We start from the raw sequence: 111,777 nt of genomic DNA, 5'->3' as shown, positions 1-111,777 counted from the left end.
CCCAGTAAGTGGCCCCCAAATCACCACCACCTTACAGTTCTCATTGAGGAGTTACAACATTTTTCAAATACGTGAAATAAGGTTGCTATAGTTAAAAGGATGGGAAATGCTGCACTAGAAGCATCAGATAGATCTGTTGGTCACACATAAAGCATTTGGACTTAGGTTATCCAACATATTTACTCTAAGGATTTCCATCTTTGGGCCAATATCAAGTTCATATTTCTAATGCAATCAAGATTCAAGATTGATTCAAGCAGGCAGCTCATCACCAATTTCTCAAGGGCAACTAGGGACAGACAATAAACTCTGGCCCAACCAGTGTTACATGAGTGAATCTGTTTATTCAGTTTCTTAAATGAGATGACCATTTCAACATGTCATAGAAGAAAAAATGCCAACGTTGTTGCTATCCCTCACCTGGAGGATCCAGAAAAACTGGTTGATAATCTGATTAAAAACAAGGTTTACTTCTTGGTTGTGGGGGGTAAGAATTACTGACAATGGAAATAGCAGACACTTCGGCTCCAAGAATAGCTACCAGTCACAATGGCTGTTTTAGTGTGAAATGTGGACTAAACACAATTAACATATGAAACATTAATAGCATTGATGTCAGCGAGAGTTTGGGAACTATCTACCCAATTGGTTCAAAAAAGAATTAACTGGGATTTACTTTTGTGTAATTTTGTATCTATTTAAACAGGTGTTATTTGAAAGGGAGATATGTGTGTATATAATATACACACACATATATTTATATATAATATATGCATATATGATAGATATTGTTCTTCTTATTTCTTATTCCTCCATATAAATGTGCAATTACTTTGTAAACTGTACAAGAGGTCTCCAAACCAGGTTTTGTCAAATTCTATCTACAATCTGTTTTATATATAATTTAGGAGCAAACTGCTGATGTTATGCTCTGAACAAATATTTCGTGCAGAAACCACAAAGTGAACACAGAACCACAGATCCACTGATAGTAGTTGTGATGCCTTGTTTTGTGGGGACACACCCAGCTGAGACCTGGTCAAAATTTGAAGGCTCTTTGGAAATCCCCTGATTTGTGAGGAAATATTTATCACCTGTTACTTCAAGATAATGCACTATGGCAGGACATTCCCATAAAAGATAAAGGTAATTCCTTTCGTCACCTTCTGGGATACAGGGTGTTGGATAGCAAGTATGTTTTTAAAAACATGCTGAAATCTTTAAGAGTCCATAAGCCTGAACCCCTGACACACTTCACCTCCCAACTGGCAACCTGGTATTCTTGGTCACATTGGACATGACATTGTGCCATTTTACTGTGAAACGATTGTTGGCCGTAACGTTTATAAGAAAGAAATGCATCATTCTTGCTATAAATGAAGAAAAAGCAAGGATTTTTAATAATGAAAATGACAACATTCCCTCTCACCACTCTATAAAACTGATATCCACTTCTGGTAATAGCAATGGGACCGTGAATAGCAGAAATGGACAGAAAAACTGGCAATGATTCAACAGTATTCCATAGTAAATACTGTTGAGATCCTTGCAACGTTCTTTATTAAGGGGAAGTAGACAGAGAAAAACCACCAATAGTGCAGCCTGCTTGATTTCCTTCCATTGTAAGACTTGGAAGATATAACAATTGAACAGACACGTGATATTACCCAATTCTGACTTTTGCACGCTGGTCAGTCTCATGAGCATGAGTCAGAATCTTTAAATACTGTGGACATTTATAAGTTATAATTCCAAAACATAGGTTTTAACAGGTTGAAGCAGCTGAAAGTGGCTTTGGATGGACAAAGTGGAATTTTGGGGACAAAAATTATGGAATGTCACAACTAAACATGCAAAGGGAATTTTAAACAATAACCCTTCAAAGATGAAAGACGCAAGTTATAGAGTCATAGAGACGTACAGCAGAGAAACCGACCCTACGGCCCAATTCATCCATGCTGACCTGATATCTTAACCTAATCTAGTCCCACCTGCCAGCAACTGGCTCATATCCCTCTAAACCCTTCCTTTTCAAATACCCATCCAGATGCCTTTTCAATGTTGCAATTGTGCCAGCGCCCACCACTTCCTCTGGCTACTCATTCCATACACGCACCCCCTCTGTGTGAAAAAGTTGTTCCCTTAGGTCCCTTTTATATCTTTCCTATCTCACCCTAAACCTGAGCCCTCTAGTTCTGGACTCCCCCAACCTCAGGATAAAGGCTTTGTCTGTGTCCTATCTATATCCTCCATGATTTTCTAAACCTCTATATGGTCTCCCCTCAGCCTCCGACATTCCAGGGAAAACAGCCCCAGCCTATTCAACCTCTCCCTATAGCTCAAATCCTCCAACCCTGGCAAAATCCTTGTCAATCTTTTCTGAACCCTTTCCAGTTCCACAACATCCAGACCAGAATTGCAAGTGATATTCCAAGTGGCCTAACCAATGTCCTGTACAGCTGCAACATGACCTCCCAACTCCTATACTCAATAATCTGACCAACAAAGGAAAGCATACAAAACGCATTCTTCACTATCCTATCTAACTGCAACTCTACTTTCAAGGAACTATGAACCTGCACTCCAACACTCCCTTGGACCTTACCATTAAGTGTATAAGTCTTGCTAAGATTTGCTTTTCCAAAATGCAACACCTCATACTTATCTAAATTAAACTCCAACTGCCACTCCTCAGCCCATTGGCCCATCTGATCAAGGTCCCATTGTAATCTGAGGTAACCGTCTTCACTGTTCACTACACCTCCAATTCTGGTGTCATCTGGAAACTTACAAACTATATCTCTTATGCTCACAAACAAATTATTTATGGTAATGATGAAAAGTAGTGGACCCAGCACCGATCCTTGTGGCACACCACTGGTCACAGTCCTCCAGTCTGAAAAACAACCCTCCACCACCACCCTCTGTCTTCTACCTCTGAGCCAGTTCTGTATCCAAATGGCTAGTTCTCCCTGTTTTCCATGAGATCTAACCTTGCTAACCAGTCTCCCACGGGGAACCTTGTCGAATGTCTTACTAAAGTCCATATATTTCACGTCCACAGCTCTGCTCTCACAATCCTCTTTGTTACTGCTTCAAAAGACTCAATCAAGTTTGTGAGACATGATTTCCCACACACAACGCCATGCTGACTATCCCTAATCAGTCCTTGCCTTTCCAAATACATGTAAATCCTGTCCCTCATGATTCCCTCCAACAATTTGCCAACCACTGACATCAGGCTCACCGGTCTATAGTTCGCTGACTTTTCCTTACCACCTTTCTTAAATAGTGGCACCACGTTAGCCAACTTCCAGTCCTTCGGCACCTCACCTGTTACTATCGCTGACACAAACATCTCAGCAAGGGACCCAGCAATCACTTCTCTAGCTTCCCACAGAGTTCGAGGGTACACCTGATCAGGTCCTGGGGATTTATCCACTTTTATGTGTTTAAAGACATCCAGCATTTCCTCTTCTGTAATATGGACATTTTTCAAGATGTCACCGTTTATTTCCCCACATTCTATAACTTCCATGTACTTCTCCACAATAAACACTGATGCAAAATACTTACGTAGTACCTTGGTCAAGATTAGAGTAGTGCTGGAAAAGCACAGCAGATCAGGCAGCATCTGAGGAGCAGGAAAATCGATGTTTCGGGTGGGAGCCCTCCATCAGGATCGAGGCTAGGAGCCTCTGGGGTGGAGAGATAAGTGGGAGGGGGTTGGAGCTGTGTAGTATCTTCCCCATCTCCTGTGGTTCCACACATAGACTGCCTTGCTGATTGTTGAAGGACCCTATTCTCTCCCTAGTTACCCTTCTATCTTTAATGTATTTACAGAATATCTTTGTAATCTCCTTAACCCTATTTGCCAAAGCTATCTCATGTCCCCTTTTTGCTCTCCTGATTTCCATCTTAAGTGTACTCCTACTGCCTATATACTCTGCCAAGGATTTTCTCGATCTCTCCTGTGTATACTTGACATATGCTTCCTTCTTGTCAAAGCAGATTAGACTGTCGGCTTCTGTAAGAACCAAGATCGTGAGGAGCTGATTACTCCCTACTCAACAGCAATCCATTCACTGTAGGATGTGTCCTCAACTGCAGACACATTTTGGGTTTTGTCCCTTTTGAAAGAATAAGGGTCGGGATTTTTAAAAAAGGTCAGTTTAAGCTTGGAGTATGCTAGTGGTACTGAACATATTTCTCCCAATATATTACTTCCAACCCCATGTCAGCTTACCTTGTATATTAAGTTTATGTGTGCACCTTATCAAATGTCTTCTGGAAGTCCAAATATACTACATCTACCAGTGTCCCATTATCCACATTGTTTATCACAGCTTCAATAAAATCTAGCAAATTATTCAAAACAATTTACGTTTCATAAAAGCATTCTGAACGTGATAGACTATGCTTTTACTTTGCAAATGTCCCATCAATACATTCTTAATAATGCATTCCAACAATTTCCCAAAGACAAACTTTAAACTAACTAATCTAATAGATTCCTATTTTCTGCCTCCCTCCCTTTTTGAACAAGGGTGTTCCATTCGCATTGTGTTGGCTCTCAAATTAAAACATTGATAGGAATGTTCTAGTTGTTTTGTTAGAGTCATAACTATGCAAATCTATGAAGAAATCAAGAGAGATGGGCACAGGGTTGGGCAGTTATGGGTACAGTGGGCACATGTATTCTTTCCTATCTGGGAGCAGCAGGAGACAGAGCGGAGGTGACGTGGAGACCTGGAGGGTGCCAGGAAGGTAAGGGCTTAGTATAACTTTGGGCAGCAGCTAAACCTGAGTTAGTACATGTGTAGTATCTCCCTCCCATCCATCCCCTTCCTCTAACCAGAAGAAAAAGACTCTGTAAGGTCAAGGGTTTTCTTTTTTCTCTTTCTTTTCTTTCATATATTTACGTGCATTGTTTGGTTTTAGTTAGTTGATATAAAGCTAAGGCTTACAATGGCAGGGGACCTCAGAGCCGTGGTATGTGCCTCTTGCTTGATGTTGGAGCTCAGGGATGTGGCTGATGTTCCTGACTCTTACACTTGCAAGAGGTGTGTCCAGCTGCAGCTCTTGTTTGACACATGACAGCTCTGCACCTGCGGATGGACTCACTGTGGAGCATCCACGATGCGGAGGAGGTTGTAGATAGCACGTTTAGTGATACGATCATGCCGCAAGTTAGAATTGGTGAGGGGGACAGTGAATGGGTGACCAAAAGGCAGAAAAAGAGTAGGAAGGCAGTGCAGGTTTCCCCTGTGGTCATCTTCCTCCAAAACAGCTAAAGCGTTTTTGATACTGTTGAGGGAGATGGCTCACCGGGGAGGGCAGCAGTTGCCAAGATCATGGCACCGTAGCAGGCACTGCTGTGCAGAAGGGTGGGAAAAAGACTTGTAGGGCCATAGTCATAGGGGATTCTATTGTAAGGGGAGTAGAAAGGCAGTTCTGTGGCTGAAAACAAGACTCCCAGATGGTACGTTGCCTCCCAGGTACTCCAGGCAGGGATGTCACCAATCAGCTGCAGAGCATTCTAAAAGGGGAGGGTGAACAGCCAGTTGTCTTGGTGCATATAGGCACCAACGATATAAGTAAAAAAAGATTAGATGAAGTCCTGACAGCAGAATTCAGGGAGCTAAGAGAGAAATTAAAAAGGAGGATCTCATAGGTAGTCATCTCAGGATTACGACCAGTGCCAGCGTAGAAATGAAAGAATAGGCAGGATGAATACATGGCTTGAGGGATGGTGTAGGAGGAAGGGATTCAGATTTGTTGGACATAGGGACCAGTTCTCAGGAAGGTGGTACTATTAAAAATTGGACAGTCTACATCTGAACCAATTGGAAACTAATGTCCTTGGGGGAGGTTTTGCTACTGCTGTTGGGGAGAGTTTAAACTAATGTGGCAGGGGGCTGGGAACCAGAAGAGAAGACAAGTAGACAGCGAGGTGAAATCTGGAGACTGTAAGAATAATAAAGTTAGCACTAATAAGGGGAAAAGTAGGCAGATAGCAGATGAACACAAAAGAACTGGCGGCCTGAAGTGCATATACTTTAATGCAAGGAGTATAGTGGGTAAGGCAGATGAACTCAGGGATTGGATTCGTGCCAGGGAGTATGACGTTATTGCAATCACAGAGACTTGGTTGAAGGAAGGGCATGATTGGCAACTAAATGTTCCAGGATATAGATGCTTCAGACAGGACAGGGAGGGAAGTAAAGGGTTGAGGAGGGGGAAGGAGTTGCATTGCTGGTCAGGGATGATATCCCGGCTGTACTAAAGCAGGACACCATGGAGGGCTTGAGCTGTGAGGCGTTATGGGTGGAGCTGAGAAATAAGAAGGGTGCAGTTACATTGTTGGGGCTATATTACAGGCCTCCCAACAGTGAGCATGAGGTAGAACAAATAGGTAAACAGATTATGGAAAGGTGTAGAGGCAACAGGGTGGTGGTGATGGGAGATTTTAATTTTCCCAACACTGACTGGGTTACACTTAGTGTCAGAGGTCTAGATCGGGCAGAATTTGTAAGAAGCATCCAGGAAAGTTTTCTAGAGCAGTATGTCAATAGTCCAACAAGGGAAGGGGCCATATTGTACCTGGTGTTGGGAATGAGCTAGGCCAGGTGGTAGAAGTTGCGGTGGGGATTTCTTTGGGAACAGTGACCACAATTCTGTCTTAGAATACTCGTAGACAAAGATGAGGGTGGTCCTAAGGGAAGAGTACTAAACTGGGCCAAGGCCAATTACATCAAAATTAGGTAGGAGCTGGGAAATGTGGGTTGGACACAGCTATTTGAAGGGAAGTTCAAATGTGGGAGGCTTTCAAAATAGGTTGAAGATAGTGCAGGATAGGCATATCCCGTTGAAAGTAAGGGATAGGAAAGGCAAGATTCATGAACCGTGGATCTCAGAAGAAATCGTATGACGAGCCAAGAGGAAAAGGAATGCGTACATAAGGTCCAGGCAACTAAGAACAGAACGGGCCCTGGAGGAATATCGGGAGAGTAGGATCAGTCTTAAACGAGGAATCAAGCAGGCTAAAAAGGGTCATGAAATAGCTTTAGAGAGCAATTTTAAGGAGAATCCAAAGCATTTTATTCTTATATAAGAAGCAAGTGGGTAACTAGAGAAAGGATTGGTCCACTAAAGGATAAGGAAGGAAGGCTGTGTGTCAAATCTGAGAGAATGGGTGAGATTCTGAATGTATACTTTGCATCAGTGTTCACTGAGGACAGGGACATGATGAATATTGAGATTAGAGATAGAAGTTTGATTACTCTGGATTATGTTGACATAAGTAGGGAAGATGTGTTGGGTAGACTAGAAGTTTTTAAGGTGGGCAAATCCCTAGGACTGGATGGGATCTATCCCACGTTGCTGAGGGGGGCGAGAGAGGAGATAGCTGGGGCCCTGACAGATATCTTTGTACCATCCTTAAACACAGGTGAGGCGCTGGAGAACTGGAGGGTTGCACATGTTGTCCCCCTATACATGAAGGGTAGTAGAGATATTTCGGGTAACTTCAGACCAGTGAGCCTGACGTCAGTGGTGGGAAAGTTGCGGGAGAAGTCACTGAGGGATAAAATCTATTTCTATTTGGAAAAGAATGGGCTTATATGCAACATGGTTTTGTGTGGGGGAGATCGTGCCTTACCAACTTAATAGATTTCTTTGAGGACGTGACCAAGTTGATAGATGAAGGAAGAGCTGTAGATGTCATATACATGGACTATAGTAAGGCATTTGATAAGGTTCCCCCTGGAAACCTAATGGAGAAAGTGAAGTCTCATTGTGTGCAGGGTATCCTAGCTAGGCAGATAAAGAACTGGTTGAGCAACAGGTGACAGACAATAGTAGTCGAAGGGAATTTCTCAAAACACCAGTAGTTTTCCACAGGGAACAGTGCTGGGGACTCTGTTATTTATGATATAGATAAATGATCTGGAAGAGGGCACTGTTGGTATGATCAGCAAGTTTGCAGATGACACAAAGATTGGTGGAGTAGCAGAAAGCATAGGGGACTGAATACAAGAGAATAAAGATAGACTGGAGAGTTGGGCGGAGAGGTGGCAGATGGAGTTCAATCCAGGCAAATGTGAGGTGATGCATGTTGGGAAGTCTAATTCTAGAGTGAATTATACAGTAAATGAAAGAGCCTTGGGAAAATTTGATGAGCAGAGAGATCTGTGAGTTCAGGTCCATTGTACCCTGAAGGTGGCTGCACAGGTGGATAGAGTGGTCAAGAAGGCATATGGTATGCTTGCCTTCATTGGACGGGGTATTGAGTATAAGAGCTGGTAGGTCATGTTAAAATTGTACAAGACATTGGTTCGGCCGCATTTAGAATACAGTGTACAGTTCTGGTCACCACATTACCAAAAGGATGTGAATGCTTTGGAGAGGGTGCAGAGAAGATATACGAGGATGTTGTTGGTATGGAAGGTGCTAGCTATGAAGAGAGGTTGAGTAGGTTAGGATTGTTTTCATTAGAAAAAAGGAGATTGAGGGAGGACCTGATTGAGGTCTACAAAATCGTGAAGAGTATAGACAGGATAGATAGAGATAAGCTTTTTCCCAGGGTGAAGGATTCAATAACGAGAAGTCACACTTTCAAGGTGAGAGGTGAAAAGTTTAAGGGGGATACACACGGCAAGTACTTTACACAAAGGCTGGTAGGTGTCTAGAATGCATTGCCAGCAGAGGTGGTAGAGGCAGGCACAGTAGAATCATTTGTGTGAGAAACAAAGCTCACTCATTTCAATAATTTCAGTCCGAGACAAGATCTGAATCAGTAGTGTCATTTCTTTTACTCTTGCAAGAGGGTGTGATGTCCACTGTCCACAAGGCAGGGACACACACACACACTGAATTCAACTAGTACACAACATTTATGTAATTTGGTTCCTATTCTCTCCTCCCATTGCTCCTCCTTTGTTTACATCTCCCACCTTTCTAAGACCGGCGCCCATTACTCTTGTTCATCTCTTGCCTTAAATCGGCCTTGTCTGTGACAAATGCTTATTTCTGGCCTCACAAGGCCGTTTGACCACATCCTGCTGTGGGCCATTGTTAGGTATATCCTCCCTCACTTGTTATGACCTTATGACCTCATGACTTCTTGATTATGGTTTGTTCTTGTTTTTGCAGAAGCGGGAAACGGATGCGTATTAACGACTGTTTGTACAGGTGTATCTAGCTTAACCCCCTCCCCTCACAGCACCTTATCTATTTGCCTGTAACATCTATCATTCTTTGCAGGCACATTTCAGCTAAAACAAAAACAATTATGTATTTCCTTCACATAGTTTCCATTCTTGTTGACTCAGCTCTTGGCTGAAACAATTATACACTGGTGTGAGTTCATTTACCTTGCATAAGTAAATATGATTGCAGAAGTAACACTACTTTACCTATATCCCACAATTTAAGATGCGTCTGGACAGATGCATGAGTAGATGGGGAGCAGAGGGATACAGATGCTTAGGAATTGGGCGACAGGTTTAGACAGTGGATTTAGATGGCTCAGTCTTGGAGGGTCATTGGGCCTGTTCCTGGGTTGTAAATTTTCTTTGTTCTTTGTTCTTCACTTTCTCCAGAGAACTGGACTCATTGAGAAAGCCACCGGGACCCCTGTTCAGAAACAGCAGAATTTTAAGTGACAAAAAAAGATGTACTATGAGCGATATTTAAGACAGAACGACACCATTGTTTAGGAATTATACAGTAAAGCATTAAGGCAATTTTTGCTACAGCCAACAGTTCCGGGAAATCACTGAGACCAGAAGAAATTGAAATATCACAGAACAACAGATGCGCCTGACTGATCATTCATTGGCTCTTTAAATAAGAACAAACCAATGAAATACCTGACAAAACAGAGTTTGAAGCATTGTTACTTTCGGTTCGTCAGGTGCGTTTAATTTTATTGAATTTGTTCATTTACTTTTGAACATTTCTTTACAGAGATCCGTCCTGTTGACCTGAACTGTCCGTTTCGGCCACATCATTTGAGACTGAAGCCGTGAAGTCCGATTATGGAGAAGCGTTATGATCCCAAAGACAGCAGTTTGATATTTGTGAACAGAAAGGACGAGATCACAGGTAAAATACTCATGGACAATTAGTAGCGTTACAACTTGAAAAAATAAAGACAGAAGATTTTATTTGGAGCAATTACAGCATCAGGAGTCATGCAGCCTCTTCAACAAAATTGGAACATTTAACCTAAAACAAAATCAGTAAGCCAGCCACGTACTCAGAAATTGGGTTAGACGGTGAAAGCTTTGTCAAAAAAATTTATGGTGTGCCTTAAATTGGGGGAAAAGAAACTTTATAGAGAGGCGCAAGTGTAGGGGAGTATATAGGTTCTAGCCTGGTCATTTGGAGCAATAAAAACCTAGACTATTCAGGAGACCGCAATATTTCAAAGTAACACTGGAGGAGACTAAGTAAAAACCGAAATAACTGCGGACGCTGTAAATCAGAAACCAAAACTGAAATGGCTGGAAAGATTCAGCAGTTCTGGCAGCATCCGTGAAGAGAAATCAGAATTAACAGTTCGGGTCTGGTCATCCTTCCTCAGACCCGCTGAGCTTTTCCAGCCATTTCAGTTTTTGTTTGTATTTAATACTGGAGGGAGTTAGCGAAGCCACATAGGCGCTTTGTAAATAAGGATTAAGAATTTTAAAATCAAATTTAAAGCCAAATTGAAGCGCTGTGTTTCCCCAGTCAAGGTTTGGATTTCAAATGTGAATAGTTTTTCAAATTAAAGCAAAATATTGTGGAGGTTGGAAGTCTGAAATAGAACCCGGAAGTCCTGGGGAAATTCTGCTGAAGAAGTCAGAGTTGAAACGTTACCCTCTTGTTTCTCAACGGTTGTTGTGAAGCTGCTAAATTTCTCCAGCTTCTGTGTTTTCTCCTGTAATCGTTATCCATCTGCTAAATTCATGCAATAGTTTCCTTCTCAATAGCAAAATGACACATTTGCAAGTGACAAAAACATTGAGTTAGAATGATATTTTAGGTGATGATATTTTCAAGAAAAAGGAATTGTGAGATTTCCTGTAGTTGAAAATAATACTCCTTTAATTACCATAATTTATGATGCTAAGGGGCAGTATGGTGGCTCGGTGGTTAGCACTGCTGCCTCACAGTGCCAGGGACCCAACGGAGTTTAATTCAACGGAGTTTACACATACTCCCCATGTCTTTGTGGGGTCTCCTCCCATGGTCCAAAGGTGTGCGGGTTAGGTGGATTGGCCCTGGGATAGGATGGGGTTGGGTCTGCATGGGATGTGCTTTGGTGTGGGCTGGATGGACTGCTTCCGTGTCACAGGGGTTCCATGACTATTTTCTGCTCCATTCAGATCAAGTTTGCAGCATTCCAGGATCTAGTTTGTTACAATTATGTTTTAAGTCGACATTTAAACAAATTCTGAATACTATTAACTTTGGCCCTCATTTTGTAGTGTGAAATGGCAGGAAATCTAAAATAAAAACAGGAAGTGCTGGAAAAACTCTGCTGAAGAAGAATCATATCAGAGTTGAAACATTAATGCTTCTTTCTTGCTGTTGTCATCATTCTTCCAGGAAAACCAACATTAATTTATAGAATCTGTAGAAGCATAGAATTCATGAAGCAATCCAGAAGCTGCTGTCCATGATTGTGTGCTTCTCTGAAGTTGTGATTGAAGCACCTACACTCTACTAATACTAGACTATCAATATTCAAAATCATTTGAATTGGCAAGAACTTTTAAATTGTTAGTCTTACTATGTAACAAGCCTTGAAAAAGATCACTCCTTGTTAAAAGGGAGGTAATGAGTTTTTAACTACAGTCAGTTCCACTATAATGTGTTAGTTCCTTTTCATTCAATTCTGTGTTGTGAGAAAATTGCAGCTCAGTTTAAATGAATGGGTCCAGTATCACATTATAACCAATACACCCTTTAAAACTTTGTGTCAATTTGTCAATCATGTTATAATGAAACACATGTTATAGGAGAACGACCTTGTATGCAGTAAACTAATCATTACTTCTAAACCCTTTTATTAACTTTGAGACAAAATTTGTATTTATAAAATGTCAAATTTCCCATGATGATAAGGAAATCCACATTTACATTTTTTTTCCAGGAAGTCTGCTTACTTTAATTCTTAGCTTCTATTGTAATCCAAATATGATCATTTCTCAGATTATCCGAAGATATGAATTAAAAGTGCTCAATAATATGTACTTTTCATTTTCTGCTCTGAATGAATATTTTAACATGACAGCCTGCTTACCTGCTGGCTTACATCACTGCTGCTGCATTCCTAGGAATTACCTCGACCTGGCTCCTGATTAAAACTGCTCTCTGCAAAGGGGGAATTCAAGTGACTGAGATTGCGAGGTCTTTGTGGGAAGCTGAGTCAGAACATTTGGTGCTGGAAAAGGACTACAGGTCAGGCAGCATCTGAGGAGCAGGAATTGAATTGAATGTATTGTGACATGGATGAGGCACAGTGAATAGCTTTGTCTTGTGAGCAATACAGAAGAGTTGATGTTCGCCTGTGTTTGACAACTTTCAACTTTAGACTTTATTGGGCAGAATTCTAATCCAAGTTTTCCATTTTAGGAGATGACACTCCAGATGTTCTGCGAGTAGAAATGTCCTGTGGACATGCTGTAGACCCTAATTCACTTACTGCCTGGTGCCGGAGCCTTATAGACCAGGTCAGCACCTCAGGCATTTTATTTGGACATATTTCTGTTTTGTTTCACTTCTTTCTTGATTTATTGAACATTTTCAATCCCTCCTGCAGGGTCATTTCATATTTCACTGTCCTGCTGCAAAGGAAGGCACTGAAGAGAAATGTAACAAGCAATGGCATTATGTGGAGGTTCGCAGGCATGCACTGCTGACTGAAGAAGAACAGCAGTATTTTGAAAGTAAAATTGCCACAATCGCTGCTGCACAGTATTGTGAATACAAATGGGTAATTAACATTCATACTTAATATGGGAATTGAGAATATTCTGAAGGAGGTTTTTTTTTCTTGAAGGCTTTTCTCTAATTTCTTCACCATGTCATTTTTGGTGAATCCTTTTTTATTTTCACTAACTCCTTTATTAGGAGATGCATTCGTGTGCCAACATTGCCTTCTGTATTTATGTTGGTCTATGGGCAAACTGGACTTACACAGAAGCAGATTTAGAAGAATTAACCATCATCACTTCTCCATTAACTCTTAAGTCACAACACACAAGCATAAATTTCCTAGACACTCACAGGATGTAAATTGCCACAAGACAACAGATGTAAGTGAACAAACTTTTTTTCAAAGTAACCCATCCACACTCTTACACACAAAAAAAGCCACCCCTAAACACACCTTCTATGGACTTAATGATGTCCCAGCTAATGGGATTGCATCATTGCGGCACAAAGCAGAAAAGCTTACACTAGATAGTTACAATCATTTTTACTCAATCACCATCGCAGATTTAAATTAAACAATTTTTATCTTACATTGATTTTGATCAGCATCAATTACTTTTTGCAAAACAGCATTTTAATCTTCTGCCACCCTATGTGGAGAAGTTTTTCTTAATTGCTCATACAAAAGATTAAAACCTAATTTTTAGAATATCCTCTGTTGTCCTAAACTCCCTTCAACTAATTGGTCATTTACTTCATTACATTTCCTTTAATGTCACTGCAATATGACTGTACTTCCAAAGTACTCCCTTGGTTGTGAAGCACTTTGGGAGCTCTTGAGGTTATTGATTGTACTAGAAAAGTGCAAACTGTTCATTGCTGTTTAAGATCTTAATAAATACAAAATAGTTACGTTTGTCTCAAACACAGTCACTACACCAATGATTCAAAGTGTATGAAATGCATTAGGAACAAATTCAAATTTTTCTTGGGAAATAAAACTGTTCAGTATTAAGTTATCCAATTAGAACAGTATTCATTGTAATAGGAGCCCAAGATATTGTCCTCCATTTACTAGCCTCTGAATTTATGCAGCCTTAAGCTAGAGACTCCAAATTCATAGAACATTATAGCGCAGTACAGGCCCTTCAGCCCACTATGTAGCGCCGACCTGTGAAACCAATCCTGAAGGAGGGCTTATGCCCGAAACGTCAATTCTCCTGCTCTTTGGATGCTGTCTGACCTGCTGCGCTTTTCCAGCAACACATTTTTCAGCTCTGATCTCCAGCATCTGCAATCCTCACTTTCTCCAAACCAATCTGAAGCCCATCTAACCTACACTATTGCATTATGATCCAAATGTTTACCTAATGACCATTTAAATGCCCATGAAGGTGGCAAGTAAGCTACTTTTGCAGGCAGGGACTTCCACAGCCTAGTTGTGACATCTGTCCTATATCTATCACCCCTCAATTTAAAGTTACGTCCCCTAGTGCTAGCCATCACCATCCGAGGAGAAAGACTCTCAGTATCCACCCTATCTCATCATCTTGTATGTGTCTATTAAGTCACCTCTTAACAGCCTCAAGTCCCTCAGTCTTTTTTCATAAGACCTTCCCTCCATACCAGGCAACATCCTGGTAAATCTCTTCTGTACCCTGCTAAATCTCCTCTGTACCCTTTCCAATGCTTCCACATCCTTCCTATAATGCAGTGACCAGAACTGTACGCAATACTCAAAAGTGTGGCCGCACCAGAGTTTTGTACAGCTGCAGCATGACCAATAAAAGCTAACATATCAAATGCCTTCTTAACATCCCTGTCAACCTGGTGGCAATTCATTACTTAAATGACAAAGTTTTCCTGGCTCCCAGTTACCCGTGATAGATATAGAACAGATGTCAGAGGTAGGTTCTTTACTCAGAGTGGGAAGGGTGTGAAATGCCCCACCTGCAACTGTAGTGGACTCGCCAACATTAAGAGCATTTAAATGGTTATTGGATAAAGATGTGGACAAAAAGGGAATAGTGTAGGTTAGTTGGGTTTCAGGTTGGTTCCTCAGGTCGGCACAACATTGAGGGTTGAAGCACCTGTATGTGCTACTTGTATATTCCTCTGGTGACAGGTTTAAAAAACTATTCAGTCCCTTTTGTAATCTCCTTCTCTCATTTTTACCTTCTCACTTACCATCCAGTGTTACACACACTGATTAACCCCTCTCAGGATAAACATGGACTTACTTCCTCTCCTGACCTGGCAGAGATTGGATTCACCCTGGACTTTAAAGCCTCCCTCATTGCCATCACTAACCTCCCCACAGCTTACTGTTCCATGTGGGAGAGAAACAGGGTGTGATTACTTGAGCAGCTTCTCCCATGTTCTGTCAGTCCCCATTCAAGGGGTGAGGGGGATTTAGGTGACAACCCTTTTCTGATTGGTAGCTCTCTTGGTTTCATTTTCCAGATAGTTTGAGTTGTTTGAAAACAAAATTGCCTGCTGCCTCTGCCTCTGAGTATTTTGAATATAGTTCAGAAATCAGAATGGACTCCTAAAATAGAAGTGTAAGGCAGTCAGATCTAAAATAAAACAAAGAACTGTGAATGATGAAGAATGTAAACATAAACAAATTGCTGGAGAAACTCAGCAGTGTGGCAGTTTGCCTTGTGGAGAAAAAGTCAGGGTTAATGTTGAGTTCAGAACTGTTCTGTAGAAGGGTAACTGAATTCAAAATGCTTCCTCTCCACAGATGCTGCCACACTTGCCGAGTTTCTCCAGCAATTTCTGTTTTTGTTTGCGGCAATCAGGATAGCAGCATTGTCTGAATAAGAATGGTTAATTTTTTTAAAGGCAAAGGACTTTTAAAGGACTCACCTCTATGCCCTTAAACCTCCACATCAATGACATTTATGCTTAGTTCTTTGAACATTGCATTGATCTTTATGCTAGCCTCACCTCATAATCTGTTAAAATATGAGTGACAGAGAACACCCAAATTCCATTATTTAAAGAAAATAAAATCAATTAATTTTTTATCTCTAAAAATGAACATTAAACAATAATGATTCACAATTTCTAAGCTCCCCCCCGACCTTTTCTCTTAAATGCTTACTATCTGCCTCCAACTCTACAAACAATATGCTGTTCCAATAAGATGCTTATTAAAAGTACATCATCTTAATTTCAAAACCACACAGTTGCTGTCTTCTTCTGTCTCTTCACTCTTCCAGCTGATGATCTTCCTGTGTCATCTTTCTTATTACTGTGAGAATGTTTCACATGAAAAGGTAGTTCCAATAGGGAGTGTTTTCTAATTTGTTTGAGAGCAGATAGCAATTAGTTCTCTGGCTGTACAGCTGTTGCTGTCCAACCAATTTTGAAAATGTTTGCATTTTATACCCGCCCAACATCGGATTGTCTCATTGGTTCGATGCTGGCAAAGCAATAAATTTAAACTTGATTGGGGCATAACTTATACTGATTGGTTACTTTTGAATTGTTGTCAAAACAGTAACCAAAACTCAGGTATCTATTTCACAGCCAAATATTACATATATCCAATTTTCCAGTACACTCTGGGACTGCCATCTTGTCGTATACACAGGTGCTTGTAATCTCTCAGTTCAGAACAGTATTCACTCTCTCTTAAAGGTACAATACACACCTTCAACTTCATAACACCAAGGTCATGCTGAGCTGCCTTCTTAAACCAGTGCAGTCAACATAGTGTATGTAGACCTACATTAGCATATTGAAAGGAATTCCAGGATTTGATGCAGTGACAGTGAAGGAACAGTGATATATTTCCAAACCAGTGTGGTGAGTGGCTTGGAGGGGTACTTGCAGATGGTGGTGTTTTCATGTATCTGCTGCTCTTTTCATTTTAGATAGAATTGGTTGTGGGTTTGAAAGATGCTGCATAAGGATCTTTGGTAAACGTCTGCAGTGCATCTTGTAGATGGTACACACTGCTACAACTGAGCGTTGGTGTTGGAGGCGGTGGACACTTGTGGATATGATGCCAATCAAGTGGGCTGCTTTGTCCTAGATGGTATCAAGCTTGTTGAGTATTGTTGGAATTATTTCCATCCAAGCTAGTGGGAAGTATTCCATCACATTCTTGATTTGTGCTTTGCAGATGGTGCACAGGCTTTGGAGAGTCAGGAGGTGAGTTACTCACTGCTGTATTCCAAGCCTCTAACCTGCTCTTGTTAGCTACTGTGCTCCTGTGGTGAGTTCAATTGAGTGTCAGTTAATGGTAACTCCAAGAATGTTGATCATGGAGATTCAGTGATGGTTACCCCATGGAATGCCAAAAGATAATAGATAAACTGTCTTTTATTGAAGATGGTCATTGCCTGGCATTTTTGTGGCATGAATGTTACTTGTCACTTGCAGCCCAAGCCTGGATACTGTTCAGATCTTGTTGCATTTGAACATGGACTGCTTGAATATCTGAAGAACAGTGAAGAATATGAACAGTGGTGAACATTGTGCAATCATTGGTGAACGGTCACACTTCTAACTTTTTGATGTAGGGAAGGCTGTTGATATTTGGTGTATCTGAATGTCAGACTAACAGGTTTCTAAACATTCTCTATTTTTTATATAAAAGACTGTACAAAAGAAATGCAATATTGGCTTTGCAAGTATGAAAATATAACTGATTATACACACGCACACGCATGCACACACACACACCCATACAAATACAATAGTTTAATCTTTATTAACTAAATCTGTTAATATATCTTTTCTCTTTCAGCTGTAATCTTATACTTTCTCCATGTAGTCTAAAAAGAAAAGAAAAATTAACTAGATTTTAGTTAATAAAGACAAAACTATTGATTTTTTTAAATGTAAAAGACTGTTCAATAGAAATTCAATATTGGTTTTAAAAGTATGAAAATATAACTGATTACACACATATGGGTAAATGTATTTCACTATGCAGAGATTTTGGGAAAGAAACATGTTGTCTAATAGTTTCAATTCTACATGGAAAAAGAAAGAGAAGCTAGAGAATGATTCTGCTGTGTCCCATGGAGTGGTGAAACTGAGAAAGACAGAGAAAGAAAAACTCCTGCCATCTCAACCATAACAATATGAATGCGAGGATGTTTATGATATCAAAGAATAATTACACCAGCACACGTGCTTAAGTGTTCCTTTCATTATCAGCCTTCTTCTAGTATCCTGAAAGTAAAAGTTATATATTTTCAATGCTTTCTGTTGCAAAATTAATTTAATTTGGCACAGTGGCTCAGTAGGGGTGGCATGGTGGCTCAATGGTTAGCACTGTTGCCTCAAGTGGCAGGGACCTGGGTTCGATTCCAGCCTCAGATGTGGAGTTTGCACATTCTCCCCGTGTCTGCGTGGGTTTCCTCCGGGTGCTCTGGTTTCCTCCCACAGTCCAAAGATGTGCAGGTTAGGTGAATTGGCAATGCAAAATGGCCCATAGTGTTCAGGGATGTGTAGGTTAGATGCATTAGTCAGGGGTAAATGTAGAGGAATGGGTTTGGGTGGGTTGTTCTTCAGAGGGACGATGTGGACTTATTGGGCCGAAGGGCCTGTTTCCACACTACAGGAATTCTAATTCTAATTTTTTTTGTATTTTGTTTTTAAAGTGCCCTGGATGTGGAAGTTGTGTTGAACGAAAAGACCTAACAAACCTGTGTGTTTTTTGTATCATCTGTATGAAAGAGAAGGGAAAATCTTATCAATTCTGCTGGCAATGTATGAAAGAGTGGAAGGGAAGTGCACCACGCTCTGATCGATGTGACAATGTAGGGTGCACCAACATCCAACTAGAAGCCCTGCAAAACTGTAGTACCAAGACTTTACCCTTCAGCAAAATTCAGCAATGTCCCATAATTCGTGCCTGTCCTACATGTGGGGTTCTCATAGAGCATAAAGCAATGTGCAAATTTGTCATATGTACTAGATGTCATGTGGAATTTTGTTTTGCTTGCCTGCAGACTAAAAATATTTGCAGCAAATCATCTAGTTATAATCAGGTTTGTGCTGTGGCTCCAAGACAAAGAAGGGTTCCTGTGTGGAGTCGTGTTTCAGATTCAAAACCATCAAACTCATTAAATTCTACAAATACTGATGAATCTTCCTGGTGTACAATTAGTTAAGTAAATATGTAGACTCTTAAGATTGCATGAAATATGAAAATAATAATAAGTAAATCAATGTCACAGTACCTGGATTTTACTTCTGCTGATCAATGTAATTATATTGTACAAATTATTGTGTTAGGGTAGGATTAGGGTATCTAAGAGTAAAACAAAGATCAAACCCAGGCTTTTTTTTTCCTGTTCTTCATTTACAAATATTGTAAATAGATGTGGTTATAGCTTTATGATTGTTTTGACACCATTACATATGCAATTGAGATGTGTTTTTCAAAGATTGCACTGTTCTTATATGAATGCTTAATGTGTTTGTGTTGCATTAGTCCAAGTGATTTCTTAATGTTTACTTAAAACAAACAATTCATTTTCCATGCAATAAGATGTAGAAAACAACTGAAAATCAATTGCTGTAGAACTATGCCTGAAGATGTTGTTAATGTACTTACCTATAAAAGGTTTCTCAATGTATATCAGAGGCTATCAATGTATTAAAAGATGTTTAAAAATTGCTGTTTTTTGGGCTACTTTTCATTATATTGCTCTGACTTTTGTTCAATATCTTTGTGAAATTTAGTTTCTTGAAATAAAATGTATAAGAGGAAGACATTTGGTCCAAATCTATTAAGTGTTTTCTATCAGCAATTCTTAAACTGCAATGGAGAGCTTCCTTTCTCCTGGGCAGAAATTGTGCATGTCGCAAGGAGACAGCCTGGTCTAGTTGGCAACAGAGTCTTGGGATCAATGTAGACAGACAGTAATGGACAGAGATCCCAAAATGCTGTTTGACCACACCTCAGAATACACTTTTGGTAGCAAGTGCTGAGTGAGCCCAGAATTGTTATATGCCAAATTTGTGCAGGCATAACCTGACAAGAGTAACCCTGATTGAGAGTAAAACTGGGCCATACCAGGAAGGGGAGTGGAAGTTTCAAAATTTACACTGGGCAGGATTTTCCAAAAATGTGGCTAGGTATGAATTTTGGAAAGTTTCATTAACATGTATAAGCTTTCTGACTCAACTTTATGCTGCATACGTCTCTATTGTTGTGCCTCATTGGGGTACCATTCTGGAAATCGCGCCCCACTTTGACCAGAGTCATCACAAAAGTGAAAGATTTTATAAAAGTAAGCAAAATTCCTCAATTTGCTCTTTCAGAACCAGGCTGACAAAACATACATCAGGTTTCTGTAATTAACAAGCACGATAATTTGGTCGAAACAAATAGATCCTAGATCCAGGCCGACCATTGGCAGATAGTTCTGTTAGTTAACTTTCTAACCACTTCATAAAATTCTCCTTACATATACAGAGAGGCACAGACAAATAAAACAAAAATTGCTGTTATGGACAGAGGGAAATTCTGGAAAGTAGCTCAATGGCCCCTGTGCACAGTACTCACTGAGATGATCCATTTTGCTTGCTGTTCTGCACTCTCTCACTTTTTCAGGTTCTTAATCTGCGGGAAGCACAGAGCAACTGGTTCACAAGTTATAAAGTCTCTGATTTGTTCATTAAAAACAAAAATTTACAGTAACAGGTGAGTGAAAATAAACTTACTTTATTAAAACTTACTAAAGACTTTAGGTCTTTTTTTATATAGCAGAAATAAAACCAGCACCTTTTCCAGAGATGCAAAGGCTTCTGCATCTCATTCTTACTCCGTAAGCTGTTCAGCGACCTCAGAGCCAATTGTACAATCGTTGGCAGGCAGCGGTCATCAACAGCTGGTCATCATCCCATGAAGCAGGGAGGATGAGCAAACATGGTAGAGGGTGTCATCCAAGAGGAGAAAAGACAGATATGCATGTAATCGGGGATAGTATAGCTGGGGGAAAGACCCTTTTCTCTGTGGTCAGGGTCAACAGTCTTGAAGGCTGTGATGCCTGACCTGGGTTGTAGAGGATCTTGGAGTGGGAAAGATCCAGTTGTCATGGTCCAGCCAGGTACCAACGCTAGAATGGTAGAATGAAGAAAGAGGTTCTGCTGAGGGAATATAAGCAGCTAGGGGTTAAATTAGAATGACAAGGGCAATAACCCCTGGAGCAGCAAACTAATTGGCATAGGGTCAACAAGATTAAAGAGATAATATATGGCTCAAAGGTTGGTGAAGGAGAAATGGGTTAAAATTCAAAAGGCATTGGCACCTGTATGGAGCAGGATGGAGCTGTTCTGATGTGACAGGCTCCACCGGAATTAGAAAGGGACCAGATTCCTGGCAAACTAGATGTACATGTATTTGGAAAGGCAAGGACTGATTCGGGATAGTCAACATGGCTTTCTGCATGGGAAATCATGTCCTACAAACTTGATTGAGTTTTTTGAAGAAGTAACAAAGAAGATTGATGAGGGCAGAGCAGTAGATGTGATATATATATGGACTTCAGTAAGGCGTTCGACAAAATTCCCCATGGGAGACTGATTAGCAAGGTTAGATCTCATGGAATACAGGGAGAGCTAGCCATTTGGATACAGAACTGGCTCAAAGGTAGAAGACAGAGGGTGGTGATGGAGGGTTGTTTTTTCAGACTGGAGGCCTGTGACCAGTGGAGTGCCATAAGGATCGGTGCTGGGTCCACTACTTTTTGTCATTGAGATAAATGATTTGGATGCGAGCATAAGAGGTACAGTTAGTAAGTTTGCAGATGACACCAAAATTGGAGGTGTAGTGGACAGCGAAGAGGGTTACCTCAGATTACAACAGGATCTGGACCAGATAGGCCAATGGGCTGAGAAGTGGCAGATGGAGTTTAATTCAGATAAATGCAAGGTGCTGCACTTTGGGAAAGCAAATCTTAGCAGGACTTATACACTTAACGGTAAGGTCCTAGCGAGTGTTGCTGAACAAAAAGACCTTGGAGTGCAGGTTCATAGCTCCTTGAAAGTGGAGTCACAGGTAGATAGGATAGTGAAGAAGGCGTTTGGTATGCTTTCCTTTATTGGTCAGAGTATTGGTCAGAGTACAGGAGTTGGGAGGTCATGTTGCAGCTGTACAGGACATTGGTTAGACCACTGTTGGAATATTGCGTGTAATTCTGGTCTCCTTCCTATCGGAAAGGTGTTGTGAAACTTGAAAAGGTTCAGAAAAGATTTACAAGAATGTTGCCAGGGTTGGAGGATTTGAGCTACAGGGAGAGGCTGACCAGGCTGAGGCTGTTTTCCCTGGAATGTCGGAGGCTGAGGGGTGACCTTATAGAGGTTTACAAAATTATGAGGGGCATAGATATGATAAATAGACAAAATCATTTCCCTGGGGTCAGGGAGTCCAGAACTAGAGGGCATAGTGGTCAGGGTGAGAGGGGAAAGATATAAAAGAAACCTGAGGGGCAACTTTTTCATGTAGAGGGTGGTATGTGTATGGAATGAGCTGCCAGAGGATGTGGTGGAGGCTGGTACAATTGCAACATTTAAGAGGCATTTGGATGGGTATATGAATGGGAAGGGTTTGGAGGGATATGGGCTGGATGCTGGCAGGTGGGACTAGTTTGGATTGGGATATCTGGTCGGCATGGACGGGTTGGACCGAAGGGTCTGTTTCCATGCTGTATATCTCTAGGACTCTATGACTCTATAACTGACATCCCCCAACCTGAGTACATTTTGAGCCATTGCCACCCACAGTGTTTCCTCCTCGTATTCAACATGGAGGATTACTGGTCCATCAGTAGGGAGGACAGTATGAGGTAATCCTTACCCATGTTTAACCTGAAGCCAAGAGACTTCGTGGGGTCCAGAGTTAACATTGAGGATTCCCAGGGCAACTCTCTCCCGACTGTATGCCATTATATGCCGTGGGCAGCACGGTGGCACAGTGGTTAGCACTGCTGCCTCACAGCGCCTGAGACCCGGGTTCAATTCCTGCCTCAGGCGACTGACTGTGTGGAGTTTGCACGTTCTCCCCATGTCTGCGTGGGTTTCCTCTGGGTGCTCCGGTTTCCTCCCACAGTCCAAAGATGTGCAGGTCAAGTGAATTGGCCATGCTAAATTGCCTGTAGTGTTAGGTAAGGGGTAAATGTAGGGGCATGGGTGGGTTGCGCTTCAGCGGGTCGGTGTGGATTTGTTGGGTCGAAGGGCCTGTTTCCACACTGTAATGTAATTTAATCTAATCTAATATTGCCACCTCAGGTGAGACAGGACATATCCAAGAGTGGTGTTAGTGCTGTCTGGGCTGTTATCTGCATGGTATGATTTAGTGAGTACGACTATATCAGGCAGTTGCTTGTGTAGTGTGAGAGACTGCTTTCCCAGTGTTGGCATGAACTCTTGGATATTAGCAACACAGACTTTGCAGAGTCAACAGGGCTGTTTCTGCTGTTGTCTTTTCTGATGCCAATGCCAGTAGATCCATCATGTTTTATTTCTTTTTTGAGACTTTGTAGCAATTGAATACAAATGAATGGCTTGCTAGGACATTTCAGAGGGCAGTTGAGAACCCTAGATGTGGGGTCACATGTGAAGAAGACAGATTTCCTCCCCTTAAGGGTAATAGTGAGCCTGATGGGGTTGGTACGACATCCACAAGCAACCACTCCCTCCAGCACCGATGTTCGGCAGCAACATGTAAACCATTTATAGATGTAAATGCAGTAAATCACCAAAGATCCTTAGATCGTATTTTCCAAATACATAACCACTACAATTTAAAAGAACAAGGGCAGTGGATACATCACCTGTAAGTTCTCCTCCAAGCTATTCACCATCCTCACTTCGCCATCACTGGGTCAAGATCCTGGAATGCTTTCCCTAATGGCAGTGTCATTCTACATGCAACAAACAGACTGCAATGCTTCAAGATCATCACCACTAGTTCACCACCACCTTCTCCAGGCCAACTAAGATAGGCCAGAAATGTGGACCCAGCCAGCGATTACATCCCACAAGTGAATAATGTAGCCCTTTTTATCCATACCCATATGAAGCTGGTTGGGAAACCCTCCTTCTCTGAAATGTACCTTCCATTTACAACCCTCATGGTTGTTGGTTTGGTTTTGCATTTGATGTACTGTCAGGCTGTGGAAGTTAAATGAAATACTTCCTTCACTGGACCCAAGTCCTGTTCACCACACTGGGACTGCAAGCATCTCTAACAACCTCCAACAATGCCTTCATTGTTTGCCTGGGAGGCCTTACCATTCTCATTTCCAGAAAGAAAATATTCATCTTGGCTTGGATTGCATTCATATGGGCTTTCAGGGAGGCAGAGCTGAATTTAGCAGTTGTACTACCAACTGCCATGTTCAAATTATGAAACCTGCTCTCTGAGAACTCACACCCTCTGGCTGTATCTATTTTGAAGGCTGATGAGCAGAGGTGTACAGTTCTATTCCTCATCAGTAGACAGAATCCATTAATTGGTCTTGTCTTTCTAAAAGCTGACGTGGTTCACACTCCAACCTCCAGCATGAGGAGGATCTGGAAATGGTCCCTAAACACATTGCCAACAACCTCAGGAAAATCCTGCCTCTTCGTAGACCTGGAATTGTATGTATTATCTAAACTTTTCTTTATTTGCTGGTAAAATTGATCGCTATTTGATTGCATGTCAAGTGGGGAAAAGATACTTTTGTACTTGATTTTCTTCAAAAAAAATTGTGTTTCCTTCCAAGACAATCCAACTGCATATCTTGATGGCTGACACATAAAGTTCAGTTCCATGCCCACATGCATGTAACAGTGTATGTAACAGTGTGACAATTCCATGGGGCTAAACCTTTTGTGGTTCAGTATCTAAACTTGTTTTGTCAAGGTCCTGCAACATGTCTTGCAATATTTTATTTTTCTAATGACCAGATGAGGAAGAATGAATCAATGGCCCACTTTGCAACACCACAGATTTAAATTCTTTTCATTATGTGCTTATAAGTTGCCCCAAATAAAATGTAGTTAATTGTCTACACTGTAAGAAATATGGAGCTTAAGATAACATTTTCTTTTGTGAAAGAAACAGCAATTTTGTCATTTGCTAATCTGGAGAAAAACCATTAGAATGCAACCCCAAGCACAGAGCAATCAGGCATAGACACAGGACATACACAATGTCAAAACAGAATTAGTGTTCTCTATAAAGGAAATATTAAAAAATAATCAGTTTGGGTTATCTTTTGTTCATTCACATTGGCCACATGTCATAAAAACATTCTGTGTGGGTCAGTTGATTACTATAGAACCATAGAATCCCTACATTGTGGAAGCAGGGCATTTGGCCTAACAAGTGCGTGATTTTATAAATCTCTTCAGCAACCATTTTAGAAATTGTTTAAAATGCACACTTTTATCTTCTAAATGTTTTACTCAGCTTCTTAAATCATATTTCAAAAACATTCTACCAGCTTACTCCAAACAACATCACTAATTCAATTTTTATCCATCAGCTGACACAGGTTGTAACAGAGAAATCTCCCCATTGACTGGATGTCCTGCCTGCTAGCACTTGAGATTGAAATTCCAGAGCTGTAGGCTGAAGACATAGAACCATGATGTGTCTCTTTCTCTCTCTCTCTCTCTCACATACACACACACACACACACACACACACACACACACACAGATGAATCAAATTTATGACCTTCACGTCAACACGAGTCATGTCACATAATTTTATTACCAGTTTTATTAAAAGAAAAATGATAACGACTTAGCTTACAGTCATCTTACTGTTGAACAAATGTGTGATCATATTATTGCAATATTTTAGTTTTAGATGACTTTGGTGACTTTGATTTGTAATGATGCTGCTCCTTTAACAATGTTATGTTGTCCTTGGTTTTATTTTTCAGAGAGTTCGTAAAAGACACTGACTCTGAAAAATCTAGGTTTGAAGGGTTTTAGGGCCAATTTTGTTATAGCTAACAGATACTGCCTCAGGCAGAAGGCCCTCAAGTTATTAAAAAAAACACTTGTACAATGAAAGGGGAGTGGCTAGATCTCTCAGCTCAGCTTCTCTTTGGTTTGATTTTGGTTTTTTTTGGCAGTCTGGCCATTCTCAGAAAGCAGTCAAGCAGTTGTAAGAGCTACTGAACCCAAATTCGTATATTCTGCCAGACAATCCAATTTTGTACAAAATATTTAGAACAGAATGGATAACGCTGAGCAATTCAAAGCAATCATTGATGCGATTCTAACTTAGAAATTTAAACTAAGAGAAGATACACTCAAATCAGTTGCTAATGATTCATTTCTGAATGATTGTACAATACCTACAAAAAGGAATAAACAGTGATTGAAATAATTAATGCAAAATTAACTAAAAAACAGCTTTCATATTTTTAATGTTGTGACTGGTCAGGCCGATTCTCCATTTTCGTCCACTGTTCCCATAAAATGTCTACTAAAATTCACTTGCTTATTATATTTTACATTCTGAATACATACAACACAAACCAGACAGGCAGCCAGCAACCTTCTTCTTAGCAACTCATCTACCATCTTCTGTCTTATCTGCTCTGATTCACCTTTCCACTTTAGCACTGCTTTCATAAATGTTTGCTCTCAGTTTGTTTGCCTTTCTTTTAAGTACATTAAAAAAGTGTTTAAATTATGCACTTGGCTCCCATTTTCACCTATAATTTCATTCACTTCATTTGCTGAAAGGTATTAATTACTTTCCATATTTAATAGCTCCTCACAATGTTGGCATTGGTTGACATGTTGGCAATTTAAATGTCATTGCTTTGATTTGTAAAATTCATTGATGTTTCTTGTGTTCTAACTGAATATGATTTAACATATTCTGTTCTCTTTTCTGCACTGTCCTGTCATCATTTTTACTTTCACCCATGTTTCTGTTCTGCTCCATTTATCTCATAAACATGTTTTACATCTACATTGATGTCCATGAATTCATCCATTAATGTTTACCTATTTAACACTGATTCACCCAAGATTGATTTAATTTTTCTCTAACATTTTTTGAGTAAAATGCTGGTTTCCCTTTTATCTTAACCGTTACTTTATTCCATTGTTCCCACCTCACTGTTCCTTTGCTAATCAAAATTCTCTTATTATCTTCTCTTTCTGTCTACTACTGGAGTCTTTGAGTTTTCTCAGTTGCCAACATTTTAACAGTTGCAGCATCCTTTTCCTTTATAACTAGCACTACACCTTTTCCAGTTGTTTCTTGTATATCTTTTTTTTAATCATTGACCCGTTATCCCATTGTCCATCATTCTCTTACATGACGGTTGCAAAATGTTTCGAGCAAATCTCCTATATTTTGGTCAGAAAGTTGATTGTCATTTCCAATGTCATGATTGTTTGCTCCATTTCCAATTTTACTGAAATCTCTTCTTCTTATTGTTTCATTTGATTGGTTTTCTTGTTCAGTGGTCTCTCCTTTGTTAATCTTTAAAAGAAAATTAAAATTATATACAACATAGATATCTACGTCTATAACGTGTCAGGTTAAAAGGTTAAGTATAACGCAGTTTTAAGGTTGTCAAATACAGAACACTGTTCACTTTGAACAATCTCAGCTTGCAAAATAAAGGACACACATCATAACTGCCAACACAAACTGGGCAGATGGGTAGGTAAATCTCAACACGCTAATAACTCACTCAGAATTCCCAGCCTCTGCTAATAATTGAATTTCTGCAAGCTTAAACTACCAGCCTAAGGGAATTTAGAGCTCATGAATTTTACTTGATATTGGTCCTGTTGGTTCAATTTATAATGATTATTTTCATTCAAGTCTTTCCTGGAGAGCTAATGGCTCTTAGAGATATTTGAGTCAGCTTTGATTGTTATCAGGAAGAGTGAAGAGATTTTCCAAGGCAATGGAAATGCTTGCGTAGTTACAGCCTCAAGAAGCAGCGAGTCCTCCCTATAGGACCTCTCGTTTTCATTTCCCTGTATCATAGCTGCTTTTTAATTAGCCTTCATTAGCTACCGGTGATGTGAAGGCTCTCTCTTAGCTGCAGGCCAGCACTCAGTTTGTTCCATTTGAGAGCAGGACAGATGGAGTGCAGTGAGACCATGTTATTATCATGCATGGCTATTGAATTTGGGCTAATAATTACTTGCAAAGCATTGTGATTTGAAGTGAACCTCTCTAGGCTGTTGAACAAACCATGATACTCTTATCTGGAAATGATTCCCTCACAAAAACTACCTGGACCTGCTCTGCTGCTGATAAATACTAAGTGGGATGCTGAGGAATTGACTCAAACATTTATAGATATCTGTGTGTTGACTCACTCCCTTTAAACCCAAGGTATCAATTGTGATGAAAAAAATGTCAAATGCTCTCCATTAACTTACCGTTTAAATTTCCAAAGATTTCTTCTACAGATTCACCCAATTTTGATCTTTACAGAGTCCCTAGAGTGTGGAAACAGGCCATACACCCCATTGAGTCAACACCAACCCTACAAAGATCATCTCACCCAATTCCTGCATTTCTCAGGGCTAATCTACCTGGCCTGCACATCCCTGGACACAATGGGCAATTCAGCATGGCCAGTCAATCTAATGTGCACATATTTGGATTGTGGGAAGAAACACACGCAGGCACAGGGATAATGTGCAAACTCCACACAGACAGTGTGGAGGCTTGAATGAAACGCAGGTCCCTGGTGCTGTGAGGCAGTATTGCTAGCCACTGAGCCAACACGCCACACCTGTTTTGCGCCCTCTTACACTTTTATTGAGGGTAATGCCAACTTGCCTTTCTAATGCCTATTGTTATGTCTATCATTTTCCTTTCTGTTTCATTCGGTCCTTTCCAATATTTTCCTTCGTTCTACAGGTGTCTTTGTTTTTGCAGTCAGAAGCAATTCAATTGTGTAGGGTTTTCCTCATTTACAACTTACATACCTTCTTTCCAATCTGTTTCCTCTATCTGTTTTTCCTTTTCTTGCAGTTCACATATCATTCCAATGTTTTTCATTGTCCCCTGTTTCCCTTTCATTACTGCATCACTGCTTTCTGGAGAATGTTCTGTATGTGGGTCAGAAGATGGATTGCCTTGTCTGATGCCACGATTATTCACTTTATTTCCAGTTCCACTGTTTTTTCTCATTCTCTTTGGTTCATTCCATTTCTCATCGGCATCTGTATTTCCAACTTTGTCATATTTTGGAAAAATGACAAGGTTAAAGAAATATAACTTAGATGAATATTAACAGCTACAGTTTAAATTAAAGCAAGGTGTTGTTTTAAATGCAAAATATGACAGATGTTGGAAACAAGAAATAAAAACAGAAGATGTTGCAAAAATTCAGCAGAAAACCTAACTCTGCTTCTCTCTCTGCACGTGGTAATTGACCTGCTGAATCACCTCACCAATTGCTGTTTCTATTATGGTGTTGTTTTAAGTTGGTCAGCAAAATAGCTAATACTGCCTTCAGCTGGCAAAAGGAAGGCCACCAACCTTTGTACACAGTATTGACTGGGCAGATACGCAGTCAAAATCGATGATGAGCAGGCTTATACACCTGAAGGCCCTGTCTAAGCATTGTTCTTTTATCTTTCAGCTCTGCTATTTTCTCACAAGTGTTCTCTATTGTTGCATTTCTCTCCTTAATGTTCTCTTTTGCTCTCAATGAAATCCTCCCATAACTTTTCAATATTTTCTATCACAGCTTCACCAAGTTTAGTCTATTTCATCCCAATTTCTGTAAAAGTTGAATATCAATTTAATTTTTTTGATGCATATAAGTTTTTCAATCGTCTTTCAATATTCTCAGTTTCTCAGCTGCCCCACATAATCCTCTCTTATTTTTCAGTTGTATCCATTTCAATGTTGACATCATCCTCTGCTTCTTTTACACACGTACCTTCTTTCCCATCTGTTTCATGTATCAAACTTCCATTTTCCATCCATTCAAAACTCATTTCTTCCAATGTTTCCATTGCCCCTTTATTCTCTTTCATTACTGTGCTAATATTTTCTGTTCGATCTTTTGTATTTTTGTCAGAAGGTGGATTGTTTTGTCCAAGCAATCGAACAGGGGGCAGGCGATGGCCTAGTGGTATTATCGCTGGACTTTTAATCCAGACACCCAAGTAATGTTCTGGGAGCCCGGGTTGGCATTCTGCCCCAGCAGATTGTGGAAATTGATTTCAACAAAAATCTGGAATTAAGAGTCTAATGATGACCATGAATCCATTGTTGATTGTTGGGAAAATCCACCTGGTTCACTAACACCCTTTATGGAAGGATATTGCCATCCTGACCTGGTTTGGGCTACATGTGACTCCAGACCCACAGTAATGTGGTAACTCTTAACTGCCCTCTGTATAATTAGGGATGGGCAATAGATGTTGACCTAGCCAGTGACATCCTCATCCCATGAACGAAAACAGGAAAAAAAAAATCATGATTGGTTGTTCCAGTTACAAATGGACTGAATTTGCTCATTCTCACTTGTTCATTCCTTGGATTTCTTTGATCTGCAATCACTCCTTTGATAAATTTGGGGAGAACAATAGTTTCAAAAACACATCATCTGATTTAGAATAAGTACAGTTAATATCTGGGCAAAGTGTTATTTGATGTTTGTCAAAATTGGGATCTCTGTTCACTTTGAACAATCTCAATTCTGCAAATTAAAGAACACTAGTCACAAATCCATTTAACAGATGGGCTGTTAAACCTGAGCATGTTAAGTACCCACTCAGAATTCACTGTTTCTGTCCGCCACTGACCTTCACTTGAAAATCTCTGCACGCTTAAAGCATCGGCCTAAGGGAATTTAGAGCTCAGGAAGTTTACTTGATATTGCTCCTATCATATTAACTTATCATTATTACTTTCATTCAAACCTTTCTTGGAGAGCTAATGGCTCCTACAGCAGTTTGAGTTAGCTTTGATTGTTGTCAGGAAGAGTGAAGAGATTTTCCAAGGCAATGGAAATGCTTGGTTAGTCAGAGCATAAAGGAGCAGGGAGTCCTCCCTACAGGACCTCTCATATTCATTTCCCTGTGTCATAGCGGCTTTCTAATTTGCCTTCCTTTGCTACTGGTGATATGAAGATTCTTTCCAACCTGCAGGTTAGCTGTCACTTTACACCATTTGGGGCTGGGTAGCTGACAGGTGGGCTATTATGTTTGTTTCCATAGTTTTTCCCTCTGTTCCGTTGCTGTCCCACTTGACCCACTCCCATACTTCCATGCTGACCTATGACCAAATTGGTGTCTTTGTGTTTTCTCAGTTGTAAGTATTTCAACTATCAGTGGCCTTCTCATTTATAATCCATTTACCTCCTTTTCCATCTGTATTTTGTAGGAGACTTTCATTTGCCATCAATCCACATCTCATCTTTTCCATTGCTCCCCCTGCCCCATTTTCCTCTTTCATTACTATGTCAATATCTTCTGATGAATCTTCTGTATTTTGGTCAGAAGGAGGATTGCTTTGTCCAAAGTCATGATTATTTCCTCCATTTCTAATCGGACTGAATTTTCTCATTCCCGTTTGTCCTTTACATTGCTCATCTTCATCTGCATTCTCTCCTTTGAAATAAATTGGAAACATGACAAGGATAAAACAAATCTGATATTTAGCAGCTACAGTTTAAATGAAAACCTGGTATTATTTTAAAAGTAAAATGTTATTGATGTTGGGAAAATGGAATAAAAACAAAAGATATTGGAGAAACTCTGCAGTTCTGGCTGCATCTGTGGACAGGGAAACTGAACTGGCTGTATAGAATTATGACCATAACTCGTAAATGTCTTCAGGCTTAACATATCAACCTTTTAAATGCTGGAATTGTATCAGCTTCCATCACTTTCTGTGGCATCTCATTCCATACAGGCACCATCCTCACTGCGAAATGTTGCCCCTTAGGTCCCTTTTAAATTTTTTCCCTCTCTCAGCTTGAATCTATGCTCTTTAGTTTTGGACTCCTCATCTCGGGGAAAACATCTTGTCTATTTACCCTATCCCCCATGAGTTATAAACCGCTGGAAGATCACTCCTCAGCGTCTGATGCTTCAGGGAAATAGCCCCAGCTATTTGGAGTACAAGGGTTTTATGTGATATAGATCGTATTTCATTAGTTTATACGAATAGTCATTACTCCATGTTTAATTGTTGTCAGGAAAAGTGAAGAGATCTTCGAGGGCAAAAAGTACTCACTTAGGCATACCTAATGCTGCAAGGTTTCTCTTCTCATGCTATGTCATATCCTGTACCCAGTGACATTAATTCTTTTCGATAAACATCCCCATTGGCCTCTCTGAAGCACAATAATTACTTTACACCATTTGAGGTCAGGCAGCTGTCAAGTGATGTGTAGATGAGGCCATGCAATTCTCATAAAGAGGTGATAAACCAGGGCCAACAGTTGCAATAAACCTGTTGACAATGCATGCAAAATACACTGTGGTTTCAATTTAACCTCAGTTAAATTGAATAGTCAACTGATACAAACCAGTCTCATTATACAGAGTCCAATTATAAAGTGACTTGGTAGGGGGAGTTGTTCTGTGAGTGATGAAACAAATTCCAATAAAAGGGTTTGACTTGATTTTATGAAATGACCTGGCAGATTCAAAAATATTATCCTCACCAAGGGTGGTAAAGCAATCCACAGAGGTAAAATAAACTGAAATATTACAACAGTAACTTCCTGGAGTGATTCCTGACTGTGTTGTGATGAGATCTCAGGCCCAGACAAAGAGGAAAATGACATGATTTAGAAGTTCAGTAATTGGATACAATTTTTAAAAATTTAACTAAAATGGACGAAGACAAAGAGAATGAAGTTGACATTTTTAACACATCTTGAACAGGAATGCAACAAATTGATTCAGGTCCTTATTACATTGTGTAGAATACCTATCTAAAACAATGAATGGAAATCAATGCGTGGGATCATACAGGGCTGTGGTGTGAAATCTGGAAGAACTGTGGAAAATAACTAGGAGTTCTTTCTCAACAACATTTTCTTGCTCAGAGGCAACAAGTTTTCTATTAATGAAGACTAATGCTTGTTATCGGACTCATTAAATGTACGGCTTTCATTGCTTATATGTAGCTCCCTACTAAACCGTACACCACAAGGAAACTAGACACTAAGAATTCTGAACAAGTAAATCAGAAAACAAGAAAACTCATCGATTGCTCAATGGAACTCCCTTCAAAACTATATTTCAGGGCATGCTCCAATGCACTGGACACACTAACACCTCATCCACAATTACTACCATCTGACAGCGTTACAGGGATTGGGTAGTGGGGTGGGTCTGACTGGGATGCTCTTATGAGGGTTGGAGTGGTCTTGATGGGCTGGATGGCTGCTTCCACACTGTAGAGTTTCTATGGTTCTATGACACTTGCCAGCTTCTCAGGACTCCATGTTACCTTTCCAATCCACTTACTTCTGCAACTTAAAACTGCACTTCAGGACACAATGTCCCCTAACATTGAAATACTACTGCAAGGTGACTTCATACATGGACATGGAGCAAGTTGCAGCTTGTAGTCTGGACCAGGCCATATCTCTGCGATACACACATACTTTTGTAGAGCTCACTTGCCTTGAGCTTGCCTCCATGCTTGCGGCAACCCTGCTTTGCCTTGCCTTGCCTTTTTGCATCTACCAGGACCTCCAGATGCCTGCCCACAAAGTGGTGCATCAATTTCCACTTATCTGTCATTCACCATGTTCAGTCTATTCTGTCACATTTTCTGGTTAAGTTGAATGTCAACTTACTTTTTTGATGCATATTTCTTTTTCAATAGTCATTCAGTTTTCTCAGTTTCTTACCTCACCCACATAACCCTCTCTTATTTTCCTCCCTACCTACATACCACGAGTGTCTTTTTGTTTTCTCTTTTGTTGCCATTTCAATGGTGACATCATTCTCTAATTTGTTTATACATGTACCTTCTTTCCCATCTGTTTTATGTACCAAACTTCCATTTTCCATCAGTTCAGAACTCATTTCTCCTATTGTTTCCACTGTTCCTTTTTCCTCATCCATTTCTGTGTCAATATTCTGTGTTAAATCTTCTGTATTTTGGTCAGAAGTTGGATTGCTTTGTCCAAAATCATGATTGGTTGCTCCATTTACAAACGGACTTGATTCTCTCATTCCCATTTGTTCATTCCATGGTATTCCTTGATCTGCAATCACTCCTTTGAGAAATGTTGGGAAAATAACAGTTTCAAATACACATGTCCCTTGTTCAAGAAGGGGAGTAGGGATAACCCTAGTAACTATAGGCCGGTAAGCCTCACTTCTGTTGTGGGCAAAGTCTTAAAGAGAATTGTAAGGGATAGGATTTATGAACATCTGGATAGGAATAATGTGATCAAGGATAGTCAGCATGGTTTTGTAAAGGGCAAGTCATGCCTCACAAACCTTATTGAATTCTTTGAGAAGGTGACTAAGGAGGTGGACGAGGGTAAAGCGGTAGATGTGGTGTATATGGATTTTAGTAAGGCGTTTGATAAGGTTCCCCATGGTAGGCTACTGCAAAAAATACAGAGGTATGGCATTGAGGGTGAGTTGGAGGTTTGGATTAGGAATTGGCTGGCTGGAAGAAGACAGAGGGTAGTAGTTGATGGTAAAGGTTCATCTTGGAGTGCAGTTACTAGCGGTGTTCCGCAAGGATCTGTTTTGGGACCATTGCTGTTTGTCATTTTTATAAATGACCTGGAGGAGGGGCTAGAAGGTTGGTGAGCAAGTTTGCGGATGATACGAAAGTCGGTGGAGTTGTTGACAGTGAGGAAGGATGTGTCAGGTTACAGCGGGATATAGATAAGCTGCAGAGCTGGGCAGAAAGGTGGCAAATGGAGTTCAATGTGGGTAAGTGTGAGGTGATTCACTTTGGTATGAGTAACAAAAAGATGGGGTACTGGGCTAATGGTCGGATACGTGGTAGTGTGGATGAGCAGAGGGATCTTGGTGTCCATGTACACAGATCTCTGAAAGTTGCCACCCAGGTAAATAGTGCGGCGAAGAAGACATATGGCGTACTGGCTTTTATTGGTAGAGGAATTGAGTTCCGGAGTCCTGAGGTCATGTTGCAGTTGTATAAGACTCTGGTGCGGCCGCATCTGGAGTATTGTGTGCAGTTTTGGTCGCCATACTATAGGAAGGATGTGGAGGCACTTGAACGGGTACAGAGGAGGTTTACCAGGATGTTGCCTGGCATGGTAGGAAGATCGTATGAGGAAAGGCTGAGGCACTTGGGGCTGTTTTCATTGGAGAAAAGAAGGTTTAGGGGTGACTTGATAGAGGTGTACAAGATGACTAGGGGTTTAGATAGGGTTGACCATGAGAACCTTTTTCCACGTATGGAGTCAGCTATTACAAGGGGGCATAGCTTCAAATTAAGGGGTGGTAGGTATAGGACAGATGTTAGGGGTAGATTCTTTACTCAGCGAGTCGTGCGTTCATGGAATGCCTTGCCAGTAGCAGTGGTGGACTCTCCCTCTTTATGGGCATTTAAACGGACATTGGATAGGCACACGGAGGATAGTGGGCTAGTATAGGTTAGGTGGGCTTGGATCGGCGCAACATCGAGGGCCAAAGGGCCTGTACTGCGCTCTATTGTTCTATGTTCTATGTTCTATAATCTGATTTAAAATAAGTACAATTAACATCTATGCATTGTGTTATTTTAAAATTGTCAAAATTGAGATCTCTGTTCACTTTGACAATCTCAGTTTGCAAATCGCATAACACGAGTCACAACATCCAATACTAACTAGACAGATGGGCAATTAAATCTGAGCATGTTAAGTCCCCACTCAGAATTCAGCTTTCTGTCTGCCTCTGACCTTCACTTGAAAATCTCTGCTCGCTAAAGTATCGGCTGAAGGTAATTTAGAGCTCAAGAATTTTGCTTGATATTGGTCATTTCATATCAACTTATCATGACTACTTTCATGCAAGTCTTTAATAAAGAGCTAATGGCTCTGACAGTACTTTGAATCAGCTATGATTGTTGTCAGGAAGAGTGAAGAGATTTTCCAAGGCAATGGAAATGCTTGTTTAGTCAGAACCTAAAGGAGCAGTGAGTCCTTCCTCCCGGATGTCTCATATTCATTTCCCTGTGTCAATAGCTGCTTTCTAATTACCATTCCTACTGGTGATGTGCAGGCTCTCTCTAACCTACAGCTCAGCACTCAGGTTTGTACCATTTGAGGGCAGGCAGCTGATTGGCGCAGTATAGTTAGACCATGTAATTTACATACATGGCTATTCAATTTTGGCTTATAATTACATTTACTTGGAAAGCATTGTAGTTTAAAGTGAACCTCTATCATGAGAATAATAGCAGAAAAACTGAGCAACAGCTAAATCTCCCTTAAAATTGTACATGTTATCATAAATTATGGGCTGTTTAACAAACTCAGATACTCCTGTCTGTAAACGTTTCCCTCACAGAAACTATCTGGAGCTGATTTGTTTCTGATAAATACTAAGTGCGATGCTGACAAGTTGACACAAACATTTATAGATACCTATGTCTTGACTCACTCCTTTCATACCCAATGTATCAATTTGTGATAATAAATGCCAAATGTGCGTAATTAACATATCCTTTAAAATTCCAATGATTTCTTCGACAGATTCACCCAATTTTGACCTCTATACAATCCCTCCATTGTGGAAGCAGGCCATTCAGCCCATCAAGTCCACAAAATTCCTGACAAAGAGCATCCTGCTTAGACCGACCCCATCCATGCATTTCACATTGCTAAACCACCTAGGCTGCACATCCCTGAGTACTACAGGCAATTTAGCATGACCAATCCACCTAACTTACATATCTTTGGATTGTTGGAGGAAACACACACAGACAAAGGGATAATATGCAAACTCCACACAGACTGTCGTTCAAGGCTGGAATCAAACCTAGGTCCCTGGCGCTGTGAGACAGTATTGTTGACCACTGACCCATAATGCCATCCCTGTTTTTCGCCTTCCTACTGTTTTATTGAATGGAATGCCAATTTGCCTTTCTGCTGCCTACTAGTTTGTCTATCATTTTCTTTTCTGTTCAATTCAGTCTTCTCCAATACTTTTCTTCTTACCACTGGTGTCTTTTTGTTTTCTCAGTCGTAAGAATTTCAATTCCGTAGCATTTGCCTCATTTACAACTTACATACCTTCATTCCAATCCATTTCTTCTATCTGTTTTTCCCTTTCTTTCGGTTCAAACGTCATTTCAATGTCTTTCATTGTCCCATGTTCCTTTTTTATTACTGCTTTCTGGAGATTGTTCAATATTTTGGTCAGAAGGTGGAATCTGTTCCCTAATGTCATGACTATTCACTTCATTTCCAGTTCCACTGGATTTTCTCACTCTCTTCTGTTCATTCTATTTCCTAACTATATCGGCATTCCCACCTTTGTCACATTTCGGAAAAATGACAAAGTTAAAGAAATATGCATTATCTAAGTGTTAACTGCTACAGTTTAAATCAAAGCATGGTATTAATTTAAAATCAAAATACTAGAGATGCTGGAAAACTGGCGCACCTCGGCAGAAAACTTCACTCTGCTTTTCTCTCTGCACATGTTGATTGACTTGCTGAATCACCCCAAGATTTGCTGTTTCTATTATGGTGTTGTTTTAAGTTGGGCGCAAAATAGGTAATACTATTCATTGTGAACTATCTTAGCTGGCAACATGAAAGGCACCAATTTTCGTACACAGCATTGACTGGGCAGTTGGGAGTCAAAATTGATGATGAGCAGGTTTATACACGTGAAGGCCCTCTCTACCCATTGTCTTTTCATCTTTCAGGTCTGCAATTTTCACACAAGTTTTCTCTGCTGTTGCATTTGTCTCCGTAATATTCTCTTCTGCTGTAAATGACTCCTCCCATAATGTTTCAATTTTTTTCCATCACAATTTCAACAAGGTCAATCTATTCTGTCACATTTTCTATTTTAGTTGATTGTCAATTTATTTTTTTGATGCAAATTACATTTTCTATCATCATTCAATATTCTCACTTTCTTTCCTACCCCACATAACCCTCTCTTGTTTTCCTTCCTAGCTACCTAGCTTGTTTTCTGAGTTGCAACCATTTTAATGATGACATCATCCTCTAACTTGATTACACACTTACCTTCTTTCCCATCTGTTTTAGTATCAAACATCCATTTTCCATCAGCTCAGAACTAATTTCTTCCATTGTTTCCACTATCCCATTTCCCTCATTCATTTCTGTGTCAATATTCTGTGTTAAATCTTTTGTATTTTGGTCAGAGGTTGGATTGCTTTGTCCACGATCATGATTAGAACATAGAACATAGAACATAGAACAATACACAACAGAACAGGCCCTTTGGCCCACGACGTTGTGCTGAACTTCTATCCTAGATTAAGCACCCATCCATGTACCTATCTAAATGCCGCTTAAAGGTCGCCAATGATTCTGACTCTACCACTCCCACGGGCAGCACATTCCATGCCCCCACCACTCTCTGGGTAAAGAACCCACCCCTGACATCTCCCCTATACCTTCCACCCTTCACCTTAAATTTATGTCCCCTTGTAACACTCTGTTGTACCCGGGGAAAAAGTTTCTGACTGTCTACTCTATCTATTCCCCTGATCATCTTATAAACCTCTATCAAGTCACCCCTCATCCTTTGCCGTTCCAACGAGAAAAGGCTGAGAACTCTCAAACTATCCTCGTACGACCTATTCTCCATTCCAGGCAACATCCTGGTAAATCTTCTCTGCACCCTCTCCAAAGCTTCCACATCTTTCCTAAAGTGAGGCGACCAGAACTGCACACAGTACTCCAAATGTGGCCTAACCAAAGTCCTGTACAGCTGCAACATCACTTCACGACTCTTGAATTCAATCCCTCTGCTAATGAATGATAATACACCATAGGCCTTCTTACAAACTCTATCCACCCGAGTGGCAACTTTCAAAGATCTATGTACATAGACCCCAAGATCCCTCTGTTCCTCCACCTGACTAAGAACCCTACCATTAACCCTGTATTCCGCATTCTTATTTGTTCTTTCAAAATGGACAACCTCACACTTGGCAGGGTTGAACTCCATCTGCCACTCCTCAGCCCAGCTCTGCATCATATCTAAGTCCCTTTGCAAATGACAAATGCCCTCCTCACTGTCCACAATTCCACCTATCTTCGTATCATCTGCAAATTTACTGACCCACCATTTGACTCCCTCATCCAAGTCATTAATAAAAATTACAAACAGCAGAGGACCCAGAACTGATCCCTGCGGAACTCCACTTGTAACTGGGCTGCAGGCTGAATATTTACCATCTACCACCACTCTCTGACTTCGACCGGTTGCTCCATTTACAAATGGACTGGATTCGCTTATTCTTGCTTGCTCATTCTACGGTTTTTCTTGATCTGCAATCATTCCTTTGATACATTTTGGGAAAATAACAGTTTCAAAAACACATAATCTCATTTCCAATAAGTATAATTAACATCTATGCATGGTGTTATTTCAAAATTGTCAAAATTAAGATCTCTGTTCATTTTCAACAATCTCAGTTTGCAATTCACAATACATTAGTCATAACATCCAATGCTAAACAGACAGATGGGCAATTAAATCTGAGCATGTTAAGTCCCCACTCAGAATTCAGTTTTCTGTCTGCCTCTGACCTTCACTTGAAAAATCTCTGCACGCTTAAAATATCAGCCTGAGGGCAATTTAGAGCTCAAGAATTTTATTTGACATCGGTCCTATCGTATCCACTGATCATGACTACTTTCATGCAAGTCTTTAATGAAGAGTTAATTGCTTTTACAGCAGTTTGAGTCAGCTATGATTGTTGTCAGGAAGAGTGAAGAGATTTTCCAAGGCAATGGAAATGCTTGGTTAGTCAGAGCCTAAAGGAGCAGTGAGGCCTACCTCCCGGACCACTCATATTCATTTCCCTGTGTCATAACTGCTTTCTAATTAGCCTTCCTACTGTGCAGGCTGTCTCTAACTTGCAGGTCAGCAGTCACTTTAAACTGAGGCTGTGGGAGTGTAGTGGGACTATTATTTTTGTTTCTATAATTTTGCTCTCTGCTCTGCTGCTGTCACACTTGACCCACTCCCATATTTTCACTCTGACAGACAACCAAATTGGTGTCTTTGTGTTTTCTCAGTTGTAAGTATTTCAACTATCAGTGGCCTTCTCATTTATAATCCATTTACCTCCTTTTCCATCTGTATTTTGTAGGAGAATTTCATTTGCCATCAATCCACATCTCATCTTTTCCATTGCTCCCCCTGCCCCATTTTCCTCTTTCATTACTATGTCAATATCTTCTGATGAATCTTCTGTATTTTGGTCAGAAGGAGGATTGCTTTGTCCAAAGTCATGATTATTTCCTCCATTTCTAATCGGACTGAATTTTCTCATTCTCGTTTGTCCTTTACATTGCTCATCTTCATCTGCATTCTCTCCTTTGAAATAAATTGGAAACATGACAAGGATAAAACAAATCTGATATTTAGCAGCTACAGTTTAAATGAAAACCTGGTATTATTTTAAAAGTAAAATGTTATTGATGTTGAGAAAATGAAATAAAACAAAAGATATTGAAGAAACTCAGCAGTTCTAGCTGCATCTGTGGACAGGGAAACTGAGCTGTCAGAATAGAACTATGACCTTAACTTTTCAATGTCTGCAGGCTTAACATATCTGCCTTTTAAATGCTATAATTGTATCAGCCTCCATCACTTCCTCTGCCATCTCATTCCATACATGCACCACCTTCTCTGTGAAAACATTGCACCTTAGATCCCTTTTAAATCTTTTCCTTCTCTCACCGTGAACCTATGCCATCTAGTTTCGGACTCCCCATCTAGGGGAAAATATCTTGTCTTTTTACCCTATCCATGCCCCTCATAATTGTATAAACTTCTGGAAGGTCACTCCTCAGCATCCGATGCTTCAGGGAAATAGCCCCATCTATTTGGAGTACAAGAATTTTACATGATATCGATCCCTACTTCATTCGTTTCTACCGATAGCCATTATTCCAGATTAGGAAGAGCAAGTGGCTCTCTCGGCAGCTGAAAGCAGGTTTGATTGTTGTCAGGAAAAGTGAAGAGATCTTCGAGGGCAAAAAACACTCACTTAGGCATACCTAGCGCTGCAAGGTTTCTGCTTCTGATGCCATTTCATGTCCTGTACCCAGTGACATTAATTCTTTTCGGTAAACAGCCCCATTGGCTATTGGCCTCTCTGAAGCACAACAATTACTTTACACCATTTGAGGTCAGGCAGCTGTCAGGTGGTGTGTAGGTGAGGCCATGCAATTTTCATAAAGAGGTGATAAACCAGGGCCAACAGTTGCAATAAACCTGTTGTCCATCCATGCAAAATACACTGTGGTTTCAATTTAACTTCAATCAACGGGATAGTCAACTGATACAAACCAGTCCCATTATATAGAGTCCAATTATAAAGTGACTTGGTAGGTGCAGTTGTTCTGTGAATGGTGAAACAAATTCCAATAGAAGAGCTTGATTTGATTTTATGAAATAACCTGGCAGATTCAAAAATATTAACCTCATCATGGGTGGTAAAACAACCCACAGAGGTAAAAGAAACTGAAATATTACAACAGGAACATCCTGGATTGATTCCTGACTGTGTTGTGATGAGATCTCAGGCCCATAGCAGAAGAAAAGGACATGATTTGGAAATTGAGTTATTGGATACAATTTTTTAAAAGTTAACTATAATGGACAAAAGTAAAGAGAATGAAGTTGATATTTTTAACACAGCTTGAATAGAAATCCAACAAATTGATTCAGGATCTTAATACATTGTAGAGAATACCTATGTAACCCAATGAATGGAAATCATACAGGACTGTGGTGCGAAATCTGGAAGAAGTGTGGAAAATAACTGGGAACTCTTTCTCAACATTAGGAGAAGCTACATTTTCCAGATCAGTTCCAAACTTCGAGATCAGAGTCTTGCTCAGAGGGAACAAGTTTTCTATTAATGGGGATTAATACTTTTTATCGGCCTTAATAAATGTATGCCTCCCATTACTTATATGTAGCTCCCTTCCATACTATACACCGCAAGGAAACTAGACACTAAGAATTCTCAACAATAAGTCAGAAAACTCATCGATTGCTCAATGGAACTCCCATCAATACGATATTTCAGGGCATGCTCCAATGCACTGGATACACTAACACCTCATCCACAATTACTACCATCTGACAGCGTTACAGGGTTCGGGTAGTGGGGTGGGTCTAAGTGGGATGCTCTTTTGAGTGTCTGGGTGAACCTGATGGGCCGAAGGCTGCTTCCACACTGTAGAGTTTCTATGGTTCCATGACACTTGCCAGCTTCTCAGGACCCTATGTTACTTTTCCAAACCACTTACTTCTGTAATTTAAAACTGCATTTCAGGGCAGAATGGCCGCTATCATTGTAATGCTATTGCAAGGAGACTTGTTACATGCACATGGAGAAAGACCAAACTCGTAGTCTGGACCAGACCCTATCTCAGCGATGCACACATGCTTTCTTAGAGCTCACTTGCCTTGAGCTTGCCTCCATGCTTGTGGCATCCCTGCCTTGCCTTGCCTTGCCTTTTTGCATCTTCCAGGACCTCCAGGTGCCTGCCCACAAAGTGGTGCATCAAATTCCACTTATCTGCCATATCTGTGACGTGTCCCAAATTGTGCAAGCTATTCTGGACTGACAGTGCTTTTCAGGATGTACAACAACCAGAGAAAGATGTTAGACAATGCTGGGATATCCAGGCAGCAGCAAATTCTTCTGGTTACAGTGACTGGAAAAATAGGGCTAACATTGGACATACTGAGAGCCTTTGGGCTGGCACAAGTAGTGAATGAGGTGGGTTTGAGACAATAATACAAGAAAACTCACTGCGCATCATGGAGATAAAACACGCCTGAAATTTATCATTATTGACACATCGCCAAAAATGTAAGTTGCAGCCCATTATACTTTAACAATAATAAATGTTTCCTCAGATTTCCTTAAGCAGTACTTCTCATGAAAAATACTGCAAAATGGTAATTGAAAAATTAGTTAATTGTTTTTACAAGATATGGATATCCTAATTGAAACGTTAGTTAAAATATATGGATAATCCAAGGATATACCATCACGTAAAAGTTCAAGTAACTACACTTTTAATCTATTTTTTAAAAATTTCAGATTGAAACTGAACAAAGCATGTAAATTTGTTAAAGAGCATTTGAAGGCAGCCCAGCAAACAAAAATTAAAACGAATAAAAAAAGCCAAAGTTCAAAAGTTCTGTTGTGCATGACAATGTGTTTGTGTGGTTATGAGTCTTGGGGAATCAATAAAAGCATGGGTCACTAGACCTTATCAAATCAATCATGTAGTGAGTGCTCCAGACAGGATAAAGAATCAGTGAGTGTGTCATGCTAACATGTTATAAAGATATCATAACAGATTAATAATCAGGAGGAGAATATGCTTACAAAAGTGGAAATAGCAAAAGAAAAGTATCAGTACAATTGGAGAATGAGTCAGAAATTGAAAATGTAGATAATGATCCTCCAGCAATCTGATTTGAAGATATGGAGGTGCTCAAAAGTTAGATAGCATGTTCTATACAGAAGATTACTGAGCTGACTTATATTATTGTAGGTTCATACAGAATTTCAGATCAATTTTTATGAATACACCAGGTCAACTGTTAATATGGGGGAGTGTATTATCTATAAAACACCTTTACTGATTTAATTGAGAGATATTATCTCAAGTGAGTGAAGAGATTAAGTTCATGATGGAGAATATTGAACTGAGTCATAGAGGCAGAGCTCACTGATCTCGCTGCTTCTGAAACCAGATGGGCCATAATGATTTTGCAATAATCAATGCAGAATCGTTGTGGTCAAAACAATGGACTCGATTCTGTTCCAAGATTGGAAAACTGCATTGAATAATTTGGACACACCCAAATTGTCATGAAAACAAATTAACATAATAAAGTTATTGGCAAGTTCTATTGACTGATAGAGCCAAAGAAAGACTGGCTTTCATAATATTTGATGGGCTTTATCAATGTAAAGTTGAGCCATTTGGGACAACAAAAAATGTAGCAGCAACACTCCAATTATTTACCAATCAAGTTATTCAAAGATCATGTAATTTTGTTGACTTTGGCCAATCCTAGGAAGAGTATTTATGTCAATTGATTAAACTGCTTGATCAGCTATCAGAGACAAAAAAAAGCAGATGTTGGAATCCAAGATAGACAGGCAGGAGGCTAGTAGAACATAGCAAGCCAGGCAGCATCAGGAGGTGGAGAAGGCAATGATTCAGATGTAACCCTTCTTCAGGATTGGGGGTGGGTGTAAAGGGAGCTGTAGATGGGGTGGTGGGGGGGAGTATATGAGGTGAACACTGGTAGAGGGTACAACCCAGTTGGTCAATGGAAGGAAGGAATAAATCTGGTTGGTAGCTGGCAGGAAGGGTCGATCAGAGGAATGGAAGGGAGGGAGAGGGCCTGGAAAGGGAGGCAGGGGATGGGGAAGAAGGTTACTGAAACAGGAGAACTCATTGAAACAATGTTGAGTCCTCTGGGCTGCAGGCTGCCCAGGCGAAGATGAGGTATTATTCCTCCAATTTGCAGTCTGATTCGTGACAATGAAGAAGGCCAAGGATGGTTATGTCGGAAAGGGAGTGGGAAGGGGAATTAGAATGGGCAGAAACTGGGAGGTCAGGTCGGCCTCTGTGGGCCTGGCTGAGATGCTTGGAGAAACATGCCCTGAGTTTACGCTTGGTCTCACCGATGTAGAGAAGACCACATCGGGAGCATCGTGACTTTTAGATCCTCAGTTATAGAAGAAGTGGCTGGAGAGACAGTGGATCCATTGGTTATAATATTCCAAAATCCCTGGATATGGAAAGAGTTCCAGTGGATTGGAAAATGCTAATATAAGAGGGAGGCAGAAATTAGGAAACTATAGATTGGTTAGATTAAAGTCTGTTCGAAAATTGTTCAAATCTATTATTAAGGGAATTAATAGCAAGACATTTAGAAAGTCAAAATGCAATCCATCAGAGTCAGCATGGTTTTATGAAGGGTATATCATGTTTAATAATTTGCTAGAGTTCTTCAAGATGTGACTTTGGACTTCCAGAAGACATTTGATAATGTGTCGCACAAAAACTTAATACACAGTGTAAGATCATATTTATTAGCTTGGAGAGAGTTATAGCTAAGCAACAGAAAGCAGAGAGTTGGAAAAATTTGGGTCTTTATCTGGTTGGCAAGTGGGGTGCCACAAGGTTCACTCCTTGGGCTGTGACTAGATACAATCTATATTAATAACTTGGATGCAGGGATTGAAGATATTATAGCTAATTTTGCAGATGGCACTAAAACGGAGGAAAAGTCAGCTGCAATAAAGAAATAAGAAAATTACAAATTGATATGGATCAGTGAGGTGAATGGATTAAAATTTGGCAGATGGAGTTTAACATGAATAAATGTGAGGCCATTTTGGTCCGAAGAATAGAAAGGCAATTTATTATTATCTGAACGAAGAGAAACTTCAGAGTGCTTTAATGTAGAGGAATGTGAATTAACTCATGCATGCATCACAGAAAACTAGTTTGCAAGTATATCGGGTAATAAGGAAGGCAAATGGAAATTTGACTTCCATTGCTAAAGTATTAGTGGAAAAAGTAGGGAAATGTTGCTGCAACTATGGCAGGCACTTGTACGAGTGCACATGGAACATTATATTCAGTTTTGGTTCTCTTGCTTGAGGAGGGATGAGTTACATTTGAAATATTTCAGAGTAGGCTCACCAGATTAATTTCAGAGGCGAGGGGTTTATCTTATGAGGACAGATTGAATGCTTTAGGCCTATGTTTCCTAGGCTTTAGGAAAAATAAGAGGAAATACAATTGAGGTATACAAGATGTTAAAGGGAATCAAAAAAGTAGATGTGGAGAGGATGTTTCCTCTTGTGGAGCAACCTAAAATGAGAGATCGTACTTTTAGGACAAGTGGTAGCAGATTTAAAACAGATATGAGGAGAAACTATTTCTTTCAAAGGATCGTGAATCTGAGGAATTCACTATCCCAGAGTACAGTAGATGCTGGAACATTGACTAAATTCAATGAGGAGATAGGTTTTTAAATTCATAATAGTTGAAGGGTTTTGTAGCAGAAAAGTGGTGTTAAGGAATAGATGAAATCAGCCATGAACATTTCAACTCATGTAGCGGGCTCGAGGGCTTGAACTGCTTACTCATATTGCTAGTACTTATGTTCTTATGTTTAAAATATATGAGCTCTAAATTTAGGTCAATAGCTGCATTTTTGCCTGCTGCCCACTTGTATAAAATATATTGTGGGTTTAATTGATCCCCAGTGATTAGATCATAGGCTGTTGTGTGTTGTCTACGGGCTTTAGGACTCTGTAGTGACAGTACAATGGTATCAGAGATCTGTTTCTCACAAGGCATAAATAGTACAATGTGGGCAGAATTATAGGAGAGAGATGAGAACTACCTGGAGAGCTTGGCAGGATCCTGAAGTTAAGTGAGGTTACAGTTGAAAATATGTGCAGAGAAGCATTTGGACGACTAACATTTGGCAGTTGAGCTTATGGAATAGTCTTTAAACAATGTAACAGTAAAATTACAGCCTGGTTCATCTCTGAATACCAAGAATTTTAGTATTTAGTCTTAATAGGTGATAAGGAGTTTGAGAAAGAAGCCCAAGCCTTAAGATAAGTCTTGACATTAGCTCTTCTTTGATCAGATTGTCTTGAATCCAAACTGATGGGAGTGGGCACAAAAACCACACAACAAAAGAATGAGCAGTATATCCAAGCAAATACTAAATGTGCATTTACAATTATACAACCTGTCATAATTCATTAATTCACAGACTGTTTAACCAAACCTGACATAGATATGTGCAAATATTGACCCCACACAAGGTACCTGGAACTATTCTGCTGCTGATAATTCAAAGTGAGATGCTGAACAACTGACGTGACCAATTAAAGATACTTCGTTCTTTACTCATTCCTTTCATACCCAAGGTGACAATTGAAGCCAACATTCTTCAAGTAACTCAGAAAATTTCCTTTTGAGGTTAAATCTTACTGGCCTAGAATCAATAAGTTTCCAAGCTGCTAAAGATATATTTCATTTAGCCTACTCTACACAAACTGTGTAATCAAAACCTTTAAAATTAATACTTTGAGGAAAGAAATTTTAAATGCAAAGCATGTAAATGGAACTAGCTTACATTTTAGTTTGGAAATTTAGTTTTGTAAATATATTCAATGCATACAATTAAATATTAATAAATGGCTGCAAACTTGAGGCACATAAATTGTCCACTGCACAATTAATGAAATGTGCTGGAACAATACGTAGCAGTAACCTAGAATGCAGAGTGTAGATTATGCTTGTGCATAAATCATCCCCACATTTAATCTACATTTTAAGCAACACGAGCCCAATATGACTGCATGCATTTGAATGAAACACATCTTTATGTTTGAAGAAGTTTCTTCTCATTTCAGTTGTAAATGCTCTTATCCATATTCTTAGACTGTTTTAGTGTCCCTGTGAATCTGTTAGCCCTAAAATCTATCTCCTTCTCGGAAACATTTAATATCTTGCTTTCAACCACTTTCAGGGCCAGAGAATTCCACAGGCTCACCACTCTATAAGTGAAGAAGTTTCTTCTCATCTCAGTTGTAAATGTCTTTCCCCATATCCATAGACTGTTCTGGAGTCTCTGTCATCAAGAACATCTTTCTTACATTCACCCTGCGCAGTCCTGTTAATATTTTATAGCTTTGTGTGAGATTCCCCCCTCATTCCTCCGAGCTCCAGCAAATATAATGCTAATCAATTTGACCTCTTGTTTGTCAGTCCTGCCATCCCAAGAATCAGTCTACTAAACCTTTGTTACACTTCCTCCATTGTCAGAACATCCTTCCTCAGATAGGGAGACCAAAGCTGTACACAATGCTCCAGGTGGGGTCTCACCAAGACACTGCACAATTGCAGCAAGACAGCCCTGCTCATGTACTCAAATCCCATTGCTGCGAAGACTAACTTACCATTTGCTTTCTTCCCTGCCAACTGCCCTTCCACACTGACTTTCAGGAACTGGTGTAGAAGGGCACTCAGTTCTTGTTGCAGATCCTGCTTTTCTAATCAATCATCATTCTGATAACAATCCTGTTTTTGCTGAATAACCAAAGTGAATAACCTCACATTCATCCACATTATATCAACTATCAATACCACATCAGTACAGAGGGCTTCAGTTACCTTGATTGCTGTTTACTTCCTCCTTCCTGTACATTAGCATGTATGCTGTAGATGAGCTATGGTAAAAAAATTGGATATATTGTTAAAGATTAGTTCTCTTCTTAAATTTTACGTTCTAAATGACATTTAGGGTTTATGTAGCATGCAACTAGGGAATAATCAGGAAGATTTAATCAGAAAGGCAATTCCACAACACAACTACCTTGAAATATTGCTTCCACCACCAGAGGATTCTTCAGAAGTGTCTTTCTCCTGTGAAATAAAAAAGTTTCAGATTAGATTACTTACAGTGTGGAAACAGGCCCTTCGGCCCAACAAATCCTCCGAAGAGCAACCCACCCCCCTACATTTACCCCTTCACCTAACACTATGGGCAATATAGCATGGCCAATTCACCTGACCTGCACATTTTCGGACTGTGGGAGGAAACCAGAGCATCTGGAGCAAACCCACGCAGACACAGGGCAAATGTGCAAACTCCACACAGACAGTTGCCTGAGGTGGGAATTGAACCCAGGTCTGCTGGCGTTGTGAGGCAGTAGTACTAACCACTGTGCCACCGTGCATATAGGATAAATTAGGGTGGCACAGTGGCCTAGTGTTTAGCGCGGCTGCCTCACAATGCCAAGGACCTGGGTTTGATTCCAGTCTTGGGTGATTGTCTGTGTGGAGTTTGCACGTTCTCCCTGTGTCTGTGGGAGCTTCTCCGGGTGCTCCAGTTTCCTCCCACAATCCAAAGATGTGCAGGTTAGGTGAATTGACTGTGCTAAATTGCCTGTAGTCTTCTGGGATGTGTAGGTTAGGTGCATTAGTCAGGGGTAAATTTAGAGTAACAGGGTAGTGAAATGGGTCTGGGTGGGTTACCCTTCAGAGGGTTGGTGCGGACTTGTTGGACCGAAGGGCCTGTTTCCACACTGTAAGGAGTCTATGATTCTAAAGGATATTGTGGATTGCTGAAAAATAGATTTAAAAAAGACAAATCTTGCTGTCTTGTAGTTATCAAGAAATTGAAGAATGCCATGTTTCAAAGTGAACAATAATCTTTAGTGCATAAAAAAGGCCTCTGGCCATTTGACTCTCATTGGTTGAGGTGTTAATATGAAAAATGCACCATGAAACTATCACTACCTATGCTTGCACAGGTTCATTTTGCCTGCAGAGGATAGGTCCATGCAATCATAGATGAACTACATTGTGAGCCTGACGAACAAGCCTAAATCAATTGTTGGTACAATTCTTAGCACACCATGAAGACCTCTCCTTTTCTACCCCTCTCCCTGCCTGAGCTCTGGTGACCCTCAGGTTAAACCATCACCCAGTCCTCTCTTTCTAATAGAAGAGCAGCCTTCTGGTCTGGTAAGGCTATGGCGACTTTACCTTTAATTCTTAGCACTGTCGGAATGGTTCATTTAACATTAAAAATTATGTACTCAGCTTTACAAGCAGTTAGTATTCTGCCTGCTGCAATTGGGAGAATGGACATGCTCTTTAACAAACCTGCTAGTCATTGGGCTATATGGCTGACAGAACTTCCATCACATCAGCTGAATCACCCTGAGAAATTGTGCATTAGGGATGCTGTCTAACAATGCATGATGCAAATAGTTACCTCACAAAAGATAGCTGGAGCTATTCTGCTGCTTAAAATTCAAAACAAGATGCTAAACAAATGAGACATCCAGTTAAAATACAGTACTTGTGTTTATTCATTCCTTTCAAACCGATGTGACGATGTAAGTCAAAGTTATTCATGTAACTCAGAAAGGCTGTTTTTGAAGTCTAATTCTAACAGCCCAGTATCTCATAAGTTTACAAACTGCTAAAGATATATTTAATCGAACCTGTTCTGAAGCTGTATTATCAAAATCGTTATAATCAATACTTCGAGCAAAGGGAAGAATCAGGCCACACACATGCATTCAAATATTGGGGGAAGGGACATGGAAATTATGGTGGAATCTAGCATCTCAGTGCTTCTCTCCTTTCCATGACACCTTGGCAAATTCTAAGCCAGAGTCTCAGGCACTTCTTCTGTCTAAAGTTATATCTTTTGGCAGCAGTCTTAGAAAGTACCTAATGACACATTCCCAGGAAACGTGCCAGATGTACATCTGAATGGTCTATCAATCACCAAAAGCAGGTGTAGGTTCCATGCTTGGCTTAATACGGCCCACAGAGTTATTCTTCACTCAATAATTGAAGCCAGACTGGTTAATTTTGAATGGAAGAGTGACCCAACTTTGTAGGCTGAACATTTCAGTGACAATTTAACCTTGATTCTAATTGGCTTGTTACTCCCATTTTGTAATGGCAAAGTGGCAATCCAAGATTATGCTATCTCTGCTGGATCTGAATGCCTGCTACTCTTTGACAAAGTCTTACTAGTGGGATTTGGAACAGGAAGCAGTGCCAAATTAAAACAACAGATACCCCTGCTGCATTTACAACAATGTGAAATTTCTCTCTTGAAATTAGCAGCAACACTTTCTGGAACTCATTTCCAAATGAGGTTTTTCTCTATGAAGGATTTAGGATTAAAAGTACAATTTTATCCACAGCAAAATATCCAGAAATTTATAAGATTACATTTCTAAAATATATTCGGATTATGTAAAATATTTGACAAGTTTTCCTGGAAAATCTAAAATGCATGCTCTGAAAGTCTCAGTAACGAGAATAATATTTACCTTGTGGACAAATGCATCATTAAAACAATACCATTTACAGGAAGAGCTTGGTTTAATGTATGCAACATAATGGCCGCTGTCATATACTCCAGAATGATTACAGATTGCAAACAGCTCGTATGTAGCATACTCCTAGAAAGCAATTAAAACACAATATGAAAATGTAACTACATCACACATTAAACTTAAGACAAAATACTTCATAAAATTCTCATAAGGCCTTTGAAATTTAATATCAATGCAATGCTGTAATGTTATCAAACCTAATCTTAATTCCGAACATATTAACAACTTTGAAAAAATGAATTAAATGTTACTTTTCTCCCTCTTTGTAAATCCAGTTGGAAACAGCATCATAATCTGCAAACGTTTGAGACTCCAGGAAAGTGGAAAAAGAAATTAGCCATTTTTCCTTCCACAATTCACAGAACAATTTCTTAATGAAAAGCTGAACAATACTCATATTTCCAATTGAACAAAAGAGGAAATAGTTTTTTAAAATTTGTTCTTGGTATAGGGTAATTCTGCCTACAACACCTCTTTACAGGTCCCCAGTATTACAGATGCCAGTCTTCAGCCAATTTGATTTGCACCTCATGATAACTAGATACTGCAAAGGTAATAGCCCCTGACGTCTCCCTAGCAATGTGGAAGATTGCCAAGGAATGGCTTGTACACAGAAATCAGGACAAATCCAATCCAGTCAATTATCACCCATCAGTGTTTAGTAAAGTGATGGAATGTGGCATCCACAATGCAATCAAGCAGCACTTCCTTTGAAATGGCTTGTCATTGACGCCCACTCTGGGTTCCTCTATCATAAAGTCAGAAATGAGTATCTTTGCTGATGATTAGACAATTTTCAGACCATTTGTAACAACTCAGTCCATGTCTAAATGCAGTCAGATTTGGACAACTCGGTTTGGACTGACAAGTGGCAAGTAACAATCAAACTAGTGCCAAGCAATAATCAGTGCCAGCAAGAGAGAATCAAACCAGCACCCCATGACATCACCATCATTAAATCCCCCACTATAAACATCCAGGGGGTTACTACATGCTGAGGGACACACTAAAGCTTAAGGCAGCTACCACCAAGACACAGTGGGCAAAGTACAATGGGGTCTGTTCAGTTATCGAAATCTTCCAATGCCTCAGATACATATAAATAGATCCTAGCACCTAGCATAATTAAGAAATGCCTTTGGATTGTTTGTAACAAATGGGAAAGCTAAACACCAATGTTTGCTTCCTTCTTCGTAAGCAAAAAACTGTATAGATCTGAACCTCTTCAGTAATTAATTGACTATGCACATAAAGACTTCTGTTTTTATGAATAAAGTATATTTTTGCAAAATAAAATTGATCATACACTGAACTGGACTTGCCATACAGTGGCTACAAAAACAGGTCAGAGGTTAGGGGTCCTGCAGTGAGTAACTCGACTCCTCAAATCCTGTCCCACAAGTCAGGAACATGATGCCTGGATGAGCGCAGCTTCAACAACACTCAAGAAGCTTAACATCATCCAGAATAAAGCAGCCTGAGTGATTGGCACCACATCCACACAGTCCTTCCATCACCAATGCGTAGTAGCAGGTGCATTGCCGAAACACACCAAGACTCCTCAGGCCACACCTTCCAAACCCATAACCTTCTATGTAGACAAGGTCAGAATTAAAATGGGTACACCTGCAAATTCCCAACCAAGTACTCACCATCCTGATTTGGAAATATACCATCAGCCTATCAGCATACCTAGGTCAGGATGATTAGGAAGGGTTTAGAGGGCTATGGGCCGGGTGCTGGCAGGTGGGATGAGATTGCATTGGGATATCTGGTCGGCCTGGACAAGTTGGCCTGAAGGGTCTGTTTCTGTGCTGTACATCTCTATGACTCTATGACTCTATAACTCAATGTGAGTGTACCTTCACCAAATGAATTGCAGCAGTTCAAGAAGGCAGCTCACCACGACCTTCTCAAGGGGAACGAGAAATAGGCAATAAATGCTGGTTCAGCAAATGACATCTAAATCCCATGAATGAATTAAAAAATACACACAATGCTGAACTCAGGACTGGTTTCTCAACTAATCTTTGAAAGCAACCACAGAGAAGGACATGACAATGAAACTGAAAGGGCAGAATTTTTCAAAAATTCACAAGTGTGCTTGCAGGAGGAGGAAATTATCCAAGATACCTGTCACCAACTTATCTGAGGAGAAAGTGAGGACTGCAGATGCTGGAAATCAGAATTGAGAGTGTGGTGCTGGAAAAGCAAAGCAGGTCAGGCAGCTTCCGAGGAGTAGGAGAATCAATGTTACGGGCATAAGCCCTTCATCAGGAACGATGCTTATGCCCGAAACATTGATTCTCCTGCTCCTCAGATGCTGTCTGACCTGCCCGTGCTTTTCCAGCACCCACCCTTGACACCAACTTCTCTGGAGTAATAAGCCGAGAAATGGTTATGGAAGCGCACAGAAATGTGTGGTGCATTGTCAGACCTATCAGAAAGGTTACTGACTTTATCAGCATCGAGGAGTGCCCCTCCAAATTAGCACAAGTTTTTTAACAATGCTTTGAATCCCATCCTCACTAACAATGAAGTGTTAGCAATTTCACATGAACAGTTGCACGGTGCATTTATGATGGATGAGGGCTATAATAATACATCTTGTTGTGGTGGTGTTTGTTGGTGAAAAAAAGTAATAAAAAACAATCGGAATGATCTAGTACATGCTAGAAAAGAAGGAGGGAATACATCGACATTTTTGAGATATAGTTCATGACAACGTGACAGAATCTACCCACCATCAAGTTAAGAGCTCCAATGATAGAACGTTAAGATGCATAAGAAAGGACAACAACTTATCAAAAAGAGCATTTCTCATGAGTGAAAATGTTCAATATAACAAGCTCATAAATATTAAGGTGCCTCAGACAGACATTGTGCCATGTTTGATTACCATGTAGAGTACTTCTTACCTCCTGGTCCTTATCTTCTTGTGGATTCTGGCTTGTATTAGATTCATCATTTCCGTGTGATAACCCTGGTTCCAGCTGTGTTGCTTTTGTCATTGCTGTACCCCCAGTTCCCTATGGAAAACGGTCAATTTAATTCTGTTCAGTGGACAGTAATGGCACTATACTTCTTGGAAAGAACTTTCTGCTGAAATTTTCATAATCACTGTAGAATCTTAGAAATTGATATTTGATTTGAGTTGATTTGATTTGATTGATTTATTGTCAGGTGTACTTTGTTACATAATAGTGAAAAGCGTTGTATAGTATTGCTGCACTCCAGCGCCATCTTAAACAACATAAAAATAAAGAAATGAAGTTCACCTTCACAGATCCTCCTGTGAGGTGTTCAGCCATGGAGTGGCCAGACACATCTGCCCTCTCTGTGCCATCAGAACAAGTGCAAATGCACGGTATATTCTGAAAAACATACCAGATGTTTGTCAAAGTCAAACCGTGGTCTCAAGGGAGCTCAGTGCAGAGGGTACTGTGCGTTGAGAAGTTTGTGGTTGGATGGATGTGGACGCAAAGAGGGAAAACAATAGACAATAGGGGAGAAAACGCAGCAGCATTTGTTGTAGTGGGGACAAAGTCAATGACGGAAGAAAAGTCGTTATGATCTGGGGTGTGAGAGAGGATGGGAAGCAGGAGGACAGCATCACAGGATGTTTTTGCAATGGCAGACCTGTCACAGAGTTTACTCTCTTTACTACAGAGCGTCAAGGAGTGCCCATACAACTTAGCACAAGGTTTTTAACAGTGCTTTGACGCCCATCCTCTCTGATAACAAACTGTTAGCAACTTCACATGAACAGTTGCACGATGCATTTGTGATGGGTGATGTCTCAATCTCCATTCCACATGTGCCCAATGTCTCAATCCTAGATTGTGTGCGGTGGAAGCTCGCAAGCACAGGTTGCGACCTGTGAGATTCAGATTATTGTCTCATAGAAATCATTCTGCAAGGCACTTTCAGGGTTTCATGGTATTCAGCAATCTGCCCTTCAAAACATGACTATGTTTGCTGAAACAAGCCCTGAAGGCCTGACAGTTACTCTATGGAATGATGCCATTCTGCCGGGGCCTGTCAGTCAACCAACAATGTTTAGAATTCAAGTGTTAATAATTTCAGCAAGATTTGTCCAGATAATGCTCATTGATATTCAACTCACAACTGTGTACTCTGGGATTTTGACTGTAGGTGCCTTCTGGATGCTATTTTGCTCCATTGCATTTGGTATGAATTAGTTTTCTTCCACAGAAATTGTTTGCTCCTGCCTTCCAATGTCAAATGAGGATTTGGCATTAGTGATAGTGTTGGTGAGCCAAATTCAGGCAGGCTGGGCTGCGCGACAATGTGCCCCTCATCACAATAGAAGAGGCCATTTTAAAATACTGCACTGAAGCAAAAAACTCACCATTCATAAAGTTAAATGAAGATTAATTCAAGGTGGAACTTTTCAAGAAATTGGAAATACCAAGGAAACTTCTGCAATGTGAATTGAATTGCCATAAAGCCAATTTTAAGTTGAACACTGGGGAAGGAGTACTAATTCTGTATGAAACAGTAAAGCAGCTGAAGTATGAACTTCTCCAGCCATCAAATATTTGATTTCATGTTTCAGGTGATGTCCAATTCAAAGTAAAGGAATGGCTGACTATTCTATTGCAAGACAACGGGAGGGAAACCACTGAAGTGGGTTATTTAATTCATAACCAAGATTATTCATTTATTATCCATACAACGTGGATGATTTCGGAATCCAGGACAAACTAACAAGAATTCAGGTCAGAATTTCTACATTTGTTTAAACACCTGCAAATACTGAGCATGCCCTACTGCACTCCATTAGTACTAGATGTCAGTCACTGTTCTCCCTCAGAAATGTTCAAAATCCTCTACAAATGAAGGTCCAAATGATAATTGAGTCAATGCTGCATCAGGGGGTTACATCACTGGTAGCAAGAACTCATTAGTTGGTGTTCAAGGATGATTCCAGTCTCCAAACCAAATGTAAGTCAGTGTAGGCCTCACTCAGTTGGGAAAGGATGTCAAAATGAGAATCTACCCAACAATGTCTACAGATAAAATTCTGGCAAAACCAAGAAGGATATTGCTTTATTTGGTTATCCTTTTGAATTGCTCCTACACTGATGATTTCTCAATGAATCATGACTGGACTTTTGGAGGGGTTTGGACCACAATAAAACAAACACCTAAACCTGAATGTGTTTCAGACAGACATTGTGCAATGTTTGATTACCAAAATTGGGCACTCCTTACCTCCTGGCCCTTATCTTTTATAGTTTTCATTGTAGCTGCTTTTGATCTTGTATTCCAACAGATCCATGGTGTCATACATTGTATGAAATTATTCTGAAACACCATGCAATATTATATTTTGATAAAAGGGCTATAATAATACATGTTGTTGTAGAGGTGGTTTTTGGTGAAAAAAGGAAAAAAAAACAATAGGAAAGATGTAGTACATGCTAGAAAAGAACCTGGGCGAATTTCCACCTTTTTGAGATATAGTTTATGACAATGTGACAGACTCTACTCACCATCAAGTGCTCCAATGATGGAATGCCAAGATGCATAAGAAAGGACAACAACTTATCAAAAACAGCATTTCTCATGAGTGAAAATGTTCAGTAAAACAAGCTCATAAATATTAAAGTGCCTCAGACAGACATTGTGCCATGTTTGATTACCACGTTGAGTACTTCTTACCTCCTGGTCCTTATCTTCTTGTGGATTCTGGCTTGCATTAGATTCATCATTTCCGTGTGATAACCCTGGTTCCAGCTGTGTTGCTTTCGTCATTGCTGTACACCCAGTTCCCTATGGAAAACGGTCAATTTAATTCTGTTCAGTGGACAGTAATGGCACTATACTTCTTGGAAAGAACTTTCTGCTGAAATTTTCATCATCACTGTAGAATCTTAGAAATTGATATTTGATTTGAGTTGATTTGATTTGATGTATTTATTGTCAGATGTACTTTGTTACATAATAGTGAAAAGCGTTGTAAAGTATTGCTGCACTCCGGCGCCATCTTAAACAACATAAAAATAAAGAAGTGACGTTCACCTCTACAGTTCCTCCTGTGAAGTGTTCAGCCATGGAGTGGCCAGCCACATATTCCCTCTCTGTGCCATCAGAACAAGTGCGAATGCACGGAATATTCTGAAAAACATACCAGATGTTTGTCAAAGTCAAACCGTGGTCTCAAGGGAGCTCAGTGCAGAGGGTACTGTGCGTTGAGAAGTTTGTGGTTGGATGGATGTGGACGCAAAGAGGGAAAACAATAGACAATAGGGGAGAAAACGCAGCAGCATTTGTTGTAGTGGGGACAAAGTCAATGACGGAAGAAAAGTCGTTATGATCTGGGGTGTGAGAGAGGATGGGAAGCAGGAGGACAGCATCACAGGATGTTTTTGCAATGGCAGAACTGTCACAGAGTTTACTCTCTTTACTACAGAGCGTCAAGGAGTGCCCATACAACTTAGCACAAGGTTTTTAACAGTGCTTTGACGCCCATCCTCTCTGATAACAAACCGTTAGCAACTTCACATGAACAGTGGCACGATGCATTTGTGATGGGTGATGTCTCAATCTCCATTCCACATGTGCCCAATGTCTCAATCCTAGATTGTGTGCAGTGGAAACTCGCAAGCACAGGTTGCGACCTGTGAGATTCAGATTATTGTCTCATAGAAATCATTCTGCAAGGCACTTTCAGGGTTTCATGGTATTCAGCAATCTGCCCTTCAAAACATGACTATGTTTGCTGAAACAAGCCCTGAAGGCCTGACAGTTACTCTATGGAATGATGCCATTCTGCCGGGGCCTGTCAGTCAACCAACAATGTTTAGAATTCAAGTGTTAATAATTTCAGCAAGATTTGTCCAGATAATGCTCATTGATATTCAACTCACAACTGTGTACTCTGGGATTTTGACTGTAGGTGCCTTCTGGATGCTATTTTGCTCCATTGCATTTGGTATGAATTAGTTTTCTTCCACAGAAATTGTTTGCTCCTGCCTTCCAATGTCAAATGAGGATTTGGCATTAGTGATAGTGTTGGTGAGCCAAATTCAGGCAGGCTGGGCTGCGCGACAATGTGCCCCTCACCTCAATAGAAGAGACCATTTTAAAGTACTGCACTGAAGCAATAAACTCACCATTCATAAAGTTAAATGAAGATTAATTCAATGTGGAACTTTTCAAGAAATTGGAAATACCAAGATAACTTCTGCAATGTGAATTGAATAGCCATAAAGCCAATTTTAAGTTGAACACTGGGGAAGGAGTACTAATTCTGTATGAAACAGTAAATCAGCTGAAGTATGAACTTCTCCAGCCATCAAATATTTGATTTCATGTGTCAGGTGATGTCCAATTCAAAGTAAAGGAATGGCTGACTATTCTATTGCAAGACAACAGGAGGGAAACCACTGAAGTGGGTTATTTAATTCATAACCAAGATTATTCATTTATAAACCATATAAGGTGGATGAGTTATGAGTCCAGGACAAACTAACAACAATTCACACCAGAATGTCCACATTTGTTTAACGGCCTGCAAATACTGAGCATGCCCTACTGCACTCCATTAGTACTAGATGTCAGTCACTGTTCTCCCTCAGAAAAGTTCAAAATCCTATTCAAATGAAGGTCCAAATGATAATTGAGTCAATGCTGCATCAGGGGGTTACATCACTGGTAGCAAGAGCTCATTAGTTGGTGTTCAAGGATGATTCCAGTCTCCAAAACAAATGTAAGTCTGTGTAGGCCTCACTCAGTTGGGAAAGGATGTCAAAATGAGAATCTACCCAACAATGTCTACAGATAAAATTCTGGCAAAACCAAGAAGGATATTGCTTTATTTGGTTATCCTTTTGAATTGCTCCTACACTGATGATTTCTCAATGAATCATGACTGGACTTTTGGAGGGGTTTGGACCACAATAAAACAAACACCTAAACCTGAATGTGTTTCAGACAGACATTGTGCAATGTTTGATTACCAAAATTGGGCACTCCTTACCTCCTGGCCCTTATCTTTTATAGTTTTCATTGTAGCTGCTTTTGATCTTGTATTCCAACAGATCCATGGTGTTATACATTGTATGAAATTATACTTAGACACCATGCAACATTATATTTTGATAAAAGGGCTATAATAATACATGTTGTTGTAGAGGTGGTTTTTGGTGAAAACAGGAAAAAAAACAATAGGAAGGATGGAGTACATGCTAGAAAAGAACCTGGGCGAATTTCCACCTTTTTGAGATATAGTTTATGTTAATGTGACAGACTCTACTCACCATCAAGTGCTCCAATGATGGAATGCCAAATGCATAAGAAAGGACAACAACTTATCAAAAACAACATTTCTCGTGAGTGAAAATGTTCAATAAAACAAGCTCATAAATATTAAAGTGCCTCAGACAGACATTGTGCCATGTTTGATTACCACGTTGAGTTCTTCTTACCTCCTGGTCCTTATCTTCTTGTGGATTCTGGCTTGCATTAGATTCATCATTTCCGTGTGATAACCCTGGTTCCAGCTGTGTTGCTTTTGTCATTGCTGTACACCCAGTTCCCTATGGAAAACGGTCAATTTATTTCTGTTCAGTGGACAGTAATGGCACTATACTTCTTGGAAAGAACTTTCTGCTGAAATTTTCATCATCAGAATCTTAGAAATTGATATTTGATTTGAGTTGATTTGATTTGATTGATTTATTGTCACGTGTACTTTGTTACATAACAGTGAAAAGTGTTGTATAGTATTGCTGCACTCCGGCGCCATCTTAAACAACATAAAAATAAAGAAGTGACGTTCACCTTCACAGTTCCTCCTGTGAAGTGTTCAGCCATGGAGTGGCCAGCCACATATTCCCTCTCTGTGCCATCAGAACAAGTGCGAATGCACGGAATATTCTGAAAAACATACCAGATGTTTGTCAAAGTCAAACCGTGGTCTCAAGGGAGCTCAGTGCAGAGCGTACTATGCGTTGAGAAGTTTGTGGTTGGATGGACGTGGAAGCAAAGAGGGAAAACAATAGACAATAGGGGAGAAAACGCAGCAGCATTTGTTGTAGTGGGGACAAAGTCAATGACGGAAGAAAAGTCGTTATGAGCTGGGTTGGGAGAGAGGATGGGAAGCAGGAGGACAGCATCACAGGATGTTTTTGCAATGGCAGACCTGTCACAGAGTTTACTCTCTTTACTACAGAGTGTCAAGGAGTGCCCATACAACTTAGCACAAGGTTTTTAACAGTGCTTTGACGCCCATCCTCTCTGATAACAAACTGTTAGCAACTTCACATGAACAGTTGCACGATGCATTTGTGATGGGTGATGTCTCAATCTCCATTCCACATGTGCCCAATGTCTCAATCCTAGATTGTGTGCGGTGGAAGCTCGCAAGCACAGGTTGCGACCTGTGAGATTCAGATTATTGTCTCATAGAAATCATTCTGCAAGGCACTTTCAGGGTTTCATGGTATTCAGCAATCTGCCCTTCAAAACATGACTATGTTTGCTGAAACAAGCCCTGAAGGCCTGACAGTTACTCTATGGAATGATGCCATTCTGCCGGGGCCTGTCAGTCAACCAACAATGTTTAGAATTCAAGTGTTAATAATTTCAGCAAGATTTGTCCAGATAATGCTCATTGATATTCAACTCACAACTGTGTACTCTGGGATTTTGACTGTAGGTGCCTTCTGGATGCTATTTTGCTCCATTGCATTTGGTATGAATTAGTTTTCTTCCACAGAAATTGTTTGCTCCTGCCTTCCAATGTCAAATGAGGATTTGGCATTAGTGATAGTGTTGGTGAGCCAAATTCAGGCAGGCTGGGCTGCGCGACAATGTGCCCCTCATCACAATAGAAGAGGCCATTTTAAAATACTGCACTGAAGCAAAAAACTCACCATTCATAAAGTTAAATGAAGATTAATTCAATGTGGAACTATTCAAGAAATTGGAAATACCAAGGAAACTTCTGCAATGTGAATTGAATTGCCATAAAGCCAATTTTAAGTTGAACACTGGGGAAGGAGTACTAATTCTGTATGAAACAGTAAATCAGCTGAAGTATGAACTTCTCCAGCCATCAAATATTTGATTTCATGTTTCAGGTGATGTCCAATTCAAAGTAAAGGAATGGCTGACTATTCTATTGCAAGACAACGGGAGGGAAACCACTGAAGTGGGTTATTTAATTCATAACCAAGATTATTCATTTATAAACCATATAAGGTGGATGAGTTATGAGTCCAGGACAAACTAACAACAATTCACACCAGAATGTCCACATTTGTTTAACGGCCTGCAAATACTGAGCATGCCCTACTGCACTCCATTAGTACTAGATGTCAGTCACTGTTCTCCCTCAGAAAAGTTCAAAATCCTCTTCAAATGAAGGTCCAAATGATAATTGAGTCAATGCTGCATCAGGGGGTTACATCACTGGTAGCAAGAACTCATTAGTTGGTGTTCAAGGATGATTCCAGTCTCCAAAACAAATGTAAGTCTGTGTAGGCCTCACTCAGTTGGGAAAGGATGTCAAAATGAGAATCTACCCAACAATGTCTACAGATAAAATTCTGGCAAAACCAAGAAGGATATTGCTTTATTTGGTTATCCTTTTGAATTGCTCCTACACTGATGATTTCTCAATGAATCATGACTGGACTTTTGGAGGGGTTTGGACCACAATAAAACAAACACCTAAACCTGAATGTGTTTCAGACAGACATTGTGCAATGTTTGATTACCAAAATTGGGCACTCCTTACCTCCTGGCCCTTATCTTTTATAGTTTTCATTGTAGCTGCTTTTGATCTTGTATTCCAACAGATCCATGGTGTTATACATTGTATGAAATTATACTTAGACACCATGCAACATTACATTTTGATAAAAGGGCTATAATAATACATGTTGTTGTAGTGGTGGTTTTTGGTGAAAAAAGGAAAAAAAACCAATAGGAATGATGTAGTACATGCTAGAAAAGAACCTGAGCGAATTTCCACCTTTTTGAGATATAGTTTATGACAATGTGACAGACTCTACTCACCATCAAGTGCTCCAATGATGGAATGCCAAGATGCATAAGAAAGGACAACAACTTATCAAAAACAGCATTTCTCGTGAGTGAAAATGTTCAATAAAACAAGCTCATAAATATTAAAGTGCCTCAGACAGACATTGTGCCATGTTTGATTACCACGTTGAGTTCTTCTTACCTCCTGGTCCTTATCTTCTTGTGGATTCTGGCTTGCATTAGATTCATCATTTCCGTGTGATAACCCTGGTTCCAGCTGTGTTGCTTTTGTCATTGCTGTACACCCAGTTCCCTATGGAAAACGGTCAATTTAATTCTGTTCAGTGGACAGTAATGGCACTATACTTCTTGGAAAGAACTTTCTGCTGAAATTTTCATCATCAGAATCTTAGAAATTGATATTTGATTTGAGTTGATTTGATTTGATTGATTTATTGTCACGTGTACTTTGTTACATAACAGTGAAAAGTGTTGTATAGTATTGCTGCACTCCGGCGCCATCTTAAACAACATAAAAATAAAGAAGTGACGTTCACCTCTACAGTTCCTCCTGTGAAGTGTTCAGCCATGGAGTGGCCAGCCACATATTCCCTCTCTGTGCCATCAGAACAAGTGTGAATGCACGGAATATTCTGAAAAACATACCAGATGTTTGTCAAAGTCAAACCGTGGTCTCAAGGGAGCTCAGTGCAGAGGGTACTGTGCATTGAGAAGTTTGTGGTTGGATGGACGTGGAAGCAAAGAGGGAAAACAATAGACCATAGGGGAGAAAACGCAGCAGCATTTGTTGTAGTGGGGACAAAGTCAATGACGGAAGAAAAGTCGTTATGAGCTGGGGTGTGAGAGAGGATTGGAAGCAGGAGGACAGCATCACAGGATGTTTTTGCAATGACAGACCTGTCACAGAGTTTACTCTCTTTACTACAGAGCATCAAGGTATGCCCATACAACTTAGCACAAGGTTTTTAACAGTGCTTTGAATCCCATCCTCTCTGATAACAAACCGTTAGCAACTTCACATGAACAGTTGCACGATGCATTTGTGATGGGTGATGTCTCAACCTCCATTCCACGTGTACCCGATGTCTCTATCCTAAATTGCGTGCAGGGGAAGCTCAGACGGAAGTCAGACAAGCACAGATTGCTATCTCAGACATTCAGAATATTGTCTCATAGAAATCGTTCTGCAAGGCACTTTCAGGGTTTCATGGTATTCTGCAATCTGCCCTTCAAAACATTACTATGTTTGCTGAACAAGCCCTGAAGGCCTGACAGTTACACAATAGAGTATAAACATACCCTCCTCTGGCACAGTGATGCCATTCTGCTGGGGTCTGTCAGTCTAACAACAATATTTAGAACTCAAGTATTAATTTCAACAAGATTTGTCCAGATAATGCTCATTGTTATCCAACTCACAACTGTGTACTCTGGGATTTTAGCTTTAGCTGCCTCTGGATGCTATTTTGCTCCATTGCATGTGGTATGAATTAGATTTCTTTCACTGAAATTGTTTAACTCTTGCTTTCCATTGTCAAATGAGGATTTGGTATTAGTGATACTGTTGATGAGCCAAATTCAGACAGACTGGGCTGAGTGACAATGTGCCCCTCGTCTCATATGAAGAGGCCATTTTAAAACGGTACACTGAAGCAAAGAACTCACTGTTCCGAAAGTTAAATGAGGATCAATTCAATACAGCACTATCCAAGAAACAGGAAATACCAAGGAAACTTCTGGAACGTGGACTTAATAGCCTTTAATCCAATTTTAAATTGTACACTGGGGGAGAAGTATGAAACAGTAAATCAGCTGAAGTATGAACTTCTCCAACCATCAAATATTTGACTTCATGTATCAGGCGATGTCAATTGAAAGTAAAGGAATGGCTGACTATTCTATTGCAAGACAACAGGAGGGAAACCACTGAAGTGGGTTATTTAATTCATAACCAAGATTATTCATTTATTATCCATACAACGTGGATGATTTATGAATCCAGGACAAACTAACAAGAATTCAGGTCAGAATTTCTACATTTGTTTAAACACCTGCAAATACTGAGAATGCCTTGCCACATTCCATTAGTGCTAGATGTAAGTTTAGTGTCACTGTTCATCCTGAGAAAAGTTCTATACCCTCTTCAAAACAAGGTCCACAGACAATTGAGTCAATACTGCATCAGGGGGTAACATCACCCCATAGCTAAACCTTACCATCTGGTGTTCAAGGGCAGTTCTTGTCTCCTAATGAAATGCAAATCTGTGTAGTCCTGACTCAGTTGAGAAAGGATGTCAAAATAGGAATCTAACCAACGATGTCTTCACATGAAAAGTCTGCCAAAACCAGCAAGGAGATCAATCTTCACCAGACTGGCTCATGCTGGGTGGATTCTGGCAGCTAACGTTGGATGAAGATAGTGACAACATTCATTCTACTCTTTATCAGATATTGCTTTCTTTGTTTATCCTTTGGAATTGCTCCTACACTGACAATTTCTCAATGAATTATGACTGGGTGTTTTGAGGGGTTAGGACCACGATAAAACAAACGCCTAAACATTAATGTGTCTCAGATAGACATTGTGCAATTTTTGACGTCTCATGTTGAACACTCCTTACCTCCACTCCATTATCTTTAAGCATCATCTGGTTTCCATCGCATTCGTCATTTCTGCAAGTTTTTGATGACCCTGCTTCTAACTCTGTTGCATTTGTTATCGCTGCATCGACAGCATCCTATGGAAAATGTTCAATTTAAACTTTTCAGTGGATACTAATGCTCTATTCTTTTTTGGCAAGAACCTCCCAGTGAAATATTCATAATCACAGTACAATATTAGGAACTGATATTTGATTTGGTTTGATTGATTTTTTTGTCTTACGTACTTTGCTTTAAAATACAATGATAAGTGTTTTACAGTATCGACACTCTCATGCCAGGATCTCTCACTGCTATGTCTCTGTTGCATCTACTTGAACAAACAGTTCAGGTGCAGAATCCTTGTTCAATATTATTGAACAAAAACTACCTACTTCACACTGCTTTTGGTCATGATTTCCAACAGCTCCATGGTGTTGCACTTTGTTTGATATTACAGTGAAACACTGTGCAACATTGTATTTTGCTAACAGAGCGATAATAATACATTTTGCTCAGGTTGTGGATGTTGGTGAGAAAAAGTTAAAAAAAACAATTGGAACGATCTAGTACATGCTAGAAAAAAATGTGGCTGGAGTTCTACATTTTGAGATATAGTTCATGACAATGTGACAGAATCTACTCACCATCAAGATAAATGCTCCAATGATGGAATGTCAAGATGCATAAGAAAGGACAACAACTTATTAAAAACAGCATTTGTCGTGAGTGAAAATGTTCAATAAAACAAACTCCAAAATATTAAAGTGCCTCAGACAGACATTGTGCCATGTTTGATTACCATGCTGAGTGCTCCTTACCTCCTGGTCTTCTTGTGGATTCCAGCTTGCATTAGATACATCATTTCTGTGTGATAACCCTGGTTCCCGCTGTGTTGCTTTTGTCATTGCTGTACCCCCAGTTTCCTATTGAAAACGGTCAATTTAAATCTGTTCAGTGGACAGTAATGGCATCCACTTTCTTGGCAAGAACTTTCTGCTGAAATTTTCAGCATCACTGTACAATCTTAGAAATTGATATTTGATTTGATTTGATTGATTTATTGTCACGTGTACTTTGTTACATAATAGTGAAAAGCGTTGTATAGTACTGCTGCACTCTGGCACCATCTCAAACCACAGAAAAATAAAGGAATGAAGTTCACCTTCACAGTTCCTCCTGTGAAGTGTTCAGCCATGGAGTGGCCAGACACATATCCCCTCTCTGTGCCATCAGAACAAGTGCGAATGCACAGAATATTCTGAAAAACAGAACTCAGTGCTGGGGGGACTGTGTGTTGAGAAGGTTGTGGACGAATGGGTTTAGGAGTAAAGAGGGAAAACGATAGACAAAGTTAGAGGAGAAAACGCAGCAGCATTTGTTGAAGTGAGGACAAGGACAATGACGGAAGAGAAAACAGGCTATGAGCTAGGGTGTGGGGTGGGGGATGGGAAGCAGGAGGACAGCATCACAGGATATGATGCAATGACAGGCATGTCAGAAAGGTTACTGTCTTTACTACAGAGCGTCAAGGTGTGCCCATACAACTTAGCACAAGGTTTTTAACAGTGCGTTGAATCCCATCCTCTCTGATAACAAACTGTTAGCAACTTCACATGAACAGTTGCACGATGCATTTGTGATGGGTGATGTCTCAATCTCCATTCCACATGTACCCAATGTCTCAATCCTAGATTGTGTGCAGTGGAAGCTCGCAAGCACAGGTTGTGACCTTGGAGATTCAGATTATTGTCTCATAGAAATCATTCTGCAAGGCACTTTCAGGGTTTCATGGTATTCAGCAATCTGCCCTTCAAAACATGACTATGTTTGCTGAAACAAGCCCTGAAGGCCTGACAGTTACTCTATGGAATGATGCCATTCTGCCGGGGCCTGTCAGTCAACCAACAATGTTTAGAATTCAAGTGTTAATAATTTCAGCAAGATTTGTCCAGATAATGCTCATTGATATTCAACTCACAACTGTGTACTCTGCGATTTTGACTGTAGGTGCCTTCTGGATGCTATTTTGCTCCATTGCATTTGGTATGAATTAGTTTTCTTCCACAGAAATTGTTTGCTCCTGCCTTCCAATGTCAAATGAGGATTTGGCATTAGTGATAGTGTTGGTGAGCCAAATTCAGGCAGGCTGGGCTGCGCGACAATGTGCCCCTCATCACAATAGAAGAGGCCATTTTAAAATACTGCACTGAAGCAAAAAACTCACCATTCATAAAGTTAAATGAAGATTAATTCAATGTGGAACTATTCAAGAAATTGGAAATACCAAGGAAACTTCTGCAATGTGAATTGAATTGCCATAAAGCCAATTTTAAGTTGAACACTGGGGAAGGAGTACTAATTCTGTATGAAACAGTAAATCAGCTGAAGTATGAACTTCTCCAGCCATCAAATATTTGATTTCATGTTTCAGGTGATGTCCAATTCAAAGTAAAGGAATGGCTGACTATTCTATTGCAAGACAACGGGAGGGAAACCACTGAAGTGGGTTATTTAATTCATAACCAAGATTATTCATTTATAAACCATATAAGGTGGATGAGTTATGAGTCCAGGACAAACTAACAACAATTCACACCAGAATGTCCACATTTGTTTAACGGCCTGCAAATACTGAGCATGCCCTACTGCACTCCATTAGTACTAGATGTCAGTCACTGTTCTCCCTCAGAAAAGTTCAAAATCCTCTTCAAATGAAGGTCCAAATGATAATTGAGTCAATGCTGCATCAGGGGGTTACATCACTGGTAGCAAGAACTCATTAGTTGGTGTTCAAGGATGATTCCAGTCTCCAAAACAAATGTAAGTCTGTGTAGGCCTCACTCAGTTGGGAAAGGATGTCAAAATGAGAATCTACCCAACAATGTCTACAGATAAAATTCTGGCAAAACCAAGAAGGATATTGCTTTATTTGGTTATCCTTTTGAATTGCTCCTACATTGATGATTTCTCAATGAATCATGACTGGACTTTTGGAGGGGTTTGGACCACAATAAAACAAACACCTAAACCTGAATGTGTTTCAGACAGACATTGTGCAATGTTTGATTACCAAAATTGGGCACTCCTTACCTCCTGGCCCTTATCTTTTATAGTTTTCATTGTAGCTGCTTTTGATCTTGTATTCCAACAGATCCATGGTGTTATACATTGTATGAAATTATACTTAGACACCATGCAACATTACATTTTGATAAAAGGGCTATAATAATACATGTTGTTGTAGTGGTGGTTTTTGGTGAAAAAAGGAAAAAAAACCAATAGGAATGATGTAGTACATGCTAGAAAAGAACCTGAGCGAATTTCCACCTTTTTGAGATATAGTTTATGACAATGTGACAGACTCTACTCACCATCAAGTGCTCCAATGATGGAATGCCAAGATGCATAAGAAAGGACAACAACTTATCAAAAACAGCATTTCTCGTGAGTGAAAATGTTCAATAAAACAAGCTCATAAATATTAAAGTGCCTCAGACAGACATTGTGCCATGTTTGATTACCACGTTGAGTTCTTCTTACCTCCTGGTCCTTATCTTCTTGTGGATTCTGGCTTGCATTAGATTCATCATTTCCGTGTGATAACCCTGGTTCCAGCTGTGTTGCTTTTGTCATTGCTGTACACCCAGTTCCCTATGGAAAACGGTCAATTTAATTCTGTTCAGTGGACAGTAATGGCACTATACTTCTTGGAAAGAACTTTCTGCTGAAATTTTCATCATCAGAATCTTAGAAATTGATATTTGATTTGAGTTGATTTGATTTGATTGATTTATTGTCACGTGTACTTTGTTACATAACAGTGAAAAGTGTTGTATAGTATTGCTGCACTCCGGCGCCATCTTAAACAACATAAAAATAAAGAAGTGACGTTCACCTCTACAGTTCCTCCTGTGAAGTGTTCAGCCATGGAGTGGCCAGCCACATATTCCCTCTCTGTGCCATCAGAACAAGTGTGAATGCACGGAATATTCTGAAAAACATACCAGATGTTTGTCAAAGTCAAACCGTGGTCTCAAGGGAGCTCAGTGCAGAGGGTACTGTGCATTGAGAAGTTTGTGGTTGGATGGACGTGGAAGCAAAGAGGGAAAACAATAGACCATAGGGGAGAAAACGCAGCAGCATTTGTTGTAGTGGGGACAAAGTCAATGACGGAAGAAAAGTCGTTATGAGCTGGGGTGTGAGAGAGGATTGGAAGCAGGAGGACAGCATCACAGGATGTTTTTGCAATGACAGACCTGTCACAGAGTTTACTCTCTTTACTACAGAGCATCAAGGTATGCCCATACAACTTAACACAAGGTTTTTTAACAGTGCTTTGAATCCCATCCTCTCTGATAACAAACCGTTAGCAACTTCACATGAACAGTTGCACGATGCATTTGTGATGGGTGATGTCTCAACCTCCATTCCACGTGTACCCGATGTCTCTATCCTAAATTGCGTGCAGGGGAAGCTCAGACGGAAGTCAGACAAGCACAGATTGCTATCTCAGACATTCAGAATATTGTCTCATAGAAATCGTTCTGCAAGGCACTTTCAGGGTTTCATGGTATTCTGCAATCTGCCCTTCAAAACATTACTATGTTTGCTGAACAAGCCCTGAAGGCCTGACAGTTACACAATAGAGTATAAACATACCCTCCTCTGGCACAGTGATGCCATTCTGCTGGGGTCTGTCAGTCTAACAACAATATTTAGAACTCAAGTATTAATTTCAACAAGATTTGTCCAGATAATGCTCATTGTTATCCAACTCACAACTGTGTACTCTGGGATTTTAGCTTTAGCTGCCTCTGGATGCTATTTTGCTCCATTGCATGTGGTATGAATTAGATTTCTTTCACTGAAATTGTTTAACTCTTGCTTTCCATTGTCAAATGAGGATTTGGTATTAGTGATACTGTTGATGAGCCAAATTCAGACAGACTGGGCTGAGTGACAATGTGCCCCTCGTCTCATATGAAGAGGCCATTTTAAAACGGTACACTGAAGCAAAGAACTCACTGTTCCGAAAGTTAAATGAGGATCAATTCAATACAGCACTATCCAAGAAACAGGAAATACCAAGGAAACTTCTGGAACGTGGACTTAATAGCCTTTAATCCAATTTTAAATTGTACACTGGGGGAGAAGTATGAAACAGTAAATCAGCTGAAGTATGAACTTCTCCAACCATCAAATATTTGACTTCATGTATCAGGCGATGTCAATTGAAAGTAAAGGAATGGCTGACTATTCTATTGCAAGACAACAGGAGGGAAACCACTGAAGTGGGTTATTTAATTCATAACCAAGATTATTCATTTATTATCCATACAACGTGGATGATTTATGAATCCAGGACAAACTAACAAGAATTCAGGTCAGAATTTCTACATTTGTTTAAACACCTGCAAATACTGAGAATGCCTTGCCACATTCCATTAGTGCTAGATGTAAGTTTAGTGTCACTGTTCATCCTGAGAAAAGTTCTATACCCTCTTCAAAACAAGGTCCACAGACAATTGAGTCAATACTGCATCAGGGGGTAACATCACCCCATAGCTAAACCTTACCATCTGGTGTTCAAGGGCAGTTCTTGTCTCCTAATGAAATGCAAATCTGTGTAGTCCTGACTCAGTTGAGAAAGGATGTCAAAATAGGAATCTAACCAACGATGTCTTCACATGAAAAGTCTGCCAAAACCAGCAAGGAGATCAATCTTCACCAGACTGGCTCATGCTGGGTGGATTCTGGCAGCTAACGTTGGATGAAGATAGTGACAACATTCATTCTACTCTTTATCAGATATTGCTTTCTTTGTTTATCCTTTGGAATTGCTCCTACACTGACAATTTCTCAATGAATTATGACTGGGTGTTTTGAGGGGTTAGGACCACGATAAAACAAACGCCTAAACATTAATGTGTCTCAGATAGACATTGTGCAATTTTTGACGTCTCATGTTGAACACTCCTTACCTCCACTCCATTATCTTTAAGCATCATCTGGTTTCCATCGCATTCGTCATTTCTGCAAGTTTTTGATGACCCTGCTTCTAACTCTGTTGCATTTGTTATCGCTGCATCGACAGCATCCTATGGAAAATGTTCAATTTAAACTTTTCAGTGGATACTAATGCTCTATTCTTTTTTGGCAAGAACCTCCCAGTGAAATATTCATAATCACAGTACAATATTAGGAACTGATATTTGATTTGGTTTGATTGATTTTTTTGTCTTACGTACTTTGCTTTAAAATACAATGATAAGTGTTTTACAGTATCGACACTCTCATGCCAGGATCTCTCACTGCTATGTCTCTGTTGCATCTACTTGAACAAACAGTTCAGGTGCAGAATCCTTGTTCAATATTATTGAACAAAAACTACCTACTTCACACTGCTTTTGGTCATGATTTCCAACAGCTCCATGGTGTTGCACTTTGTTTGATATTACAGTGAAACACTGTGCAACATTGTATTTTGCTAACAGAGCGATAATAATACATTTTGCTCAGGTTGTGGATGTTGGTGAGAAAAAGTTAAAAAAAACAATTGGAACGATCTAGTACATGCTAGAAAAAAATGTGGCTGGAGTTCTACATTTTGAGATATAGTTCATGACAATGTGACAGAATCTACTCACCATCAAGATAAATGCTCCAATGATGGAATGTCAAGATGCATAAGAAAGGACAACAACTTATTAAAAACAGCATTTGTCGTGAGTGAAAATGTTCAATAAAACAAACTCCAAAATATTAAAGTGCCTCAGACAGACATTGTGCCATGTTTGATTACCATGCTGAGTGCTCCTTACCTCCTGGTCTTCTTGTGGATTCCAGCTTGCATTAGATACATCATTTCTGTGTGATAACCCTGGTTCCCGCTGTGTTGCTTTTGTCATTGCTGTACCCCCAGTTTCCTATTGAAAACGGTCAATTTAAATCTGTTCAGTGGACAGTAATGGCATCCACTTTCTTGGCAAGAACTTTCTGCTGAAATTTTCAGCATCACTGTACAATCTTAGAAATTGATATTTGATTTGATTTGATTGATTTATTGTCACGTGTACTTTGTTACATAATAGTGAAAAGCGTTGTATAGTACTGCTGCACTCTGGCACCATCTCAAACCACAGAAAAATAAAGGAATGAAGTTCACCTTCACAGTTCCTCCTGTGAAGTGTTCAGCCATGGAGTGGCCAGACACATATCCCCTCTCTGTGCCATCAGAACAAGTGCGAATGCACAGAATATTCTGAAAAACAGAACTCAGTGCTGGGGGGACTGTGTGTTGAGAAGGTTGTGGACGAATGGGTTTAGGAGTAAAGAGGGAAAACGATAGACAAAGTTAGAGGAGAAAACGCAGCAGCATTTGTTGAAGTGAGGACAAGGACAATGACGGAAGAGAAAACAGGCTATGAGCTAGGGTGTGGGGTGGGGGATGGGAAGCAGGAGGACAGCATCACAGGATATGATGCAATGACAGGCATGTCAGAAAGGTTACTGTCTTTACTACAGAGCGTCAAGGTGTGCCCATACAACTTAGCACAAGGTTTTTAACAGTGCGTTGAATCCCATCCTCTCTGATAACAAACTGTTAGCAACTTCACATGAACAGTTGCACGATGCATTTGTGATGGGTGATGTCTCAATCTCCATTCCACATGTACCCAATGTCTCAATCCTAGATTGTGTGCAGTGGAAGCTCGCAAGCACAGGTTGTGACCTTGGAGATTCAGATTATTGTCTCATAGAAATCATTCTGCAAGGCACTTTCAGGGTTTCATGGTATTCAGCAATCTGTCCTTCAAAACATGACTATGTTTGCTGAAACAAGCCCTGAAGGCCTGACAGTTACACTATCGGGTATAAACATACCCTCCTCTGGCACAGTGATGCCATTCTGCTGGGGCCTGTGGGTCAAACAACAATATTTCGAACTCAAGTGTTAATTTCAACAAGATTTGTACAGATAATGCTCACTGATATTCAACTCACAACTGTGTACTCTGGGATTTTAGCTTTAGCTGCCTTCTGGATGCTATTTTGCTCCATTGCATGTGGTATGAATTAGATTTCGTCCACTGAAATTTTTTGACTCCTGCTTTCCATTGTCAAATGAGGATTTGGTATTAGTGATAGTGTTGGTGAGCCAAATTCAGACAGACCGGGTTGAGTGACAATGTGCCCCTCGTCTCATAAGAAGACGCCATTTAAAAATGGTACACTGAAGCAAAAAACTCACTGTTCCAAAAGTTAAATGAAGATCAATTCAATACGGCCCTATCCAAGACATAGGAAATACCAAGGAAACCTCTGGAACGTGGATTTCATAGCCATTAATCAAATTTTAAATTAGACACTGGGGAAGAAGTACTAATTCTGTATTAAACAGTAAATCAGCTGAAGTATGAACTTCAGCCATCAAAATTTGACATCACGTTTCAGATAATATCCAATTGAAAGTAAAGGAATGGTTGACTATTACATTGCGAGACAAATGCAGGGATACCACTGAAGTAGGCTATTTAATTCATAACCAAGATTATTCATTTATTATCCATACAAGGTGGATGAGTTATGAATCCAGGACAAACTAACAAGAATTCAGGTCAGACTTTCCACATTGGTTTAAACTCCTGCAAATACTAAGCATGCATTACCACATTCCATTAGTGCTATGTGTCAGTCTAGCATCACTGTTCATCTTGAGAAAAGTTCTATACCCTCTTCAAAGCAAGGTCCAACAGACAATTGAGTCAATGCTGCATCAGGGGGTAACATCACTGGTAGCTAAACCTCACCAGCTAGAGTTCAATGATGGTTCTAGTCTCTAAACCAAATGCAAATCTGTGTCGGCTTCACTCAATTGAGAAAAAATTTCAAAATGGGTATCTAACCAACGATGTCTTCACATGAAAAGTCTGCCAAAACCAGCACGGAGATCAGTCTTTACCAGACTGGCTGATACTGGATGGATTCTGGCAGCTAACATTGGATGAAGATAGTGACAACATTTACAAACCCACCGACTCCTACAGCTACCTGGATTACACCTCTTCCCATCCTACCTCTTGAAAAAATGCCATCCCGTATTCCCAATTCCTCTGCCTCCGCTGGATCTGCTCCCAGGAGGACCAGTTCCACCACAGAACACACCAGATGGCCTCCTTCTTTAGAGACCGCAATTTCCCTTCCCACGTGGTTAAAGATGCCCTCCAATGCATCTCGTCTACATCCCGCACCTCCGCCCTCAGACCCCACCCCTCCAACCGTAACAAGGACAGAACGCCCCTGGTGCTCACCTTCCAGCCTACCAACCTTCGCATAAACCAAATCATCCACCGACATTTCCGCCACCTCCAAACAGACCCCACCACCTGGGATATATTTCCCTCCCCACCCCTTTCCGCCTTCCACAGAGACCGTTCTCTCCGTGACTACCTGGTCAGGTCCACGCCCCCCTACAACCCACCCTCCAATCCTGGCACTTTCCCCTGCCACTGCAGGAACTGAAAAACCTGCGCCCACACCTCCTCCCTCACCTCTATCCAAGGCCCTAAAGGAGCCTTCCACATCCATCAAAGTTTTACTTGCACATCCACTAATATCATTTATTGTATCCGTTGCTCCCGATGCGGTCTCCTCTACATTGGGGAGACTGGGCGCCTCCGAGCAGAGCGCTTCAGGGAACATCTCCGGGACACCCGCACCAATCAACCAAACCGCCCCGTGGCCCAACATTTCAACTCCCCCTCCCACTCTGCCGAGGACATGGAGGTCCTGGGCCTCCTTCACCGCCGCTCCCTCACCACCAGACGCCTGGAGGAAGAACGCCTCATCTTCCGCCTCGGAACACTTCAACCCCAGGGCATCAATGTGGACTTCAACAGTTTCCTCATTTCCCCTTCCCCCACCTCACCCTAGTTCTAAACTTCCAGCTCAGCACTGTCCCCATGACTTGTCCGGACTTGTCCTACCTGCCTATCTCCTTTTCCACCTATCCACTCCACCCTCTCCTCCCTGACCTATCACCTTCATCCCCTCCCCCACTCACCCATTGTACTCTATGCTACTTTCTCCCCACCCCCACCCTCCTCTAGCTTATCTCTCCACGCTTCAGGCTCACTGCCTTTATTCCTGATGAAGGGCTTTTGCCCAAAATGTCGATTTCGAAGCTACTTGGATGCTGCCTGAACTGCTGTGCTCTTCCAGCACCACTAATCCAGAATCTGGTTTCCAGCATCTGCAGTCATTGTTTTTACCTCAGTAATGACACTATACTTTTTTTGTAAGAACTTCCCATTGAAATATTCATAATCATAGTACAATATTAGGATTTGATATTTGATTTGATTTGATTGATTTATTGTCATGTATACTTTCTAACAAAATACATAAAAAGTGTTGTATAGCATTGCCACTCTCATGCCAGGATCTCTAACTGCTTATTCTCTGTTCTATCGACTTGAACAGACAGTTCAATTATAGAATACTTGTTCAATATTATTGAACAAAAACTACCTATTTTACACTGTTTTTGTTCATGTTTTCCAACAGTATGAAATTACAGTGAAACACCATGCAACATTATACTTTGGTAAAAGCGCTATAATAAGACATGTTGCTGTGGTTGGTGATAAAAGTCAAAAAAAAAAGGAATGATGTCGTGCATGCTTCAAAAAATCACCATAGAGTAGCTACAATTTAATTACTAACTTCAGGCACACAAATAAAATTGATGTAAGACTCACACAAAATTCAAAAACCAAACTTAATTAATTGATATTAAAAATGTGTATAAATCAAAACATTTACTTCACAGTCGTGCATAGTAAATACAACATGGAAGTTCTGGAGAGGGATCTGGTGACCAGGTGGAACCCAGCGCTCACAGTAACCTCTGTGAGTAGTGGGCCCTCTCATTAATTACTATTCAACAGATGCTCAGTGGCTGAGCACATCCAGCTCCACTGAATGTCTCTATTACTGGCTCCTCCCAAAGAGCAGTGAGTGATCCATGTCTACTCTGTCAGTCATGCAACCACAACTGAAATCGAGACACTAATCGATTCGATTTGTACAAGGTCACACCTATTGATTTTGTAAGCCTGATGATGAAGTCAGTCTTGCATTCCAGGCAACAGGATATGGAAACACAACTGGAATTTGCCAAGTTACAGGGTGTCATCACCTGCACAAAGGTGACACTGAGAGGGCTATATCACAACATACATTCGCTTCTTTAATCATATTTTTATCTTACTCCAAATTACATGTGGCTCAGGTCATAATCCTGGGGACCTTTGAGGTCTGTCATTTTGATTTTGTAGCCAACACTGAGTTTTTTTTTGTACTTCTACCAATAGCAGTGAATTCCCACCACTCTCTGTGTAAAGACATCTCCCATAAACCTTCCTGCAATCACCTTAAAATTATGCCCCCTCAGGATAGCCATTTCCACCCTGGGAAAAAGTCTCTGGCTATCCAGTCTAGCTTTACCTCACATCATCTTGTACACCTCTATCAAGTCACCTCTCACCCTTCTTTGCAACAGTGAGAAAAGCTCTAGTTTCCTCAACCTCTCTTCATAAGACATGGCCTCCAGTCCAGGCAGCATCCTGATAAATCTTCACTGCACCCTCTCTCAAATTTCCACATCCTTCCTATAATGAGGCAACCAGAACTGAACATAACATTCCAAATGTGGATCAACCAGGGCTTTCTATAGCTGCAGCATAACCTCACAGCTCTTAAACGCAATCCCCCTGCTAATGAAAGCCAACACAACATACGTCTTCTTAATAACCCTATCAACTTGGGTGGCAACCTTAAGAGATCTATAGACATGGTACCCAAGATCCCTCTGTTTCTCTTCATTGTCCAGAATCCTCTAATCTGCATTCAAATTCGAGCTTCCAAACTGAATCATTTCACATTTTTCGAGGTTGAAATCCATCTGCCACTTCTCAGCCCAATTCTGCATCCTGTCAATGCCCTGTTGCAACCTACAACAGCCCTCCACACTATCCACAACTTCACCAACCTTCGTGTCATTGGAAAACTTACTAACCCACCCTTCTACTTCCCCATCCAAGTCATTTATAAAAATCACAAAGAGCAGTGATCTCAGAACAGATCCCTGTGGAACACCACTGGTCACAGAACTCAAGGCTGAATATTTTCCATCTACCACCACCTTCTGTCTTCTATGGGCCAGCTAATTCTGTATCCAGACAGCTAAATTTCCTTGTATCCCATGCCTCCTTACTTTCTGAATGAGCCTACCGTGGGGAACTTTATTAAACGCAGCAGGTCAGGCAGCATCCAAGGAACAGGAGAATCGACGTTTCGGGCATAAGCCCTTCTTCAGGAATGAGGAAAGTGTGTCCAGCAGACTAAGAACATCACATATTTTCAGCTCTGATCTCCAGCATCTGCAGTCCTCACTTTCTCCTCGAACTTTATTAAACACCTTGCTAAAATTCACATACACCACATCCACTGCTCTACCTTGATCAATGTGTTTTGTCATACCCTCAAAGAATTCAATTCAGTTTGTGAGACATGACCTGTCCTTCACAAAGCCATGCTGACGGTCTCTAATCAAGCATAATAAATCCTGTCTCTCAGAATCCTCTCCTATGATTTGTCCACCACAGATGTGAGACTGACTGGGCTGTAATTCCCAGGGTTATTCCTATTCCCTTTCTTGAGCAAGGGAATAACATTAGCCACCCTTCAGTCATCTCATATTCCTCCAGTGGACAGTGAGGAAGCAAAGATCATTGCCAAAGTCACAGTAATCTCTTCCCTTGCTTCCTGTAGAAACCTTTGATATATCCTATCTGGCTCAGGCGACTTATCCATCCTTATGTTTTTCAAACTTTCCAGCACATCCTCCATCTTAACATCAACCTGTTTGAGTATATCAGCCTGGTTCACGTGGTTTTCACAAATGACAAGGCCCCTCTCACTAGTGAATACTAATGCAAAGTATTAATTCAGGACCTCCCCTACTTCCTAAGATTCCAAGCAAAGTTCCCTCCATTATCACTGATTGGTCCTACCTTCACTCTGGACATACTTTTGTTCCTCACATAAGTGTAGAATGCCTTGGGGTTCTCCTTAATCCTACTAGCTAAGGCTTTTTTATGCCCCTTTTAGCTCTCTTTAGTCCATTCTTCAGTTCCTTCCTGACTACCTTGTAACCCTCTAGAGCCCTGTCTGATCCTTGCCTCCTCAACCTTAAGTAAGCTTCCTTCTTCCTCTTGACTAGATGTTCCACATCTCTTGTCATCCAAGTCCCTTCACCCTACCATTCTTCCTTTGCCTCATGGGACAATCCTATCCAGCACTTGCAGTAAATGTTCCCTAAACAATCTCCACATTTCTGTCACGCATTTCCCTGAGAATATCTACTCCCAATTTATGGTCCAAATTCCTGCCTAATAGCATTGCAATTCCCCCTCCCCAATTAAATACTTTCCCATACCATCTGCTCAAATCTCTCTCCATGACTAAAGTAAAGGTCGGAGAGTTGTGATCTCTATCACCGAAATGCTCTCCCACAAAATGATCTGACACCTGACCTGGTTCATTGTCAAGCACCAAATCCAAAATGGCCTTCCCTCTCATCCGCCTAACTACATATTGAGTCAGGAGTCCTTCCTGGACATAGCTGACATTTAATACATGTTATGAGCTCATGCTAGGAGGTTAATGATGCAGTAATACAGGGAGGATGAAGGCTGCATTCTGTCCATCAAATAGCACCATATATTCATGCTCCAGTTTGCTGTACATTCATACAGTCGTCCTTAATGTTAGTACAAGCACACAAATGCTAAAACTACCCCACATTTCAAGCCCAATATAGTGCAACAAATGTAATTTAAGAAGTGAAAATCCTTACATTAGGAAGGAAACACCACTCTGTTTTATCAGTATCTCGAACCTATGGAAAAAACATACTAAGTTGAAAATTGCTTATAAATCTAATTCATCTTGCAAGTTTTTAATAGCATAATGACCAAAGAAAGCTATGTTATAGAGTCATAGAGATATACAACATGGAAACAGACCCTGCAGTCCAACTTGTCCACACCGATCAGATATCCCAACCTAATCTAGTCCCACTTGCCAGCACTTCGCCCATATCCCTCTAAACCCTTCCTATTCATATACCCATCCAGATGCCTTTTAAACGCTGTAATTGTACGAGCCTCCAGCACTTCCTCTGGCAGCTCATTCCATTGATGCACACCCTCTGCGTGAAAACATTGCCCCTTAGGTCCCTTTTATCTTTCCCCTCTCACCCTAAATCTATTCCCTTTGGTTCTGGACTCCCCCGCCTCAAGGAAAAGACCTTGTCTGTTTATCCTATCTATGTTCCTCATGATTTTATAAACCTCTACAACATTACCCCTCAGCCCCCGATGCTGCAGGGAAAACAGCCCCAGCCTATTCAGCCTCTTCTTATAGTTCAATATTGTAAAATGTTAAACTTAACAAGTCAACCATATATTTGCATGCACGCAATGGTCCAAATGGTCTTTTATGATACAATAGTTATCCATTAGCCTCTCAGAGAAGCCCATTTCACTCTTGTGTTCCCTCAACAGCCTGTATGACCCTGGGCCCCAGGCATAATGGATACCAATTTGACCTCATAGATTAAGGACAGTATCCCCATGAATGAAGGTACTTCCTCCACTACATGCGGTCAAGAATCAATCACCCCAGAAATGTAGGAGGGATGAATAGTTTCTCCTTTTGATTCTCCAGTGACACACATGACCCCCCAGGCTGAGGCCTGTGAGATGCCAATTCCACCTCACAGAATCAATAAATTCTTTTCAGGAATCATTCCCAAGAACAAAATGTAATTAATCACCACAGTCTCTGAAAACATATTGTCCTGTGTGTTATCATTTATCCTCTTGATACTATGTGACACAGAACTTGAGTTCTGGGAGATGCCAATTCACTTCATGGAATAAAAAGACTTTTTTTCAGGAATTATCCCCATATTCATCTCCAGTGGGATAGTCCAGTTGAAAAACAAAGTGATACTTGACTGACGGCACCGGACTTTGATTTTGAAGCATACAAGATGCACCACACCAGTCAGCAACATTCACAAATTTTACAGTCCTTTTTCCTTCCTGGTGAGGCAGTGCAGTTGCTATGACAAGTACATTTTTTTAAGGAAGGAAATCTGCTACGTTTACCTTGCTTGGCCTTTATGTAACTCCAGATCCACAGCACTGTAGTTGACTCTGAGTAATTAGAGAAGGGCAGTAACACTGGCCTAGCCAGTGACGCCACATCCTGTCAATGCAGGCATCTGACCCCAAATGGAGTAGTTGCTCCTCAACTGCAGGTAGCTGGTCAGAGGGATATGAATTGATAACCTGCAATCTCCACAATCATTTGACCTCTGTCAAAAGGTATGCACTCTGTAGGCAGTTAAATAAATATTTTATTCTGACCATATGCAGCTTTGTGGACACAGACTCACCTTGATTGAAAAGTGTGAATTTACAAGAACTGCCATTACATTTTTGGGACATATAACGTAAAGGGATGCTCATAGAGCTTCGAGAAGTTAAAACCACGCAGCGACCTGCCCAAATGTGTTAATTATATCAGTGGTTCCTTTGAATGATCAGTCAGATATTGACATTCATATAAAACCTAGTCACAACCACTGAAACTTATAAACCTTTTGCGAAAAAAACTAATAGTAGTTTTAGAGAATTGAGCAAACCACGGCATTTCAGAAGAAAAACAAAAAGCTCAGCCTTTTAGACATGCTGATACACTGTAAATCCTGGTTTGCTCATAGTGGAGACTGCAAATGCATCCAGAACAGGTTTTAGACCAACCTGGCCATTCAAGACCAGCAGGAAGGTAGCAGAAAACCAGCCTACTTTGCATCATGCACAACCAAATAATGTTATGTGGTCACAGAGACACATTGACAAAGCTGGGGCATTTAAATTCATCTGACTGCTTGATAACATTGAAATTTCAAGTTGAGACAGAACTCAAATTGCTAATTATCCATTTAGATTCTAGAGAGAAAATGATTCTAGTTTTTTCCAGAAATTAGTAAAAGAGATTATCCTTCTCAATGCACTGATTGCATGCAGGCCGCCTTGTGGTGGGAGATGGAGATTTTCTGATCAAAAACTGATGGCTGGCCTGATGTTGATGCTGGCCTGAAGAGATATACCATCGGATGTGGGGAGGTGATTTGTTTAGTTGTGATATAGTTGCAGAACTAATAATGGTGGGCATGATCCAAAACTTATTTCAGTTCTGAAGTCATACTGGACTCACAACACAAACTCTTCCTCTCGTCATAGATGGTGTCAGACCTGGAAAACGTCCCCAGAATTTTCTGCGTTTGTTTTATCCCACAACCCCCTGTCCATGTTTGGGGCTCAATAAACACCTCCCTAGTCCCCCGTTCCCCAACTCCTGGACCCAGCCCCTTTTCTCCCACTCCATTGCTCCTGAATCAATCCCCTTTCCCCATTGCAGATACAAACATCCACTTCCCCAGATTCAAAACCTTTTTCTCCACTGCCAGGATAAACAGCCCCTTCCCATGCCATTGGAGCTATCTTATTGGAGCCGTCACCCCAGGACCTGACATCATTCCTTCCACCCAGATGCCGACTACCCACCCCAACCTATCCTAAACATGTCATCATCTATCTGGCCCTTTGCCACCTTGCTCCCTTGCACCCTACATATCTGGCACCAGTACCCCTAGCACCTCTGACACCTTTCCTGCCTGGTACTCTACATTCCCTGCCCACATGGCACCTGACACTTCCAGCACCCTAACCTCACAGCTATACTTAACCAATTCACAACAGCTGTCAAAGTGGCTGTCTATGATTCTGAACCTTTAAATTCCATTATATGGCAACACACAGCTGTGAAAAGGGGCCATGTTTTCTCTATCCCTAAAAAGAACCTATCAGAATGGAAGTGCAGCTCTTCATTTCTGAAAGTGCCCTGACTTGAGCCTCTTGTCTTGAAGTGCAAAGTTTTCTCATGGACTGAAAGAGTGACTTCACTGCTTGGGAAATTCAGCCCAATATTTCTGGGAAGTTACTTCAAATTGTTGATTGGTTTTTCCAGCTATGAATTGGCTGCCCTTCACAATTTCAAAGCAACAAATTTAAAAGACAATGGCTCCCATATCTGGTGACCCAGGGAATAAACACCAACTCTTTCAGTAAGCTAACTGGATAATTTACATTAAGAAATTCATAGAACAGAGACAAAGAAAAAGTGATAAAAGAATCTGACATTCTTATCCCCTTTAACAACAATTCACTACCTGAAACAATGATACTCCATTTTCACTTCTTTGCCAGAGATTCAATGCATTAACAATTTAAATTAAGTGTAACTACCAAACCTAACTTTCTGAGGCAACTTCATTGGAAAATTAATATGCAAATCTGATAACTTCTCAAAACAATAGAGGTTCAAATTGCCTTTTAATCTAACTGAAATGAAGTCTGTGCTTTTTTCATTGCTCCCATCCCAAGAAGCTAATATTTATTAAAAGAAAGAGGTAAAATATGAAAGTAACTAGAAAAAATAGATGTATACCTTCTTCCGAAATGTTAACTTCGGTGGAATCGTTATTGAGTTATGCAGCTTTTTGAAACACATCTTGGAATAGTCAAACTCAAATCTTTTTAGCTGCAGAGCCAGTACCTGCGGGAGACTTTCAAAGAAGTATTCCTGAAAATAGGAAAGGACAGACAAACATTTATACATGGGGTAAAAACAATGACTGCAGATGCTGGAAACCAGATTCTGGATTAGTGGTGCTGGAAGAGCACAAAAAAAAGTTCAGGCAGCATCCAAGGAGCTTCGAAATCGACGTTTCGGGCAAAAGCCCTTCATTGGGAATAAAGGCAGTGAGCCTGAAGCGTGGAGAGATAAGCTAGAGGAGGGTGGGGGTGGGGAGAAAGTAGCACAGAGTACAATGGGTGAGTGGGGGAGGGGATGAAGGTGATAGGTCAGGGAGGAGAGGGTGGAGTGGATAGGTGGAAAAGGAGATAGGCAGGTAGGACAAGTCCGGACAAGTCATGGGGACAGTGCTGAGCTGGAATTTTGGAACTATGTCAATTTATACTGGGACAGCATCATGCAGAACTGATGTCTGTACATTAAATACCTAAGTGCAGATAGTCTTACAGGGGGTCCCTGATTTATGAGCATCTAACTTAGAAATGCTTGTACCTATAAATGTGGTCCCATGCAGGGGTGAAATTTTAAAGACCTGACATACAATCAGTTCCTTTATTCACAAATGACTTGCCTTGCATTGTGTCCTGACTTGTGAAAAATCAACTTGCAAACTGAGTCCAAGGGACACAGTTAACAGTGGTAGAGTATAAAAAGTACTTGATTTAACAAGTTGTAGCTTATTGATGATAACAGTAGGTACGAGTACAATGGCTAGTCTGGCATAATTTCAGGACTCACAGGAGCCAGAGGCGACATTTCTGACACAGTCAGGATTTATAGCTGGAAACAGCAAATACTGGAGATCACAGAAGATCAGGCAACATCCATAGAGAGAGAGTAAGCTAATGTGTCAAGTCTAGGTGACTCTTCATCCGAGTTGACATGAAGTGTAAAGGGGGCAGCATTTATGGTATAATGGGTCGAGCGTAGAGTGCTGATAGAGAAAGGGTGTTGATAGTTCAGATTGAGTGATCAGAATGTGAGAACGATAGAACAATGGTGTGTCCATCTGCCAGACATGAAAGACACAGTCCCACTGGGTGGGGGAGGGGAGAGAGTTCATGGTGACAGAGAATGCAACAAGCAAATCTAAAAGGAAAGGAATGGGAAGGGGTTCACAAGTTGCAGGTCTTGAACTCAATATTAAGTCCAGAAGGTTGCAAAGTGCCTAGTCTGAGGATGTGCAGGTGCTGGACCGGGGTGGACAAGATCAGAAGTCACACGACACCAGGTTATAGTCCAACAGGTTTATTTGAAATCACAAGCATCAGGTGAAGTGCAGAGAGGCGCACAGGCACAGAATTTATAGCAGTGAAATCAAAAGATCATACAAATAATGTGAGTGGAGTGTCGACAGCTTGAATAATAAGTCTCTGCACGTGATCAAAAGTGTCAGATGGTGTAAGTAAGGTGTCAACAGCTGAAAAGCAAGTGAAGGGGTGACATCTAATCCAATTAATTGAGACAAAGAGATAATTACAAAAAGTTAAAAATAAAATGGCGCTGGAGACAAACCAAATGGCTGGAATAACATAATAGGTATAAGAGTCATATGCTGAGGGTCTAACTAAAGTAACAAGTCTGAAGATGAGCTGCTTCTCCAGGTTTCACTGTGATTCACTGGAGCACTGCAGCATGCTGAGGACAAATTAAATGAGCAGGTGAGCAAGATGCTGTGTTAAAATGACCAGCGACGGGAAGGTCAGCATAATGCTCACGCACAGTCTGGGCATGTTCTGCAAAGCAGTCACCCAGTCTGCGTTTAGTTTCTCCAATATAGCAAAGGCCACATTGTAGTGAATACAATACAGAAGATTGGAAGAGGTACAGGTGAAACGATGCTTCCCTTCAAAAGAATGTTTAGGCCCTTGGTTGGTGAGCAGGGAGGGGGTGAAGGGACAGGTGCTGCATCTTCTGCAGTTACATGGGAAGGGGCTGTGGGGAGGGGGTTGACGTTAGTGGTTGAGGAATGACCTATGGTGTCCCAGAGTGAATGATCCCTGTAAAATGCAGACAGTGCGAGTCGGGGAAAGATGTGTTTGGTGGTGGCATTCTGCTGGAGTTTTCCAAAATGGTGGAGAATGATCCTTTGAATGCGGAGGCTGGTGGGATGAAAAGTGAGGACAAGGGTGACCCGATCCCACTGCTGTGAGTGATGGGAAGAGCCAAGGTTGGAAGCATGGGTGATAGATCAGATGTGGTTGAGGGAAACCACGGTTATGGAAGAAGCAAGCCATGTCAGCAGACATGGAAGGTGGCACCATCTAAACAAATACAATGTGGGAGAAAGAACTGAGAGAATAGTTTGGAGTCTTTGCAGAGCATAGGGTGGGAAGAGCTGGAGTGAAGTTAGCTATGGGGCTCAGTGGCTTTGTAGTGCATGGCAGTGGGGCACAGTTTATTCCCCAAAATGGAGACAGAGAGGCCAAGGAAAGAAAGAGAAGTGTTGGATGATGGGAAAGTTATAGAGAGGTTGACATTGGAGGTAAATGAATAAACTTTTCAAGGTTTTGGTGGGAGCATAAAGCTGCACCAAAACAATTGTCAATGTACCGAAGGAAGAGTTGTGGGAGGGGGGCCAGTGTATGACTGTAATAAGGATTGTTCCATAGAACCCATAAAGAGGCAGGCATAATATGAGGGTGCCAATAGCCATTTCTTTGACTGAGCTGAATGAGCTGAATTAAAGGAGAAACTATTCAGTGAGGGAACAAGTTCAGCCAGGCGGAGGAGAGTAGTGATGGATGGGGAGTGTTCAAGTCTCTGGCCGAAGAAGAAGCCGAGAGATCTCTGACCATCCTGGTGGAGGATGCAGGTACAGAGGGATTGGACATCCACGGTGAACAGGAGGCAGTTAGGGCCAGGGAACTGGAAATTGTCAACACAATGGAGGGCATCAGAGGAACTGTGGATGTAGGTGGGCAGGGTCTGCACAAGTGGAGAGAAGATGGAGACAAGGTAGGAGGAAACGAGACAAGGTAGGAGGAAACGAGACAGGGTAGGAGGAAACGAGCTCGGTGGGACAGGGACAGACTGATAGGATGGGCCGACCGAACAGTTTGGTTTGTGGATTTATAGCTGTACTCCCCAGTTCTCCACTCAGAAGTATATGACGTCTTCAGATTTTGTGGAACCTGATATTCTTTCAGGACCAGTACTTAATGTCATCTCCTGCATACCCCCATCCCCATTTGTTAACAATTATACACTTAGGCGTATAATTTCACTTACATTTACCATTACCTCATGTTCACTTATCTCTAACTTCATAAATTCAGACAGTCTGGAGGTGTTGCAATTCCTATGCAAAGTATTCTGTTCTGACTTGACAGATTGGTAGGTCCTTCTGCAAAGGACTGTACATCTGTTTTCTGATCACTTGTTAATTGTTGCTCCCCTGAGGGATCTTTTGTACCACAGATGTTCTTTGCAGAGAATTGCTTTTATTTCTAAAGTGGATGTTAATCAATTATCTTATCTAGACCATCCTTCATCACCTGAATTTACTTCACAGTTGAAATCTCTGATAATTCATGTAACTGGCACATAACATCATCTGGATGACCTTCAGTCTCAATAATATCATTGTGGAAAGTAGCTTTCTCCTTTGCAAAAGCCTGGATTGTCAGACTAAGCAATTTCTTCTTTACCATGTCCTGTATCTGTGGATGATGTTCCATCTGCCATGGAGTTGTAAACAGATCATCCTTAATTTAGAGTCATAATATTATACAGCACGGAAACAGACCCTTTTGTCCAACTTGTCCATGCCGATGAGATATTCTAAATTAACCTAGTCCCATTTGCCAGCATTTGGCCTATATTCCTATTCCTGTATCCATCCAGATGCGTTGTAATTGTACCAGCCTCCACCACTTCCCCTGGCAGCTCATTCCAATCACACACAAACTTTCCTCTTAGGTCCCTTTTAAATCTTTCCTGTCTCACCTTAAACCTATGCCCTCTAGCTTTGGACTCCACGACTTAGGGAAAAAAATCCCTGGCTATTCATAATATTCATGCCCCTCATGATTTTATAAACCTCAACAAGGTCACCCCTCAGCCTCCAACACTCCAGGTAAAATAATTTGTTGAAGCCAATCTTTATTCTCAGACTGTTGACACATCTGAAGTACGTAAATTTGCTGAGACTGCACAGAGAATCAGGCACATAGAGGGCTTCTTTCTATATCCTGCCCCAGCTCAGGTCAACACTCTCCCAGACCTGCAAAGGATCTTTGCTGTTCTTCATCCTCAGAAGACTTCATAGTGGGCGGCACGGTGGTACAGTGGTTAGCACTGCTGCCTCACAGCACCTGAGACCCGGGTTCAATTCCCGCCTCTGGCGACTGTCTGTGTGGAGTTTGCACATTCTCCCCACGTCTGCGTGGGTTTCCTCTGGGTGCTCCGGTTTCCTCCCACCGTCCAAAGATGTGCAGGTTAGGTGAATTGACCATGCTAAATTGCCCGTAGTGTTAGGTAAGGGGTAAATGTAGGGGAATGGGTGGGTTGCTCTTCGGTGGGTCGGTGTGAACTTGTTGGGCCGAAGGGCCTGTTTCCATACTGTAAAGTAATCTAATTTAATCTAAATGTTTTTTCCTAGCCATATCGAACATCAAAGAAAGTAAGTACAAAAACCTTTCATGTACTCACCCCCACACTCCGGATTCCTCGACCGTTCCTGAACCTTCTTGCGACCTCCGGAAAACCATTGCCCATGCAGCCGCTGCAGCCACCAGCGCCACGGCGAACAGTGACGTCCCTTCTGCCCCCATCATCGCTGCACGGACAACAATCACCACCAACCATGCAGCCTCTGCGATCGCCGCCCAGACAACCGCCTCCACGATCGCCAGGAAGACCATAGCTGACAAATACGCGGCCGCCGCGGGATACACGGCCACCGGGACCAGCGCCATTTCTGCCCGGCGCGCCACTTCCGCCCCCAGAGTTGCCATCGCCGCAGCCACTTCCGCCCCCGGAGCTGCCATCACCGCAGCCACTTCCGCCCCCGGAGCTGCCATCGCCGCAGCCACTTCCGCCCCCGGAGCTGCCATCACTGCAGCCACTTCCGCCCCCAGAGTTGCCATCGCCACAGCCACTTCCGCCCCCAGAGCTGCCATCACCGCAGCCACTTCCGCCCCCGGAGCTGCCATCGCCGCAGCCACTTCCGCCCCCGGAGCTGCCATCACTGCAGCCACTTCCGCCCCCAGAGTTGCCATCGCCACAGCCACTTCCGCCCCCAGAGCTGCCATCACCGCAGCCACTTCCACCCCCGGAGCTGCCATCACCGCAGCCACTTCCGCCCCCGGAGCTGCCATCGCCACAGCCACTTCCGCCCCCAGAGTTGCCATCGCCACAGCCACTTCCGCCCCCGGAGCTGCCATCACCGCAGCCACTTCCACCCCCGGAGCTGCCATCACCGCAGCCACTTCCGCCCCCGGAGCTGCCATCGCCACAGCCACTTCCGCCCCCAGAGTTGCCATCGCCACAGCCACTTCCACCCCCGGAGCTGCCATCACCGCAGCCACTTCCACCCCCGGAGCTGCCATCACCGCAGCCACTTCCGCCCCCGGAGCTGCCATCGCCACAGCCACTTCCGCCCCCGGAGCTGCCATCACCGCAGCCACTTCCGCCCCAGTGACGTCACTCACCTGCTCAAGGACCACACCGCACGCTACGCCACTCTCACATCGATCTCCACCCCTACGTCAATCTCCGCCCCCATGTTATTCACTGCTCCTGCTTCGATCTCCGCCCCCACGTCGATCTCCGCCCCGTTAATCTCCGCCCCCACTTCGATCTCCGCCCCCACGTCGATCTCCGCCCCGTTAATCTCCGCTCCCACTTCGATCTCCGCCCCCACGTCGATCTCCACCCCCACGACCAACTCCGCCCCCACTCCCAGGTCCAGCCCCACACCAAGTCCTAGCTCCCAGCCCTACCGTATTTTCACCATCCCTCCAGTCCTCCTCCTCTCTGAGGATGAACGATCAGGCATCACCTTCATCCCCCTACGCTCTCGGATCAATGAGTTCAACACGCGGCGAGACATTGAGCATTTCTTCCGCTGCCTTCACCTCCGCGCCTACTTCTTCAACCAGGATTCTCGCCCACCCTCTGACGACCCCTTCTCCCACCTCCAACACACCCCATCCACCTGGATACCCCATGCTGGCCTCTTACCTGCCCTTGATCTCTTCATATCCAACTGCCGCCTCAACCTGTCCACCCCTCTCACCCACACCAACCTCTCACCCTCATAACGCACAGCCCTCCACTCCCACCGCTCCAACCCCAATCTCACCATCAAACCGGCAGACAAGGGAGACGTGGTGGTAGTTTGGCGCACCGACCTTTACACCACTGAAGCTAGACACCAGCTTGCAGACACCTCCTCCTACTGTCCCCTTGACCATGACCCCACCTCCCAGCACCAAATCATCATCTCCCAGACCATCCAGAACCTCATCACCTCAGGGGATCTCCCATCCACCGCCTCCAACCTCACAGTCCACAAACCCGCACCGCCCGTTTCTACCTCCTGCCCAAAATCCACAAACCTGACTGCCCCGGCCGACCCATTGTCTCAGCCTGCTCCTGCCCCACCGAACTCATCCCTGCATACCTTGACACGGTCCTGTGCCCCTTAGTCCAAGAACTCCCCACCTACGTTTGGGACACCACCCTCTCCATGATTTTCGCTTCCCCAGCCCCCAATGCCTTATCTTCACTGGATATCCAGTCCCTATACACTTCCATCCCCCATCACAAAGACCTCCAAGCCCTCCGCTTCTTCCTCTCCCGCCAACCCAACCAGTACCCTTCCACTGACACCCTCCTTCAACTGACTGAACTGGTCCTCACTCTTAACAACTTCTCTTTCCAATCCTCCCACTTCCTCCAAACCAAAGGAGTAGCCATGGGCACCCGCATGGGCCCCAGCTATGCCTGCCTCTTCGTAGGATATGTGGAACAGTCCATCTTCTGCAGCTACACTGGCACCACCCCCCACCTTTTCCTCCGCTACATTGATGATTGTATTGGCGCTACCTCATGCTCCCACAAGGAGGTTGAACAGTTCATCCACTTTACTAACGCCTTCCACCCAGACCTCAAATTTACCTGGACCGTCTCAGACTCCTCCCTCCCCTTCCTAGACCTCTCCATTTCTACCTTGGGCGACCGACTCAACACAGACATTTACTACAAACCGACCGACTCCCACAGCTACCTAGATTACACCTCCTCCCACCCTGCCCCCTGTAAAAACGCCATCCCATATTCCCAATTCCTTCGCCTCCGCCGCATCTGCTCCCAGGAGGACCAATTCCAATACTGAACCACCCAAATGGCCTCCTTTTTCAAAGACCACAATTTCCCCTCCGACGTGGTCGATGGTGCTCTCCACTGCATCTCCTCCACTTCCCGCACCTCCGCCCTTGAATCCCGCCCCTCCAATTGCCACCAGGACAGAACCCCACTGGTCCTCACCTTCCACTCCACCAACCTCCGGATACATCGTATCATCCTCCGTCATTTCCACCACCTCCAAACAGACCCCACCACCAAGGATATATTTCCCTCCCCTCCCCTATCTGCATTCCGGAGAGACCACTCCCTCCGCGACTCCCTCGTCAGGTCCACACACCCCACCAACCCAACTTCCACTCCCGGCACCTTCCCCTGCAACCGTAAGAAGTGCAAAACTTGCGCCCACACCTCCCCCCTCACCTCCCTCCAAGGCCCCAATGGATCCTTCCATATCCGTCGCAAATTCACCTGCACCTCCACACACATCATTTACTGTATCCGCTGCACCCGATGTGGTCTCCTATACATTGGGGAGACAGGCTGCCTACTTGTGGAACATTTCAGGGAACACCTCTGGGACACCCGCACCAACCAACCTAATCGCCCCGTGGCTGAACACTTTAACTCCCCCTCCCACTCCGCCAAGGACATGCAGGTCCTTGGCCTCCTCCATCGCTAGACCCTGGCCACATGACGCCTGGAGGAAGAGCACCTCATCTTCCGTCTAGGAATCCTCCAACCAAACGGGATGAATGTAGATTTCTCCAGCTTCCTCATTTCACCTCCCCCCACCTTATCTCAGTCACAACTCCCGGATTCAGCACTGCTCTCTTGACCTGCAAACTTCTTCCCAACTTCTCCGCTCCCCCCACCCCCTCTCCGGCCTATCACCCTCACCCACACCTCCTTCTACCTATCGTATTCCCAGCACCCCTCCCCCAAATTCCCTCCCCACTACCTTTTATCTCAGCCCACTTGGCACACCAGCCTCATTCCTGAAGAAGGGCTTATTCCCGAAACGTCGATTCTCCTGCTCCTCGGATGCTGCCTGGCCTGCTGTGTTTTTCCATTACTACATTTTTCAACTCTGGTCTCCAGCATCTGCAGTCTTTACTTTCTCACAGTACCTACCGTATGGAATATTTGGCCTAAACTAATTAGTGCGTACATTACAGGAGGAGAAAATTAACTTACGGTCTTAGTCTCAGTTTTCTTCTCACATCTGTCACAATAACATAAATTGTCACTACTCAGAATTGTATCCTTCAAAAATTCTTGAAGTGATTCACTCTAAAAAAAAATTAGAAATTATATTTTACATTTGTTTGCAGGAGATTTTATTTTTGCAAAAGTGATAATAACTAAAAGTTGTCTTTTCTTTTTCCGTCTGTCACATTTTCTCCAGTTTAATTCCTTTGCAAATGATAATTTGTAGCATTGCAACAACGTTGGCATGTTCATTTCAGGAAAAAAATTTTAAAATTGTCTCGTTCCATGGAAAAACCAGTGGCTGAGTTTAATTATAAATTGACAGTTGGGTGTAATTGAAGGTCTCTAAACTAGTTTAGGACTACAGAAAATGCTGTGGATTGATGTTGGGGGAGCACACTAACTGCAAGCTCCCACTTCTCACTCTTCCCTCTGACTCAAAGAAGAGACATGACCAATTAAATCTCACTCAGCATGTCTGCTGGCCAATCGATACAGTGGGGTAAAAACAATGACTGCAGATGCGTGCTGGAAGAGCATAGCAGTTCAGGCAGCATCCAAGGAGCAGCGAAATCGACGTTTCGGGTAAAAGCCCTTCATCGGGAATAAAGGCATGAGCCTGAAGCATGGAGGGATAAGCTAGAGGAGGGTGGGATGGGGAGAAAGTAGCACAGAGTACAATGGGTGAGTGGGGGAGGAGATGAAGGTGATAGGTCAGGGAGGAGAGGGTGGAGTGGATAGGTGGAAAAGGAGATAGGCAGGTAGGACAAGTCCGGACAAGTCATGGGGACAGTGCTGAGCTGGAAATTTGGAACTAGGGTGAGGTGGGGGAAGGGGAAATGAGGAAACTGTTGAAGTCCACATTGATACAGTATCCCACCCTTTCTCCACACCAGCCACCAGGTCAGATACTTTCACATCAGTGAGACTCTGCATATTTGAAGATTGAGAGTCTCAGGTTGAGCACATTGGGTGACATGCTGACTCAGTGATTAGCTCTACCTCAAAGCATCAGGTGCAGGTGTTCAATCCAGCCTTGGGCGGATGTATGTGTGGAGTTTGCACATTCTCATCCATCTGTGCGTGTTTCCGTTAGTGCTCTGATTTCCTGTCCAAAGAAGTGCAGGTTTATATTGCCTTGTAGGATTTAGCGATGTGCAGGCTAGGTGGTTAGTCATGAGAAATGTGAGGCTATAGGGATAGGGCAGGCGGCTGTGTTGGGATATGATGTTCATTGGAGGATCATTGCAGACTTGGTGGGCAAAATGGCCTCGTTACGTACTGTCAGGATTGTATGATTCTCACACCATATAATTGTCAGAACATTTGCTGGACGCTGTAACACTGTGATATTTGGAAGAGTGACTGAGCACTGTTGATGATCGCAAGTCACGAGAGACAACAATAAAGGGGCAGCTGAATGTACAGCAGCAGGTGCATGAAGCTCTGTCAGCGATACCAGGAGGAATGTGTGCTCTGGCAAGGACAGTGAACAGTCCATCCAAGCCATGTTTGCTGTCGTCACACTCTCGTCCACAATCATAGCTACCTTCATTGAGAACATAACCAGTCTCATGCAAAGTCACATTTGGCAGACCTGTCAGTGCCTGCCAGAGATAATGCTGATGTGCATAATATTGCCTTGTTGCTGGACTCAAGCAGCACCATTGTGAGAGGGAAATGAAGTACCTGGACCCTCCACCAGCGAACAGAGACGTATGAGTCAACCTCATGATGGAGATGGCCAGCAGCTGTTAGCATTTTGGGTCTGCTCTCAGGGCAATTCTGATGTTGTCATCTTGTGGTGCACCCGTCTACATCAGTGTTTCAGTGAATTGCAGCCTCAGAGGAGATACCTGACACTTTGCAGGACTCTCACTCCAAAGGACACAAGTAACATTCGAGAAATAGTTGTGAATTAAGAGGCTGAAGTAAAAGAGGAACACTAGAAAATTCTAATCGACAGGGAAGTGATACCGAGCAAACGTGTCCACGAGTATCTGGGGCCTGATGGACTTCAGCCCAGGATTTATTTTTAAAAGACAAACACAAGTTAGTTGATGCACTGATTTTAATTTTCCAAAATTTCCTGGATTCTGGGATTGTTTCATTAAATTAGAAAATGGTGAATATGTCTCTTTTATTCAAAAGGAATCAAGGCAGTAAGTAGGAAACAACAGGACAGTTAACATCTGTTGTGAGGATTTAGAAACTATTGTTGAATATATTATAGTATGGCAATTAGAAAAGGAAAATCAAGGTAATCAGGCAGAGTCAACATGGTTTTAGGAAAGTGAGATCATGCCTGACCAATTTATCTCCATTTGAGAAAATAATGTGCAGAGGATAAAGGGAACTGCCAAATGTATTGTATTTTGATTTTTTTTTAAACTCCTCTTTATCTTTTGTCTTTTTTCTTTTTTTTTAAATTTAACCCCCACACTACCGCCTAACTGCAGTAGTGCTTATTTTTTCCCCAGCACCCATGGTGTGTGTGTGTAGGTGAGACACAGTGAGAAACACAAGGTGCACGAATCTTTATTCGTTTTCCACCACCAGGAAGATAGGAAAACACCAGAGTGGCCAGTGACAAGCACTGCCCTTCATATCAAAGGGCAATGCTGTGTGATCAAAACAGTGAAGGGGAGGGTAGGGACTAAATCAAAATAGAGTTGGAGGGGGAAATAATGCACTCCACTCCCTGCGGTGCCCACCTCTCCCTGAACAACTCCAGGGTGTTGGTGGACACCGCGTGCTCCTTCTCCAAGGACACCCGGGCTCTAACGTAACCACGGAAGAGGGGCAGGCAGTCGGCCCTAACGAACCCCTCCACGGCCCGCTGCCTGGACCTGTTGATGGCCAGCTTGGCCAGGCCCAGGAGCAGATCCACGAGGAGGTCTTCGGACCTGCCCTCCCTCCTCCATACCGGGTGCCCGAAGATCAGGAGTGTGGGACTGAAGTGCAACCAAAAGCGTATTTTGATTTCTAGAAAGCATTTGATAAGTGGTATATTAAAGGTTACTGCAGGAAATCAAGGCTCATGCTATAGGAAGCATCATATTGGTATGGATAGAAGATTGGCTAGCTAACAGAAACAGAGAGTAGCCATGAATGAGTCACTTTATAATTGGCAAGGTGGAATGGGTACAAGACTCATTGCTGGGATTTCAAGTGTCTATAATTTATGCAAATGACTTAGCTGAAGTGACCAATAGGATAGATGCTAATTTACAGATGATTATAAAGGTCGGTAGGAAAGTAAGTTGCAAAAAGGATATAAAGAAGCTACAAAAAAGATAATGATAAATTAACTGAGTAAAGCTCTGGCAAATGGTATATAATGTATAAAAATATGAAATTGTCCATTTATGTATGAAGAATAAAAAAAACAAATCTATGTGGTGAGAGATCACAAAGCGCTGAGATGAAGGGCGATCAGAGTACCCTTGTGCATGAATCAAAAAGGATTCACATGCAGACACAGCAAGTAAGTAGGAATGCTGACAGAATATCATCACTTATTATGAGGGAAATTGAATACATGAGTAGGGAAATAATGCTTCAGTTATTCAGTTATACTGGTGAGTTCGCATTTGTGTTATGTGCATAGTATTGGTCTCCGTATCTAAAGATAAATGTTAATGCATTGGAAACAATTCAGAGAACCTTTACTAGACTTTAGCAAAGAATGGGCAGGTTGTCTTATGACGAACAGTTGGACAGGAGTCCAATGTTGGACATCAACTGGAGTTTAGAACAGTAAAAAGTGACTTTTCTGAGATATCCAAGCTCCTCAACTATCTTGTCAGGATGAATATATAAAGGGTATTCCCTCTTTTGGGAAAATATGGAACGGGGGATCACTACTTTAAAAATAATAGTCACCCAGTTAAAACAGAGAAAACGTGCCCCCTAGATCCCTATTAAATCTTTCTCCTCTCACTCTAAACATATGCTCTTAGTTCTGGACTCCCCCAACCCAGGGAAAAGACTTTATCTATTTATCCTATCCATTCCCCTTGTGATTTTACAAACCTCTATAAGGTCACCCTTCAGCCTCCAAAACTTCAGGGAAAACAGCCCCAGCCTATTCAACCTCTCCTTATAGCTCAAATCACCAACCCTGTACATCTTTTTTGAACCCTTTCAAGTTTCACAACATCTTTCCGATAGGAAGGTGATCAGAATTGCACACAATATTCCAAAAGTGACCTAACCAATGTCCTGTACAGCCGCAACATGACCTCCCAACTCCTATACTCAATACTCTGACCAAGAAAGGAGAGCGTTTCAAATGCCTTCTTCACTATCCTATCTACTTGTGACTCTACTTTAAAGGAACTGTGAACCTGCACTCAAAGGTCTCTTTGTTCGGCAACACCCTCCATGTTCTTACCACTAAGTGTATAAGGCCGGCCAGGATTTGCTTTCCGACAATGCAGCACCTCGCATTTATCTAAAGTAAACTCCATCTGCCACTTCTCAGCCCAATGGTCCATCTGATCAAAATCTCACTGTACTCTGAGGTAACCTTCGCTGTCCACGACAGAAAGGTTGGATTTTTTTCAGAAAATTGCTGGACGGAGCCATAACCATCTTGGTTATGTACCTTTAAAACCTTATTAGAAGTGCATGGTTGGATTCATTTTCATAGTGCTACAGTAAACATCTGCATCTCCAATCTCTGAGTTAGATGCTCTCATGGAATGGATGTCTGTCCTGCAAGTTTCAGTGCCAGGATATGAGCTGGGATCAAGAGCAAGGTCAGGAGCAGAAAACAGATCTGACTTTGTCCAATATCAACCCTCAAGATGTAGCCAAGCACAGCAGGCACTCTTTACAATTTAATGTTGTCCTTCCATTGTGGCCCTATTAATAAGTAACTGCCAGAATTGTTATTAAGAATGTAGATGTACTACTTACCACACTGTTGAAATATTTCCCTGTTATACAATCAGGAGGCGAAAGGGACAAGGGAATATCCAAAAGCATACATTCTTCTTGGGATTCAGTGTCGCATTCCAAACACTTCAGAGAATTAATCACTTTACTCTGGTAGATCTAGAAAAAAGATTACATAAGAATTTTCTCCTTTCTCATGCTTTTTTCTCTCCTCCACCCTTCAAATCTTTGTGGCCTGTCTCATTTCCTAAATTACTAAAAAGAGAGACAAGAGTTTACTTTATTATGGTTTAACGGTGAAATTAAAGAACTCTAAAGAACTCTATTTCAATTTTCAGTCTTTTCTCGTATGTTTTGCAAATGCCTACCATGCTTTGGTTCCATAGCCATTAGCGATTTTTTGGTGTTGAACTACTCTTCATCTGCAGAAAACTAATTTGATCAATACGCTGACATCAGAATTGTACCTGCTTTTGTCTTCATCCAAATTCAACACACATACTATTTCCAGACATCAAAACTGAAATTTTTGACCAGTTTCATTTTACTCAGGTTTCATCCAGAGATACTACGCTCAGGTGAATTTCTCATCACCCTGTTGGGTGTTATCTCAAATAATTGATAGCTCTGTTATAGTACCAGGTGAGAGTTATACTCAGAACAAAATGAGTTGGAACTGGGGCTAGAAGACAGTAATACCCAATTTCCAATCTGTGCTGGTATCGGATACAGCATTCCACAGACACCGTAAAAGTGTTGGTTCTGTCCTGTGGTGCGTTGAGTTCTCAGCAAGTTATTATGACAGGAATTAATGTTATTATTGTATTCTGCTGCTTTCAGGGATGGAACCATCATTGAGTTGACAGCATCCGAACGTCATTCATAAAACTAAATTAATAATCAGTACTTTGTAAATACACAGCATATTGCACTCAGTGACGACAATTATATCCACAAAATAGATTGCGATAACAGTAAGAAAGATAATATACACTTGCTTATAAGATAAAGAAACTGAAGGGAGCTCAAAATCAAACCTAGATTATAGATCAACTTTACTGACAAGTAAGAACTGAGTTTGAAGTCTCTCCTCTATTATAAGCTCACCTGCAATACATTACAAGATCCATTACTTTCTTCGTCAATTTTATTCAATAAGAGTCGGAAATATTCTTCGATATCCTGTTGTTTGAATACTTTAAAAAATGCAGAAGTAGTATTATATTCTTCAAATAGTTATAACTTAGAATAAAAACTATTACTCATTGTTAAATACTCTTGAAACAAGAGTGTTAAAAAGTATAGTTGCAGCATCGAGAATGACATCAGAATATTATCATTACAAAACCAAATACTTCTCAGAGGTCAACCATTATATTCTTGCCCAAATGATTAATCTGGGGATAAAAAATTAATTAAAATCATACTATATTAAAACATTCTCTCAATTCTCTCTGAGGACTGGATTATTACATTTCATGTAATAATTTCATTATTGAGAAATTTAGGAACTCTACAAATTAGTGTATGGAGCTCAGTACTTCAATGCTCCCAGTTATACAACAGGAAAATTTATTTTGCAGTGCATGATCTGAGAAATTTTCTTTAATACAGTTTAATGTCCTTCAAATTATGTAGTAATGTGCCTGACTGCAGCTGCTTTATGCATTACATCTCCTTGTTTAATCAATTTTAGATTCAGTAGATTGTGGATTAGAAATCAACTTTGTGATGGTTAGATACAACTGAGTGGTTTGCTACGCCAGAGGATAATTATGATTCAACCACATTTCTGTGGGTCTGAGTGCCATATAGACCAGACCAGGCAACAATGACAGATTTCTCTCTCTAGATATTATTGATCAACTGTTTAGGTATGTTATTACACACCTCTGGAGCAGATGGGACTTTTATACCCAGATCTCCTGGTGCAGAGGTCGGGACACTATCACTACACTACAAGAAGCCAAATTTCCTTCCCAGAAAGGTCTCTAATGTCAATCAATAGTGGTTTCATGATCACTATTAGGGTGACTTTTAATTCGAAATGTTTTTTAAATCTAAGTCAGACTTCACCATTCCACCTCCCCCTGTACTGCACTGCTCCTCTGACAGTTTCTCTCAAGCTCATGATCTTGACTATCTTGAAAGACACGAGCAGCAGATGCAGGACACCATCTGCAAATTCCCCTCCAAGCCACACATCACCCTGACTTGGAAATACACCACCCTTTCTTCCCAGTTGCTAGATCAAAATTCTGGAACTCCCTTCCTAACAGTCTGGTAGGTAATGTCCTACACCACAGGGACTATAGCGATTCAAGAAGTCAACACACTATTGTATTTGCCTGCTCCAGCTCAATCAGGGATGGGCAATAAATGCTGATGTAGCCAGTCATGCCCAAAACTAGCCCAGTATAAAACGAATTCATTTTTCTTCTACACCAACAATTATATTCGGCCTAATATTCAATGTGTATGAAATGCCCTGTTGATATTAGGAAGCAACCTCAATCTTTCAGCCCAGAGATGCATGCAATACTCACCCTCTGTATCAGCGCAAAAAAGCAAGCACACAATACAAGCCTTGAAGAGTTTAAGATACATTCAGACATTGCAGACTACCCTGGATGATTAATGAACAGAAATAGGTCATCCAGCAAAAAGAATGCAACCCAAAGCTAGTTTCAAGTAAAATAACATAACAGTTGCAAACTTACCAAATGACTGTGTTGCAACAAAGTATTAGTGAAACACTGATGCAAAAAATGAAAGGATGAGTAATTTATCCTGAAGATGATGTCCATGTCCAAATGTTAAAAATCACACAACACTAGGTTATAGTCCAACAGGTTTAATTGGAAGCACTAGCTTTCGGAGCGTCGCAACCACCTGATGAAGGGGCGTTGCTCCGAAAGCTAGTGCTTCCAATTAAATCTGTTGGACTATAACCTAGTGTTCGGTGATTTTTGACTTTGTACACCCCAGTCCAACACCGGCATCTCCAAATCATGTCCAAATGTGTCATGAGCCCTGGGATGAGCCACTGACTGGCCTGATCTTGAGAATCATGCATTGGAATGGGTCCTCAAAAGTCCTCTGAATGGTTATATCAACCCCAGAGCCACTATTCACTTCAGAGGGTGAATCAAAGCTTCAGTCTTATAATGATGTCAAAGCAAAGCCTCTTTGTGTGGTTGTTTTAAAGAAATAAGAGGCGGAATTTTCAAAGCCTTGAATGACTGTGGGCCACTGTAGGTGATTTAAGAAAATCATTTGAGACTGCCAGCAAGAGGTGTTTCAACATTGAGACCAAAAAGTTCAATTTTCCAACCAAATGTTGAATGACAAGTTGAGATTCTACCTTCAAAGTGGTGAGATACATAATGCATGTATTAGCATACACTAATGTCTCATGGTTACTTAATTTCATCTCATCTCATTAATGTGCAGTTTCCTATTTTCCTCTATGCCACATAGAAACTAGGTAGTGACAATTCCCGATACACGGGTCAGAGCGGTTAATTGGCAACTCCACCTGCCACTTTCTTCTCCAGACATCCATATCGGAGACACAGCAGTAAAATCTCAGGGCATGCTCCATGGGCAACGACAGCACACATCCCACCTCCATGGACCTTCCACATGTACCCAGCCACACTATATATGCATGGCAATCCCCCTATACTTCCACACTGCACTTTGGACAGCACTGGCACCTTTCGCTGGAATGCTATGTTGCATACAGGGACAGGCAGCTATTTCATAGATTGGACCAAATATAATTTCAGGGATCCTCACTCACTTGCTTAGTGCTCACTCACTTTGTGCTGACTTGGTTCTCACCACACCCCTGCCTTGTCTTGTCTTTATACACTTTGCTTCCTCAGCTATGACTTAAAAGTTCATAGAAGCCTTACTTTGACTTTTCTTCTAGTGTTCCAATGCAACTTGTCATGGTTAGCAGCAGTGCTCAGTCAAGGGAATGGACATGTTGTTGTACAGCACTGTGTCATGTCAATCTCATACTAGCACCAAGTGCCAGTCACAATGGTACCAAGTGTACTGCGTCTGTTTCAAGCAAATGGCCATGTCTCAAAGTCAAAGCATGGGGTAGACCTCAGTAAGTCAAAGGAAACATCATTCAGTCAAAAAACCAATGGATACATAGATCATGGTCTAAAGTTGTTGAATTCAATATGAATCTTTGGGTCTGAACACCCTTACAATCTGCATCGCGTATTCAACCTCCCTCCTCTCTCTACAGCATTAAAATACCATACAATTTTCAAGCTCCCTTCTGATCTGAAGAAGAGCTATATTGTTATTGAAACATTAACTTTGTTTCAAACTCCTTAGATGCTGGTAAGTCTGCTGAGTTTCAGTTTTATTTCAGATGAAACTAGGGGACAGTGGAGCAGAAACAGACCACACAGCCCATTGTCATTCAATGAATTCATGGTGATCTGATAATCATTAACTCCAATTTCCCTTGGTGGCCCCTGAAAATTCTGTATAAATACCTGTCTATCTCAGTATTAAATATATTTAACAACACATCCTTGATAGCCTTCTGCAATAAAATCCAGATAGATTCAACCCTGCATAAGAAAAAAAACCTTATCTGTTTTGAATGGAAAAATATCTTATTCTGAGATTATACCCAATGGTTCTACCACCAGGGGAAACATCCTTTCCATATTTATCCTGTCAGGCACCCTAAGAATCTTAAATATTTTAATAAGGTAAGTCAAAGGAAACATCCCTCATTTCTCAAAATCTCAATGAGTACAAGCCCAAGAACTCAAACAAAACAGAAATTGTTGGAGAAAGTCAACAGGTCTGGCAGCATCCTTGGAAAGAAAGCAGAGTTGACATTTCAAATCCAGTGACCCTTGGTCAGAACCATTCTCAACAACAGTGGAAGTGAACCCGTGATGAGTTCTTGACTCTAGTCTGGTTCAAGTATTCATCTAGGTGTCAGCTGCTGGAGGATGCTGTAGCTCGCTTTTCCGGTGGTTCCTCTGAGGGATCTAAAGCTTTTACCTCAGACAGTGTCGAGGAGATGTCTTTCTGGGGCTTCCCTCTTGTCCATTTATACTGTGCTAATGATACTCATGTCTGCAATAGCATCTCAAACAAGGGGTCTAGTTTCTGCTGCATTTAGGGGTTATTCACAGTGGGAATAATGTTAGAGTAGCACTGACCAATGTTTCTTAATTGTTTGCCAATGATTCAGTATCAGTGGCAGGAACACGAGTAGCAATGAATGAATGTTCAACTGCAGAACAATGGAAAGTGGAAACTACTCAAAAATAGTTCTCATAAATACCACAAATGTGAGAAGAGAAAACTTATGGTGCAATGAGCCTTCATGGTTAACTAAATGGAAGATTAGGGTAATTTTCAAATGCAAATCCACAATGAAAATCAAGTTCTCTGCAGGAGTTCCTTTGTGCATGTCCAGTTGGGTAGAGTGAAGTTGTGGATCGATGCAGTGAAATTACGAAATAGATATCCTGGTGATTTAGACAAAAAACAGTATGGGAGATTTTCAGATTTCACAGAATTGGTGAGATAAAGAGGCACCTGTGAGGAAATAACACCTACATTGCAGTTATAACTGTAGTGCAATCTGGGAAATCAAGTTATCTCCAAATGGAATATGTGAATGGTTGACAGAGGAGAAAATTTTCACAAACCATGAAAATCATATATGCTATTAATGTGCAAATTATTGTCAGATTATGTAAAACAATACAGAATATCTAATTCAATGGAGGGACAGAGAGATGATTTGATACTAAGGAATATTTCTGAAATGGAAAATGTAGAAACTGATCCTAAGTAGACTTCTTGCAGTTATCTATTGGGCAAAGTACAGCAAATGAATTTAATGTACAATTTGGCATCAGGTGCTGAAGAAATAAACATGGTCTATTTATCATTTTAAAACGTTTAGATCATGGTTAAAGGTACACTTCTCGACTAATTCATTCATTAAAATATGCCACATTGATGTCCCCTGAATTGCCCAGTTTTATGTTTTGCTCATATTTCAAAATGGTGACCAAAACACCAACATTGCCAGTTCATTTTATGTTCAGCACATTAATTGCACTCCTATGCACACCCCACCCCCTGCCCCCATCGCCCTTTTTGGGAAGAAATTTTCAAGCCTTCATGGGTCATTTTATGTCCACGATCAAAAGTGCACATCTTGTGAAAAAATGGTGGTAAAAGAAATTTCACATCAAGATTGAAAAACTTTTCTAAAGTTATGTCATTGGTCCTAAGTGAATGCCATTTTACATGATATTCCAATTTTTATATTATGTGCCATTCACCTTTCTTGCTCAAGCCCAGAGTCCTTGTAATTCCATGTGTATGTGCTCGACCATTTTCTAAGCTTTCAAATAGTTCTTTAAGCTGGTAGCAAATGCTGGCATCCTTATCAATGGGTTCATATGTCTCTCCAACAAATCTAATAGGAAGATTAATTGTTGCACAATATTAGACATTTTCAATATGTAATATGACATTTACATAATGCATTATTTGCTTTTCACAGTAAATATTTACATCTAAAATATATTGCACTTCCAAGTAATTAGATAACATGTCACTACCAATCAGAGATTATTTATATCATTTACAAACCTGTCAATAGTGTCCTTCACTTCAGGAGTCAGGTAGAGAGTTTGAAGCAATGTGTTCAAGTAGCAAGTGGCTCCTTGGTTGTATAATCCAAAATACTCTAATCATAAGTAAAAGTTATGTTTTAATCACACATATAAATTGTAACAAGTTTCCTTAACAGACAAACAACTAAGTTCTAATTTCTACATACATATGCTTAACTCGCAAACTTTCCTGTGGCTGTTAAGTTCTATTGCATCTTTCATACTAATTTTCAGTAATGTTGAATATTTACGACATGGATCAAATATTTGGTTGTGGTCAACAAATTTGAACAAATATTGACCAGCAAATTTACGTTTATACTTATCATAATGCTTTTTTTGAAATTGAAATGAAAATGTCACTAAGTATTTGTGGGCAGCACGGTAGCACAGTGGTTAGCACTGCTGCCTCACAGCGCCAGAGACCCGGGTTCAATTCCCGCCTCAGGCGACTCTCTGTGTGGAGTTTGCACATTCTCCCCGTGTCTGCGTGGGTTTCCTCCGGGTGCTCCGGTTTCCTCCCACAGTCCAAAGATGTGCAGGCCAGGTGAATTGGCCATGCTAAATTGCCCATAGTGTTAGGTAAGGGGTAGATGTAGGGGTATGGGTGGGTTGCGCTTCGGCGGGGCGGTGTGGACTTGTTGGGCCGAAGGGCCTGTTTCCACACTGTAAGTAATCTAATCTATTTCTCTACTTTTTGCAGTCAATCCAGTGGATGTGATGTACCTAGATTTCCAAAAGGCCTTGGACAAGGTCCTGCACAAGAGGCGGCTGCCAAAGAGAAAGATGCATGGTGTCACAGGTAAAGTATTACCATGGATAGAGGATTGGTTGACCAACAGGAAGCAAGGAGTGGGGATAAATGAGTGTTATTCTGGCTGGCAATCAGTGACTAGAAGTGTGCCTCAGGGTTCGGTGTTGGGACCATAATTATTTACAATTTATATAGATGATTTGGACTTGGGGACCACTTGTAGTGTGTCAAAGTTTCTAAGTGACACTAAAATGAATGGCAGGGCAAAGTGTGCAGAGGCCTGTGAAACTTTGCAGAGGAACATAGATACTTGAGTGAATGGGCAAAGGTCTGGGAGATGGATTCCAGAGGGGGGTTGGTTAATGAGGAGGGACTGAGTGGATTGGGATTATATTCAGCGGAATGCAGAAGAAAGAAGGGGAATTATGTAGAACATATAAAATTATGAAGGGAATAGATAAGGTAGAAGTAGAGAGGATGTTTCCACTGGTGGGTGAAGCTGAGACAAGAGGGATAGCCTCAGGATTAGAGGAAGCAGATTTTGGACTGATTTGAGAAGGAGGGTTGGGAATCTATGGAATTCCTTGCCCAGGGAAGTGTTTGATGCTATTTCAGTAAACATTTTTAAAGCTAAGGTAGATTTTTTTATGAACAATGAAGGAATTAAGGGCTCTGGTGAGAAGGTAGGTAAGTGGATCTGAATCCATGAAATGATCAGCCATGATCTTATTGAATGATGGAGCAGGCTCAAATGGCCAGACAGCCTATTCCTGCTCCTAGTTCTTATGTTCTATGTTCTTAATCCCAAAATCATCACTAAATAGAAATAGTGTAGGTAAATAATGCATTTTAATACTCTGACCACATCTGGTTGCAATGCTACATATGCCTTTCTTGAATCTCAGAGGAAACTGTCTTTGAACTTTTGCCCAGTGACAATGTAGCGTTAACCTGAATATGATTAAGAACCAGGTGCCAAGCTATCAGGGAATATAGTGTTGTGCTCCAAAATTAATTGGGTAGTCTTTCTGCTTCTGTACCTTTATACACATTGCACTAGTGTATCATTAGCTGCCTAGGACAAGAGTATGGGAAATGCCCTGTGCAAAGACTTGCAATTAAATACACTCAATGGGCAGGTTATTAAGCAAGTAATGAAACAAATTATCAGATTTACCTAGCTTTGTGGTAATGGGATAGTGATGTTTCTGATAACAGCCTGCTCTCTCTGCACCTCACAGGTTACTAGTTAACCATTCATTGTGGTGAAAATGGAAAGAGCCATATTACCAGTCAACATATAGAGCTCAGGTCATGAAATGTCAAAATATTTCGAAATAACAATACATAATGGCCCTCAGTGTGAACATGTTTAATCGGTGCTACATTGACGTAGTCAATTGAAGCAAATCGGATTTGGTGAGGAGTCTCAATTCGAAGATGCTGGAGCACACAATGTACATTCTACTGAGAAAGCAGTCATTTGGCCTCATCAGTCAGGCATAGACTCTACCATTTGACTTGAACTGGAACATGAGAGTGACTGATAGCTCCTGATTTAAATCTTGCAAGAAACCAGCATGTAATATTCCTTAGTGCTGCTATGGTCTAACAATGATGCATAAAGTTAAGGTCAAAAATGCAGGATAACTAGAAGCATATCTCACCTTGCCAAACACATTATTATTGGTTCAAAGAGTTAGCAAAAACTGCAACATATGGAGAGGAATACGAGGGCACCAAAGTGTTGGCAGAAAAACTCCAGTGGCTAGCTACTTCTCCCTAAATATAGTGAGTCACAGAGAGAGTTCTTGTTCCAAGTGGTGTGTGGGGAAGTGGTGGCCTTATGGTAGACTTTTAATCCAGAGACCCAGGGTTTTCTGGGACCTAGATTTGAAACTTGCTACAGCAGGTAGTGGACTTTGAATTCAATAATAATCTGGAATAATGAGTCGAATGATGGTTGTGAATCCACAGTCGATTGTAGCAAAAAGACTGCGCATCCACGAGGCATTGTGGGTCATCATCAGCAGCAGATAAAGAAATACAGTTCAACACAATCTGCCACATCATTGCTCAGCATGTCCTCCACTCTGCCATTGCTATCAAGCCAGAGGATCAACCCTCGTTTAAAGAAGAGTGCTGTTGGACATGCCAGGAGCAGTGCCAGACATACCTACATATGAGATATCAATCTTCCAAAAATATCAAACAGGACTACTTTTGTGACAAACAGCTTAAGCAACAAATGACAGACAGAGGTAAGTGATTTCATTGCCAATGAATCAGTTTCAACCTGGACACATCTAATTGTGAATGTTGGTGGACAATTAAACAGCCCATTGGAGGAGGCGACTCCATAAATATCCCCATCCTTAATAATCAATCAGGAAGCTCATCACACCAAGACAAAATATAAGGTTGATTCATTTGCAAGAATCTTTAGACATAAATGCCAAGTAGATGGTCCATCTCAGCCTCCTCCAGTGTACTCAGCCATTGTGATTCACTCCACTTGGTATCAAAAAATGATTGGAGACACAAAGGCTATGTCTATCCAGCATTCCAGCAATAGTACTGAAGACTTATGTTAGAACTTGCCACAGTTCTATTAACGTTGATCCAGTACAGTTCCAACACTTACATCTACCCATCAATGTGGAAATTTATACAAAAGGCAGAACAAATCCAACCTAGCCAATTATAGCCCCATCCTTCTATTCTCAACCATCAGCAGTGAGGTAAGATATCATCAACAATGTTAACAATCAGAACCTGCTAAGCAATTACCTGCTCACTGACACCCAGTTTGGCTTCTGCCAGGACCATTCTGCTCTTGATCTCATTCCAGTCTTGGTTCAAACATGGACAAAAAAGGTGAACTCCAGAGGTGAGACAAAAGTGACTGCTTTTGATATCATGGCCATATTTGATCAAATGTAACATCAAGGAGTTGACGTCAAGCAAAACTGGAGTCACTGGGGATCAATGAGAAAACTCTCCTCTGTTTGGCACATAGGAAGATGCTCATGGTGGTTGAAGTCAGTCATCTCAGTTCCAGCACATCTCTGCAGGAGTTCCTCAGCCCAACCATCTTCAGCTACTTCATCAATGACTTTCCCTCCATCACTGATGACTGCACAATGTACAGCACCATTTGTCACTTCTCAGCTACTGAAAAGTCCCTGTCCAAGTGTAGCAAGATCTGGACAATATCCAGCTTGGACTGATAAGTGGCAAGTAGTATTCTTGCTACATAAATACCAGGCAATGAACCTCTCCAACAAGAGGCACTAATCCACTGACATTGACTGGCTTTACCATCACTGAATCGCCCACTATCAACATCCTGGGAGTTACCCTTGAACAGAAACTGAACTGTTCTAGCCATATAATTACAGTGGCTAAAAGGCAGGTCAGAAGTTAGAAGTACTGAAGCAATTAACTCAGCTCCTGATTCCACATAGCCGGTCTACCACCGACAAGGCAGAAATCAGGAGAGTAACGGACTGTTCCATTTGCCTGGATGAATGCAACCCCAACAACACTCAAGAAACTTGAAACCATCCAGGACAAAATGGCTTTTTGTTTGGTACCCCATCCACATTCAGTGCCTCCACCATCCATGTTCAGTAGCAGCACTGTGAACTTCACCAAAGCTTCTTAGAAAATACCTTCCAAACCCACAACCATCACCATCTAAAAGGAAAACAGAAGCTGGTATATTGTAACTTTAGAACATAGAACATAGAATAATACAGCGCAGAACAGGCCATTCGGCCCTCGATGTTGCGCCGACCTGTGAACTATTCTCAGCTTGTCCTCCTACAGTATCCCAAAATCATCCATGTGCTTATCTAAGGACTGATTAAATCTCCCTAATGTGGCTGAGGTGACTATATTAGCAGGTAGGGCATTCCACGCCCATACCACTCTCTGCATAAAGAACTGTCCTCTGACCCTCTGTCTTAAATCTATCCCCGCTCAATTTGTAGTTATGCCCTCTCATACAAACTGACGTCATCATCCTAGAGAAAAGTATTTCACTGTCTACTCTATCCAGTCCTCTGATTGTCTTGCAAGTACCACCTGCAAGTTCCTCTCTCAGCAACTCACCATCCTGAATTAGAAACATCTCCATTCCTTGCGTGTCTCTGGACACATGGTCCCAGAATTCCCATGGCATTGAGAATGCACCTACACCACATGAACTGCAGCAGCTCACCACCACCTTCTCAAGGGAAACTAGGGATTAGCAACGAATGCTGGTCCAGCTTGTGATGCCAACATCTCATGAATGATTGTTTTTCAAAGATAGTCAATCCGATAGATGATGACATAGAGACGCAATGCACTTATAAGTACAAGGTTCTATTTCCAATGAAGTGGTACTCTTGCCACCTACGTGTTTTTGAAGCTTTTTGTTTTGATTTCCTCCCACCACATATACAGTGAAGGTCTGGTCAGAAGTAACACAAGTAAGGTCCTAGTAGCAGCAAGTAACTCCACCAATGGTGAGTGCACGGCAGTGCAAGCATGGTACCTCATGGAGACAAATTTCCTAAAATTGTTGCAGCCAATTTTTGGTAAATAAAATCTGACATCCCCTCCACAAAGCTTTTTCCCCTTGCTATCTCTCCCCTTTCTATTAACATTTTCTCTGAATCTTTCACTGGCACTAATATCTAACACACTTGCATAACTATGTCTGATATCTGGTTTTGTGTCAGTAGACATTTCTTCCCAAGGCAGACTAAAGTTATCATTTTTGCTCCCAACAGAGTCTGTTCCCCAGCCAGCAGATTGAACCCCTCCCTAAAGCAGCCTGTATACAATGTTATTGACATACTTGACGCTGCGCTGTCTGTCAATCCAACCCTATTGCTAATGGCACCTACTTCTATGTTCGTAATGTCACTTTAATCCACACATTATTTCACCTGCTGAGACCCTCATTCTTGCTGATATTACTCTCAGTACTAACAACTGCAACTTCCTCCTGGGCAACTTGATATCTTCCCAGAAATGGATTTCATTCAGAACTCAACCAATCTGCTAAATCATTCTATGTCCTGACCATTCTTTAGCGCTGTGCCCTCTTAAATCCTCAATTAAATGATGCCACAACTTTCACTCCATGGTCTCATCCCTTCCTGTCTATCTATGTTATTCAAATCCTACAACCCTCAGAAAGCTCTGGTTTCATCTCCTGGCACCTTGATCACATGATTTCAATCTCTTTGCCATTGGCGTCCTTGCTTTTCAGCTTCTTTTATTTTAAGCTCTGAGATTCCTTCACCTCACCACATCTCTCTCTCTCTCTCTCTTCCTTTAAGGTTGTTGTATCTCCAACCAAGTGTTTTTTTTTTAAATCCCAGTTTGGAATTGACTATGGTCTTCCTCAGACCACTTTACTCCATTAATTGTATCAGATAAATACAAGATGATGATTTGCAGAAGTGCCTGTTAACTATTAAAATGCTTAGCTACTTTATTTTACATACATTTTATCTTACATATGCACACACACGCAGATCCTCTCTCTCATACATGCTCTCTCTCAGTCACACACACACATATAACCCCCACCCCCCCACACACACTCACACCCATGCACACATCCTCTCAGAGTAGGTTTATACTCTGTTTCACTCATGCACACACTCACACACACGTACACACACTCTCTCCCAAACATACACACACTCTCCCTCACATGCATGCACACACACATATAAATCTATGGGGTGAATTTGTATTTGTAGAATTGTAATTGCAGAAGCATTCTGCTTTGTTCAAAAACCACAGTCTGCAGGCAGTCAATCCATGTTACATTTTATAAATTCCTGATTTGGAAATAGGACCAGTCTGACTCAAGATTGGGATACAGACAAAACTCTAACCCCACACCTTTAATATATTGCCTGAGCTGAGATGTCTTTTTTTTATATAAAACCTTAAGTTATCTGGTGAATGTGACTTGAAAGAAGTTCTGGGATTTACATATTAATGCACTGAAACCTGCAACCCATTCCAAAAGATGAAAGCATTAACAACAATCCAGACTTGTTCAATATATCGTTTTAGTTGCATGTTACTGTGGTATTTTGCTCTCAATTCTGTTTTGTAATCCTGCTTCACAGCTACCTGATGAAGGAGCAGCGCTATGAAAGCTAGTGATTCCAAATAAACCTGTTGGACTATAACCTGATGTTGTGTGAATTTTTAACTTTGTCCAACACCAGCACCTCCACATCATGGCCATTTTATGACAGTAAGTGCATGCAGTTAGACACATCAAAATTGGATCATATTCGCCGCAAACTCCCCCCACCCCCCAACAATGTTATTACTTGCCTTCACGAGAACCGGTGATTCGACTCATTATGAATCACAAAGTCTGGCAAATTTTTGAATAAATTGGACGATTCCCTTCCGGGTTTACAGTTGTGACTACTGTTTTGCATTGGAAAAGTGTCCCCTCTGGTCAGATTTCTGCTCTTTCTCTCTCTCACGCACATACATGAGAAACCGAGAGCCACAATAAATGTTTCACAGTCGAACGGTGCCCCGAACTCTGTATTAAGAGGCACTCCTTAAGAGTGTTCACTCGACAGAACATTTCCTTTTCGGCTGCAAGTTTCAGTTTCATTTTTAAATAATCAGCCTTTCGCAGCAATATGAAAACTAGTAGACGAAAACCTCTTTCGTTATTTTACGGGCAGTCTGACAGTTTGGATCAGTTGGTTTGGGTTTTGATCCCAGTGGTGAGCGAACAGCACCCGCTGTTTATTACACTTCCTCGGTTGTTGAATGGGTTTGTCTACGATGATGACAAACCATGTGTCATGTGCCACACACTAAAAGGAATCTGGGTCCCATGTGAACAAGACAAGGATAAAGGGCAAGAGTCCTTGCTAATTCCAACAATTAGAGACACTCTACCTTGGCTGTCTCTTCCCTCCGTTTTAACATTATACTGTGTACTTCCTCTTGCCTCTTTATCTTCCTATCGAGCTGAGTCACTTCACACTATAAAAACCCCATAACCAAGGGGCTAGTGGCACCATACACTACCTATTTTACCTAAATAACCTGTTCAGAGATATTATTACACACCTCTGAAGCAGGTGGGAATTTAAGCTGGGCCTCCCAATCCTGGGATGGGACACTACCACAACAACACAAGAGGGCTCCCACTGGTCTGCTTATGTGTCCTATTCTAGCAATTTCACCTGAAGTCAGTTGCTGCCTTCCTCACCAATTCCAATATGTCTGAGATTTGTGTCATCTTCAGTATTTGAAACTATGCCCTACATATCCAAATGCAGCTTAAGAAAATGTATATATCAAAGTTAGCAATTTCCTTAACCCTGAAATTTGGGCTGTACTCTTTCCTTCCATCTAAACATCAGCTGCTACTCTCTGGTTCTGTCCCTTAGATATTTTTTATATTTGTGCTGCCCACATCCTCTTAGAGCCATGAGTTCAGATTTTTTTGTATATATACTTTATCAACCAATGTTCCAAAGTCCCCTTTAACCACACAATGCTGTGCTTTTCCAGCACACACTCTGATCTGCAGTCCTCACTTTCTCCATTGCATTATCACCAACCATCCACATTTTGTCACTGGCAAAACAATCCTGGTAACAAATACTTTCACAAATGTACACTGGGCTTTCGCTTTTAATTATATTTTTTTCCAAATGCTAATAAATTTATCCCAGGATTTTTGTCTGTAGAAGTTTTCCCAGCAGATTGCCCATTGCTGAATTTATCCAGCACCCCTTTAACAAGCAAAAATACCCAGGGTGACTCTATTCAGAACATTCTTTCCTCTCTGAATCAGAAGGGTGTGGGTTCAAGTTCTAGTACTTGAATACAAGACTCTGGGCTGACATTCTGGTGCAATACTGAGGGGACACTAGCATTTAGATGAGAGATTAAGCCAATGGTCTGTGTGCTCTTTCAGGTGAGTCCCATGGTGCTGCTCAAAAGAAGAGCAGGGGCATTAACTCCTGTTTCTTGGTCAACACTTGTCCCTCAACCGACATTGCAAAAAAATGATTGATTGGGCATTCTCGCATTGCTGCTGCTCGAGGGGCTTCTGTGCTGCCACATTTCTGAGATTTAAAATGGTGACTGCGTTTATTGGATAGTTAATCCTACTCCAGACCACTAATTGTCCAAGACAGCCAAAATGAAATTCTGGCAGCTGTTCCAACTTGTGTCAGAAACTGACCTTGATGTTATCAGAGGCCCAACCCAGGTCAGGAAATTCTACCAACAATTTCCTCAATCTTGTATGATAAGGCATGACTTTGGCACCCCCTTGTGACTTGAGGCAATCTCAGAATCCAGCAATGAAGTAAGAA

At 41.3% G+C, this 111,777-nt stretch overlaps 2 protein-coding genes across 2 annotated transcripts; one reads left to right on the top strand and one right to left on the bottom strand.

Annotated features, from left to right (window-relative positions):
- Positions 1 to 9,873: 9,873 nt before the first annotated feature.
- On the top strand, positions 9,874 to 19,578 carry LOC140478509 (uncharacterized). Its single transcript, XM_072571763.1, has 4 exons — positions 9,874 to 10,107; positions 12,625 to 12,722; positions 12,812 to 12,985; positions 18,552 to 19,578. Exons 1-4 carry the CDS (start codon positions 10,041 to 10,043, stop codon positions 19,062 to 19,064), a joined length of 852 nt encoding a protein of 283 aa, XP_072427864.1. The 5' UTR covers positions 9,874 to 10,040; the 3' UTR covers positions 19,065 to 19,578.
- Positions 19,579 to 25,698: 6,120 nt separating this feature from the next.
- Positions 25,699 to 109,954, bottom strand: LOC140479042 (uncharacterized). The gene is made up of 30 exons (XM_072572832.1): positions 109,757 to 109,954; positions 102,623 to 102,719; positions 102,310 to 102,446; positions 97,070 to 97,158; positions 95,984 to 96,121; positions 91,046 to 91,141; positions 82,391 to 82,525; positions 78,666 to 78,707; positions 71,566 to 71,670; positions 70,726 to 70,842; positions 68,640 to 68,735; positions 68,285 to 68,395; positions 65,563 to 65,667; positions 64,723 to 64,839; positions 62,638 to 62,733; positions 62,283 to 62,393; positions 59,873 to 59,968; positions 59,518 to 59,628; positions 57,110 to 57,205; positions 56,750 to 56,860; positions 54,340 to 54,435; positions 53,980 to 54,090; positions 50,996 to 51,127; positions 48,511 to 48,560; positions 48,309 to 48,364; positions 40,180 to 40,431; positions 33,897 to 34,148; positions 31,264 to 31,515; positions 28,876 to 29,124; positions 25,699 to 27,403 (listed from the first exon to the last, which is right to left on the bottom strand). The coding sequence occupies exons 1-30, from the start codon at positions 109,782 to 109,784 to the stop codon at positions 27,399 to 27,401; spliced, it is 3,489 nt and encodes a 1,162-aa protein (XP_072428933.1). The 5' UTR covers positions 109,785 to 109,954; the 3' UTR covers positions 25,699 to 27,398.
- Between the last annotated feature and the right edge of the window lie 1,823 nt (positions 109,955 to 111,777).

This window comes from Chiloscyllium punctatum, chromosome 6 (genome assembly GCF_047496795.1).
Source record: "Chiloscyllium punctatum isolate Juve2018m chromosome 6, sChiPun1.3, whole genome shotgun sequence".
Lineage (NCBI taxonomy): Eukaryota > Metazoa > Chordata > Chondrichthyes > Orectolobiformes > Hemiscylliidae > Chiloscyllium > Chiloscyllium punctatum.
Note: the sequence above shows the minus strand (reverse complement) of the source record. Positions and strands in the feature narration are given on the sequence as shown.

Excerpts from the sequence above, each read along its gene's own strand:
- LOC140478509 (XM_072571763.1), top strand. The coding sequence starts at position 10,041 with ATGGAGAAGCGTTATGATCCCAAAGACAGCAGTTTGATATTTGTGAAC. Across the intron at positions 10,108-12,624 it reads CAGAAAGGACGAGATCACAG|GAGATGACACTCCAGATGTT; the intron begins GTAAAATACTCA and ends TTTCCATTTTAG. Across the intron at positions 12,986-18,551 it reads AGTATTGTGAATACAAATGG|TGCCCTGGATGTGGAAGTTG; the intron begins GTAATTAACATT and ends TTGTTTTTAAAG.
- LOC140479042 (XM_072572832.1), bottom strand. The coding sequence starts at position 109,784 with ATGAGTCGAATCACCGGTTCTCGTGAAG. Across the intron at positions 64,840-65,562 it reads ATCCACAAGAAGACCAGGAG|GATGCTGTCGATGCAGCGAT; the intron begins GTAAGGAGCACT and ends CATTTTCCATAG. Across the intron at positions 31,516-33,896 it reads TAAAACAGATGGGAAAGAAG|GAGAGAATGCAGATGAAGAT; the intron begins GTACATGTATAA and ends TTTATTTCAAAG.